General features: G+C 41.2%; 1 protein-coding gene across 3 annotated transcripts; it reads right to left on the bottom strand.

The window, feature by feature from the left end:
• Positions 1-51,071: 51,071 nt before the first annotated feature.
• SLC38A1 (solute carrier family 38 member 1) lies at positions 51,072-119,624 on the bottom strand. 3 transcript variants are annotated; one of them, XM_024575445.4, is made up of 17 exons: positions 119,499-119,624; positions 98,525-98,642; positions 95,027-95,244; positions 87,558-87,633; positions 87,157-87,272; positions 68,497-68,570; positions 66,999-67,091; positions 66,598-66,679; positions 65,240-65,322; positions 63,763-63,821; positions 63,538-63,651; positions 61,994-62,073; positions 60,334-60,434; positions 59,061-59,179; positions 58,405-58,546; positions 58,214-58,311; positions 51,072-56,292 (listed from the first exon to the last, which is right to left on the bottom strand). In XM_024575445.4, exons 3-17 carry the CDS (start codon positions 95,146-95,148, stop codon positions 56,191-56,193), a joined length of 1,461 nt encoding a protein of 486 aa, XP_024431213.1. In that variant the 5' UTR covers positions 95,149-95,244; positions 98,525-98,642; positions 119,499-119,624; the 3' UTR covers positions 51,072-56,190. The 3 variants fall into 3 exon arrangements, with proteins under 3 accessions (XP_024431213.1, XP_024431210.1, XP_024431212.1); XM_024575442.4 differs by lacking the exon at positions 119,499-119,624 and adding an exon at positions 117,828-119,443; XM_024575444.4 differs by lacking the exon at positions 119,499-119,624 and adding an exon at positions 117,478-117,732.
• Between the last annotated feature and the right edge of the window lie 24,555 nt (positions 119,625-144,179).

The following is a 144,179-nucleotide window of genomic DNA, read 5'->3' as shown; positions in this document are numbered from 1 at the left end:
TGACTGAAGTGGAAAATTGAGGAGTTATCTCAGTGATTCAGGCCCAAGCAAATTTTTCACCAGAAATATCCAAATAATCAAGGCAAAATAGAAACAGCACCGTGCAGATTCTGATGTACTCCTTGGAGCTCAAACACAGAAAATTGAAGAGAAATAGAAAGAGGCTCTACCTACGTGTTCTAAATTCAACTAATATTGACAAAGTGCCCTGCCACATGGTGGGGACTGCACACAAGGCCACAAGTGTGTTGGTAAATACCCAAGCTCAGGTCCTTGCCATCTTCCATTTGCATTATTCACAGTGTGTGATTGGGAAACTGCTCACCCAAAGAATGGGCCACGTGGAAACATGCTTTCCAGCCGGGTTCAGATTCATTTAATAGGTACGTCTAGGGCCACGTAGAGGGGGAATAGGGCTGTCTGAGATCACATCCCTCTCCCCGGGAGGAATAGCAAGTGGCTGGGTCTCTCCTGCACAGAACTCCTCGGTGATGCAGTGTCGGACGGGCCGCGCCACCAGTGTATCTTAGCATAGAGCTGTTCACGTTGCTTTGTCTCTTTTTCCCGTTCATGTGTTAATAGAAGGGTTCAAATGCTACTTCAGTCCTCCACTGCAGTAGGCAGTTTAGCTTTCTAATCTTTAAATTCACACACATGCATTGGTTTTCTTTTTCGGTTACACCAGGTTGCATGATGATTGTAGCCCATGAAGTTAAGGGTCTTATAAGTGTCAATTATGGTGTTTAAAGTGAGAAAATATAAACATCTATTCTGAAGTTTTCATTTAACAGTTTTAAAAAATTAAATACAAACCTTTAATGTGTTCTAATATGCACTTTTATTCAGTTGTCAGTAGGTGGCAGCACATTACTTTGTTGCTCCCTGTTGAAGGGAGAGGAGGGAAATAGGATTTCGGTGAACTCTATTTTGGAAAGACAACCCTGACTAGAACAAAGGCAAATGGTTTCCATAGATAATTCTGATGATCTCATAAAGGTATTCCTTTAATTCTATACAATATTTTGTATTTGTAGTGCCTTTATTTTAAATTATATTCTCGTTATCTCATTACTAACACACAATTATATGTACAAAATTAGCTTTATTTGAGTTTTGGGAAATGTAGCTTTTTTATGATTAAGGGCCCATTAAGAGATGAAAACCCTGAGTAATGTGAACTCATTTTGGGAAGCGTTCTCTGAGCCAGTGTTGGCTACCAGTGACCGGGGACCTGGGCAAGAATTATCTTGCCTGTGTCAGTTTTCAGGATTGTTTTTGTACCTCCTCAGGGTGAAACAGATAGAAATAAAAATCACTAATCTATTATTTATCTTTTTGGATCTTATATCTATGTAAGGATTTTTAGAGAAAGGGGGCATATTTGCTCTTTAGAAAAATTCAAAATAATTCTACTTTGGTTTTTAAAGCTAAACGACTTCAAAGCTTCAAAAAAATGTATAAGGACAAAGTGATCAGTTCAACGAGTACTCACTGAGGGATGTTTTATTTAATGATCCGACAAACACTTGCTGACCTTTGTCCTTTGGGAGGTATCCTGCTAGATGCTGTAGAAATAACAAATGACGTCAACTTCCTTCTTGCTTTCAGGTCATTGTTGGAAGGCAGAGGATAAGACACATGTACAAACAAATATACTGGCACCTGGTGTACAATAAACATTTATTAAATGAGTGAATTACCATAAATACTTGTTAACATGTGATTTGGGACTTCAAAGGGGGGGGAATCAGGTCGACAGGGTAGGAAAAAGCACATGGAAGAAATGGTTTCTGCCATGGCTTTGGAGGAAAGGTGTGACTGAGGGGTCAGGAGGTGGAAGGTATTCCAGGTGCTTGGACCACCGGGAACAAAGGCATCCTGGGCAATGAATAACAGGTAGTCCATTTAGGCAGGAGGGTAGCTACAGCATCAGCCTTCCGCTCACAGAGTTAGCAAGGCACACTGTGGGAACAACAAGGCCGTGGCAGTGCGTTGGGCGGCTCACCAGTCCATGCGCGGACTCACACCACCAGAGCTTTATCGGGGCCTCCAGGGTGGCCTTTGGCATTCAGAGCCCAGGCCCTCGTGAGGTGAGGACAAATCCCCTGTTCCCCTTTGTCAACCAAGCTAACAATTGGAAACAATTTTTCTTGATTTATTTAGAACTATGACTTTTTAAAAATAACATACACTTTAAAATTCAAGCAATTCTGAGAAATATGAAGAGAAAATACCCTAAATGTCATCACCTAAGAAATAATCATTGTTAACATTAGATGCCACTTCAAACCTCTTTTTTCGCAGGTGCACGCTTGGAGGCTGGCTGGCCCGCTAGGAATACCTGTGCAAAACTGGGACCACACTGCGCATGCTCATTTTACATTAAAGTCTTAAATTTAATTCTACTTGAATTTAAAAAGAAACTATGATAAAACATAAAGGAATTCTAGATCCTTGGGTAAATGTTTATTTAATTCTATTTGCTTTTTTAAAAATAGGTAATATATTCACGTTGCCCAAATTTTAAAAACTACGTGTTGGTGAAAAGCCCGTGATGATTCTCCCCTCTCTCCGCCTCCCACCCACCCACCCATTGTCCTTGCCCAGAGCTGTCGGTGTTACCAGGTTCCTGCCGACCTTTCCAGGGCGTTCAGTGCTTTAAACACTTCTTTACCACAGAGGCATCAGTGTCTAAGAATAAGGGGAAAATATTATAAAGGAATATATAAAGCATTACAAATTTGGAGCTACTGTGTTTTTATAATTTTATGTGTTAATATTTATTTTAAATAACAGTAGTATCTAATGCTGGGCACTGTGCTAAGAACTTCATGTGGATTATTTTATTTCCTACCCACATTTACCGGTAAGGGCACCAAGGCAGGTTAAATAATTGTCTGAGGCCCAAACCGAGAACTAGCAGAACCAAGATCGAAACCGAAGTCGTCTGAATCCTAAACTACCCACCACATACACTGCGTCCTTTTAATACTGAATATAATACCAGTGCTTCCCCCCAGTGTGTCCACTCATTGCTTGTGTAGCTCCATTTTGTCCCGGTAGCTTTTCCCAAGAAGGGCTGTTATCGGCTAAGGCCCTCCGTGTCTGAGAATGCATACCTACTGCCTTTGTGCTCAAGCGACAAAACTGTCTGCGTGTTTCTAAGACACACTTTCCTCCCCTTGGAATTTTGTAGGCAAAGCTCCATTATCTTCTGGCATTGACTGTCATGGAGCATTCCCAGCCAGTCTCCCGGTCTAACTTTGTTCTCCCATGTAGGTAATTTGCTTTTTTTATTTTCTTTTAACCTTGATTCCTCTTACTCTCCAGAGGTAATTAACCCAACCAGGCTATGTATCAGTGTTAATTATTCTATATCACTTTTTCTGAGAATACAAACTGCCTATTTTACATGTAAAATTACGTCTTTGCTAATTTTAGGGAAATTTTCCTTTTAAAATATTCTTTTTTTTGTTTTATTTTTCTGGTTCTCTACTTCCGAGACACCAGTTACCCTAGTACAGGCTCACCCCTCTCTCCTATGCACAAGTTATTGAATACTTCCTCTCTAACTGTCAGGCCCTTTATCCTTTGTTATGATCGTGCGGTGACAGTGGCGCCCTCCCCGCTCTGTCCAAAAGGCAATTCTGTTTGCAGCCTATTTGATCTTTGACCTTTCTCCGTCGTTGGTTCTCTCAGGGTGTGTTTTCATCCCAAGTTGTACTTCACTCAGCTGTTTCCCTTTTCGCCTGTGGTTTTATTATTTTATCTTTGAGATTCTATTAAGTTTTTCTGTAATGCAAAACACTGGCAGGAAATTATTTCTAATTTTTGAGTCATATATTCTTTCAGACTGGGTCCTTCACCCGTCTTTCACATGCTTGTTCTTGTCTGCCCTCCCTTTGCTTATTTATTTACTTATTGCTGTAGTGTATTTGCACAGTCACCGTATCATTTATTCCCCCCTTGCTTATGCTTACCAGAGAAAGCATTTTCAAGACTTTCTACCTACTTTGATGTATTATGAGTAAATTCTTCTTGATTTCCTTCCCATACTACATAGGCCATGTTGTTGCCTCGAAGTTGCAGGTGAGGGCTAAAATGCTATGTGTATTAATTCTCTGTTGCCAGAGGTGTGTGCAGCGGGGGAGGGGGTGGTAATAGAGGTCAGCTGGGCCTGAGCGCCGCTCTGAGGAAAACTCAGTGCATTCCTATCGAAGCACGCACACACAGCAGTGCTATGCTTTAATGCCCAGGGATGATACAATCAGCTTTTATATTTAAAAAGAAAAACGTCGTCCCAATTACAATGTAAGCTGCACAACGGTACCTGCAAACACAGAAATGTTTCTTTCATTATCATACAGGAGGCAGTGTCATGTGGTGGTTAGAAGTAGGTTCAGATCCGAGCTCTTCCTCTGAACTGGTGTGTAACCTTGAACAAGGCACATTATTTCTAAGCCTCAGCTCCCAGATTGGGGTCATAATAGAATCCACCCCTAGAGCTCTTGTGAGTAATTAATGGATTTGTACGTAGGAAGCCTTTAAGCACAATGCCCGGCATTGAGTGAGTAAGCACTCAGTTAATGTCAGCTGTTGTCATCAGGAAGCTAGCGGTTTCCTTTTGCTCATCCTCCTGATTTGGGAGTTTGACCCAGTCATTAGAGAGCCATCGGCCTTCTGTTAGCAAGTCTTGGCTAAGCAAGGACTGAAAGGACATCTAACAGTGAGGATGTGGATCACACATACATCGATGGTAGGAAGGTGCGCAATACAGTCACTGCGGAAAGAGTTTAGGGTTTTTAAAAACCTAAACATGCAATTACTGTTCAACCCAACAACTGTACTCTTGGGCATTTCCCCCCCAAATGACAATGTGTTCCCTTAAACACCTGTGCGTGAATGTTCACAGCAGTTTTGTTCGTGGTTGCTAAAAATTAGAATCAATCCCACATTTTTATGGGAAATGGTGGTGGCTGTGGTGGTGTGTTTCACCTACAGAGGGACTTGAAAATGTATTTGGCAGTTGTGATTTCTCTTTCTCACTTTTAAAAGTTGTCAAAGACTTTTGATTTATAGCTACCAATGTAAAATATCAACCGCCCGCCCCCTGGAGCACTTTCATCAAGCACCCAGTTAATTCATTGAAAAAGAGATCATGTGAGCAAGCATTGGTCAGAATGACGTATCGTTCAGCTGAGTTGGCTAGCTGCTTAAAGGAGTTGACATCAGTTCTGTCAGCGCTGCCACCCAGCAGCCCTGCGGGACAGACAGCCTCTCTTTCTCTGCCACATCCCTGAATAATCAAGTTTTGTCTGCCTTTCTACTTTCTCATGGAAATGTTTAAAAGAATACACAATCCAAATTTTTTGTTTAAATCATAAATACGATGTGTTATCTCTTGTACTCAGCATTGTATTTTATTTGGGTGGGGGCAAAATAACCTCAGGCTTTTGTGTGTCTCCTGGCTTTTCCTCAAGGTCAAATCAGGTAAAACACCAAGTGGAAAAATCTCTATGTTGGACTTCCTTCACAGGCACGCTCTTCAAAGGATGGCTGTTATCTAAGCAGTGTGGTCTCTGAAAGGATGACTTTGGAGATGTCTATGTTTTGTCAAAATCTAGCCTAGGCTGGTGGCGATTTGACCGGGGACATCTGCACGGTCATCCACGGGAAGTGAGGTGGTCCCTTCTCTGCAACACAGGGCTTCAGAGCTGGTACCAAGTGGCACCATTGTTGGCAGGCCCAGCGGAAGGCCAGGGACAGGGCAATCGCTGGGCTCCGTCTCTGTGCCCGGGGGAGGAAACACTGGCGCACCATTGTAAGCAGGCTTGTTGTCCTGGGCATGCGGCCCCCAGATGAACAGTACCAGGGGCCCTCAGCTCTGGAGTGCACTACTCGCCCTGTTCACAAACTCGAGCCCACACAGTACTTAGGAGAATCAATGCATTTTGCCTTTTGTTTGTTTGACTTTGTTTTAGGGAGTCTCTCATTCCTCAAGTCCCATTGAAAAAATTGATTGTGTTGATTACAATTTTGGCAAAGATTATTATTATGATTGTTGTTATTCTGCTATGATAGCCCTATCCTAGAAAGCACTTTTATAGGATGTTTATTGGAAATATAGACTCTGGATTGCATGTAACTTGCATTAAATTTTCATGTTTATTTATAGTCAAAGATCATAGATGCCTCTTTTTTAAAAGTATATTTTATTGATTATGCTATTACACTTGTCCCAATTTTTTGCCCTTTGTCTCCTCTCTACCCAGTACCCCCCTTTGTTCTAGCAGTCCCCCCCGCCCTTAGTCCATGTTCATGGGTCATACATGTAAGTTCTTTGGCTTCTCCATTTCCTATACTATTCTTAACCTCCTCCTGTCTATTTTATACCTACCAATTAAGCTTCTTAATCCCTGCACCTTTCTCCCCATCCTTTCTCTTCCCCCTCCCAGCTGATAACCCTCCAAATGGTCTGCATATCTATGATTCTGTTCCTGTTCTGCTTGCTTGCTCGTTTAGTTTGCTCGTTTTAGATTCAGTTGTTGATGGTTGCGAGTTTGTTTACATTTTAATGTTCATAGTTTATTTTTTATTGTTGTTTAATCACAGTTGTCCCCATTTCCCCCTCATAACTCTCCCTTGCCCTATGCACCCTAAGGTTCATAGTTTTGATATTCTTTTTCTTAAATAAGTCCCTTTAACATTTTATATAATAATGACTTGGTGATGATGAACTCCTTTGGCTTTACCTTGTCTGGGAAGCACTTTATCTGTCCTTCCATTCTAAATGATAGCTTTGCTGGATAGAGTAACCTAGGTTTGTAGGTCCTTGCTTTTCATCACTTGGAATACTTCTTGCCAGTCCCATCTTGCCTGCAAAGTTTCTTTTGAGAAATGAGCTGACAGTCTTCTGGGAACTCCTTTGTAGGTAACTCTCTGCTTTTCTCTTGCTGCTTTTAAGATTCTCTCTTTATCTTTAACCTTTGGCAATTTAATTATGATTTATCTTGGTGTGGTCCTCTTTGGGTTCAACTGGTTTGGGACTCTCTGTACTTCCTGGACATGTATGTCTATTTCCTTCATCAAATTAGAGAAGTTTACTTTCATTATTTTTTTCAAATAAGTTTTCAGTTTCTTGCTTTTACTCTTCTCCTTCTAGCATACCTGTGATTTGATGTTGGCACTTTTGGAGATGTCCCAGAGTCTTCTTATACTCTCCTTGTTTTTTTGTTTGTTTGTTTTTTAATTTTTGTTTCTTCTTTCTGTCCTAGTTGAATGTTATTTCTTATGTTCCCAAATCATTGATCTGAATCCTGGCTTCCTTCCCTTCACTGTTGGTTCCCTGCAGATTTATCTTTATTTCACTTAGTATAACCTTCTTTTCTTCCTTTATGTTGTTGCCGTACTCAGTGAGTTCTCTGAGCATCCTGATCACCAGTGTTTTGAACTCTGCATCTGATAGGTTTGCAATCTCTCTTTAATTTAGTTCTCTTTCTGGGGTTTTGTTCTGTTCTTTCATTTGGGCCATATTTATTTGTCTCCTCAATTTGGCAGCCTCCCTGTGTTCATTTCTGTGTATTAGGTAGAGCTGCTTTGACTCCCTGTCTTAGGGCACCTGTTAAGTTGTATGGGGTGGAGCAGGGCAACTCACTTCACTGCTTTGTGGCTCTGTGTGGGAGGAGGGCGCAGAGATGGGACAATGCTGCTCCCTGGTTTCTGGGGGTTTCCCTGGCACTCGCCTGGTTTCCAGTCACTTCATCTACTTCCTATATGTGACTGGTGTTCTAGTGGGTGGGCTTGCTTATGTCTTTAGTCCTTGCAGGCCCTTTCAGTTGACTTTACTGACAAACCATCAGTTTCTTCCAGTGCCCCAATCCCCACTGTTTTTACAGCCAGAAGTAATGGGGGTTTATCTTCCTGGTGCTGGAACCCTGGGCTGTGCGGTCTGTCCGGGGGCTGGGATCGCTCACTCCCAAGGTGTCCCTCCTGATTTTTATCTACCACACGTGAATGTGGGACTGCCTCTTCCACCCCTACCACTGCTTCTCTGCCCACCGCATCTGTTCCCCGACTCTGTGTCTCCACCCCTCCTTCCTGTCTGGATGAATATGGCTTCTTTACATCCTTGGTTATCAGACTTCCACACATTTCGATTTTCTGGCAGTTCTGGGTGTTATTTGTTTTGAGGTCAGTTGTATTTCTTCTTGTGGTTGCACAAGGAGGTGTAGCATGTCCATCTGTGTCCCCATCTTGCCTGCGGTCTGCATGGATTCCTCTTCACACCCTAATGTTCCCTCCCCTCCAGACATCTTGGACACCATTTCTTTTAAACTCAATCCTCCTTAGACTCTCTGTCTTCACTCACAGAAAACATCATATGTGGGAAGCGTTCTGATTATATGAATAAAATGCTGACATTTCACTGATGACATAAAGACGAATAGAGTATTGAGGCCTCGCAGTTCAGTGAGGAGATGTTTGGCGTTCCCGCTGATTTTGTTATCTGTTACTTTATGCTTATTAAATAAGATACACTGTCACTTTGTGAGGACGTTTTTAAATGCTTATTATTATTAAAGGAAGATTGTTGACAGTTGTTTAAATGACTGAAATGCTTGCTATTGTACAGACCCGTGGCATCATTTTGAATTCCCCTTTGCTCAGTTATTCAGTATACATTTTATGGACATCGCTATGTTCCAAGGAATGTGCTGGGTACTGGGAATGTTCGCCGGCACTGGCGCACCAAGAGGCTGCCTTAGTCTCCTCCCTGATTGCGGCTCATAGCCAATGTGTGGAGATAAACAGGAAAAGGAGGAGTTATGATACTGAATTGCATGGGTAATAGTAAGAGCAGAGTAGAAATCCTAGTTGAGTTGATACTGATTCTTGTCTATATTTAAAGTGTGAAAGAAAACAACATTTCTTTCCTTAAGAATCTGTCCACACAAAAGAGTAGAGAAAAACATGGGAGTGCGTTTAAAATTGAATATAGACATAGTCAGGTATTTGTGGTGTGTGTGTGTGTGTGTGTGTGTGTGTATTACATTCGATACATTTGAAGTTTATCAGGGGACATGAGAGAAGCCCTGTTGCAAGGAGGTGGACTCTGGTATGATGAGCCAAATTGAACAAAGGGCTAACTGATGGATGGAGGGAAGTTGCTGTTTCATACATGGTGTGGCAGTTTATGAACTCATTTAATCATTCCCAGCATCCCTAGATCTGTGTGTGAATTAAAATTCTTCTTGTTTTGAAATTCAAGCCACCCTCTGCAGTGGGACCCTCTAAATAATCAATGACAGAGAATAAAGTACATACTCGTCACTTTGCAAGAGATTGCCGAGAAGCCAGAGCCCGGTGAAGATGTCCAGCATCAGTGGTAAAGGCAGGGAGCAGTAGTAACCTGCATCTCAGGAGGGACCCTGCAGAGCTTGGAGTGACTGAGGCCAGTGCTCCTGAATGGCTTGGATTGCTGGACGCCAGCAGAAGCAGCAGTGTATCTAGTTTTGCACCTTTGAACATTGGCTGAAGTCCCTCAAACATACCACATGAAATGGTCACAGAGACCAGTGCAAATAGTGGCCCAGTCTGATTCTTAAGTGGGCGCAAGACCCTCCTTGGGAACTCCCATAGGCTCTTAAAGGACCTCATAAGGAAGCTCCTTTATGAACTAACTAGTGGGGGCTTAGTACAGTCAAGATTTGGTTTGAATATTAACGAATCCTATATGCCCAAACTGGGAAGAGCTCATAATCCTGAGTCAAATCCTTGTTTTTGTTACTTTCTTTTCCCAGACCCATTCCAAATCTGCCTAGACTAGTTGCTCCATTGTTCAATTCTCTTTCAGACTGGAACCCTGGACAGAAAGCCAGCACACCTTGCCCTGAGGGGCTCATCGTCACTGTCGCTGGAGAGCAGGGAGGGCTGACGCCAGCGACATCCTTACAGAGGGCCATCCTCACCCCGCCTCCTAAGTGAGGTCAGAATTCCACGGTGGTGTGTCACAGGAGGCAATTCTCTCTTGTATGTCGCTGAACTTGTCCACCGTCTGACCTTGTTAATCATGAAACGATCCCCCATCCAGGACAAGTGCTGGGATTCACTCCAGTGATAAACATCAGAAATAAATCATTTAACAAACCAGTGGGAGCAAAACAGAAAGGGCTAAGGTTCCAAATTTAAAAACGTTCTCTCCACAACTATATAATACATATCTTCATTTTCAGGGTAATAAAGGGGCACCAAGGAGAAAGAAAGCATAGATACACATACACACACACACACACCAGCTTGTGTTTTGTCAAATATAAAGAAGACATGAATTGTGAAATATTAACTTTTGTGTTATTACCTAATCACTCCTATTGAAAATTAGGTACAACTGTTTTCAAATTTTCAGGGGTACGTAAATAAACATGCTAGTGTATACTTAAATATATAAATATATTTTAAAATAAAAAAGAGACTTGAGGCCAAGTTTTCCTTCAACACATTTTATCAACAATTGGAACATAAAAATAAACAGGTACTAGGAGAATTCCCAAATCCTCTGCCTCATTAGGGCAACTGCCCTTTCCCTCCAACCGAACGTCTAAAAAGGCCCCTTTGTTTAGGAGCTAAACACACAGAATGAGCAAAGTCTATGCTTTGGCAGATGTGCCTCTGTCCTCCAGTGGATTCCATCCCTTAGGCAGCTTTAAAACAAGGCCTCATATTCATGCCCCACTTTGAGGTGGCACCCGTGTTCCCCTCCCTGAGTCTGGGAGGGTTTGTGACTCCCCAACCAACAGAGCAGGATGTAAGTGCGTGTCAGTGGTGCTGTGTGACGGCCTCCTGGAGGCCACATGAAAATCTCACTTCCTGTGATCGCCGCACCGGCGAGGCGACATGTGGGTGCTCTGGTGGACAGCCCCGCCGAGTCCGGCCTTTCTGACGTCCCTGCCCCTCACCTGTGATGCGCCACCTCAGATTCTCCGAACCCACCCCCTGCCAGCTGGCCACTGAGGGACTCCAGCAGCACCAAGAGAAACAGACAAATCACCCAAGTCCCTCAAAAGTACTGTTTCTCCAATGCTATTTCAGTTACTATGGCTCATATTAAAAAACCTCATTTTAATGAAAAGTTTTCCGGTAGGAACTGTGTAAGTGAAAGTCTTTTCTCCAGATCTCCTCACACCCATAAGATCATGACGGGATAAATGACCATTGTTGTGAGCCACCGCGTTTTGGGATAGTTTGTCACCCAGCTACACAGGAGATAAGTGGAACCATCCCCTTCGGAGGCACTTTTCAGGAAGCCTGCTGTGCTCTGAAATGACGTGTTCTTGCCTTTGAAGTTCAGAACTGCATTCGTACAATGTTGAATGGGGTTAAACAATGTCAAAACAGCCCTAGTACTCCTGTGTACGAGTTATATTATGGCCTGAGTTGGCTTGTATTGGCTGGCCTGGGGACCTCATCACCAGTCTGGAATTTTGTGTTGGTATTGAACACCCAACATCTAACTAATGAAAGACTTCTGGAGTTCACCTGTGTGTTGATGGGAACTGTTTCTGTTGAAGGCAGTTGTAGCCCTGGGAATAAGCTCAGCTGCACAGGTCGGTGCTGGGTACACACTGAGGGGGTCTGGCTGCAGGAAGGGTGACAGGGAGAGCTCCTCGGCCCTTTCTCCAGCACGCTTACCTCCCCACTCTGCCCCAAGTCAGCAGGGAGCTTCACCGACAGCCCTTAGATGCTCAGTGACCTTTTGTTTATATCTCTTTCATGGTGCTTCACACACTCTGCCTTGAATTTTACTTATTCCTACAGGTTTATATTCTTCTCTTCTACTTAATTGGAAGCTCCTCCAGAGTAGGAGCCACACTGCATTAACTTTCTGTCATTGGACAGAGCATGCTGCCTTGTGAGACAGATAAATATTTGACTAAATGGATGCTTCTTTCCCAAAATGACTGTAATGGGCAGTGGGTGATCTAGCCATCAATTGCCAGCCTGTGGAACTTCGCTCCTTTCTCTTCATGGTTGAAAATCATAGAGTATCAGAGCTGACTGGGAACTTAGAGACTGTTTACAGATTCAGGCACTGAGAACAGGGGCTGCCAAGTGGGCGTGGGAGCTGGGCCTGGAGCCCAGGACCCCCACCCCACACCAGAACGGCTTCCATCCAACTGAGCCGCCCCCGTGTGTTGCTGCCTTCCTGTCGTGTCTGTCCTGGCAGTGGTGACCGGGCACCGCAAAGCAGCTGCTCCGCAGGTCTCTCTGTAGCCACTTTGCACCTTTGACCATTTCCCTCCGTGTGGCTTTTCCCGCCCATCTCAGTTATTGTGGCTACAGCATTTTAACAACTCATTTTCAAGTATTAGTTTTCAAGTAGGAACTTGGTAGGGGGAAGGCCTCCTTCAAATACATACTTTTCCTAATGCTCTCAGAAGCACAGTAATATATTCACTGATTCAGTAGGTACTCATCACATATTTATCATTAATTAGTGTTGCAACAGATTGCTCCTCGATGTTTTTTCTGTTTGTCATGCTATCGTTAATCACTTTTTCATGTACTCAGCATCATCGTTTGCTTTCATTTCTTACTCAGAATATTTACTGTTGTTTTGGATGTGCTTTTCATCCCTTCATTCAGCAACTATTTCTTAGAGCTCCGTGTGCACTGTCCTAGGAACTGGGGGAGAACGCCGGGAAGGACAGGTGTGGTCCTGGTGTTCATGGAGGTTACAGGTCAGCCTTGTCTTGGCTATCTGGGCTCTGCCTTTCCCTCCGCCCCATTTGGAAATTCCCTGGTCCGGGGGAAAAGCCCATTTTGCATCTCATCACATTCTGTCTTACATGTAAAGGCTTGGCCCTGGCTTCTGCTCATGGTCCATACTTCCCTCTTCTACCCTCACTCCCAGAACCTGGGGCTCTACTGCTCCTTTGCTTGTTCATACCTGTGGGTCGTTTTGTAAGGCCATTCCCAAACTCTGGCACATCCTCGCCACTCTTCTCAGTCAGTAAGACACCCATTCATCTTCGAAGGTCTAGACCACACGTTCCTTTCTCATGAAACTTCGCATGGCTCAGCCACACTAACCACCTTTCAAGTTCTCAGCAGCATCCAGAGTCTTATTTATGAACACAGAGCCAGTCCAGAATGTATGTGAGTGCAATTCAAGTTAGAATGCTAAGATTTTATGAAAAAGAAAAACTCAGGAGAACTTTTTATTTTTTAAGTAATATATGCACATGTTAAAAATTCAGTTTGTGAATTCCCAACTTAGTCCCTTCCATAAAGGAAACTATGGTTAGAGGTCTGTTGTAATCTCTTCCAGATACTAACTAACTAACTTTCTCTGTCTCTCTCTCTCTCTTTCTCTGTGTATATATATATTCTGTATTCTTCTATATGTATTCTTCTGTGTATATATATATATATATATATATATATATATAATCTTCTATATATATAAATCTGTGTTCTTAGGGGGATATATATATATCCCCCTGTGTATACACACACACACAGGATACAGATTTATTTAAGTTTCATCGTGACAACGGGGTCTTCACAAGAGAAACGACGACTGCGGGAACAGTTAGACCTGAGTATTTTTACGCTGGCTCTGCGAAGCGGGGCCAGTCACGGAGGAACGCGATAGGTCAGAGAGTACAAAGGAAGTGTGGGAAACTGGGGGAATGCGATAAAGCCTGTTTGCCAGGACTCTTGTCTGCATCCCTCTGTCTTCAGATAAGGATGCTCCTTTCTTCTGGGCTACAGGGAGGGCGCCTCTCACATGGGGGTTTTATGACTTATTTCAGGGAAGAAGGACTAAGGGAAGGTCAGAGTGACCTTCTTGCTTCTGCTGTTTTCTCAGAATCCTGCAACTTAAAATATTCCATGGGGGCACTGTGTGCCATGGTGCCGTACTCTGGGGTATCGTGTCCTGCCCCCCATCAGTGCCACGCCTCATCAGTTGTTATAATCGTAGCTAATGCTTCCTGCCCACTTGCCCCGTGCCAGGCATGGCTGTGGACACTGCATGTTGTTTAATCCTCACAACAGCCCCGTGAGTCAGGTATTGTTATTCTCTCCCTTTTATAGATGAAGGTATTGAGGCAATTTGCTGACGATCACAATGTTGGTGGACTCTGGTCGAAATCCAGACATTCGGTTTCAAGAACCCACATGCTTACGCATGATTGCATCCTGCTCAGGATCGTGAAGACAGTCGTCAAAGCTATAGCAGTAAAAAGGATAATATTGACATAAGAGTAGACAAATAGACCACTGGAGTAGAACAGGAAGTCCTGAAATAGATTCATGGTAAAGGCGACATTCCAGTTTACTGGGAACGGGCGGGATGGTTAACAAGTGGTGCCGGCATAGGGTGCTAGGCCTTTAGAATATGTCAAATTCAGATCTGTTCCTCATCGCATAAAACATCTAGATGAATTGAAAGCCTCAAATCAGAAGGCATTAAAAATTTAAAAAGTCAAGAGAAACTCAAATGTCCTAAAGGAAAAAAACAGACAGATTTAACTCCATGAAATTAACTAAAATCAAAAGAAAGATTATAGAGTTGAGAAAATGTTTGCATTATATGTAAGATCCAGAGGACTCCTACAAAATGTTAAGACAAATAAAAAAAGAACTAGTAGGAAAATAAGTAAGGAACATGAACAGAAAATGCACAGAATAGGAACTCTTTATGTCCAATAAACACATGAAAAATTATTCAATTTCCCAAATAACCAGGGATATTTAAATAAATTGTATCACTTTCCACTCACTAGACTGGCAAAACTGAAAAATTAAAAAATAAATAAACCTAAGCAAATGTTCTAGGAAAAAAAAATTACTTAATTTTTTTTATATGTCAGACATTGCACTGGGTGTTAGTTACACAAAAGTGAATGAGACAAAATTTCTGCCTTTACTAAATGTAGAGGCAACTTGGAGAGAGAGAAGCAGATATTTTGTAAACTAAATCGACAGATGCAAATCTAAGAACTAATCATAGTATAATACATTTTCCTTACTCTATTGAATAATTTCAATTCTCCCAATTTGAACTCTTAAACATCTTATGACAGTGATATACTGAACTTTGTTATATACTTTTGATCGTTTAAGGACTTCCAAGGGCAAACATGATACATTAATAAATAATATTTGCATTATTTCTGAAAAATGTAATAGCACTTCATGGCAGAGAAGCTCTCAGGGGTTTGTCGGCTAAGGAGAGAAGCAGGTCTACCTGCACTCATGCACTGCTGCCGGGTAGGGTACCAGACGCTTTTTGGAAGACGTTTGGTGTCTCTGTTAAGATTTGAAGTCCGCATTGTCTTTCACTCAGCAAATCCATACTCAGAAGCCCATCCCATACAAATAAATGCACAAGAAACTTAGGATACATGGCAAAGGGTGGTCATTAAAGCATCATTTGTATTTGGAAGGAAGGAAAAAGAACGAAACGAAAACAAGCTGAATGTCTAACGATCGGACATGATTGAATATGGCACAGTCTGCAAGGTGAGGCAGTTATTTAAAAAACTCAACAGATCTATACTCTTTGACCAACAGAGATATCCTTGGGTAGATTGTTAAATAAATTTTCCAAAGAAAACTGAAGAATAATGTGGGAAGAGTGATTCCATATTTGCCAAAGTAGAGCAACCCAAAAGCAAGCAAATAGAACCTTTGTCAGTGTATTTATGTATTTGATGGAGAAAGAGTGGCCAGAATCACTGTGCACCAGCTGTTAGCTCTATTACCTCAGGAAGTGAGAATAGAGGAATGGGTATCTGGGAAGGTAATGAATGCTTTGGACTTTTTAATTAGGTGTTTTCTATTGTTTAATTTGTTACAAGGTCATACTACCTTGTAAGGTTTGTAAAACCCTTGTCTTTGAACACTCCGGTAGGGTTGTGGTTGTCATCTTTCACTATGCCTAGGAAAGCTGATATTCTGTCATCATTTCCCCTTCCTCACTGAAGAAGAAAAATATTTTCGTGTGGGGCTCACGAGTTTCCCTTTCATGAAGCTTTTTTCACTTGCTGCCTATGTGGACTTTCTTTGTACCCCAGTTTGTTACTGTTGCTTAGCAACTATCAGAGTTAATTGTGTTTTGGGTTTACTTCTCTGTCTGCCCTTTGCTACAAAGTAAACCTTCTTAGGGTAGGGACTATGGTTCACCACTTAGCAACCTCTGACTCAGTAGGGCTTAATAAAGTTTTTTTGAGTGGAGAGGCTAAATCTTTGAAGGAGAGACTTACCTTATGAGCCTATTTATGGTGCTGTTCAAAAATATCATTGTTCCAGTCAGCAACCTTTTAAAAAACCTGATGATTAAGGAAATTATAAATGCTCTTCTGCTGAACCTTAATGGAAAAAAAAATCCCTAGGATAGTTATATTTAAATTAGAGGTTAAGCCCTTATATCAAGTATTTATATTTGTAATGAAAGTGAATTTTCTCCCTGGTTTGCATTCCCTCTTCTGCCCATCAGACAAATACTGCTCACAGACCTGCATGGCGATAGGAAAGGGGTGTATCATACGCACCTTGCAAGGTTTACTTCTGTTTCAACTTCCTCAATGAAAAACATCATTTTTAAAAAATTGCTATAAAAGTAATATCTAATATTTTTTAAATACATGCCATGCAGACATTTATAAAGAAGGAAGTGAAAATCACCTGGAATCTTCTTACCTAATAATTAACACAGCATTTTAACAATATATATTTTTCAGGCTTTTTTCTATGCCCATACTCACAAAATTTTTACAAAAAAAGGATCACATTACTCATGCTATTTTACAGCCTGATTTTTTTTCACTTAGAATAAATCTGATAATTTTCCATATTAATAAATATAGATCTGTGTTATCACTTTTAGTGGTATTTCTTATCTGGATGTATCATGAAGTTATTGAAAACAGTTCCTACTGATGGACATTTTAAGTTGCTTTAATTTTTCACTGGTATAAAAACATGTCTTGGGATTGTTATCTTGGATTTGTCTCGTTATTTTCCTAAGATAAAATCTTTATTGTGGAATTGTTAGGCCAAAGGGCACATACATTTTAAAGTTTTGGAAACACAATGCCAAGTTTTTTGTCCAGAAATCATTTTCCAGTTTCTACTCTGGGCAGCGCTGCAGACAAATGCCTGTTTTGCCACATTTATCTGTGGCATTCAGTATTGTCATTCTCCTTAATTTGCATTTTCTCGATCACTAGTGAGATCAAATATTTCTCATTGTTTTTCTTTGAACCTTGATTACAGAGGTTTGTGTCTTTATGTGGGGTATGTTCAATAAGGTTTGAATTTTTTATGTGTCCCATCTATCATTTTTTAAGGTATTGCCTTTTAGGATCATATTTATAAAGTTTTCTTTCATGACTAAGCTAATAAATTAGTACACCTATGTTTTCTCTATTATACCATACCATTTTGTTTTTTCATGTTTAAATTTTGACCCACCTTCCAATTATTTTGGGTAAAGTATGAAATAGAGTTCTAACTTAATTTCCCCCAACACTATTTTAATTGGTTATCATTCATCCTTTTAAAAATAATTTATCTTTCCTCTGTTCAATTAAACTGTAATAGCAAATATTTAAATAATGATTTGCATGCCAGGCTCTGTTCCACGAGTGTTATGTATATGAACTCATTAAACCTGGCCAGTACATGATGAAAGAGTTACTAATATTGTTAACCCCAATTTATTGATAAAGAAACTGAGGACAGAGAAGTGACATAACCTGCCAAAGGTCACGTGGCAAATTATTCCGGAGCCAGGTTGGAATCCAGGGCACTCAGGTGTAGAATCCACTCTCCTAAGCCCTACCTGCCTCAGCAGAACACCTCAGGATGGACTTCCGACACCGCTTTCTGTCCCACCCCTGCCACTTCCCTGCACCAGTGAGGCACGCTTTTTCTCCTTTTCCGAAACGTGCGCACTCACAGCGCCTCCCTTCCTGCACACCGCTCCTCTTCCGTAACAAATGCGTGTTTCCTTGGTTGCAGGGACAGGGGATTAAGTGTATTTGCTCCAAATGCAGTACTGCGCTCATAGAAGCATAGATTTTTCTTTTCTCTGTCATTAGTTTCTGTTTTCATTGAAAAATAACATGTGAATATAGTAAGCATTTCTGCAGCACCAGAGTAAACGCTGAAATACGTGGCTCCTACAGTCTCCTTCCAAAGGCAGTTACTAGAATTTTTAAAATTTATTATATGTATTATATGTGTGTGTGTGTGTATAAAAGTATACATGTATACTGTTTGCTTCACATAAATAGGAATACTCTAAGGAGCTCTTCAATTTTTTTCAATTTTTTAAATTCAAAAACACCTGTCACTTAAAAAAGTATTTAGAGTATGTTAAGTCCAGGCAACATTTTTTCTTTTTCTCCTCTTCTGGTGCGGGGTCTGTCGGTGGCCTCTCCGTTCCCGCAGTGTCGCTCTCCAAGCCAGCATTCCTGCCTCTGGTCCCTCCCCTGCCACGCTGTCCACCCCTCCTGCCCACTCTGCGTGTCCTCGGGAGTACACGTGCCTTCATCACTGTTCTGTTGACTTCCCGTTGATTCTTCAAGGCTCATCTTCTGCCTCCATTGGAATGCACTCATCCTCTTTCTTTTCTTCGGTCTTCTCAGCTGCTTGTTCTCCTCCGGAAGGGCCCTGCTCTCTGACTGCGCTCAGCCTGCTCTGCTGCTCCGTCTCCCCTTCCTCCTGCCTTTTGCGAGCCTGTTTCTCTGCCTGTGCAATTTCAGCTGCAGTTTTTCGTATGCACTTCCACAATATTTAACCAGTTCCCTATGGTTGAGTGGACATTTAGAGTGTTTCCAACCTTTTGCTTTTACTATGATGAAAAGAACATCCTTGTACGTTAGTCTTTAAGGAGATGTGGGAGGATATATATAAAAGATAAAATTACAGCACTGCAATTGCTAGTTCAAAACGTACGTGCGTCATAAATTTTGATAAATAATGCCGAAGTGAACCATAGTTTCGTTTCAAAGACAACTATGGTGTGCATTTATTGTGCACTTAATTTCTCAGTTCTTAAATGGGTAAAATACCACCTACTTCACAAAGCTATGCCATGAATTAAATAAGATAATAGACGTGAACCTGTTTTGTAAAACTGCTAATTACTATGGTATCATCATCCACATTATTATGTAAGGATATTATTTTGAGTGGGTTTTCATGTTTTATTGCCCATGCAATTTTGAATGGGAAGAGGCAGCCACAGTTAATACCTACAACACTCACTAAAAATACCTTTCCCCCCCTAAGTACAAAGTAATACAAGGCCTTATAATGTAAAAAACAAACAATCAAACAAACAAACAAAAAAACCCAGCAGTAAATAGGGTACAAAGTGAAAATTCCCCTTTACCTTCTTCCTTAAATGCTACTCCTCTGTTAGCATAGAAGAATCATAGATTTTTTTAAGTTAACTACATTTTATATTTAACTGTATTTTATAAACTACATAGTTGAAATTCAATAGTTATTGAATACTGAATGACTTGAAGCAAGCAAATTAAACCTATGTAGACAAAAACAAATGCTAATAAGTAAGGAAAAAGACTTACAAATTGACCTGATATTTATTCCAAAGTAAGATTAGCTTGGGTTGAATTAATAAAATGGAAAGTAGAAGCCAAAGTCAAAGACCACGGACGCCCCTGCTGCCCCTCACTGGTTGAGAAGCAGCATTGCAGTGGTTAAAATTAGGGCGCTGGAAACCAGACTTCCTGGGTTGGAATCCATGGGGTGCCTCTTCTTGGTTGTGTGACTTTGGGCAAATTTACTTAACTTCAGTGGGCCTCAGCTTCCTCATCTTTCCAAATGGGGAAGTAATGGTGCCTACTTCATATGGATAATGAGCACATATGAAACACTCAGAGCAGGGTCGGCACGAGGCAGTGCCTAGTGACCGTTAGCCACTGTTAGTCTCAACGGAATGATCGTGGTAAAGGAGCAAAGATTATCCAATGAGCCGAGTGGTAACATATTCACAGACCAGAGAACTGAAACACAAAACTACCATTAGGAATGGATATAAAAACCACGTTTGTCCGCAGCCTTCACCTGGCAGAGCTGCAGGATCAGTGCCGTTGTTTGTTCAGGAAACTCGGTTGTCCTTGGCCGCACTCTAGAGGAAGCACGTGGCTCAGCGCAGGGTGAGGCCGATTCTGGCAGCCGAATGCAACGCTGGAGTGTTCGGTTTTAGGGCTGATTTATGAAAAGACAATGGCGATAAAGTCATTCATTTAAACATCCTAATACAACAATACAAGAAAAGAGTGTTTAGAGTGTTAGACATGGTTTTGACTCTTGAATAAGTTGCTTTGTTCTATTCATGAGAGTAGTAGAGATTTTAACAAACATTGTTCAGTGTTTTCCGCTTTTGAAGACCTTTAAGTTTGCATAATTTTATATTCAGTTGAGTAAAACTATTATACAGAGCTATACTCGATCCACATGCATGGGTCAAGTACAGCGTATATATGATGTACACTTACATATGCTATACTATTAGGGTTCCTTGAATTTATAGGATAATGACAAGAATAATTCTGTATACTTGTAGTGTGCTTAACATTTTTTAACAAATTTTTCAATTTTTGAGGAGGACTGGTTCCTTTCCTTTTTTTTTTTTCCATTATGTGCCCTGATTAATGTCTACTCTCAAAAAAAAAAAAAAAGGTAGGAAATTGAAACATCAAACTTACTTAATATCAGGTTAAAGGAAAAAGTATTTCCCTGTTGTGGAGAAAATGCATAGTCAAAGGGCATATAAAATTGATCCTTGTTAAAAATGTTAATCTCATAATAGCATATTAGCTATAAAAGAAATCACGTGACAGCCTAATGCCATTAAAATTAGCTGCTTTCTTTAGGACACAAGCTACATGAATCCCTTGTGGGAGGAGGAGGGAGGAATACACTATTTTTAACTTGACTTTGGAAATGCTGTTTCTGCATTATTTTTACCTGTAAAACTTCCGGGGAAGAGACAAATGACTTCTCTACCAGCAAACACAACACAAAATGACACCTTGCAATTTGATTCTTTCATTGCACAAACTGTAGAATTCCAGATGGTGGCGCTGCTTTCATGAAGGAAAACATTCTATAAGTCTGTTTTGATTTTTAAGAGGTAAATTATTATAATTGTTCTTTTATGTGCAAACTAAGTTGTTAAAACAACTTTACAATATGGGTGCAATTTCTATGAACATTTAAAAACTACCATTTTTTCCAATTTGGGATTATTTTAATCAGCAATGTACTTAGCAAAAAGATTGTGGTATGTACTTGTATATTTATTTATGGTAAGTAGTCATGTAAAAATGTGCATTACCATCCTTTGTGGTATTTGACAGACCAAATGTCCAGAGAATGCCCTTATCTTTGCTAAACACAGTGCTTCGTTTATGAAGATATAAAAACCTGTCAAAAAACCAGTGCAAAAATCAAGACAAAACTATTTCTAAGGTGATTAAAATAGCAACGCTATTCAAATTCAAACAAGGAAGCAGGCTCTTAAAGCCACACAATATATAACTGCCAACAGCACCGCTTTCACTTTATTTTATTTTTTACTGCTTTTACTTTAGATAACGTTTTGTCATTGTTCCCTTTTCAGTTTGGCCTCCTTGGTGTGAAAGTCATAAGGCGAGAAAAGTAAGTACTTAACGTATTTTTATATTCAAAAATCACTTCCCAATAGATGAAAACTTCTGTTTTTCTTTAAAATTTCCTATATGAAATAATGCCTGAATATCTGTATATGGCACCCTGAGTACCTGTGGATGCTTACATGAAAAAAATATCACCACATATTTACTTAAATTGGAGAAAAGCCAAGTGTTTTTTGTGAAAGGTCTGCGGCGATTCTGCGAGTTTAGGCGTGGGATTGTCTCTGCAGTGGAGATTGTTCCCCAGGCAGAAGCCCTTGTGGGCAAGAATAATGCGAACAACTCACTACCACCACCCTTTGGGCTAAAGTTGCCAACGCGGTGCCCCATTACGCATACTTCAGAGTGTAATTTCTGCAAACATTCTCCTACATAACAACAATACATCCATCAAAATCAGGAAATTAACACTGATACATTACCACCACCTTATTCTCAGAAACTGTTCAAATTCACCCAATGTCCCAATAATGTTCTTTACAGCTGTGGGACCTAATTCAAGATCATGTGTGGCATTTTGGTGTGTCCTTCAACCTGGAACAGTATTCCTTAGTCTTCCCTTGATTCCTCTGACCTTGACACTTGTAAAACCTGTGGGCCAGTTGTTTTATAGGACACTTCTCAGTTTGGGTTTGTCTGATGTTTCCTTGTAATTAGATTCAGGTAATGCATTTTTGTAGAATTATCACAGAAATGATGCTGTAGTATATACACATATTTATGTAAAGCCTTGATAGACAATCCTTAAAGTTTTAATATAATTTTTACCTGATTTTTTTAAAGCAGTTGCTGAAGAATTGTGCCCATATTAGTAATATATATTCCGTTCCTTGTTGGTCAGAGTTTCTGAGCTTCCTAAGAGACAAAACCGGTTAGCAAGAGAAATAAAAAGTCTATCAAGTCTCTTCTCTGAGCAGACTGTGACACATAACTTGTTCAAAAGGAAAGGACCTCGTTGAAGTGGTGAGAAGTTAAAACTATTTTGAGAAATAATATATCTATATGTAGATTTTTTTCAGAGAGTAGTACTTTGCGCACAGTAGATTCTCAGTAAATATTTGTTGAATAACATTGAATTTTAGGGTAGAGCACAATGAAAAACATTTGGTGCTCATCAACTAAAAAAACCAAACAAATCAGGAGTAGAAATCAACAGAAGACCAAGGAATTACCAGCCAGATGGAAGGAATAGATGGTGTTTTCCTACTTAAATTACAAAAGCAAAACTAAAGCATGGTATTACAGAAATGAAGAGAATAGGATGCACTTTTTACTTCCTTTAATAATCAGTTTATTTGGAGCCCCCACATACCATCCCGGCCTGAATTCTGACTAGCAAGAATGAACCTGTCTGTGAAGGGGTATAGCAGAAACCTGTGAGAAAGCTGTCGTGTAGTCATATTTGGTTGTAATGACCAAATAAGCCCTGGCTGGGCGTGAATAAAACGCACATGAGGCTTGAAAAAAGCAGATGTCAAAAGTTCAGAGGAAACAATTCCTCATCTGAGACACGTCAAAAATAAGTTAGAACTCTGGCTATGGGAAATGCTCCCCAGCAGCGGTGTCAAACTGGTCATGTCCAGGGACAGAAGGCCAACTGACTGGGGTGAGTTACTACAGAGAGCACATGTGGAGTTAAAAGTGGAATCTCTAGCAGAACCAGAGCCCAAAAGGAGGAGGCCCCTGGTTAGCAACAGAGTTCTATAGGGAAAGAGGAGAACAAAACCAGTCGCCCTTCAGAATCCAGGTGAAGTTCTGCTTTGGAATGCCGCATGGCTTATTCATAGAATGAGGTGTGGAGACAGGAGGAAAACTAATTTTCTTCAATGAGGAATACATTACAGAAGAAATTTTCATCAGTTAGAAAATGGACTGGTTTTCAGCAAAGAATCAGTAAAACTTAGGTTATGGAGTTACTGTAACTGAGCGTGTTTCCCGAATCCTAAGATACTCTGACTTTTGTCCTGAGGCCCTGTATTAAAAATGGTGACAATAAGGTTTAGTTCACGTGTCACTACCGAACTTTCTTTCACAGCTTCCTTATCTTTCCAGCCACAGCTGGAAGAAAGCAAACGGGCTGCAGCTGACCAGCATCATGTTACTCCTCAAAACCTAACTGGCCTTTCCCCACATCCCAAGCTGTGTGTGTGGCAATGCTTAGAATATAAACTCTAGTGGATCATAAATCTAACTGTAAAAACTAAAACTACAAAACCCTTTGGGTTAGGTGATGATTTCTTAGTTACAACACCAAAGGCACAAAGATTAAAAGAAAAGATTGATAAATTGGAATTCATCAAAATTAAAAATGGAGAGCATTATGCTAAGTGAAATAAGCCAGGCGGTGAGGGACAAATACCATATGATCTCACCTTTAACTGGAACATAATCAATAGAAGAAAAAAGCAAACAAAATATAACCAGATACATTGAAGTTAAGAACAATCTAACAATAGCCACGGGGGGCAGGGGGGGGGACAGCGGGAAGAGGGGATTACAGGAACTACTATAAAGGACACATGGACAAAACCAAGGGGGAGGGTGGAGGTGGGGGAGGGAGGTGGGTTCAGCTGGGGTAGGGTGGAGGGATGGGGAGAAAAGGCAGACAACTGTAATTGAATAACAATAAAAATAAAAAAAAATGTTTGTGGTTCAAAGGACACTATCAAAATAAAATGACAACCCACAAAATGGGAGAAATATTTACAAGTCATATATGTGATAAGACATTTGTATTTGGAATAAAGAACCTAAATTGGGCTAAAAAAAAATAGCCCAATTTAAATATGGGCAAAGGACTTGCCCATGGACAAATTTTCTCCAAAGAAGATTTATGGTTGGTAATAAGCACATGAAAAGATGTTTTCCTAGGAAAACACAAATGAAAATCACAATGAGCTACCAATTTAAATCCACCAGAATGTCTGTAATAAAAAAGACATAATAACAGGTACTGGCGAGGATGTGGAGAAATTGGAGCCTTCATACGTTGCTGATGGGAATGTAAAATGGTGCAGCCACCTTGAAAAAAGCTAGCCAGTTCCTCCAATAATTAAATATAAGACCCAGATATCCCACTCCTAGCTATCAATACGAGAGCAATGAAAACACAAGTCCACACAAGAACTTGTGCATGAATGGGCATAGCAACATTATTCATAATAGTCAAAAGTACAAATAATCCAAATGTCCATACAATGGAGTGTTATTTGACCATAAAAGGAATGAAGTACTGATACATTCTAGATGATGGATGAACTCGAACCCTCCAAATGGGTGCACTTCATAGCATATAAATTTATCTTAATAAAGTTGTTTTAAAAACATGTATATGTGTGTAATACACACATATGAGCAAAACTGAAGCATGATATTACAGAAATGAAGAGAATAGGATGCACTTTTTACTTCCTTTAATAATACATACACACATACACATGCATGTTATACACACACGTATACACACATGTGTATAAACTCTAAAGTGGCTTGGCATCGCAGCATGATCTTGGAGCTTTCACACATGTAACATGTTGTGGGGTCCTATGGGAAGGAAATGTGGGGTCCTATGAGAAGCCAACACAGTAATTTGGCTCTTTAAGTGCCTGGTTTTGAGGTAGATGCTCTGGACAGGCCTGGGTTCAGTATTATGCTTTACTGGAACCAAAATTATAAGACCAAGGACCTTCCATCTAGGATGCTGTATTCTGAAATAAAACTTCTAAGGCCCATTTTCATTGTTCTCAATATCCCAGGTAAGTTTATAAAAAATTGTATAATCTTTGCTTCCTGAGCACAAACTTCTTTATATATATTAGACACGCCTTTTAACCATGTTTCAACTCCTGTGCAGTTTATTTTGACCTACCTGATTTATCCATGTCTAAGAGAAGTGCGTAAGAGATTTCCACCAAAGTTGTGAGTTTTTTGACAGGTGTTTGCATGCCCACCAGTCCTTCCCTTGTTTAGTAATGCTGCAATGTTAGGGACGTGAGGGTTTGTGATTGCTCTACCTTTCAGTGAATTGTTCTATCAGTGTGAAGTCTTTCTTTTTATTCTTCTTGGTAGATTTCATCTTGAATTCCATTTTGCTTGATACAAATAGTGCTACTTGCTTTATTTTTCTTAGCATTTGCCTGGAAAATGCCTTTTTTTTTCCTCCTTCCTATTTCATGTATGTCTCTTACAAATGACATATAGTTGAGGATTGTTTCTTTGTTTTGTTTAAGCCAGTCTGAGAATCTTGGCTTTTTGATAAAGGAATTTAATCCATTCATATTATCATGGTATTGATTATTATATTTATTTCTGCCATATGATTTTATTTTTACTTTTTAAAAATAGTTTCATACTTACGGACTATTTGTAAAATAGTACAAAGACTTCAATATATTTTTACCTACATTCACTAATTGTTAATACTTTGCCACATTCTTTACCATTCCAACTCTCTCTCTCTCTACACACACACACACTAATACGCATACATACATACACACATATGTCAGATGTATGAAATCTCTGATTTCAGTATTACTGATGAAGTCAGATGTGAATATGATTTTTGTTCCTCTGTTGGTCATCCGATTTTTACTCTCTAGAGGCCTTCAAAATACCCTCTTTATTCTTTTGTTTCTGAAATTTCACAAGAATGGATCTAGATGCAAATTCTTTTTTTACTTATCCTGCCTGAAACCTGGTGGATACCAATATGAATATTTTCCCTCTCTGAGCATTTTATTTTACTAATTCCTAATTATTTCCTATCTTACATTCTCCCTGTTCTCTCTTTCTGGAGTCCTTATTAAATGGTTATGGGAATTTCTGAGTCAGTTCTTCATGTTTCTGAACTCTTTTTTCATATTTTCTTTGAATTTTCCCATTCTGTTTTGAGAGAATTCCTCAGCTTGGTATTTCAAAATGCTATTTATATATGTCCATTTTACCATTTAGCTGCCAAATTGATTTTTTAATTTCAATTATCAAAATTTTAATTTCTACAATATTTAGTTATATTTTAGTTAAAGTATCCTACATCTTTCCAGATATATTTTTGTACTTACTCTAAAACCTTTCGAGCTCTTTTAACTCTGATTCTTCGACATATTTTATTTGTTGAGGTTTGGCCTTTGTTTTAAGGTGTTAGTTTCCCTCAGTCTAAGTTGTTTGTTCGCCTTTTGAGAATCAGTAAGTTTGTCTGTTCCGATTAAACACTGTCTCTGTGGGCGAGGTGAGATGCACTTGGGGTTCAGGTTGGTGCTGGTACCTTTCCTAGTGTACCTTTCCAAGCCCTTAGAGGGCGCCCTTGGCTCCTTACTCTGCGTCCACAGGCCCAGGGCACAGCTTCACTGATCTGGCTTGTGAGTCAGTATTCCGCTTTGCTCTATCTCCCTGTATCCTTCGGTCTTACTTGACTGGCCCACTGCCCCCTTCCTGTCGCTGGCTGTAATCTCCTGAGTAAAGGGGAGAATACCATGGTGAGGTCTCTGTTATTCTTGAATTGTATTGTTTTTAAACATGTTTTAGGAGCTCAGGGATTTACAAATCTTGAGGGGGAAAAAAGAATGTTTCTCCAAAAAGTTGAGGTCCCTGCCTCAAACTATATACTGTTAACTTCTTTAGCTTTAAATACTACTTAAAACATGGGACATGACATTGGGAAAGCTGATATTTGAGTTCTGGCTCTGCCACGTTTTCTAGGTGTTGTGATCAATCTCTGAGCCTTCATTTCTTCATCGATGAGTTGAAGATAATGAGAGTATCCGCTACGTGTGTTACGTGGTGATGAAACATAACAGGACTGTAAACATCTTTTGTGAGTGTCAAAGAGCAACGGAAAAGCTATTTTTCATCAGACCTTCTGTGGGGGGGGGAGGGGCGGAGGAGTAGGAAGTGGGAGAACACAAGAAGGGGAAGAGGCGACTGCCACAAACTCCTGGCACAGACTTTGGTGTCATAATCACGGCTCTCAATTCTGCAGAATTCATAGCACGAGTTTCCGTATGACAAATGCAGAAACCCTGCTTTCCTTATGATATAAAACCTAGCCAAAAGAATCACTGGGAAGGCTCCCGTTTAACCACAGCAGATAATTGGTTATTGGTGGGGGGTGGGGAGTAAGGGATGGCTATTGACAGTAAATAGGATTATAAAATTATATTAACTTTTTTTGGAACTTCATCAAAGTAATAGTGTTATATGTATCTTGTCCTCTGTGTAAAAAAACCAAAAAAAAAAAAAATCCTTGGAGTTACCTAAAATCAGAATCTGAAAGTATCTTCTATAAAAAGAGGACTTTGTACTTTTTTCTCTCAACAATGAAAATCTGGATAGAACTGTAAACATTTCAAAGGATCTGAAATCCATGTGGGCTAGAGTCCCAGCCAGAATCCCCACCTGGCTCCCTCTCCTCAGAGGGTTCTCATGCTTTTCTTTCCTTCAGGGAATACAGTTTCCCAGCCAACTCAGCTCGCTTCCTGCTCCAGTTCCAGGTACTCACTTTGGGGTTTAATGTTAAAAGTCCCAGTGAGTCTTGACACGAGGCAATGGGTAGATTTCTTTCCAATACACTTTCACATGGGTTATAACAGACGGCCCTACCTGAGATTGGAATTCTGTATTTTACTTCTTGGTTAAAATAACCCTTCGCCAAAGAGTTTTCTCACTAGTGTGAAACTGTCTGGCTGAATGAAAACGGTGCTACCTGCCTATGGATTTCCTACATGGGTGATTATGGTTTTTTAGAGAGGCAAGAATATTTGTTTCCCTCCATTTTCATTCTTCACAATCATTCTATCGTATAGGATTCACTATGGTTTACCCAGCACTCACTCACTCTTTTGGGTTCAATTAAAGGTTGAGTTTGGTCCAAGGTTTGCCATATTTTAAAATGGAGCCTCGTGATGGTCAGGTTTTGGGGAGAAAGTGGGGTTAATAGGCCCAGAGAAGGGAAAGGGACTGGACATCATCTGGGGCTATTTTTAACTAGATCAGCCAGATTGCATGGTCCTGAAGCAGGCAGCTTTTCTGCGGCCTGCACAATATGAATATAGTGAGCTCAGCCAGTTCTCAGCTGACAGGCACTCACATTTCTGGACTTTCCAGTGGTGGTTCCCAGAAAGTAGCTTTCAGAGACAAGTACAATTAAAAATAAAAGATGTATGGAGATACAAAGAAGACCAAAAAAAAAAATCTTAGAATAAAGATCAGCTCTTTAAATGGAATAATGTCACATATATGAAAAAAAACCTCACTATAATGTCCTTAATTTTCTCATTTTTTCCTGCCCAGTGAAAATCAGATCCTGGGGCAGCACTAGAACCCACACTGAGATGTTTGAGAACCACTGTCCCTAGTCTGTCACTTTTCTTTTGTTTTTAACATGTTTTATTGATGATGCTATTACAGTTGTTCCTGTTTTTCTCCCTTTGCCCACCTCCACCTGGTACCCCCCTTCCCTCCAGCAATTCCACCTTAGTTCATGTCCATGGGTCGTGCATATAAGTTTTTTGGCTACTCTATTTCCTATGCTGTTCTTAACATCCCCCTCTCTAATTTTGTACCTACCAATTTGTACTTCTTAATCCCTGTACCTTTTCCCACATTCTCCCCCTTCCCCTCCCAACTGATAACCCTCCAAATGATCTCCACATCTATGATTCTGTTCCTGTCTTGCTTGTTTGCTTAGTTTGTTTTTTAGATTCAATTGTTGATAGTTGTGAATTTATTGCCACTTTAATATTCATAGTTTTGATCTTCTTCTTTTTCTTAAATAAGTCCCTTTAACATTTCATATAACAATGATGAACTCCTTTAGTTTTACCTTGTCTGGGAAGCACTTTATCTGCCCTTCCGTTCTAAATGATAGCTTTGCTGGATACAGTAATCTGGATTGTAGGTCTTTGCTTTTCATCACTTGGAATATATCTTGCCAATCTCTTCTAGCCTGCAAAGTTTCTTTTGAGAAATCAGCCGAGAGTCTTATTGGAAATTCTTTGTAGGTAACTTTCTGCCTTTCTCTTGCTGCTTTTAAGATTCTCTGTCTTTAAACTTGGCATTTTAATTATGAGGTGTCTTGCTGTGGTCCTCTTTGGGTTCTTCTTGTTTGGGACTCTCTGTATTTCCTGGACTTGTATGTCTATTTCCTTCACCAAATTAGGGGAGTTTTCTTTAATTATTTTTTTCAAATAAGTTTTCAATTTCTTGCTCTTCCTTTTCTCCTTCTGGCACCCTATGATTTGGATGTTGGCATATTTGAATATGTCCCAGAGGCTCCTTAGCCCATCCTCGTGGTTTTTTTTTTTTTTCTTTTTCCTTCTTGCTATTCTGATTGAATGCTTTTTTTCCCCTTATGTTCCAAATCGATTTGATTCTTAGCTACATCCTCTCCACTGTTGGTTCCCTGTAGATTTTTCTTTATTTCACTTAATGTATCCTTCATTTCTGCGTGGGTCTTTTTTTATGCTGTTGAAGTACCCAGTGAGTTCCTTGAGCATCCTGATCACCCATATTTTGAACTCTGCATCTAATAGGTTGGTTATCTCCACTATGTTTAGTTCTTTTTCTGGAGTTTTGTTCTATTATTTCATTTGGTCCATATTTCTTTGTCTCCTCATTTTGGCAGCCTTCCTTTGTTTGATTCTGTGTATTAGGTAGAGCTGCTTTGCCTTCCTTAGTAGCATGGCCTATTGTAGAAAAGTGCACCTGTAAGTTGTATGGGGTGGAGCCTTAGGTAATTGCCAGGGTAGGGCAACTCTTGTCATGCCTCTGTGGCTCTGTGTGGGGGAGGACTTGGAGAGGGAACAATGCTACCGCCTGGCCTCTAGAGTTTAAGCCCAAGAGAAAGCTGCCTCCTGGCACTCACACTTCAACTTCTCCCTATATGCCATTGGTGCCCTTCCAGCTATTGCCCTGGTGCTGAATCCCAGAGGGAGAGATTCAGCATAAGTCCTAAGTCTGTTGTAGTCCCATGGAGTCTCCTGAGAATCCTGCAAGTTCTTCCACTGCCCCAAACCCCACTGATTTTTACAGCCAAAAGTTATGGGGACTTATCTTCCTGGTGCAGGAACCCTGGTCTAAGTGGTCTGGTCTGGGGCTGGGAACCCTCGTTCCCAAGGTATCCCTCCCAATACTTATCCATCACACGTGGATGTGGGATCACCCATTCCACATCTCCATGCCTCTCCATTCCTCTCCTCATCTCTGCCCCTCCTACCCATCTGGATTAATGTGGATTCTTTAATTGCTTGGTTGTCAGTCTCTCATACAGCTTGATTTTCTAACAATTCTGGCTGATATTTGTTTTGTAGTCTGGTTGTAATTTTGCTGTAGTTGGGAGCGGAGACGAGGCATGTTTACCTACACCTCCATCTTGACCAGAAGTTATCTGTCATTTTCAGTCTGCAAATCCACTTCAAGTATTTAGAGAGCACCTACTACATGGGAATGAGAGAGTGAGTAACAGTTCTCCATTGTAAACAAACCTGTGTAACTATTTGTTCAGAATCCTTCACCAGTAAGGTTTTATTTGAGTTCACTATCGCTTTTAAATAAAAGATGTATCTGTGCAATTAAAATCACTCAAATAGCCAGTTTTGGCTATTGTTTCAGTCACAAATCTCAATGGCCCTGAGGTGAGGAAAAAGGTAATGTTTAGACATCAAGAGTATTTTTATATTTGAACTGATGCTTTTAAACCTCTGCTTACTGAAAAAGCAAGAAAGTATGAAGAGCATGTATTGTGTGTGTATATGTGCCCGTTTCTTTGGTGTTTTGCATGTGAAACTAAGAAGCCAGAACTCAGATGAATGAATTGCAGTGTTAATACCACGCTCCAGGAAGGCCAAAGTTGCATTTCTCTTTTGTCAGGACTTGAAATATGCAAAATGATTGCCCAATTAAGGAAAAGTTGACTAAAGGTAAGGAAGATTTTACTGTTCCCACCCTTATTGCTCAAAAAGCTTGTCAAACAGGCTAACTGGCAGCAGGGCAGTGTTCTGGGGGGTGGGCAAGGGACTACTTCTCTCCAAGTATTACTGGGCAGCTGCCAAAGACAGGTAAAAAAATAAAATAAAATAAAACTGCTCAAGCATCTTAATGCCATGCAGCACATGATTGATATGCGGGGGCTCCCAGTTTTGGTTATAGCAAACCACTTTCCACACAAGTAATTTCTAGTGATGGGGCCATTTGCGCAGCACCTAGTACTTTTTATGTGAATATTACCTCACCCTGGCATCTGCAAATTAGTAGAGGTGATATATTATTCCAGAGAAGGATTGAATCTGGCAATGATCTCAGACCTGAAGGAACCAGCTGTCCCCCATTTTCATGCTTCTTGGGAGACGCTGTTCTTAAACTTTGACTGGCGTTCATTTTTAGCAGTGAGCTGTCACCCTGCTAGCCTGATGTGGCAGCCCGCAAATCTGATGTCACAGCTAGTGCTCTGCCCTCTGCCAGGAGTCTCTGTTGTGGGCGCACTTTCCTGATGACAAGCTGCCCTGCTTTGACTCTTGATGGCATCGGTCTCTGCAGTTACTCTTGCGAAAGAAAAACCTTTTCAAAGCCTGCAGTGTGTTTGGTTTTCATACAACGGTCTAGTCACAAACTCTCTGTGACAGCTCTACCTTGAGTAGCCTCTTTGGAAATTCAGAAGAACTAGGGTCAACAACTGTAATAGCATCAACAATAAAATTAAATTAAAAAAAAAAACAAAAACAAAGGAAAAAAGAGCTAGTGTTGCATTTGGACTCTCTTTTCACTACAGCATTCTTTTGGCATTTGTACTGGCCTAAAACTTGGCATAAATAGTGATTTTTGTACGTGCTGACTGGGGTTTCCTCACCCGTTTCTGTCATTAACTCAAAAGAAGCATGAGGTTGTGGAGAAAAGGGAACCCTAGTGCACTGCTGGTGGGAATGCAGACTGGGGCAGCCACTGTGGAGAACAGTATGGAATTTCCTCCGAAAACTAAAAATGGAACTGCCTTTTGCCTTTTGACCTGGCAATTCCACTGCTGGGATTATACCCTAAGAATCCTGAAACACCAATCCAAAAGAACCTATGCACCCCAATATTCATAGCAGCACAATTTGTGATAGCCAAGTGCTAGAAGCACCTAAGTACCAATCAGTAAATGAGTGGATCAAAAACTATGGTACATTTACACAATGGAATACTATGCAGCAGAGAGAAAGAAGGAGCTCCTACCCTTCTCATGGATGGAACTGGAGAGCATTATGTTAAGTGAAATAAAGCCAGGTGGTGAAAGACAAATACCATACGATCTCACCTGTAAGTGGAACCTAATCAACAAAACAAACAAGTGAGCAAAATAGAACCAGAGAAATGGAAATAAAGAACAAAGTGACAGTTACCTGAGGGATGAGGGGAAGGGGGAGAGAGATAACAGGGGAAATAAGGGGTAGGGTCAAGTCAAGGAACATGTATAAAGGACTCATGGACAAAGACAAGAGGAGAGAGGATTGAATGTAGGAGGTGGGGGTAGGTAGGGCAGGGGAGAGTAATGGGGGGAAAAGTGGGACAACTGTAATTGAACAACAGTTTTTAAAAAGTGTGTATTTATTCTTACATGTTAAAAAAAAAGAAACATGTACTATGCCCGCAAGTAAGATAATCATAATGATAATAGGTAACCTTTATTGTGGGCTTCCTATGTGACAGGTACTGTGCTAAGCAATTTAAATTCTGCTGTCCCATTTATCCCTCACAACCACTCTGTGGGATGGACATAAGTCCCCATTTTATGGTTGAGGAAACTGAGACTGAGAAAGGTTAACAAAACCTGTCCCAGCCCTGGCTGGTGTGGCTCAGTGGATTGAGTGCTGGTCTGCAAACCGAGAGGTTGCCAGTTCAGTTCCCAGTCAGGGCATACACCTGGGTTGCAGGCCAGGTCCCCCACTGAGGGCATTGACAAGGCAACTGATTGATGTTTCTCTTGCATTGAAACATTGATATTTCTCTCCCTCTCTTTCTCCCTCCCTTCCCCTCTCTCTAAAAGAAAATAAAATCTTTTTAAAAAAGAAAAGAAAAGAAAACCTGCCTCAAATCACTTGGCTTGTGTGTGGCAGAGTCAGGACTTCAGAATCAGTCTGAGTCCAAAGCCATGTTCTTACCTCCTTACAAGCCATTCTCCTAGACAAGCCACTTGTCCTTGGGCCACACGAAGAATCCTGGAAGAGATCAGGCAACACACACACACACCCCCAGAGTCTATCTTTGCTCCCAATCAAACATGATATTGGTGCTTGCAGAGCTGACTGAGGGGTGTGTCTACTGTGCTGAGGACACCATGTCTCTCCAGAGGAAAGCTCTTTCTTGCAGCCTCACCTGGCGGGGGGTTGGGGAGGTGGCATTAATGAATATTTTTGTTCAGGCCAGTTCAGCACCCCCAAAATGGAACTTTGCCTCTAACCCACCACTTAAGGATCACTCTCCTAAAGGAAGGCCAAGCCAGTTTCCTAAAAGGCAGGGCATGCTGGATGCCCCTTTGGGCAGGATAAAAGACATGTTTTCCAGCTTATTCTCATGTTATGTGGAGCTTTGATCTAAGGCTCTGCTTGCTTTCTGTGCGATGGCACCAGTGTAAGGGGGGAGCACCTAGCGAGGGCAGCCTCCTTCGTCAGGCGATGCTTCCCTTCACTCACTCGCCCTGTAGGATAATCCCTCCTTACCAAGCTCCTCTCTGTAGTAAACAGTGGCATGAGGTTCTAGTCTAGATTTAGTAACTATAGGGTGGCATAAATGTAGGTTTACAGTTGTGAGTACATGAAACATAGAGTTTATTCTTGCATTATTATTATTTATTAATTATTGAATTACTTTCCATACAAAAACTGGAAACCCATTGCCCCACCCCATACACAAAGTATTCACCCCTCTCCCCCAAAGTTGGGAAAATTGGAAAAAACAGCCCTTTTTACAGTACTATTTTGAGAACTTGAAGCTAACAAATAATACAGAATAAATAGGAATTCCAAAATGATAAACATTTCATCATGCCATTCTAAAATGATGATGAAGAGAACTCTCCTTGCTAAAAGCAACTGAGCTCTGAAGAGGCGAGGTGTGTTGAAAGTTTTCTGTTCACTAACAGGCTTTTTGAATTCTGCTGGATAGTCAGAGGTAGTTGGGATATCATTTAGAAAATGAGATAGCCCAATACCCAAAAAGGGCCTGGTTGGAACTATCCCCAGCTCTCCTGAATTCTTTTTAACTTCATTGATAAGAGAGATGAATTGGGCAAAAAAATCTTCCTTTGAAGGCCCCTTTGATAAAAGCTGAATCATCTCATTTTAAAGAGAAGCTGAAATGATAGGAATTATATTACCTAAACTTCCTCCATTGAACTTATCTTTAAGAAACATTCTGGAAGATCTTAAGAACATTTAACTATTTGCTCAAATCACACTGAGTGATACTGCCTTAGATATGACCTTGGACCTGTTCGCCGCTCAGTCCATGGGCTGGTCTGTGAGGAAGCACGCCAAGGCCTGCGGTTCCTGATGCGTTGTTCTAGGTAATGGACGATGTTAGAGATGAAGGTCTGCCTGGCTCATCTTTGTCTTGAGCTAACTGGTATTTTGAGGCATATTTTAGCCTCAAGTTCCGCTGTGTTCCTGTATTTGATGTGAAACCGTTCACTTTCTCCAGAGACAACCCTTAAATTCAAAGGAATTATTGGTCTGGAGTTGAAGATAAGGCAGTTTAAACGCTCAACAAAAGCCAGACTAGAAGAACACAGCAATCTGTGTGCCTGGTTAGGATATGGGTCGATGCCCCTAATCCCCTACCTAATTTAAGGAAAGTAAAGTAAAATGGTCACAGGACTCACTGGATCGGGCAAATTCCATCCCTAACTTCTCAATCAGTTCCAAACATGGATTGTTTCCAGAATAGTCTCTGTAAATGTTCTTCAAAAGTGAAGTTAAGAGTTGAGACACGGAATGAAAGATGAAGCAGCACGGATGATTTAGACTGGAGCGCAGCGAGTCCCTTCCCCAGCAGCGGTGGCGCTCAGACTCGGGCACGCGTCAGAGTCCTCCCGGGGCCTGGCGGAGTGTGCAGCTCCCTGCCCCTGCCGCGGCATTCAGTGGGTCTGGGAAGGACTCAGGGATTTACATTTTTAAGAGACATTCTACAGACCACACTTTGAAAGACAACCAAGCCACACAAGAAGAAATGTCTGTAGATGCTAGCATAAAATTTGTTCAGGGAGTGAAATTTCATAAAATTTGGTCAGAGAAGCCTGAGCAGAGAATCTCTGGAACCCACACTTGGTGTGGGGCTTACATATTACTCCCCCCCCCTGGATTATATAAATTACATTCAGGTAAAGGCGGGGAGCAACAACACTACACACACAGGCACATATCTACAATTTCTAGACTCATTAGTATCTCCTACTGATACATTCTGAGATGCTTATTTCGCCATTGGCAAAGGTTGTCTTCAGTCTGGTTTAGTCTATGAACGGATCCTTGACCTCTCTTTCTTCACATCTGGACCGTGTAGAACTGTCTAAACTCCAGTCATGACTGACAAGGGAGCTCTCAGCTGAGCCTCACTCTGCTCCGAGGTTGGGGGGAACGGCTGGCTGTCTTTTCCCTGTCCCTACACCCGTGTCTGCCTTGACTAGGCTCTCCCTCCAGGTTCTTTGGGGTAGGCTCCCTCTATAAGCTCTGGCCTGGCCCAGTGCCTGACCCTGGTTTTTCTGAGTTAAGCTGGATGTGAACAGATTTAGATTCCTACCCCAAACCAGCAGGATTTAACATTTAAATCACCTTCCATCCATTCAACAATATTTGAGTGCCGAGTGTGTGCCGGGGGTGGTTCTAAGCACTTGGGATACATAAGTGAACACATGCAAAGATCCCTGATTTACAGAGCTTACATTCTAACAAGGGAGACAGACAACAAATGCTACGAGAAAATGTAAAAGTAGAGCAGGGTGTGTGTGTGTGAGCTGCAGCATTACAGAGAGTGGTCAGGATAAGCCTTGTTAAGGAAGTGAGAATTGCGCAAGGACTTAAAGAGTGGGAGGGAGTTAGCCAGAGGCTATTTGTGGGAACGCTCTAGCCCGAGGGTAAGCGAGAGCAAAGACCCCACGCAGGGGTATGACTCCCATGTTCAAAGAACAGTCAGGAAGCCAGTGTAGCTGGAACAGGTGGAACAAGAGGATGGTAGAAGAAGATAAAATAAGAGGTAATGGTGGGGAAAGTCAAGAATAACTAAAATTTTGTGTGAGCTACAAGGAGATTGGAGTTGACATCGGCTGAGGGAGGGAGGACTGTGGATGGGAATAGGAAGAAATCAAGAGGTTTGTTTTAGAAATGCCAGAAATCTAAGTAGAGATGTTGGGTAGGCATTTGAGTACATGAGCTTAGAGTTCAAGAGAGATATAAATATGGGAACCATCAACATATGGATTTTATTTAAGACTGCTTGAGATTATCACAGTGTAAATAAAGAGGTTGGGGACGCTTCCTGGTTGATGTGTATGGTCGTCCCGAACTGGGAATCACTTCTGAGTTCCTGTTGCAGTTCCACCACTAGGAGGAACCAGGCCACTTTCCTCTCGGACTCTAGCTTTTCAGATGGCTATTCACGACTGAAGCCGATACAACACTGCCTCTGGGCTTCCCTTACCTCTCCACACCTTCAAAGTCAGCCTTGGCAGAGGGGCGGATTCCCCCAAGAGCCTGTCCTCATGCAGAATCATTCTCCCTCCCTGTCTGTTCCTGCCACGAGGGAGTCATTTCTCCTGGAGCCAGAGGACTGAGTTATGAAAATACGACCGAAGAGAGGGTCTGTGAACAGACACAGTAAAAGTGGCAGATTCTAGTCACACAGCAGTCCTTCCAAAGCAATCTTCCATGCAACGTCAGATCCTGCGTACCTAGAGTCTCTTCTCATAAATATTTGCAAAATACTTTTTTGGTTCATAACTAAACACAAGCATTATGTTAAACTTTCTGGCAAAGCAAAATCATAAGTCAAATATAAAGCACATGATATAAAGCAGAAATAGCTTTGCAAACATACCACAGTTTTTTAGAGCTAGAGTAATGGTAAACTTTAAAAGAAAAAAAGAATGCCAGTGATACTTTAATAATGGTGAGGAGGTACTTCTTCTACTGACATAGTAAAATAAGGAATCTGGGGTCTGCTAATAATTACTTACAAACGGAGATGGGGAAAAATATTCAGTTTATAATAGTTACAAAAACTGTAAAATTCTTAGGAATAAATTTTTAAAGGAAGGAACAGGACCTTTATGAAGTAGACTGTAAAATCTTTCCGAAAGATATGAAATAGGACCTTCATAAATTGAAAGACATTTTTGTTTTGGATAGAGAGAAAACACAATATAAAAAACGTCCATTCCTCTCAAATAAATAAGATCACTGGACTGCTATTCCAACGTGAATCCTGAAAGTCTTTTTTAAAAAACCAGGAAAAATTATTTTAGAATCAAGATAGAAGATTCAATATCTGAAAGTGACAATTTTGAAAAGAAGGATTTAGGGAGCCTTGTCTTAGCAATGATTAAATCGAAGACAGACGTGGATACAGTTGACAGCACCGTATTGTATAATTGAAATTTGCTAAGAGAGCAGGATGTTCGTGCTCTCACACATGCATAGCAAGGGGTAAACATGTGAGGGGACACACGTGTTAATTAACGAGATGGAAGGGACCCTTCACAGTGTTTGCGTATATCAAATCATCGTGGTGTATATTTTAAATATCTCACAATTTTACTTGTCAGTTATACCTAAAAAAGCTAAAAAAAAAAGAGAGAGACAATGAGTTAAGTAAATTGAAAATGTTTGGAAACCAAAAAAATTAAAATAAAAAATTAAATGATTGTAATTCAGATAGTTTTAGCACAGGAACAGAAAAATTAATAGGAAGGACAGAACAGGAAGCCCAGGAACAGATCAAGATTTACTTAAGAACTTAAGAAAAATGAACAAAGCATGGTTTATGTAATACATGGTGTGGACTCAACTGCATTCATCTATCAGAAAAGTTATACTTTCACCTCACATACATGCACAACTATACTTCACATGGGCTGAAGATCTTAAATGTTATAAATAAAATAATAAACACTTTTCCTTTATTCTCATCTGAGGACATTTTTTGTCATTGCTTTCTGAGAGAGGAAGGGAGAGAGAGAAACATCAATGTGAGAGAGAAGTGTTGGTGGGTTGCCTCCTGTACGCATCCGGGCTGTGATCACATGTGCCCAGGACCAGGGATCGCACCCACAACCTAAGTATATGCGCCCTGACCGGGAACTGAACCCGCAAACCTTCAGTTACGGGACGATGCTCCAACAACTGAGCCACACTGGCCGGGGCTAAAATAATAAACACTTTAGATGAATTTTAAGAAGATACTCTTATTACCAGGTGCTAAGAGAGAATTTCTTTATAAAGACTAGAAATATAGAAAAACTAAAACCATATAGTAAATAAAGGTAGCTATATTTGACTATATAAAATCAGAAAATGAAAGAATGCAAGATATCATAAAGTCCCAAAACAAACATGGTAGATGAAGAAAAAATATATATTTTTAATTTTTAAAGTATATTTTGTTGATTATGCTATTACAGTTGACCCATTTTTTTCTACCCTTTATTCCCCTCTGTCCTTCACCCTGTCTCCCACCTGCAACTCTCCCCGCAACCCCCCACCCCGCCCCACTGCTTAGTTCCTATCCATGGGTCATACATATAAGCTCTTTGGCTTCTCCTTTTCCTATATTATTCTTAACTTCCCCTTTTCTATTTTGTACTGACAATTTATGCTTCTTATTCCCTGTACCTTTTCCCCCATTCTCCCCCTTCCCTCTCCCCACTGATAACCCTCCCTGTGATCTCCATTTCTGTGATTCTGTTCCTGTTCTAGTTTTTTGCTTAGTTTGTTTTTGTTTTTTAGGTTCAGTTGTTGAGAGTTGTGAGTTTGTTGTAATTTTACTGTTCACAGTTTTGATCTTCTTCTTTTTCTTTGGTAAGTCCCTTTAACATTTCATATAATAAAGACTTGGTGATGATGAATTCCTTGAACTTGACTAAAGTGCTTGTCTGGGAAGCACTTTATCTGCCCTTCCATTCTAAATAATAGCTTTGCTGGATAGAGTAATCTCAGATCTAGGTCCTTGCTTTTCATGACTTGGAATACTTCTTCCCAGCCCCTTCTTGCCTGTAAGGTTTCTTTTGAGAAATCAGCTGACAGTCTTATGGGAACTGCTTTGCAGGTAACTGTGTCCTTTTCTCTTGCTGCTTCTAAGTTTCTCTACTTATCTTTAATCTTGGGTAATGTAATTATGACATGTCTTGTGTGCTATCTTGGATCCAACCTCTTTGGGACTCTCTGAGCTTCCTGCACTTCCTGGAAGTCTATTTCTTTTGCCAGACTGAGGAAGTTTTCCTTCATTATTTGTTCAGATAAGTTTTCAATTCCTTGCTCTTCTTTTCTCCTTCTGACACCCCTATGATTTGGATGTTGGAATGTTTAAAGTTGTCCCAGAGGTTCCTCAGTCTCTCTTCATTTTTTTTGAATTTTTGATTCTTCATTCTGTTCTGACTGAATGTTTATTTTTTCCTTCTGTTCCAAATTATTGATTTGAGACCCAGTTTCCTTCCCTTCACTGTTGGTTCCCTGTATTTTTCTTTATTTCACTTTGCATAGCCTTCACTTCTTCCTTTATTTTGCTTCTGTACTCAATCATTTCTGTTAGCATCCTGATTACCAGAGTTTTGAACTCTGCATCTGAGAGTTTGGCTGTCTCTTCATTGCTTAGTTATTTTTCTGGAGTTTTGATCTGTTCTTTCATTTGGACCATATTTATTTGTCTCGGCGAACCTGTTACGTTGTAACGGGCAGAGCCTTAGGTACTCACCAGGGTGGGGCAACCCCATCATTGTGATGGGGTGCTGTGTGTTGGAGAGGGGTCAGAGAGGGAACAATGCTGCTTGCTCAGCTCTTGGCCAGCATTCAGTTACTTCTCCTGCTACCCACAAGCAAATTGGGCCCTTCTGGTGCTGATTCCCAGGTGGCTGGGTTTGAGTATGTTCTAGGACCCTGTGGGTTTCTTCAACAAACTCTCCTATGAGGTTGGGAGTTTCTCCCACTGCTGAAACCGCCACAGGTTTTTACAGTCAGAGGTTCTGAGACTGTAGTGGATGCTGGAACCCTGGATTGCATGGTCTGTCTCACTCCCCAGTTGTTCCTCCCAGTTTATCAGCATGCAAACATGGGACTGCCCAACCTGCCAGCCACAGCATCACCTGCCTGGTCTGCCACCTTGCCATACATCCTCTCTGCTCCAGCTGCCCATCTCTGACCCTCCTACCAGTCTTGATGAATGTTTCTTCTGTAACTCCTTGGTTGTTGGACTCCCATACCATTTGATTTTCTGGAAGTTCTTGTTGTTTTGGTTTTTAAATTGGTTGTTGTCCTTCTTTTGGTTGTGCAAGGAGGCAAAGCATATTTGCCTACAACCTCCATCTTGGCCAGAGGTGCCAATAGACAAAGAAAAAATATTTTACAATACATGTAATAAACAAGATGTTCCTTTGTCCCTTCTATACATATTGATAAGAAAAAGACAGACAATCCTATTGAACAGTGGATAAAGACTATGAACAGGCATTTCATAGGAAAGGAAAAGAAAACTGCGAATAAATATGTAAAAATGCTCAATTTCATTAATAGTTTAGATATCTAAAATAAGAACAAGATCCCATTTTTTGGTAAACCTTTGGCAAAACTTTAAACATGTCACAGCATTCAGTTCTGGTGAAGTTGCAGAAAACAAGGGACAGTCATATATTATTTGTGGGTGTGTGGATTATAACTAATGGTTTATAAAGTAATTTTATAACATTAAAATTCGTTAAGCACAGACATTTTGGCCCAGCAATCTCACTTTTAGAATTTTTATTCTAAAGAAATAATACACCAATTTACAAGGACCTGCAGTCATGGGTGTTTATTGTAGCACTGGATGTACTGGTAAAAACTGTAAACATCTGTATGCCTATCAACAGGAGAAAGATTGAAAAAAATTACAACCTTTTCTTACCCATATTAGGGAATGCTATGCAACTGTTCCTAGAATGAGTTAAATCTATAGGTACTATTTTGGAGGGATAGCCAAGATCAGTTGTTAAGTGGGGAAAAAATTAGATAATTTACTCTGCGGCCACAGTACAACGTATACTATTCCAGCTTTTGTTGTTGTTTTAATTAAGTCACTTAATCCTCACAGCGAGTCTATGAAAAGGTCTTGTTATTACTTCCATTTTACAAAGGCAAAACCAGGCATCGGATATTAAGTAACATGTCTGAGCTTGTAGAGTCTAATTTGAATCCAGACAGTCTGACTTTAGAATCTTGCGTGTAACCACCATGCTGAACGTATTTCTGATGTTCGGTATTGGCCTGGGAATCTACAAAGTCGGCTCTGCGTCTCTGTGGACACATGCACAGGCAAGAAAAAAGCTGTTCGTTCTGTCTACTCCAGGGTGCTGGATTATAAGAGAAGATTATCAACCATTTCTTAGTGCATGTCTCCAATATTTGACTTGTGGAAAGGAGAGGCTTATAATTTAAAAAAATCTACAAAGAATAATATTTTAAAATAAAAATTCAAGAATTGTGAATGGTTAGAAAATCAAATCTGGGAACGTGATATTGAATGCTGTGTCTGATTATTACACCTCAGAAGGGAAAGTGAGTTAATGCCAACTCTTTAATTTATTCATTCACTCATTTAACAACTATTTGTTGAATGCCTATCCAGTTCCAGGTGCTGGGGATGTAGCAATGAACAAATAGACACAGACCCTGTCCTCGTGGAACCGCATTGTAGATAAGGACAGGCAGACCATACACAAACAAGCAAAGCAAAGCCTTTCATGCAGAGGTAAGGTTTCTGGCAATGGGATTCCAGCAAGCTGAGGGTACAGGGAGTGAGACAGGAGAGCTATGGGTGGGTGAGCCGCTCTTTTTACAGAATGGTCAGAGAAGGTCAGGATAAGGGGACATCTGAGAAGAGACCTGCAGGCAGTGAGGATGACTGCCATGTGGGTGACTGTGGGACAATTGTAGCAGCAGGGGAAATAGCAAGTCCAAAGGCCCTGAGGTCCAAGTGGGCTTGGTTTGTTCAAGGCACAAGAAGACCATTCTGGGGTGGGGTTGGCGGGAGGAATAGGTCCTGGGAAGACCACGCGGAGAAAGACGTCAGTGATGTGAGTGATGCGGGAAGCCACTGGGAGATTCTGTATAGACAGTGGCATGGCATGACTTAGGCTATGACTTGAAGACTATCTGGTTGGCCATTTCAGATTTGAAGGTGGTGCAGTATTTGCCATTCACTCCACATAAGACGCACAAAAACTGCAGAGTTTCCCCCGAGAGCATTATTTGAAAATGTCCTGGGAGAGTGTTCAGTGAAGCGGGAGAGGGGAACTGAGCGGGACTGCTGAGAATGTTTGGAAATCCCATCCCATTAAATGGGCCCTGCTGACAGAATGTGCTGTTCCACGTGGTTTGTTTTGTGGCTATCCCATCTGAGAAAGAACCTTGGAACATCGATGAGGACATTTTATTCCTAAAGGAATATTGCTTGTTTGATTTTGAGTGAGGGGAAGATTTGTAGGACTTAGCTAAGGCCGATCCCCTATTCTCCCAAAACAAAAAACAAACCCACCAGGATTTTGATTTGTCAACAAAGTTCAAAAAGTTTAGATCATTTAACACATATTGTACACATGTGGGCTGAAACAAACTTAGTGTTTTAGGTCAGGTTCCCCAGAAGCACATCTTAAGACAGAATGTGTAGAAAAGTGGAGATATTTCTAAGAAGACACAAGGAGCCAGGGAGAGAGGCTTGGAAGGGAAGCCGCCAAGCAAGGAATTGTGTGGTGTTAAGTCCGAAGGGAAATGCTCCATCCCACAGGAGAGTTCTGCAGAGAGTGGGCACCCCTCCGAGCCAGCGCTCAGGACAAGGGCGCTGAGCTATCTGGGCATCACGTCCATCAGTCATTGGTCAGTGCTCTGGGAAGGGGGTGGGGATGCCCAGTCCTCGGCATGTGGTTCGGGGGCATGTGGTTCGTGGAGTGGGCTCCACCACAAATCTCTTAAGAGAAAAGAGCCAGGAATAAAGACATCATTTGACTGCCAAAGGGAGTCTTTGAAAACTATAATGGAAAGTAGATCTCCCACTTTCCTTCATACTCTTTCAACTCATCAAGCTGTTCCATTGGAAAAGATTCCTTTACCTCAAATATAAACTTTGATGTTTGAGAAGTGAAAGCAAGCTGCTTCCCCAGGCAAAAAGGACTGCTTCTAAAGGACTCAGAAGAGACATCTTTTCAAAAGGCGGGGACGGTACACAATCCATCCTCTGATGCTCGATTTTTAAGCACTGGGCTGTCGTTAGAGACCTAGTTTGCTTCCAGTTGCCCAACTGAGGAAAAAGAGGCCAGCTAGTGGCTAGGACCATCCCCCTCTCAGACTCGTTCTGTTTGGCCTGCAGAATATGTTTGAAAATTGGAATTGCAATGCTTTCTCCAAATAAGATGTATTTTGCCCACAAAAATGTACCAAAAATTATTCTGTGTCCAGAGTGTTCATATTATAAATAAAAGGCTGAGAATCAAATATAAAAAAATAATATACGCTAGGGGGGCACTGAGTATAACAACATAAAATATCATAACAGAGATGAGAATTTAATGTCTAAAGGGAACATTTTTATTAATAAAAATAATAAGCCAAAGGTAACACACAACCAACCTGAAGTAAAAAGGTAAAACCAGAGTAACAGGTATTTTGAGAAAGTGGTTGTTTACTGATATTTAAAGAGGGATGATAGAACAAGACTGCTGAATTCGATACAAAGCTTTTGAGGTTATATTTTTACTGGACAGAAGTGATTTTATCTAAACCAGACAAAAATCTTAAGTTAACATTTAACATGTAATGTTTGCATTTTATAAGTAATATTTATATACTATATATTACATTGTAATCATGCAGTTACATATTACAAATTACATGTGTAAATATGTGATTACTTTTAAATATTATAACATATAATATTTACATATTACAACATAGATTTATTCCAAAATCGGGGCCTTTAGTAAATAGTAAGCAGCATATCACACAAAAATACAGTCCGTAGATGATTAAATAATCCATAGTTGGCACTGGTAAACAATGCTCCAGTCCAGTATCATGTCCTGTCTTAGTTCTAAGTTCTGGATCGTTTTCCAAACATCCCTGGCTATGCAAGAGATGCCAGATGGATAGATGATTGTGATAGATCACGATTTAATTGGCCTGAAAAAGGAATCTGGCGTAATTATTTTTAAAGCAGTCATAAATTCATAAAGTACATAAAACTTGCCCACTCACCATTTTGGAACTAGCTATGAAGAATCCAGTTGTGGTTGAACAGGGATCTACCAATTAGAATTGTCTGATGCATAAGATCAAGACGTGTCTCTAGTTTCTCCTGTGACGTGGGGCTGGGCTAACTGGGAGCTGGATGTGGAAACAGGGACTGGGGTTGCGTTTACTGGGGAGGACTGTTAAAACGAAAATTGCACAAGAACTTATTAAGTACAGAGAAGAGGTGAGGCAATTGCACAAAGGACAAAAGAAAAAGTGAAAGAAGAGAGACTGGAATGGAATGTGCACTGAGACGAAGAGATAAGGAGAGCATCCGACAATGCATTGTTCGTATAGTCTGTACCTTCTTGTGAGTGCAAAAAATCCACAGGCAAGGAATCGATGGGGCAACAAGTTAAAAGCATTTGTAAAATTAGTAGATATTGCCAAATTTCTCTCCAAAAATGTTGCAACAGTTTACTCTCATCAGCCGCACATGAATATGGCTGTTTCCTACATCCCTACCAGAACTATAATCTTTGCCAATGCGAAAGGAAAAGACTTTAAAGGTATACTTAGATGTTCTAATTTGCATTTTTTACTTATGAGTTAGATTATCATTAGAGTTAGATTATCATTAGATTAAACAACTTTCTACATGTTTATTTATTTTTCTGGTAGGTCCCTTTATACTTTGTAACCCATTTTTCTATCAGGCTTTCAATTTTTTATAGTGATTTTTAAAAGCTCTTAATTGGTTAAGGAGATTAGCTCTATGTTATTAGCCAAGCACTGTGTGGGCAGAACTTTAAGAAGCTTCTAAGCGCTTCTTTGAAAAGACAATTTAGTCACTTTTAAACAAGGAAAATTTAATCAAATGGGCCCTCTTAAGTTCTAATAGGAGCCAAACAGGCCAGCACCACCCCAAGGGAAGAATGGACTGGAACATTTTTGCGGTTTCGTGGCTGTCAGAAGCCACACAGCCCTTGGTGCTTTGAAACAACGACTGCGGGAAGGGTCGGCGAGTGCGCAGACAGGAGGGAATGTAGTGCTGAGTCTGTCCCCAGTGCCTTCCCTCTGGAGTTTTACTAGCTTTAGACCCTCTCTCGCAGATCGAGATGATCTCAGAAAGGTGCAGGGAACAGTCCCAAGGTCCACTAAGAGGAACTCCCCATGAGGGACGTCTGAAGTCCAGACCTGGAATCAGTATCAGTCAAACGGCCCAGGGTTGGGGAAAGGGAGAGGGTTGGCTCTGATACAGTGGGCAGCCACGAGTGGAGCCCCTTCTGAGCCAGACAGCCTGGAGGGCATGTGTTGGGAACCAACTGAGGTGCTCTTCCTTGCTTGGGCTCCTAAGGTGACAGCCACCATAGCACTGTGTGGATGAGGGTCATTTTCCCTCCGTTGGGTCAGCCACAGAGAGGTGGGTGTGTGAGAGCAGGATTGCAGCGGAGACACAGATGTAACAGACTGTGCTGAGCCAGGGTTCAACGGCAGCACTGTGTGGCAGGCAGACAGGAGCTTCCCTGCTCGGGAAGGAAGCCTGCTGTAAACTGATTAGTTTCACCAGTCCACTCCCCTTCGCCTGGGGTTCCGAAGCAGGCACCTCTGGAGTTCATGGACAATTTGGAGGTGGGAGTATCAAGAAAGAGGTGTTGGGCATCTTGGTAATTGGACACGGGAATACTTTGAATAATTTCAACCTAAAACTTGAGAGTCAGGTCATATCAGTTGCAACATATGTGCTGCAAATGTTAGTTTTGTTTCTTTGAGGTTTTTTTTTTTTTTGCACTTTGGTACTATTGTAAGTCATAGAGTTTTAAAATATCTATTGATCAATTAATTCCTTTGTGATGCCTGTGTTTTATACCAAGAAAGGCCTTCCCCTCTCCAAGTTAGTGTACAGATGAGGTATAGATACAGGGAGAATGACAGGAAAACTGTGAAAGACTGAAATGTGCACAGATTGCTGGGTGACCATTCAGTGGAATACTACACAGCTCTTCAAGATTATCTGGAAAGATACCCATGACAGAATGCATGCCTATGATAGCATGAATAACCATTGGTTACTATAATAAATTAACCACGGCCTGTCAGTCATTTTATTAAACAGGTTCCTGCTTCCTAAAACTAGCCTGGGGCTGTGCTGTAAGCTACAGGCAAAATTCTGGTTCTTTAGGAAGGACACAGCCCCAGAGTCTCATGGAAAAGGACTGTGTCAAGTACATGAGACTGTGGACATTTCAAGGCGTAGACTCGTGGGTGCAAGCTTCTGAGCTGCCGTCACGTAGACACCTTTTGGGCTCTATGTGCAGTGAGTGTGGATTTACAGGACTCTCTTCAGTCCAGAAGCAGACAACTTTATGGAAGCAGAATGCTAACCCAAGATCCAGCAGAACACAATTGCACAGGATGGAATGAGCTGATTCACTGTGAATGAACGAAGGGAACTTACTGTGATTGTGTTGAGGCTGTTTTAACGCCCTATTTTCTGGATGTATAGGAGGCCATTTCTCTTCCTTAAACTATCTTTAATGTGCAACAATTCAGTGGGCTTTGCTTTTGTAAAGTGAAATGAAACTCTTTTCTGCTTCTTGCCGAATTTCCCTTCATTGCCCATCCAAATTAAAAATCTATTTGTTTACATTTTTTACAATATTGTTATTTGCATAGGTATGAGTACTTTTTATTTCTACCAGTACATTTTTTAAAAAATTGATTATGTAACCATGGTCTTTTTTTGGGGGGGGGGAATGTCATAGTTGGGAATGATGCTCATTTAATCAGTTGTCACACAACTCTAAGGAACAAAGGTTATTTTCACTATGGAGCCAATGAGCACAAAAACCATCCCAGGGAAGCTGGCCTGCTACCAACCTTACCTAGGATAGGTGGTAAGAAAGGGCACTTCTTTCCAGACCAGGAATCTTAGCAAATTTTGGTGAACTCAAGGAGAGAGGAATTCCCCCAAATTTATAGACGCTGCTGGTGACATAGAGGGGAGTTTCTTGGGCTTGCTTTCCTGGCCTTGAGCCAGCAAATAATACACTTGTAAAAGTGCGGCTCTGTGGCTACTAACTGTCCAACCCTCCAGATGACAAAGCAAGCCCAAAGAAGCCTGTAGGTTAATTAACATTTATTGGACATAAGCAAATAATCAGGCTAGACCTAACAACACCAGCCTTTTTTTTAAAGACCAAGAATAATCTTTAAAATTGTATATTCACAAAGGAGGAAAATGGAAAACAGGTGAGAGGCAAAGACTACTGAATTTTCTAGGCAATACTAGATGTCCCTTCTAGGTTATCTGATTCTATACAAATTTTGCCACCCCACTCACTTTTTGAGGGGGGGGGGTTGACCTATTTTATAATTCTATAAATTTTAGGAAAATGATACATTATTATTGCCCAGAGAAGCAAATGGATTCTGTCTGGTGAGATGCAAGTAATTACCCCCGTGAAGACCACTTGTGCATCATCTGTGAGCGAATTCATTTCAGCACCCCTGATTGCTCATGCATGTTACTCCCTGAATTCTCCTTTCAGTTATTTTTAAACATCTTACTTGTTCCTTCATTAATAATGAACTAAGTAAAATTTTCGATACTCCTTTATATGAGTATTAGATTTACATTTGTAAAAAAAAGGACATATTTGCCTATGCATCATGTTTAAAGTCTAATGTATTTGAGCTTTCTGTAGATATATGAGACGATATAGGGGTCTAACTTTATTTTCTTCAAAAAGCCAAGCATTACCTTTTAACATTAGCTCTGTAGTGTTAGGAAATGCAATTGAACTTTGCTGGCCTTGTTTAACAAAAAAAAAACACCTAGTCATTTTTTCACTGTTCACTGAGTAACCCTAACTTTCCCCACTGATTTGAAAGGCCACTTTTCTGGTGTTATTTTGGCCATTTATATATGTGTTCTCTATTATGTTCTATCTCTTTATTTCCACAATCTGTATCAGTCTGTTTCAAGTATTATAGCTTCATAATCCATTTTGATGACAGGTTATTTTGATGTTGCACTGACCCTACTGAAGAACGGATTATCCTGTAAACTTGGGTTAGTCTAAAGTTTAAACTAATGAAAGGTAAAACATTGGTATACAAAAAAATTGCCCTCATTATTTGGGCCTCATTAATCCCTTCCAGACTACGCTAACCAGGCAGGACACAATGGTAAATCTAGCAGATAAGTGAACAGGCCCTTTGAGTTGCAAAGTTACCAGGGAGTCCGTGGTCTATTCCACAGGAGAGAATAAGCCTTACCCAGATGATGAAGCGTGAAACAGGGCGAGTAGCACCGGAGAAGCAGACACTCCTGGAGCTATAGTGGAAGAAGTCAGAGCCGTCAAAGGCTCAGCAGGATGGGGCCCTGTTGATTTAGAGGAAAACCCAGAGCAGCCTTTTGGGTGTGGGCACTTGAACAACTGCTTGGGTTTGAGTGATCATTACTCACGCAACCTTTGCCCCTGGAGTTTTGGTCAGTTATGAAATACAAACAGAATGCACTTAAGGATAAAAATGTCAGCTTTATTGTTAATGAAACAAGAGTGCGGTACACTACTTGGACTCCTGTGCCCCAGATTTCCACCTCGAGATCCATGTCTGCAGCTGCGTAGCCTGGAAGAACAGGTTGTCACACCCAGGCACACCCGGAGGCCTGCTTGTTCCCACACTGACTGCCCACAGGAGGGATCTGGATAGAACACTCCGGCCACCTGGCTGGTCTGATAAAACCTTCCCAAGGCCATGTGACAGAGCCGGTGATGGACGAGAAAAGGCCAGGCTGCAAGGGTGTTCCCCTCCATCATTCCTGGACAAGTAGAAATGTGGCTAGAATGTCCTATTTTACAGGCGGCTGTAATGCAGGTAGAGGAAGACTAGAGCCCCTCCTCCAACATACAACAGAAAATGATATTTGTAAAGATGAACCTGAGTTTAAAATGTTACGATCAACCTACTCCGATAATGAAGAGCGGAGAAAGACGTAACACGTTTCGGACCAGAGGACACGCGAGACCTTCAGGGCTCTAGAGCGCTGGCGTGTGCGGAGCCTGTCTTCAGCAGCCTGAATAGAGTGCACAGTAAGTCCTCTAACCTCCCCCGTTTTAGTATGGATCCCAAAAGAATGCGCACAGAATTCGCAGTTTTAGTTCATGTTTTTAATGTTTAAAAACTGTTAATAGCAGTTATAGACCAGAACTTCTTACATTTCTTTATTTACACCACATCCTGGGGTTAAAAACAAAACTTCTATTTGATTAACAAGGTTTTGTGACTTGTGACTCACTTAAGTTATTCCTCTAAAATTCATTTATGGGGTTCTTACATTAATAAAACAGCGGCGTGCCTACACGCACTGGACTCGATGACGTCTAACACACCGGACTCCAGGGAATGGATCACATACCGACGACGAAGACTCAAGGGCTTTGGGAAAAAATTACTTAGGACAGTCTATGTTGGCGTCAACACTGAAAGTAAAAGGCAGACATGCAAGACTTTCAAAAGCTTGATAAAATAATGGTTTTTTCCTCCTTCAAATTTGTGCTCCTAGTGAATGTTCAGATTCTTCTCCCTTTCAAAAATCCCGAAGTTTGGGAAATGCAGCAATTCAATTTTGAAAAAAATAACATTCTCCCCAACTTCCGCTTTTATAAATACTGTGTAGTGGTCTCAGTGTTAACAGTGGAAGAGCATTGTGAAGAAACCCTTTGTCATTTTAGGTCGTCTACTTCTATATGATAATAATTGGGGTCTAAATATTCCTTACTTGTAGCTCAGAGGACTACCTGTTAAATAATTGATCTTACTATAAGCATAGGACATCAATATAACTATTTCTCAGACATTTCTCTTTCTAAACAAATAAAACTTTTAGGTTCCAAGTTTACATTGAGAAAACTATGTTACCTGGGAAAGAACGTAAAATTTTCTAATTCCCAAATGAAACCACTAATATCTATGAAAACTTTTATTCTTCATATGCAGAAGCTAGAGACTTCGATTTCAGTGCAGATCAACAACTGCAAAAATATACAGCCTCCTATTTATTTACAGTGTATTTACATACAAACGAAGTATTTCCTACAATAAGCCTCAGCTGCATAGATACTTCCTTTTAAAAACAAAAATTCAAGCCTGTATACAGATGAGCCCAGTTTCATAGCCCTTCCTCTGAGAAAACCCCAAAGGGGAATGCCTAACCCTTGTGAATTTTATATATTTTCCAAGAACTTCTGCTTTTAGATTTGGTGGTATTTTTTCAGGTGTTAGCCACCCCACCCCCATTTTGTACCCAAAAGCCTTATAAGCATAAGCAATTCACTGTATTTAAGAGGAAGTATGCTCTATTGCTAAAGGATTCTCAGGTCTGCCATCCCTAAGGAAGTATTTATTCGCACTGCTAAATGCTGTAGTCTGCAACTTCCTCGTTTTGAACGTGGCTGGAAGTTTACTGTGCACTGGAATGGAGGAATTATATCCTTGAGGCTTATGCCCTGTCTAAGCCTCAAGTCAGTTACATGGATAAACTGGGGGAAACTAATGGCTTTTGCTCTAAGGCATAAAATGAAACATCTGGTCATATCACCGACCTCCTCCCCACCCCACTTAACTGTGCTGTCCGGCGTTCGGATACACCGAAATGGAACTGAGCCCTACATTCTTTTCCAAGCAGTCTGTAGCTCCTCAGGCAGTACAGACCTTTTCGTGGAGAATTCGCTTTAAAAACAAGACGGGATCGATTACTGCACCACAAACCCAAACATTCTGCAGAACTTACTCCTGACATGAATTCAGCATTTCCTCTAAGGTTGTGTTTACAAAGGGTATATTCTTTTAATTCCCCTTAAAAAAAAAACCAAATCAGAAAACAGTCAACACCTCACCTTCTTCCTAGGTCTAAAAAACATGAACTTACTGTGCCTCAACCCAAAGGTATACCAGGGTGCAGACAGCCTCTGCTTACCATTCAGCACCTGCATCAGCCTTCCCAGTGGGAAGGGGGTGGACGCTCTGCTCCTGAGGCGTTCCCTCCCCTCCCCAAGTCCTGGCCCCCATTCCTTGCCCCATAAGACCCGTGAACCATCCTCTGGGGAGGACTAAGGGGGAGAACAAGGGTGAGATTAACTGGCTCAGAATGGTACTCAAACTTAACGTGCATCGAGACCACCAGAGGGGCTTGTTAAAATCCCGGTCTGGTCACTCTTCCAGCCCTGCAGACTCTCATTTCACTAGGTCTGGGGTGGGGCCTGAGACTTTGCATTCCCACCTGTTGCTCCTGCTGCTGGTCTGGGGGCCACACTTTGAGAACCACAGGCTTAGAGGCTCGAGTCCAACTCCAGAAAAAAGTCAGCTCTGGGGTAACTGCGGGGTCCTCTAAAATACTATGGAATCCTACCACAGTCCTTTGTCCACCCCAAACCCCACGGCCATCACCCACATGTGCCTTTCTCTACTGAGTGTGCAAATGTAAAAAAAGGAAAGTGGGTGGAGAGCTGTTTCAGCCCTGTCTGGTTACTGGGCAGTGAAACGATGGTTTGGTAGCACTGAACCCATTAGAAGTGCTGTGTGCTGGCTCCAATGACTGGCAGATGGCAGAGGCTCTGCAGCAACATCCTTTTTGTGTGTGCAGTGAGCAGGGAAGGTGAACTATTGCAGCAAAAGGCCCTAAAAATAGAAGCAGGCAGGCCAAGCCTGAGACCCCAGAGAAAAGAAGGTATCAGCTGAGGAAGGCCCCTGGAGGTTTACAGCTCACAGAGGCCCCTTATCCTCCTTCACCTCCTCCTACCGCTAGGTTCTCTGGCTGCCCAGGATTTAATCCTTCCCCTCCTTTGCCGGAGACCCTACTTCAGGCCACTCTGGTCATCTCTGACTGGTGGCGACCCTGCGCCCCCCATCCAGTAGGCATGGGTGGCTGCGGTGGGCACTCCAAATGCCACTAATAACAGGAATGATGCATCCTTGGCACTCTGAACAACTACCCCTAGAAAGAATCTGTAGTGGTTAGGTTCTTCAACAACTTGTTATATGGTGCGATTTCAGGTAAACTGTGGTTGAATAATCCTTCCCAGCTGGTCTGGGGGCCTCAGCACCATGTGCACTGGTTGCGGTCCAGGGTGCAAGTAATCGACTGACGGTGCTTTGCAACATGACCAGCTTATAAACCGGGGACTGCCTCTGCTCGACAGCACTGAACCCCGTTGCTGCGCACACTGTGCTGCCCCCACTTCTAGTAGGTGAGATTAAGGAGATGAGGGCTTTATAGAACTCTGTATTGCAATGACTGGAGAGCAGCTCTAAATCCCAGGTCTGAAACTGGCACTGTTCTCTAGTGCTGAGACCTGTCTACCAAAGGAAAATGTGCTGCTCCCAGTGGCTAAGATATAATGTTCTGTGGTCTACTAATTTAGCAGAAAAACCTCTATAGTACTTGACTATATTGTTTAAATTCTACCTAATTTCTGTGATACATGTATTTTTGGCTACCAGTTTGCTACTCTGAATAAGAAGAGTAAGAGCAGTATACTTTACAGCTAATCTGACACAAATGATGTAATTAATCCGTGATATTTGACAAATTACAGTAGGGACTATTATATTCAGTCAACAAACTTAGATACACATATAAAGAATATTTTTAAAAACCTGTGGTATCACAGACATCAACAATGTATCTCCTCTAAATAAATATATTTTAAATAATTATTCCTTGTACTAACACATAAAATCCAGAGATCCAAAAATATTACTACACATCCTTCTTCCCCCAAGAGTTAATGATAAATCTCTAAATTGACTTTGGGAGTGTAAAATAGTTATAAATTAATGAGGAAAATAAAAAGTAGAATAATACAGCTTGAAAACTAAGTTATGTACTTTTTAATGGTGGTTCATCCCACTCTGGCGACTTCATCCCTCGGTGCTCTGGAAAAGCTCCGGGGCCAGCTGCCCTGACTTGTTTTGCTCAGTCTCCTCCCCCCACCTCACCTAATGTGGAGGACTCTGCAGAAAAGGACAGAGCGTTTTACTGGGTTAGGTATTCGTTCATAGGTAGTTATTCATGTTGAAATATCTGAACTCTGACCTAATGTGGATGTCATTCTGGGACGTTACATAAAAGCCAGGATGGCCCTACCAGGAAACGCAGGGAGCAACCTTTCTCCTCCTCCAGGGGTATCAGGACAAGGCCTTTTCCCTGGGGCACGGGTCTGTAAAAGGGAGGGGACTGTTCCACATTCTCCCAGTGCCTGTGGGGGTTTCTGGGGAATTGAGTGCAGTGGGGGGGGCGGGGGGGACAGAAGCCAGAGCTTGGGACCTGGAAACTCTGCCCAGAGTCTGCAGTTAGATTCTACTTATCTCAGGATAAAAAAATCTGTGCTCCGTGAACGTTGGTGTCTGAGAAATTCAATCAGAATATACAGATTGAAACGCAAGGCCTGTTTCACGAGACCGGCTCACAGAGCGCGGATGTTTCTTACTTTGTGCTCTGGACAGCCAATTACAGGCAATGGCCCAGCTTGGGGGCGACGCGCTTCTGGGCTTCTGTTCCCCACTGCTCTCCAAGCCACCTTGCCCCGCACTCTTCTTTTCCAGTCTCTGTGCAGCTTCCTTCCTCTGCCTTAAGGACAGGGGCTGGGGGAAGAGTGAGAGGCAGCTCTGTCCTCCTGCGTGGGTGGTGTGGGGCGCCCCGTGCTGGAGCAAAAACAAGTAGTATAGACACACAGACAGCAAGGTCCTCATATGGGGGAAGGAAGGTCCTCAGTGATTCTATCACAAGTTCTCCTCAAAGACTATCTCTGAGGGGTCTCTTTCTTCAAGACTCTGGATGGATTGTTAATGGAGAAGAAATAGGAATGAGGCTTATTTAAGATATAAAAATCTTATATTTGAAATAACCTAAATTTATAGATATAAAACAAGTCTTTTAAAGGCCCCCTTAAAGTACCCAATATAAAACAGGAATTACTTATCCTAGATCACCCTTGGTTAGATACACGTTATTCTCTGTGCAAAAAGCTGGTGGACATGAATAAAAGCTGCTGAACTTGTACTTTAAGAAAATGTGCTCCCGCTTCAACAGTGTGGTGGAGGTGTGGGGCTGAAGGCTAGCTGCAGCAGAGGAATATTTTCTCAGGCGTTTCAGACAGTCTTTTTGTGGTACCTCTGCTCCTCCACTTATTACAAAGGCATCCTGGGACTCCTCCAGCAGAAACTGACTCAGATAAGAGTAATTTTGACACACGCTGCCAAGAGGGAAAAAAACTTCATTTGCTAGATTACCCAGATGTGTAGTTTGATACACTGACCAAGGAAAGAGTCATTTCCGACCCCCAACCCCAGCCCCAGCTGAGAACACTTCACCAGAGAACATCTCTGTGTGGGGTAGGACGTAGTACCGGTGAGCACGGGACTGCCGGGGTCAGCGGCTGGCTGGGTGACCAGCCACCTCGGACGCCGGGCAGGCTCCTCCCCTGCCACAGCACACGCCCTGTGACTCGCACACGATTTTCCCTGTGTGCTATGTTAGTAGGCAAATTACTTATGAAACCATTTTTTTTCTGTAAAGCAAAATAAATATATACAATTCAAGGTCCTTTTCTCTTCTAAAAAGGTACAGATAGTATGACCTGAACATCAGTAAGAAAATTATTTCAGAATCTGGATCTCTAATAAATAAACATGATTGGTGATCGTGGTTTTAAAGTTCTAAGAGACCATGACAAAAGACTGGGTTAGGAGACTGAAAAGTAACTGACTGTGGAAAGTACCAGGAAGTATGATTGCATGAAATTTAGAAAAAAGAAAAAATCCATGATCCTTAAATTGATCCCAAACCTTGGAGGGACATGAACCATTATAGAAACAGTTCTGTTTTGCTACCGAAGTGTTATTCCACTTTAAGTATCTCATAAATTTCTGTTTGTTTCTGTAAACTTGCAAAGGAAGTGATGAGGGTGGCTGATGCATGGTGACTGGATTGAGCAGCAGACGGGACTGTTTCCTTTTCTCGGCTGGTCTCAGTGGCCCTCGTCGCCACTCGATGAGCAGGCCCAGTCGTAGATGACCAAGGGGATGCTGATCAGGGAAAACAACACCCCCAGGGCCAAGAAAAGGGCAGCCTGGGGCAACAGAAAGGCACGGGTTATTTTCGGGGATGCAGGCGTGTCCCACTGCACCTGGGAAACGAACAGAAATGCGTCCCCCTCCTTTTGCTCACCCTCGTGTTTGGAGTTTGTTACAACCATTGCAGAACCATGAGAACCTTTCTGAATCCGATTCTCCAAGGATGGGGAAATAAGAACTAGACAGAGCCATCCTCTACATTCTGTTTTTTGCCTTTGTGGTCACTCAGAGTGAAATCTGCTCCACAGCTGGCTGGGTATTCTTAAACTTCTCTCAAACTAAGGTTACAACTTAAAAAAAAAAATGGGCCTGGAAAACATACAGGCCATTTCATTACTCTTTACCAACCAACCTAGGTTATGGCTGGCAGCAAACATTTCTGTTTGAAAAGTGGAAAACGATATAAAAGCAAAGTAAATTTCATCAAGTGAGATAGGAAACGGAGGTCAAAAACTAAGTCACCTCAGTAGTAATTGTATACGGTGCCAAGTAGGCGCTTGGAATCGCAGGGGGGCCCCTTTGTAAATGATTGTCTAACCACTATGCTGTATGCCTGACATGAATACGAAATACTATTAAATGTAAAAAAAAAGAAAACAACTAAGTTACTTAAAGGGTTGACGAAGGCCACAGGTGGACAGGTTGTTAAATCCAGAGTCTGGAGGACACAAGCTTATAAACTGTTTGGCCTTGAGACTCTCCACTGAGAGCTCTGCAGGGACAGGGGCGAAGCATCATGAGGGCCAAGGGGCTGGATGGGGGCCCAGAGGACAGAGCTCAGGGAAAGAGAGGAGGCGAATGGTGGGACTGAGGGGGATGCGCTGGGGCCAACAGTCATGGGTCCAATCTAACTCCCAGTGGGTCCTAAAATGGATAGGGGTCCGTACCTAATGCTGTTCAGTAGTTCCTACCACAGGTTTTATTATGGGAGCGGGGTTGCGGAAGCCCAGAGAATTCACGGGCAATGGGCCTCTACCATTTTCAGATCTTAGTATATTTTACTGCTGAGCCAGAGAGACTGCTCCTTCCTCTCTGTCCTTGTAAAATAATGACTGGTAACGTTTAAAAGGATTTAGGATTTATGGCTTCAGGGATAATCCTGTTGGAGAAGTAGAGGCTCTACCAGCATCAACCATCAAGGCTACTTCTCCCAAAAACTACTTCTCCCAAAGGCACGAGGATGATCCCTCCTGCCTGCGTCCTCTGGCCGGGTCTGCTGACTCAGGTGGTATGTGAGAGTGGAGTGCTTACACTATCTGGGAGGGCAGCTGAGAAGCCTTCTCCGAGGCCCAACAAAATGGTGCTCCAGAAGGTGCTCATGTAGCAGCCACTGCACCCCTGCTTCCCTCACTGTCTCCAAGTGCACCACCTTGAAGATGCCCTTGAACTTCACCAGACCTGGAAACAAGAATCCCAATATAGAAAGGTAGTTTCTGAATCCAGGTCTGTTGCTCCAAAGCATTTCTGTCAAACCATAAAAAGACTGTTTGAGCTAACTCGGCCATGTAAAGTAAGGCGTCACACGTTTCCTGAGCTGCAGAGGGGTTGCATGGCTGGGAACTGCACAGAGACAGTGGTCTGCCTAACAGCTTCCAGTCCCTCTCTGCTACATTTTGTTGCTAAAGATAAGGCCTCACCTATAGACACATAGGATGATAAACATCCATCCTCCCAGCAGGCCCCGCCCGAGCTCAGAGCAAAAGCAAAGGTACAGTAAGAATAATATCTGAAAAGATAGTTTTGAGGAAATAGGATTCTGATGAAATAGTTTAAATCCCTCAAGAGGAAAACTACAGGACTGCTGCCTTTCTTCGAGGCTGCTAAAAGCAGTATTAGACAGCAGAGGCGGACTACTTCTTTGGCAAATTTAAGTGAAAAACTAATCAGAAAAATTAGGGTGGCTGGGATAAGACATACCCAAATTCTTTGAGTTCCTTTATCTCCATCCTGGTTTGTGATTTTTAAATAAAGAGATGAAGGAAGAATGAAAATAAGCATATTAGCAGATGTAACGCCTGTAAAACAAGAAAAAGAAGTTCAACGTTATTGTGACATTTTCGTTTCCTAAATGGCTGCTGGAGGATGAGTATGAAGTCGAAAAGCCATACCTACGACTCCAAAAATATCCTTCATAGTGGGAATGAAGATCACCAACAAGTTGATAATAACCAAGAGGATGAGGGTAACAACGATATGACGACACAGATTGAACTTTGTTTTCTTAGCCAGTTCAAATAAAGATGAGCGAACCTGCGGGAAAGGAAAACAAAGGCTCGGTCAGGGCCTGCAGCACGCCCACCTTCACCATTCTCAGCAGAAACTGATGAATTGGTGCGCAGGGCTCTGGGACCTGTTTTCTAATTTACAGATAACTGAACAGTGTGGGAAGCAGGGGCCTTGATTGAAGACAGAACGTATTTTTATTTACGAATAGATTGTTTCCTTGTAGGGGGATAATTTCTGGTTTTGTTTCATCTGTGGCTAAGGTGTTCCCCTCTGTGCCCTCTCCATTCTCTCACTGTGTATGATCAAGATTTGAACATCCTATCTGCATTTATCTACAAGAGAGAGCAACAGGTCCGTCAGAGTCTACCCCCTCTCACTGATCCCACTTTCTTCCTGAAGAGTCTCAGCTGACTGTGGGGTCCTTCCCTGAGGCAGTGTCAGAGACACAGGAAAGCGACCTGCCTCTGGCCTCCTCTGGACCGGGCTCCTGATGACGGAAGGAAAGGCAAGCCCACAGCAGTTCTCCGGCTGCACTCACCGTGAAAAATAACACCGGCACTGTGAGGATGACGGCGACAATGACAGCCAGCCGCACCGTCAGGATGAGAACGTCGTCTTTACTCTGGTACTTGTGAAGGAGGTCTGACTGCACGTCTTCTAAAATGAGGGGAAAAGGGGGCGTCAACAACAGAGCACACCCCCGAACGACAGTTCTCCTGAACCACACGGAATCTGTGAGCTGCAGGGTAGGGAACGCAATGATCTGGGTTGTCGAAACAACTCTTCGAGGGGAAAAGAAAGGTCCCCTGGGTGAGGTGCGCTCTACCTGTCCATTGTAACCGGAACTCAAAGGGATTTAGAGTAATCCCCAGAAGCAGCTACCCAGAGTGGGTATGCTTTGTTTATGCTACATTAATCCTAGGAGTAAATGGGGACTGAAAATAATATAGATTGCAGCACAAAGCTATTCTTAATCTAGATTTCCCCCCACTCGGTGCCACTCATCAAACCATGCCCAACAGCCACAGTCTTGTGAGTGGATGGGCAGATGGCAGGCTCTTTGGGGCCTCTTTCAAACTCTCCTCCTACAACTCAACCTTCAGTGGCCAAGGAGCAGAGGTGCCAACGGAACTTAACCACCATCAAGAAATTATTCTTCTCTTTCATGTATGTTTCTCTTACAAAATAAAAAAAGATTATTTTGCTTATGTACCACTTTGAACTTTTTTCCACTCTGAACATCAGAAAGTTTATTTCAAAGATGCCCAGAGCTAGAATGGCAGTCACTGAGAGCGAGAAATGCTCACTCCTTTGATGAGAGAGCACCACCACCTCCCCACCCGCCTCCTTCCAAGGGCTTCTCACTGCACCTTGGATCTCACCCCCTTTAACTTTCTATGTCACTCCTTCAAATCTTTGCAAGCCTCCAACTTCTGGTGAGAAAGTAGGCATTTTATTTTTAATTAACGGGAAGTGTCATGAGTGTGGCACTTTGCTCTTTCTCACTTTCAACATCTGTCTCTGGCTCTTTTCTATTAATGGAATCTGACTCACTTCGCAACAGCAATTAGGAAATTCTCTGATACAGTTTTCACTTTCCTCAGCAACAGGTGGTATGCTTATAAAAGGCTATTTCTTTTAAGAACAGTATAGTGTTTTTGTGCCGTTGCTTTATGTAGAGGAAAAGACCAGCAAAATCAATGGATACATGTGTTGCTTTTTTAACTGTCATGCTAAAGGTTATTTTGATATTGATTTTTACTAATTCATTTACAGTTACCTACATCCAGGTACTGACAGAAGTTACTTACCATAGAATGTCAAGTAGCCAAAAATGGCAGTCAGGAAGTACATAACAAACATGGCAAAAAAGGAGATATTTGAAACCATCTGCATCTTTTTCTGTGATCGACTAAAAACAAAGATAAAAAATTTTGAAAAATTAAAAGCCATGTTACAGAATTTAAACACCAGTGTTCACACAGGAGTGTTAATTAATTCTAATGTAACTTTCTATCAGGGTAGAGTGGACCCGACCAGCTGGAGTCTCCCCGGGCAACTTTGCCGGTTTAGAGTAACTTCTTTTCTACCGAAGGGGTATTGTGGGAGAGAGATCCACGGAACTAAGAATTCTTTGCATATTCTTACCCATTCTTTTTAAAGAATATCAAGTTCTTATCGGAAGGACAGAGAGTATTTTTTAAATATTATTTGATATTATCTACACATTCAGCTTTCACAGGAGAAAAGGCAGAATAAATTCAAATAGTGTTCTCCTAGCCCCAGAGACTAAGGGCAGAGCTGGAACTTGACTTTAGGGGTTCTGTTGCTAAAATTGTTATTTAGGTTCCAGTTTTCCCATTGAGTAGCCTGAGAGATGCGCCTAGAAGTCTATTTCTCCACAGCAGTAAGTTCCCAGAAGATCACAGAAGGGTGATACTGAGGGACTCTGTCTCCTCGGTCAGGTTTACTCCTGGATTCTTTAACTGCCCATATAATGAATCCACGAGATGTGTACTCAGTAACAGACTGCCAACAGTCACATGTGGGCGCGTCATAACAGGGAGTACGGAAGAGCAGGGAAATTGAGACATGCACACATGAGAAAATGACAAACTAAAAGCTGGACAATAAAATGTAAAGGATGCCAAAAATGTAATTAAATACTCTAGATACAGGATCATAAAGTTGGCATTGATATACCCATTGATAAGTAGATGTAAATATTTCAATTTACCTATATTGATTAGAGATGAAAGAGGAAGAATCATGAGTGAATTCAATGCTAAATTATTTCAACTTCATTTTTGTTTCAAAATGGTAATAGCTATACTGTATATCTTTTCTGAGCTTAAGACTATGCCAAAATGACTTTTTATACAGAAAATATGATAACAGTAAGCTAAAAAGAGAACCGATGAGGAAACTTATAAGTAGGCCTTACTTTCCTCTAGAATAACAATCAAAAACGAATGCACAGAAATATCTTAATAATTTAAAATGAACAACAGTATTCTTTTGTCTAGTTTGTAGTCTTAACACTAATTTCCCTCTGCCTGATTCACAGCCTTTTCCACCTAAACCAACAGGCAAGTCAGAGATGATGTATTTAGCAGTTTACAGATGAGCCTGAAGGTCACTATGTTCTGTGCCAAATAGGTGTAAGTTACATAGAGCCACACAAATACTCGAATTCGCCTACGTCATACATGTTTGAAAAACCAGATGAACAAAAAAAGCCCACATAGTTGGCCACTTTATATATTTATACACAAAATACACTGCAGCGTTCTGGTTTTTCTTGCTCTTTTTTTTTTCTTAAAGTACAGTACTTACTCAAGAACGGCACAAAGTAAACGCTGAAGCTGGGCGATAAGGCCACGGGAGGCCGTTACACGAGTCTGTTTATTTTTATACAGTATTTGCCCGGTAATGAGGGGTTATAAAGTGATTAAGATGAAAAACTCTTACTCTTTAAGCTCGCTGTAAATTGGCAGAACGGACGGATGGCAGACAAATGCAAACGCAATGGTTGGTAGAGCGTACACGGTCTATTTAAAGAAAAAAAATTAAAAAAGGTATTTTTACCATAAAATTATATAGCCCCAGTATGTCTGAGCTGTCTTTTTATCTGACAGCCCTTCAGGGTCCCTGGACTATCTGGTTATTAGGAGGGCTTTGATATCTAAAATAAGAGCTTTTCTAAGAGAGCTTATCTAGCTTGAGGCATTAGGCACTTGGCACAGAGGAGTTTAGGTTCGGCTGACCGACAGCAGGCTTCCATACTCTAGACCCAGAGTAACCACATTCGTGCGGCTCTAACCAGTTACACAGCACTTTCCTGCGGTATCTCGCTGGGTCCCTCCCAGCCCTGAGCAGTGGACAGACCATTGCTGTTCTCCCAACTCCCTCCAAAGGCCAGGGGCACATGCCTAGGGCTTCCACATCCATTTTACTGCTCTTTGCTATGTATAAAATACATCTAATCAGACTTAAAAGATGGCATCTAAAAAGAAAATTAGTTTCACATTCACTGCTTTGGTTGCATCCTTAGAGTTGAGAGAGAGAGGTTTAGTTTTCTTAGATATGACTTTTTAAAAAACTTTCAAATTCAACATATGCAAAAAGAAGCTGGTAGGGAAGGAAGGAAAAGTAGCATTTCTCATGCTCTAATTCTGCGCAAACACTACACCAGGGCATTCTTTAAAAAAACACACAAAACCTGGTAAGCCCTGGCCAGTGTGGCTCAGTTGGTTGGAGCATTTTCCGCAAACCGAGAAAGGCTGCGTGATTGATTCCCGGTCAAGGCCCATGCTTAGGTTGCAGGTTCAGTCCCCTAGTCGGGATGTGTACGAGAGGCAACCAACTGATGTTTCTCTCTCACATTGATGTTTCTCGTCCCCTCTTTCTAAAATCAATAAGCATGTCTTTGGGTTTGGATAAAAAAAGATGGAAAGATTCTAACCGAAGAAAAGACAAAACCTGTAAGATACAGAATAGAAGACCTGTTTTCACACGTGGGGTTCGGTAACTTGCTTGAGGAGTCAGATCCAAGCCTAAGTGGTTCCACAGCCCACTGTCCCCAGCACTACTGATGGATGATACCCCAACAGTGTGAAAGCTTCCTAAGGGCCACCATGGCAGCATCTACATTTCAACTGTGCAAGCGGGGAAATTTGCGGTATTCCCTTTTGTCAGACCAGATAGGAAGCTGTGAGCTAAGGATGTCATTAATCTATTTTTAAAGATCTATAAGGAAGAACTGAGACAATTATCAAGAAAGATTTTCTCAAAGAATGCTTAAGGTCGTCCTGCATGTAAACTGGGTTAAGAGGGAGCATGAAATACTTGTATATTTCTCAAAGGTCTCTAAATGAATTGTGGAATTCGGAAGTAGGGATACTGTGTTGTTTTGAGATTGAATACATTCAAAACAGTTTAATTACTACAAGAATAAGAAATATAATGCCCTTAATAAAAATGTTCTTTTTATACTGAAGGATAAAGAAACTTACCTTTGAATTGAAGGTAACATACTTTGGCGTACACATGTCAGCGTTTGTTGCATTAGCACTTGTTGAATTCAGCTGTGAAACAATGCAGGGAATTTGAAATTTCTTGTAGATAACCTGATATAGGAGAAACAATATAGACTTTATCAAATAAAGCCAAATAAGGAATAACTGTTACAATAATTGTACTACGGCAAAACCAAACCAGCCATTGCAACCAGCACTTACCACTATCAAGAAAAATACCATACAGCTCAAGGAAAATCCACTAGTATAGCCAAGATACCCTAAAAAAGTTGAAGAAAATTATTATTATTATTATTACATTATTATTATTTCATCCACCACCTGATTTCTTTCAATGCATTTTTTTCATGTGTAGTTTGGGGTTCCAATAGTACACATACATGCTAATGTGAATACAAGGTTTTTAATTTGATAGTGCTACTTTATTTGGCAAAAACATGACTTTAAATACAGATGTTATATTATGGGGCTTTGGTTCTAATTCTCCCTGACACACTAGAGAACAGATTCCCAGAATCCAGGGAGAAGAGCCTCCCAAACATAGTCATAGGTTTCCGTTGCTGTACTCTGGTAGATACCCGGGGCCGAATCCATTACTCTTTATTATGCACTAATTGTGTGCATAATGACTATCAGCCACGAAACTTCTCTTCCCAAATGACAGGCATGCACAGAGGAGATGAAGTGATTCCTAGGGATAAATTGAGCACCTGTGGATCTTTACCTTGCTCCCCTTAGAATGCCTGGCCGCTCTCCAACCACCGTAACCTCCAGAAAGGCAGAGTTAAGTGGCCCTAGGGGCTGCACTATTGTCATCCCTGGGGGGGGAAGAGCCCTCCTCTACTTAAACTGAAAACAGTTACGTGTATATACATAGAAAAGCCTAAACACAGACTCAGAAACCAGAAAATTAGGTAGGTTTTTTTTTCTTAAAGTCTACTTATAGATCTTACAGGACAGCTACAGAGGGAAGCTTGACATTTTTCATACAGAACAAGAAACTATGGTTAGCCATCATTTTGGGAAGAACTTTAAATGTCTGCCTGGAATTAGGCCAGAACTAAAGGAAATGCATTTTAGAGGCTTTGGACTAGCAGGCAGTGTGGCCACATTATCAGTTTATGAAATTCCCGTAACATCAGGCACACTTGCCTCTGATTATAAGCACACACACAGAAAGTCCAAATGGGTGTAACTGAGGGACTGTTTCCCACTTCTGACTTTCCACTTGTCTCTCCCTTTACTGAGGCAAATAATAGAGACTGGTTGGACTTTGATAATTTAAGAGTAATTCATTTTACTTTGGGGTATAAAAACATGCAACTTTCTGTCTTGATACTAGATTTAAAAATCTAATTGTCTAAATAATCAGGGCATTTAAGACCTTGTATGAGGGGAATTCCATTGTCTGGCCTTTTCTCAGAACAGCCCGTGAGCACTGTCTGTCTCCCCTCCACAGCCGGCTAGAGTGCCTGCTTAGGACCAGTGTTCTTATGCCATTATAAGTGGGATAATTAATACTTGATTACAAGTGTTAATACTGATTAATACTTGTAGTTATCACTTACTTCATCCTCACCATACATGTAAAAGTAGAAGGCAAAGTTGTTCATTTTATTAGGTTTCTGATTCATCGGGGCACTGTAGAGAGTATGATAAAAGCAAGCTCTTTCCTTACCTAAATTCTTCAAGAGACACAGAGGGAGGATTATGCCGAAAGTAACTATCACCACGAGAACACGGCCATCCACGTACCAGGCCCTGAAAGGCATTAAAGCGGCTAGATTGTATTTCCTCGAAAGGAACATTTTTTCGTAAGTGTAAAACTTCACAATATTTTTTAACTTATTTTTTTATTATTGTTGTTTTTATCATTATTCGGGTTTTATCCAAACACTGTAACCCAACTGCTACTCGTTTACTATTGTCTTTCTCCCATGTGATGGAAGAAGGGACATTGTTTTCTTTTTCTCCCCCATTGGCTACACGTGGCCAATAATTCCTTTGAATTATTTATATGGTTTCAAAGCTGAGTGCACACAGTGCATTCTGTCAGATTACAACTTGTACTATCAATTATTTAAAGAGAAAGTTTCTTTTTGTTTTGCTTGGCTAATATCATCAAAAAACAAGTCACCGCAGGTAGGCACTATTCTCTCCCTTAGCTCTTGTATTTGACCTTGAATCCTGATTATAGAAGACTAGGAATGTGGCTTCTATGATTCTCCCTTGAAGGAAAGCAGGGAAACTAAGACTGACAAGAACTGTTAAACAAAGGAGAGCCAAAATATAATGGATGTGCCAAATGTAGCTGCGACATTTTCCAGGGTTAACTGCACATTTAGTGACAGTGGCTCATGTAAATTTTGCTTCTAAAATGCTATATCCTTCTTTAAGAAAGGGCTTTATGCCCGGACTGGTGTGGCTCAGTGGACTGAGTGACGACCTGCGAACTGAAAGGTCGCCAGTTCGATTCCCAGTCAGGACACATGCCTGGGTTGCGGGCCAGGTTCCCAGTTGGGAGTATGTAAGAGTCAACAGATGGATGCATCTCTCACACACCGATGTTCCTCTCCCTCTCCTTCTCCTTCCCTTCCCCCCTCTCTAAAAGTTAATAAATAAAATCTTTAAAAAAATAAAAGGGCTTTATTATTATTATTATTTTCACATGTTCCACCTCTATGTTAAAAATACTCCATATCTGCTCTATTTCACAGAAACCAGATTTAGATTTCAATCTCTCGGGAAAATCTACTGTTTGCAGAATGACAGATGAATCTACCTTTTTTTTTCCTTTTTGGGGGCTAGTCTGGGATAAATCTACCTTTTAAATGCCCGTATTCATTCAAGTGGTTCTCTCTGCTTCTTTTATTTATATGACTCCAGAGAAATTTGTTATTGAAACAACAAAGTAAAAAACAGCCTAGGGAAAACTTTGTTTTGACAACTTTCATAAAACGAAAACTTTGGTGAGCTCACATTTAAATTAAAAACATTTTCGTTATCTTACGAAATAAAGAGGGGTCTATAACTTACGAAAATGCCTCTTCCTTTCCCATCAGAAACTTCAGGGCAGAGGGTAGTTCATTTTTTACTATGAAGAGGTAGCTCAGCATTGCTAGAGGAAAATGAGAACATTTTAGAAAGAAGATACTAAGGCTCATGTTGCAAGCTATATAATAGGTTACCAGCCTGTTCTTAGACTAACCTTCAATAAGACACAAAGACAGCTTTAGATACTCTCCCAGTATCCTTAGTTTTACAAAAGTGACTGCCGCTCTGCTTTATTCCCCGTGTGCCATTTTAGCAAGGAAAATGACACCTTCTGAATTATGTTAAAATCCACGCGGCCACCCAACCACCAGAGTTAGAAAACATGATAGTGTTCCCCCACTTCACCGTTCTGGATAGAGAAGCACATTTGGTTTCGTTTTTACCTCCGGTGTTCTGTAGAGAGGTGGCTCCAAAGATGACAAGCTTCCCCGTGGTGCCGAAGACCTGCTCTCCCAGCTTTTCGTAAACCATGCAGCCTATTTAAAAATCATATTTGAGAACACAAGAAATGACAGGGCTCTCAAAGTTAAAGATAGCCAAGATCTGATCATGCTGTTGACGAGTCTCTAAGTTGTTTGGTGTCTTTCTCAGAATCACACAAACAGCCTTCTTGGCTTGGCAAGGGTTAAGGCATTCTCATTATAAAACAACCTCCTAACATTTTAAAATGTCAGACGTGACCATGATTTCTCCTTTTTTCATGTTGGCTGCAAACAGTTAAGCTATTAGGTCATAAGGCTTATTTTTGGCTACCAGCACCTCAGATAGGCTTTTACCTTTACTTGGGGGAAATTCCCACTCTGATCTTATTCTCAGGTCCGGTGAGGATCATTAAAATAAAGGTTGGGTCTGAAACTAAAAATCTTGATGGTTGGGATGAAAGGTTCCTCTTGAATTAATAACCTGAGTGATTAGCTAACAAAGAATAATTGTAATCATAGTCCATCAATGCCTGTGTCCTTTGTATAACAAGTTTAAAAACATGTAATGGTCACGACTTCAGAATTCTGACTGTAAAACTTAGTTCAAAGACAAGCAACTCACAAAAGAGCAGTAGAGAAGTTTACGTAAGAATAATTTGGCTATAGCAAAATTCTAAAGTGTTTAACTAGCTTATCTCGATAAATACTAAGATTGTAAACCATTCATTTAAAAAATGTTTATATTTCTTTATGACAGTTCAGCTCATATTTTCAAAAGGTTCACAGAAAGTAATACGGGTCGGGCTAAATTAAACTTTTGTTTAATCTCTCATAGGATTGGTGTTTAAACCATACAATGGTTAGATCCTCAATTTATTACAAAATGCTCCACTTAAGTGAAGTCGTCTGTATACAATAGTTGGCCAGTGTGGCTTTAGCTCATGTAAAAGTCAAAGTATTACAAACATAGGCCAGTGTCCCAGGAACAGAAAATAAACACTTCAGGTGTTACACTGCCCAGAGAACTTGAAATCCTTTCGTAGCACACTCACTCCCACACTGCCTCAGGAGTAACATTTTCTCCTTGGAATTTGTAGAAGAGAATGAAAGCTCTGTTTACTTTTAAAACTTGGAGGCTATAATATAAAAAACATGGGATCCTTGTTCTGAATTTATAAAGACCCAAGGAAAAACTGAAGCCTTTAAAATGAAGTCATCTTAAACTAGAAAAAATGGGTATAATTGAGAGTTTACTTCAAATGAACTATCGTTCATTGTTCATGACCAGTTGATTTATAGTTGCTCTGTTTCTCTAGGTAAATACTAATACAGGTCTTCCAGCAACTGCAGGTCAAAGCACTCTTTTTCTTTAAAAATCAAGTTTCTGAACAGGAAGAGCATCATTTGTTCACAACACCACCATGGAAATCATCCATCCTGATTAGACGTATCAGCTCACCTGTTTCCTTTGAGCAGATCAACAGAAGGTTTATTGAGTATATAGACAGCAGTGTCACTGAAGACAGAAGGATCCTAAGCAAAGAAAAAAGGTCGTGTAATAACTACAAAAGAACATACTCTCACCTTCCATTTTAGAAGGACAAAGGCTTATTTATATGGTTAACACCATTTGTTGACAGTATCCACATTTGGGAACCTATGAGTCACACCTTCTTTCAAATCCTAGATAAAAATGTTCTACCAGATAAGGAACTGCCCATTAGAATCTGAGTAACTGACAGTTCAAAGCCTAAACAGCAATCTGGGGTCACTCCAGTTGGGATGATTCTGAAACAACATTAGGAAAGAAAGCTTCTGCAGTTTGAGGTGCCCTGTTCCACCTAAGCGAGAAGGTGAGAGAAAGGGGTGTGGGGAGGCCGGGGAGGCCCCTTAGGTTGGCGACCATGTGACTTTGGGCAATTGGCTCAGTTTCTCCCATCCCTAGATGCCTCACCTATAGTATAAAGACACAAGCCAATTAATGTCTAAAGTTCTTTTCACCTAATGATCTCATGGCTATTTATAAGTCTATACATTGGACCACTGAGATAATTCACTTTTTGTTTTTTGCACCCGGTTCCTCTTGAAAGCACCTGTTTTAATGGATGGGAAAACTTTGACAACCAAGCACAATGAAAATCATTTTCTGAATGATGAACTGATGTTTTTGCTTTAGTACATCTGGTTCGCCATGAAATCTTCCTCAAGAAAAAGCGGTGAAAATGATGTGGCAGATTACAGACTATTTCTGAATCATTTGGTTAAAACAGACATAATAATTAAAACTAAATCTATTTATTAAAAAGAAAAAAATTCCAGTGCCCCAGATGAAACCAGTCACTTCCTGCTGTAAGGAAATATACCCCTAGAACAATACATTACTGTGATTGACTCACTGTTTGAGTAATTGAGGCAATTATTTTTCTAGCAAGTGCTATTGAGAGGTACTTGGCACAGCATGCAGGCCTCTCTGTGTGGGCCGTCTCCCTCAAACCCTTTCCCCACCTCTCACACCTGTGGAACCACGGCCTTTGGCCCACCTCCCATGTCCCCTCCTCGGGGGCCCTCCCTTGCCCCAGACAGAAAGACTGCTCTCTCAGAGATTACGGTATTTGGTTCCCACTGTGGGCAGTATAGCCATGAGGAGATAAATGGGGAGTAAAAACGGTCAACTGCAGAGCAGATGGGCTGCCAGAGAAGGCCAGAAAACACAAGAGGGACAGAGCTCAGCAGAAGTAAAACAAACACTGGGAGAAAGAATAGGAATCCTAACATTTTGGATGAAGGTTAATAAATAAAAGGGACTGGCTAATAAAGGGAAATGCGGGTAAAGCTATGACTGTACGTAAGTGCATTCAGCTGTGTAATGACGTAGCTAAGGTCCCTGAGCAGGAGGGTGATTAACAGGGGACGTCCCTTGATATCTATTCTGGTTGAGGGATACAGGAAACCGAGAGCAAGCGTTTATTAACCCATCCAGTAGTTTTGAGATATGAAGGGAACATAGTTTGATATGCTCTGCCAGAGAGTAATATAGGATACAATTGTGGTCTGATTTTTCTTTCATCTTATAAACAATATTTATGTTGAAGAAGTAGGCTTTGAATTTTACTCAGAGTTCACACATGACTTAGAGACACTAAGGGGCAACTTCTACATGTGCATGTGATAGGCCATCGAGGACCCGTGTGTGGCAGAGAATAGCATGGGCTTCCCAGGTAGGGGTAGGATGGATGCAATTTTAGAGTCAGCCTTGTGCTACTCTGGAGTGACTGTGCAGCCTGTTGAGTCAGTTCTCCTGGGACTGACCTGGGGAAGAACCGGGTTTTACCACTGGGCCCCAGGGTAATGAGTAAAGAGTATGACCCTGTAAGCATTGTGTGCGGAGCAGAAGTGGTAATTACTGACATCTACATAATGATTAACCAAAGGCCCCATGTCTAAGAAAACTGGTTACTTATTAGAAAAGAAGTCTTCTGAGGGAACTTATGTTCCCATAGTAAATAGCCCCTGGGACTACCTACCATGTGGCTCACGCACTGGGTTAACTCTTGATGCAGTCTGTTAGCCTGAATCTCTTTGTAGATGATGCTTAGCTGGCTGGTGGCCCTTGGCAAAAAGGTAATGGATTTCATCATAAACTCCTATCACTTATTTTTCTTTTTCAAGTAAAAGAAGTGGTTTCTTTAAAAAAGATATTGTTTATTTACTTTTAGAGAGGGGAAGGGAAGGAGAAAAAAAAGGGAGAGAAGGACAGGAACATCAGTGTGCGAGAGATACATTGATTGGTTGCCTCTTGCACACCCTGAAACCTAGCCCACGACCCAGGCACGTGCCCTGACTAGGAACTGAACCCGTGACCTTTCTGTTAACAGGCTGCTGCTCAATCCACTGAGCCAAACCTGCCAGGGCAAGAGAACTGCTGATCAGGGAAGATTTTGGTAGGGACTTCACCTATCCTCTTCCCCACCCGTAAAAGCAGCATGAGGTCCTCCCACAGTGATGAAAACAACCCCCCTGTCCGTGTTTGAGAGAGGTACCATGCCCCCCAGACAAAAGGACCTGTGCAGTGAGGGCATGGCAGCCTTTGTCTTGGACCACCCCATCTGTGAAGACTCTCCTCTCCGCCTGTCTCAAAATACAGATTTGCCCTCCAGAGACTAAACATTAACAAAAACAAAACCTTTTTCTATCTGTTCACTAAAAGGCAAATTCTGTTTATAAAATTCTAAGACTGCTTTAGGCTATAACAGATTTTAGCATTCATGGGATTAAATTGTAGAAAAGTATACCTCCTTGTTTAGATTCTTAGAAAGAAGCAGTAAGTTGTCTAATCAGCTATAACAGATCCTAGAAGAGTTTGAGAGGATCCAGCCAGAGATGGCAGAGACACTGAAAACTGTGACATCTACAAGGAAATAGACTCAAAGACACAGGCAACAGGAGGGCGGCTACCAGAGGGGAAGGGGCAGTGAGGGAAGATAAAGAGAGTGAAGGGGGTCAAATACATGGTGATGGAGGGACTTTGGGTGGGAGCACACATGCAATTACAGAATTATATGCTTGAAACTTGTATAATATTATTAGTCAGTGTCATCCCAATAAATTTAATTGAAAACAGTAGCAAGTCAATATGATCGTCTAAGAATTTTAGAGTAATCAAATTTATTTTTTTTTAATTAAAATACTTTTTAGGATCCTCTGAGTGGTAATTTTTTTCCCTCTTGGGGTAGGAGATTTTTGCTTCCAAGAGAAATTCAATAATAGTAATAGTAATTAAAAAAAAAGAGGAATGACTCGAGAGAATACAATGACTTATTTGAACACTGCTTCTGTTCTGAGCAAGACGGTGCCCCTGTTTGTCCACTTAGATATTTGTACATATAATTATAGTTTCTGGGAAGAGAAACATAAGCTGGTATTCCTGTGCTAAGAGGAATACTAATGATTCATTTTTTTCATTTCATCTGGATATCGTGTAAATTTTCTCACTTCTAACCATTGATCTAAAGTTTTAACATGGCTGGGGCAAAAGCTGCTTGCTGGAAAACAACGTTTCAATGGGAACTAAACCTCAGCAATACGGAATGTGAGTTGTCAGGTTGTTGATATTTCAGAGGTAACATCAGCCTTGAAGAGACGGGGACCTGGAACATGTAACTGGACCTGGGCCCTGGGGAAGCAGTGGCAGGAGAGTTAGTCTAGTCTTCTGCAGAATGTGGCCAGGGAACTTTTGAGAACATTGTGTCAGCATCACTTTGGAAGATGTGGTGCAAGGACATCCTAGGAGACTTCGTGTCCCCTGAGGAGAAACAGGCTTGTTAAGAAACACAATTCTAGACTCCTGGAGTAGGGAGAGACGTTGGAGAGGACCCTGCCCAGCTTTTCACCCAGGACAGGAAACTTTCATGCTCCATGCCACACACAGGCATCGAGGTTTGCTAAATGTCTTCTGACAGGGGACACGCACACAACCCATCTGGTTTCTGGAAAGGGATATGCATTGGGACTGAGGCTGAGCTAAAACTACTGTAGCTATTTCTACCCCAGGGTCTTCATTTTATTCTCTGGACCCACTCAAATCTACTTGAAATCTAAACCGTCTTGCACCTAACAGTCCATCTGACAGCGCTCATTTCAGGACTGTGCTTTTCGACTTCAACATCTCTACTTCTTCAGGCTGTTCATCCCATGATGGCGAGTTCAAGCTGTTTATGTCTCAGTTGTGGTCCAGGTTCTCAACCATCCTTTTTTAATGGCTGTGGGCCAACAGAAGCACAACGCCACCACGTTGGTTTTGGTCCCAACAGTACAAAGCATGGTCAAGGAGCTGATCTGAGTCGGACGTCGTGCTTCACTTAAGGCAGTCTGTTTCAGTGTTCACTTCCATGGCTCCCGTGTCACCCTTTTCATTTCTGAGCTTCTGGTGGGAACTATCATCAGGCTCATCTTCCTGGTCCTATCCTGCATTCTCTTTGCCCCCTGCACTTATTTCCATAACATTCTGTCTTTCCAGTCTTGTGATTTTTAAAAGTTGTTGATCCTTCTTACTAATGTATCAACGACCTCATCAGCTTTATATCTTGAATCGGCCTTCATCCAAGTCACTGGGACTATGAATAGAACAAGACCATGTGGAAAATGGCTCATCATCCAGCCAACTGCTCAAGCCAGAAACCTGGAAGTCGTCTTTGATGTCCCAACTACTCTCACCCTTCATATCTAATGCTTTGGCAAGTGTCCTATCATTTCTGCCTCCAAAATGTGTCCCACATCTATACACTTACCCCCCACCTTCCATCTCCATTGCCACTATTCTAATACAAGCAACCGTCACCTTTAATTTCTGGGCAACCGTGATAATCCCTACCTGTCTTCCTTTTCTTGCCCCCACTGACCCATCCACCACCCAGCAGCAAGAGTAATCACTTTATTATACTGCTTTATTATGTTCTCTGTGACTGGACAGTAGGACAGGCCACACGATTTAATTCACAGCCATAGCGTGTCCTATTTACCTATTCACACACAACATCAAACACAGCACACAGCAGATTCCTAGCTAAGAGTAAGTGGACTTACAACCATTAGAACGACTTTGTAAGTCATGGGGGACTACGCCAAGTATCTCACTGAAATCAAGATACACTCTGCCCAAGACCGTCTTGTGACCTACTCGTTCACTTACCTCAAAGGATGCAGTTAGTTCAGCATGACTTCTTAGGAAAACCCTACTGGCCTGTATGGAACAGTATTTTCTGCAGTAACTGCACATAAAAGGCTATTTAATAATTTATTCTAGAATATTGCTTGGGACCTTTTGAAAGCTGGGATGACATCTGCCCATTTCCAGTCCTCTGATAATAGCCCTGCTTGCCATGATTGCTTAAACAGCCCTGACTGTGGTCCTAGATACATTTACTCTATTTGCTACAAGACAATTTGACTCATACCTTACACAATGAACACCTAAATATCTATTTTAAACATATTTCTTCATCCTTGTTTTGAATCATATTGATAAGACTGCAACTGTTTGTTTTCCCCCAATTTAACCCAAAGAGTATATGGACAATATTATAATAAATTTCATTTTTTAAAGTACCAAATGCTAATAAAATGGAAAGTTGTGACAACAAATGGAACCAAAACATTTAAGCAGATTGAAATGTTCTACGCAACGATTGTGCTGGTGATCTCACAACTGTAGTTTGGGTAAACATATCAAATCTTACCTTTTCAATTGGGACATTTTATTGTTTATAAATTATATCTCCAAAATAAATGTTGAAAGGAAACCAAAACCTCACAATACTCTAAGGGAGACGAGACTAGTGTATTTTAAAAGCCTTGCTATAAAATGAGAGATCACATGACATACTCCCTCCCAGCATCAGAGCCCTTGGAAGAGGTGGGGGTGAGGCAGCAGTCACTGGTGCGGACCCAGAAATAGCTCAGGCAGGTGTGTGTGGGGCTGCCACACGGTGAGTGCCTTCACCTCTTCCAGGCGCCATGCGTCTCAAAATACTGAACCCTTACCAACCCTCCCCAGCATGACTCTGCCAAAGGTTAGCAGCTCTTCTCAGGCTTTAATGTGTATATATGAATTATGTTAGGGCCTTGTTAAAATGCAGATTCTAATTCAGTAGGTCTAGGGTGGGACCTGAGCTTCCGCATGTCTAACAAGCTCCCCAGGAAAGCTGAGGCTGCTGGTCCACACACCACACTTGGGGCAGCAAGGATTTTAAAGCTGTGAGCTCTGGCCCTGTGGTGTATACACCTCAGAGTTTCTGATTCTCACAACCACTAAATTAGCACCAAATCACCTGCCACACTGTCTGCCGGAGGGGGCCATGCCAGCATTACAGCGCGATTACCTGAAACATGGACCCTGCAGCTGCGCATTTACAGCTGAATTTTTGTCATTCCTGTGAGACACTGACCAGCCCTCAGTGTGGAAGCAGGGTCTCATCTATTCTATGGTCGGCTTCCTCAGGGCACCGGGGCATTACTTGCTGCACCAACGTATGTATTTTTGCATTATTTTCAACTCCACACCCCTCTTCTCCCAGCTATGTCTCTATCCTTCCTAAAGGGATATGAGGCTCATCACACTATATAATTTCGTCCTCATCTAAACCTGGTTAAAAGTATAAGACTTTTACCACCCTCAAGTAGGTCAGCAGAAAGTCCACATAAAAACTCCCCACACTGGAAGAAAGCAGTCTTTATCGCTAGTCCTGCTTTTCTCTAGCAGCATCTCCCACTGATCTTCAGGCCCTCACTCCAGAACTCAGGGTTATCTATGCTGGTTAAGGCAAAACATTTGCAAGAAAATTTCAAACTTCAGTACAAGGGAATTGGATAAACTGTAGAAAGCATATTGTTTACTGGCCAACCATCTTTCTCCAGTCCTTCCCCCTGTTGCTGGCCTCTCCCCAATTCTCTCCTACCTCTTACCTTCCTTCTACATTTCCAATGTGTCTTCCTGCTCCTGCACTTCTTCATTCATCTTTTATTACCGCTAACTCTCCCTGCTCTTCCATTCCACCTCCAACTTTTCCTAAGGGAAACAGCTGTCTGGCGTAGTGAAGGTTTAAAAACACTGCTGAAGAGAGCACAGCACACTAGCTGCGGATGAAAGTAGCTCTGGGAGTCCTGGAGAACCCAACAGAGAATGATCAGATTCAGGGGTTTCCCAGGCTAGTGTGACAGAGAGCCACTGGAGAAAGGAAATGTAGGGTGTGGGCAAGAGAGGGGTTTGAGTGACCATGACATCCAAGCTGAACAGGGAAGGAAACACAGACCAGGGGTTCTCAATGACATTCAAGGACAGGCAGAGTGGGAGTTTCCAAGGCAGGATCTCGGGAGTAGAAGAGGTTGTGGTCAGAAGCAGGGTAACTGCAGAGGCAGCGTGGTGCCACGTGGCTCCTGGCCCAGGGCAGCCATGCTGGTGGGAGGTTTACGTGGAGAGGAAAGGCGACACGGAGAGAGAATTGTTTATTTAATGAGAGCTCAAGCGGAAGGGGTGGAGGGAGATAAGGTGTGTCCTGGGTCCCTAAGTCATGTGAAAATTTTAAATAGTTTTAAAAATTCAAAATTCTCTTTTATATACAAATGTACTTCCTAGAGCTTTATTTACTTTAATGGGGATTCAATATAATCCATAAACACTTTCCTGATCATTACTAAAGTTAAATTTAGGGATAGTGATTATGTTAGGCCCCTACCAAGCACTTTAAAAAATACTTCGCTTATGAGCAGTCCAGTTACTACCTATTTTACAGATAAGAAAACTGAAGTTCAGAGAGCGTAAATATTTTCTCTAAGGTCACATACCCTCAGAGCCCTCAAGCCCTGGTAGTCGGACTCCAGAGTCCTTACCGCTGCACTACGCTGTCCGCCAAAGGCCTGTGTGCACAGGATGTGCGGGAATGATAGTATAAAAGGCTAGACCTAAGCCCCAGATGAAAAAGAAAAAGAATAAAATACATCAAAATGTTAACAGAGCTCGTCTTTTCAGTTAGACTTTGAATGTTTCTTTATATCTTATTGTATGTATTTTATTCATTTTCAAAAAAAGTCTTCAATGATTATCTTACTTTTATAATAAAAGTATTGAAACAAAAAATATAAACAGCCTTTCAAAGGATAGTATTATTATTCCAAACCTTTAGTGGGGGGGGTTAAGTCCCAAGCTCATTAATACAGCCCCTATTTCATCTGAAGAGTTCACAAAATACTTATGAAAAGGAGCAGAAACGTATGATCATTCAGTCCAAAGTGGACTTCTTAGTCACTAAATCCTGATTAAATTGCGCCATTCGGAGGGTCAGCGGACTAGCACACTAGGATCTGATAGCATGTGATTACTTGTAATATTTACAGATTGAACTAGGGAACAAAAGAGATGGTTTTAAAAGGTTGGGCAGGGAACAGGTGGTAGTCAATTGTCTGTACTGTTCCTTCTACATTTTTCCTTGTAGGTAAACCCAAATTCTTTGGTGCAGACCCGCTCTTAAAATAGCCTCACTGTTGGTTAAGTATTTTGTTTTGTCTAGAGAAGGAAATATGTATTGCTGATGACCAAATCAAATAGTTTCTAACAAAATCCTAAAAAGAAAGAAGTATTCTAAAGAGGTATGCAAACAGAAATAGAATTTGTCAGTTTAGGGGGTACTTTGTGAGGTTAAACAAGTTAGGAGGAGACTTGAGTCTAAATGAGGAAGGTGTACCAGCAAGAAACACAGCCACATGCCCCACCACTTCCTGTTTTTGCCTAGAGTCGTTGGTAGAGGCCTGTGGTTTTGTGGGTGCTCCATTTATAACTCTTAACATGAGCTCCCTCCTCCTCTTCCATTCCACAGGGATTGACTGATTTCCCTTCTCTGCAAACGTAGACCTTACCTTTCAAAATGATGCCCCTTTTATCATACTGTAAACATGTAACTCTTCAGTGACAGAAAAATTCCACACAACCATTAAATAAAGGAATGTGCTATACTCGGTGAGTGTTTTGGACTTCGGTTCCATTAAGAATGATGGATTTGGGGCTTCATTCATACTTTCCTACTGTGTCTACGGTAACGGTGCACATTTAAGGAGAGATGGGAGAGTGCAGAACACTCCATGGGCTTGTTGTCCTCCCTCCCCCCTCCCACTGCAGGGTGGTGTCCTCCAGAGGCTATTACTCAGCCTCTGTGAATCTTACTTTCTTTATGTATAAAACAATGATGATAAATACAGTTGCTATAGAGATCCCATGATACAATGTATGCTTTATAACTATCTTCTTTTTTTTAATCTTTAAAAAAGTAAAAGCCATTCTCTGCGGGCAAGCCATACAAAACGAGGCTGCAAGTAGCTTTGATCTGTAGGCTGCAGTTTGCTGATACAGATGTAGATGGATGATAACCATGTAAGGTGAAGCCTGTGGCCACAGAACAAAGCAAAACTGGCTCACACAGGGGCAGTTTTCCCAGTCTACTGAACCAACTACCACTCCGTACCAAAAGTTCAAGTTAACCTTGAAAATCCAAACTCTGAACTCTACTGACCTATTGTGCTGATGACACACACCTGGCCCACTCTAACCCAGGACAGTGAATGGAAAGGCATTTTTCTGTGTATCATGGAGATGAATAATACTATTAAAACCTTAGTATAGTTGGTTGCTTCTTGCAGGCTAAGAAATGCCCCAAAATGGACTGGATGCAACTCAACATTGACAGGCTTGAGTTCCGGGAACCTCTCTTAAACGAGCGTGAGCAGACACACACCACACACCTCTCTGGGGCGGAGAGAATTGACTTCTTGGAAGCCCTTATCAGACAATCTTAGATGACTCACCAACTAAGCATTACTGCTCAACTTTTAAAAACTATGAGTGGGACCCATCTGCTACGGCTGCCAACTCTTTCTGTTTACAAAGTAGGCACTCATTTTTGGCACGACACTCACCACTTCCCTATTTCCCTGGTTTTGAAGAGCTTCTTAATCCAATGCATTTCAACAGAGTCCAGGGCACCACACTGTCCTTTTTTCATGTATTTCAAATGTTGGCAAGGCTGAGTGTGCTGTCTCCCCCCTTCCAGTATTATTATTCCCAGACAAGAGACTCTGATGCCCATGATTTTTGCTGCCAGCCAAAGGACAATTTTCTCTTCAGATCATTTCTAAGGAGCAGTGACTATAACTCAAAGAATTTTAAAAACAAGTAACTGACTGACAAGACAGAAGACAAATATAACTATACCCACAGACCTCCTAGGATCATCCGGAAGAGCAGGGTTTCCTTATTGACTTCCTCTTTTGCCCCGCTTTTATATCACAAGATCCAATTTGGTTTTTCCTTGGAAGGCAAAGAACTTCTGGCTTAGGAGTGCACAGAAAAGGCAATGTAACATTTAAAGGAATAACTTGAGAAATATCACACAAACCATCTTTGTCACAGCTAAGAGCAGCATCATCATCTTGGTGGGTGTGACCTAACTCTTTGTAATATATGTAAAGTAATAAAGCCACGACCGCTCAGGAACACGTACTTGCAAAGGGACGCTGCAATTTCACGCCACATTAGTGGAATTTGCTGTGGAAGATGTAGAAAGATGCAGCGACTTCAGAGAGCTGTGTAGATACAGTTATGTAAGAACACAAACCTGACAGTGAGAAATTTATTTCTGCAACACATACCTGTAAGACATGACCGGGACTCAGGGCAACGTGTGGCTGAGTCTATGTTCCAATTCCATTGCTGTCTCTCCCTAATGCAGGCTCAACTCGAAAACACTACCTCTAAAGCGAGAAGGCATCTGACAGTCTGGTCTTAGTTTGCCGAGACCCTTATTTTTTACCCTTTCATGAGACCTTTACTACTAGCATGGCTATTTACTGGTTTGTTTTATAAACACTATAATTATGGACAACACAAGGTTGCACCTTTTTGGTGGAACGATAATGAAAATGTAAATATTCAGAGAGAGAGAATTCGCCTACAATTGAAGCAAACAATCGACAAAGTGAAGGCAATTGCTGTTAAGTGACAATGACAACTATTATCCTTGGTGCAAATATCCATTTAACTACAGATGCCCTTTTAGCCATGCAATACTAACTTTGAATAGTCTTTCTTAACAGACTCTGAACTAGTTTGAATTTTCAAACAAAGCAAAGTAACTTCGGTAACCTTGTGATTATTATCATTACATCTTCATAGTCTACTTAAAATTTGAGGGTGAACCAAGCCTTTCAGTTAATTTTATTTTCCTTTAATAAGTTTGCAGCAACTACGAGAGCCATTGTTTTGCCCCAAACCCTTGTTTTTAAAGGTCTTGCAAAATCTAATTCTTACTTATTTATTCATTCACTCATTCATTTATTTGAGTGAAACATTCTTGAGAATCAAGCACAGGCAAGCACTGTTTTAGATCTTGTTGGGGGACAGGCACGGATTGAATGTGGAAGAATTAGACACTAATCCTGCCTTGGTAGGGCTCAGAATTTGATAGGGAAGGGAAAACTTATGTCTAAATAATGCTTTCCATCTTGAAGAATCAGAGAGACATTCTGGGAGACAGTTTCTGACCTGGGCATTACAGGACCAGCAGGCTGTGCCACAGGAATGCACATCCATGCCCATAGCGTGGGAGAGGAGTGGGGGAAAGGCAAAGGTGAGAGGCGCCGTGCAGGCCTCTACAGAAAAGAGGGAGGTCAAGTGTGGCTGATGCGGAGGCAATCTGAAGGCAGACAAGGCTGAAAATAGTTTGGAAGAGGTTGGCACAGCACCAATTCTCATTCTAGCTCTCCTGCTCCAAATATCTGCACTGAAAATATTTTTCCCCTCGAGTGTGCTGTAGGTAAGAGGAAAAGGAAAAAGTCTCATTGCACTGGTTTTAAGTTCTCTAAAAAACAGGTGTTTTCAGTAGTTTCTTTCCATAAAAGCACATGGTTAGAAAAGGTAATTTAAAGACTATAAACTTTCCACTCCCACTCGGTCCCCAGAGCCTGAGTCGCTCTCCAAGAGTAACCACCGCCAACAGTTTTCTCGTGAGCCCTTCCCAAGCCCGAGCATATACACGCACGCACACGATCTCACTCGTGCTCACCACGCCCAATAGTCAGTGTGTTTTTACATAATAATAGTCCTGGGAAATTTTTCCGGACTAGTACATATCAGTCTATTTTATTCTTTTAAATATTCTAGGTTATGAAACCACTATGGTTATTGAACTAATTCCCATATATTACCAAATAATAGCAGGACTTGGTATTATCTGACTTTGGTATAACTTGGTTTTTAATTCTTAAACACAGAAAGTTTAGTTAAACCCTTAAGAGGAACTGAAGCTCCTGAAGGCAGTGGGAATCTTGCATCGCGCACAGGACATCAGGCACGGCTGCGACAGGTGTGCAGGGGCTCAGAAGGGTTGCTGGCTGGCAGCGCACCGCAGGCACGCCGGGGCCTGGACCGGACCGGACCGGGAGCAGAGCGCCGTCTGCGGCCTGGCCCGCCCGGTGCGGCACACTCCCTTCATGACCGCGAAGGCGAGCGCTCTCGGTGGGGCAGTGGTAACATGTAACTCAGGAGTCCGGACTGATTTTACGAGGCGATTTAAAAGCGAAGTATCAGCTTGCAAGTTCCCATCGATGCGAATTTAATTTCCCTCATGGTGTACACTAGTAACACAAGCCTGGCCTCCGAAGAAGCCGTCACTAAAAGGAAGGGTGTTTCAGATCACAGAGTCCAGAGTCAGGAGAGCCCGGGGGGGGGGGGGGGGGGGGAGCCCTGGCGCCCCTACCTTCTAAGTCGCTGTCAAGCCTCAGTTACTCCGTCTGTGAAATGGCACCGGTATTCACAGTGCTGTTGGTGGGGGCTAAATTAGGTAATAGGACGTACACAGGGAGGGGAAAAAGTGGGTTTACGGTTGTTCATGTGGAAAATAACACAAGAGCTAACAGACAAGAATAAACTCTGTGTTTCATGTACTCACAACTGTAAACCTGCTTTTGCCCCACCCTGTATAGTTACTGTTCTATAAATTCTAACCATTATAGTGGCTACCTCACTAATACTTTAACAAGCATTTACTATATAGTGTTACCATATACTGGTGTGCTCACTCTCTCTCTCACACACGTACATGCACACACTCATTAACTTCTCATACATAGCAGCCCTATGGGGTTAATACTAATTAATAAATGTCTTCTTACATGCCACTTTTCCAAATGTGCTTTTAGATACATTATCTTCTTCAGTGTCACAAACATGACCCAAGTGAGACAGAAAATGGAAAACAAGACCCACAAAAGTCTGGGAGTATAATCAACCAAAATAAAATTTAAACTATTGTTTTATACAGATGTTATTTTACAATTACCATTTCAAACAGACTGTTCACAAACTCAGTGTTTACAATAAACTATATCTTTTGAGCTCTCAAAAGTGTAATGAATTACATTTTCCTTTTTCATAGTTTTAAACTTAAGGGCTACATTATTAAAATAACAATAAATAATAATACATGTTAAAAAGTTATGGGAAAATATAAAGCACTTGTTGCTTTATCAAATTCTGTATGGTGCCATAAATCTCTGATTTACCCAGCACTATGAGGAGATGATATGTTCTAAAGACATTCATTTTCTATAAAATGCATGCCTTTTGTAGAAATCTTTAGAAAATGTAACTTTTCTGTGTTGGGCTGGGGTGAGGGAGATAGTAATGTAAAATAAAGCCAAACCCATCATTCTTCCACGCCAATGTTTACTTTTCATGCCAATCCCTACTGTTGCTTTCATGGAATTACACAAAAGCTGTGTAAAAAGATGAACAGTAGAAAACGAAGTTACAGTGGAAGGAGGTTTCCCCAGAACCCACTGCCATTTCCTTGGACGCTGCCCTTAGGACAACTCCATCCAACCGGTGCACTTTACCATGAAGAACTTGGGCCTCAGCACGTCCCTGCACTGCTGCTTCAGGATACAGCCCCTCTGTGTTTCCAACAGAGAACACAGACCCTCAGAATGGTTGTAAGCTGAGATTCCCCGACCATACCTCCTGTTCCTCAGATAGAATTATAAGGCCTCAGGATTCAGGAAAACACAAAACCTCACAGCACTCTTACAATAGGGCAGAACTCCCTGAACCTGCCCTAATTGAATCAGATGTGTGTTAAAGGGGGATGACAGCCATTATGGTTAGGTCAAAAAAAATGAGGCCCAAACTCATCCGAGAAAAAGAAATCACGCCAGCAAGTTTCCAGACGAGCCCCGTGAAGAGCACACACCCAGCCTCAGGGAGACACAGAGGAGCCGTCGCAGCTGCTTTTCTAAAGAAGCCTGGGCAGGCTTGCAGTCCTCCTCCGTGTTGGCCAACAGGGGTCTGGAACAGGGCCCTGTACCAGCTGAAGTATCTTGATGCTGCCAACTGCTCCTTGGCTTTGAGCAGCTGTGGGAGCAGCTGGTTTTACAACACACAGAGTGAGTCCTTGTTCTGAGCGAGGAGAGTTCTATGTTTTATGAAAAACTGAGAAGTTTGGGTCCTTATATACAACTACCTTCATGAGCTTCAACCTGAAGATTCAGTGTGTTGTGCTTGCTATTCAAGCATCTTGAAAATAACCAAACAATCTATAATAGTTGTGTATCCATGCAAAATCGTCCTACAACTATAAATGTCAAGTTTATCCAATTCTTTGCTTTCAATCAGAAACTTTGGAGTCATGAGATAAGAGATTATCCCTGAACCAGTATAATTAAAAATCAACTGAATTCCAGGAATCATAGATTGAATAGAAAAATTTACTCCTGCTCTCTCCTGATATCCCAGTAGAGGGATTTTTTTTTTTTTACAGTACAAAACCACTGGGATAGTAAGAACATGAGACAACGATAACAAAATTTCAAAAGCTGGAAAGTAGCAGAGCTGAGTCTTAAATTGGCAGTGGAGAAAGCCAAGACTAATCCAATTTATACCAGAGTTCCCAAAAGGCCTGGTGGCATTACTGGAAGTAGAAAACAATGGAAGGGCTAAAATAAAGAGGGTCTGTTGAGCTGCTTTTAAGAAATAGCTGGATTCCCCAGACCAGGCACCTACTCCATGAAGCTGAGTGACTGCACCTCTCCCATCCTGGCAAAAGATTCTTATACTCTCAAGATGCATTCTCTGGAAAGTATAAAGTACAAGTCTCTGGGTGAGGGACTCAGCACAACTTGTGGGGGAGTTTTAGTGAAAACTAGGACTGGGTGAACACATGCATGCTGAGAGAGCCCCCCCACCCCTTTTCTTCCGCCTGTTTCTCAGAAAGATGGCAGCAGTGCCCGGACCTTCCAAGCAGGTGACTGGAAGATCTCTGGGTGATCTGAGCAGCCAAAGAGAAACGGACATTGGTGGCTCCCCAATTAAAGAGCCATTAATAGCACCTCAGGTGAAGCCAACAAGCCCCACTAATGTGTACCAGGCTCAAATTAACTTTGTCTGCCCTCCCCATTCTTGAATAGAGCAGACAAAGAAGGACCACCTGACATCTGAGGAAAGATTCTAAAATGAAAGAGTCCAAAACAAACAAAAGTATCAATTTGCACCACTGGAATACAATCAGCAGAATTCAAATTGTTGAAAACTCTGTATGACAAATGGCCCAGTTTCTTCAACAAATAAGCTGCATGGGGAAAAAAGGGAGCAGGGAGAGAAAAGGGGGAACCTATAGATTAAAAGACACTTAAAACACATATCAACCAATTGCACTATGTGGACATATTTGAGTATTGATTTGAACAACTTTTTTTAAAAAGGAGATAATCAGAGCAATGTAAATATTGGTTGGATATTTGATGATAATAAGAAACTTGTTAATTTTTCAGGTATGACATACAGTTGTTTTAACAGTCCTTAATTTTAGAGAAATATACTGAAATAATTTTGAGGGAAGTATGTAATAGCTGGGATTTGCTTCAAGACAGCCTGGGTGAGGAGAGTGACTGAACAAGCATGTTCCATGAAGGAAACATGGGCATCTTTTATAATAGTATCTTTATTGTATGTTTGAAATTTTCTATAACAAAGAAAAGTATCATTAGAAGGCAATGAAATCATAAAACAGAAACAAAATAATGTTAAAAATTTAAAGAATTTTTAAAAACTCCTGTAAATAAACAAGGACAGAAATAAAACATTCAGTAAACATTTAAGGAAAAAATTGAGGACATGTCCCAGAAGACACAGTGAAAAATGATAGAAATGAATATAAAGAGAAGAATAAAAAATTAGAGAACTTGTCCAAAATCTCATTAACAGTTTCAGAAAGAGTGAAAAGACAAAGAAGAAGGAATTCATCAACTCAATAATGTGAGAACATGTCCCAGACTGAAGACCACGAATTTCTAAAAGAAAAGAATGCACGATCTGCCCGACTCGGTGAAACAAGCTCCATCAAGACACGTAGTGAAACTGCACAACACTGGGACCAAAGACGTTTCACAAGTTTCCAGAAAAACAACAAAACAAAACAAAAAATACAAAAAACAAAACCCTGGCTACATTTGAAACATCAGGAATCAGAAGCATACAGGACTTCACAACAGAAAACCTAGAAAGCAGTGAAGCAATACCTTCAAAATTCCGAAGGAAAATTAGTGCCAGTCTAGAGTTTCTATATCCAACCAAACTACCAATCAAAGGCAAAAGGTAGAATAAAAACATTTTTCAGGCATGAAGCCCTCAAAAATTTTATTTCTATTTATCCCTTCTCAACAACGAAAGCAAGGAAGTAAATACAGAAAGAGGACGAATGGAACACAGGGAGCGAATGGAACACAGGGAGCGAGGGGTCTAGCAGAGAAGAGAGGTGAAGGGAATTCCCAGAGTAGTGACAAATAAAGATTTCAAAACAATAGTTACTCTCTCTGTCTCTCGTATCTGTGAATCAGGGAACTACCAATAGTGCCTCTCCCCCAGACCTGTAAGGATTCAGCATAAAATAGAGATAAAATAGAGTAGTGCCTGGCACAAAGTGAGAGCTACAAGAGTTGACTCTACCCTGTGTTAACACATAACTACTTGACATATTACAATAACTAAAAAAAGAGAAATCAATGTAAAACACACTTCCGAACTGAACATATTTCTAGCTTTGGAATGACTAAAAATAGTCATAGAACCATAGGGTTCTGGAGGTTGGCAGGGTTCTGAGATTTTTCTAGTGTAATTTCCTTGTTTTAAGGAGCAGGAAATCGAAGTTCAGAGTGGCTAACTTGCTTAAGGCTACAGAGGCATTTAGAAGAGGAGTTGGGACTAGAAGTCAGGTGTTTCGTGTCGGTGCCCTGAAAATCAGAAGTGCAGCTGTCCTCGTGGGTCCGAGTTTCAAACACACAAAAAAATCACAATAGAAATATTTTTGTCCAACTCAGTGATTTTTCCCTGAAACCTGGCACTTGGCTCAACACATACATAAAAGGAAAGTCCACATATATCTACTCTACAAGAAAGAGAGGAAGCTACAGCTGGGTTTACTACTGAGTTGGGTTGACCATAAGGGAGAAAATGCATTGAATTCACTACACAGAGTTGTTTTAATTCCAGGAAGGACACATCTCGTGGGTTTACACACAAAAGTGAGACTGTTAATCCCTAGTGCTCTGGACCAATAAGAAGCAGCGTTAATGGGCATTTCTGATCCCTGAGTAATGGGATGGGAGGCAATGCACTTCCATCACAATTCTCTAAGTCTTTCTGAAGGAATACACACCATTTTTAGAATTAGTAGCCTTTTTGGTCACTGCAACCAAGGAAATGCTGCTCCCATCAAAATGATCCGACAATGAGGACTACTGAGCAAGGCCAATTAAGAGCCTGAGTGTAGTCTAGGGAGAAAAGGCAACTCCTGGGAGAAGAGAATTTCTTCCATGCCTCCTCAGGCAAAGCACCATTGATACTCCCTTGAGGTTTGAGAGGGTGAGAATCAGGCTAGATGCGAATTTTCCTGGTAGAAATCCTAGGATCTGTCTTCAGCTTGTTCCAACTGAAAATAAGCCCTCTGTACATTGGCACGAAGTTCCACTCAACAGTTTGAGATGAGCTTATTTTAAAAGAAAACTGCCCATTTTCTTTTCACTGAATCTCAGAGGAACAGTACATGCTAGTTTCTCATCTTTCAAACACTGGCAACTTCTATGCTTCTTGAATATTTATTACAAACAAATTTGTAATAGCTTTTGGATATAGCACATGTCTCATAGCAATCCAAATACCAGAGTGGTGACTGGTTGGATGAAATACCTCTTAATATTTTGACCATTTAGCTGAGGTTTAAAGTGACAGGTAAAGAGTTCGAACATACAAAAAAATGCTATTTTTAAATCTTTTAATCCTTTTTAATAAACGCCAGTTTGATGTTTTTTATTAAGATTTTCTCCTTTCACTTTCTTAGAAACATTAGGTGCATCTTGCAAAATCACTTAAACAATATAAAATATGTACTGGTAACTTAGCCACATTAGTAAAAAGATAAAAGAAATTAAAAATAGTTAGAGATATTTCTAATTTCTTCTATGTTTGAACAGAAATATACATACAGAAAATACAGTTTAAAATGGAAAACACTGCAATGTCAACACTCACAGAAAAAGTAGGATTCCGGTGTTTGCCAGGGCAAAGGCGAGTCCCAAAATCCCACTGCCCATAATGGCGTTGCTTAGGTTGAAAACAGACATGCCTAAGGAGGTTGTTCCTGGAATCTGAATAAAGAGACAAACATTCACACTAAGCGAAATAGTCCCCAAGTCTGTTCATCACACCAAAGCCTGGAAAGCACTATTAGAAACCAACACAAATGAAATTCAAGAAATCCTTCCTTCGTGGTCTGGTTATTTTTTCAGTGGGTTTCCAGAGACAATACATAGGACCTGAGGAATATCCTGGTGAATACAGATAGCTGCCTTTGATACTATGCTACATGAATTAAACACACCCGTCCCAATTTATGTGGTTAAAAAAATAAGCAAACTTATTATGATACTTACATATTCATCACATTTCTTTTTTTCCAAATGGCTGTTTGTGAGACTTCTTCTACTTTCACGATCAGAAATAAATTTGCTGTAAAGACATGTATAATACATTTAACTTCATGGTAATGATTTGAAGCTTAACATTACATCTAAGGGATTCATTACTTAACAGAACATATAACACAGGAAAAGTTACCAATTTAATTTCAAAACACTTTAATACTAATATATTAAAACAGTATATGCAATTTATATTAACTTTTATGTAGATTTTTCTCTAACTAAAAATTAGATAATGCCAAAAATACTATAAAGCTGTCAGGTAAAAGAATACCAGAGGCAGGATTCCTTCTGAGCTCACATTCCTGGAGTACAAAGTTATTAAAGAGGAATTCTGTCTCCCCTGCAAAAAAGGAAACCACTCTTTCCCCATCAAATATTCCTTCAGCTCCGGTTATATGCACGTCACTAGACGAGGTGATGAGAGAGACGTCAGGGCATGTAATAGAAGATGCAGACACTAAGCTGTAGGAGTTCAGAAGATGAAATTGTGGTGGGAGAAGGCAGGACATTGGTCCATGGTTAGGGGCAGAGCTAGGGCTTTAAGAAAAGCATGGGATTTTGAATGTGAGTTCGAATCCTTACTCGCAATGAGGGCCTGGGTATGCTAACTCAGTTTCCTCTGTGAAATTAGAGTAACACTATTATATTATTTCATGGTGTTATTGGGAGAATTAAATTTTCAGTACAGCTCCAGGCACAGAATAAGAGCAACAGACGTTAATCATTCCTCCAGGGGAGTGGGACTAGAGTTGGGATACGTAAGATTCAGACAGGCTAACTGGAGTAAACTATCTGCAGATATATAGAAGGAATTCAGAATACTCTAAGAATCATATTCCGAATTAGTATCAGAAAATTATGGCCTAAATTTCTAATTTTTAAAATATTCACCATTAAAAAAATAAGTCCCATTTGTTGACAAATTTTGCATGGATTAGTAAAACACATTAGGTTAGCCTTTTAGCTCTTCTGGAAATTTAATTAATTGGTCTTAGTAAGAACTAATCACAGTAAGCTTTTCACTAATAAATGTTAATAAAGCCACTTGAACTGAACTATTCTAAAGAAATATACATCTTTAAACTGCACATTATATTGTCATGCTTTTTTGAGTATAGCTATGTTTCATAATAAACCATTTTCAATGAAAAGTAGACATCATTAATTTTGGCTTTATTTACCTATCTTTTTCATCTTTAATCACAGGGGTCTGGCTTCTCCCTGGCATTACTTCTCCAAGTCTGCATTATTTTGCCAAGGTAAACCAAATACAGGCAATACACCTACTACATACATACTTCCTCTGAGATCATCGCCTGGTGTAAGCAGCACCAGCTGCAGTTTATTCCCTTCAGCATCTGCCTTTGCCTAGGACCTGGTCAGTCAGTAAGAAAGATCAAACAGAAGGCGAAGAAAACCATGGTCTCCTGGAACAGGAGCCACCACACCAGCTAACCCCAGAATAGGAATGTCAGGCTGTGTGAAACTAAGATGATATTAGGAATCTGGAGAAGGAAGAACCATTATTGAAAGGGATTAGCCAGAGGACACTCACAGCCAGAGGCCTAAGAAACAGTGTTATAGGAGAAAGGCTTGATGCAAGCAGTATCTTTGGAGACCAATCTGGCACTTGTACAGTGTTTGGTCCTTCTTTTGCCCTTACCATAATCCTTCTACAGAATTGAGGTTTACAGATCTGGCCAGAGAGGGGCATGGAAAAGCAGTCTTCCTTTTCACACAGGCAGCCCAAGGAAACATGGGTGCTGGACTTACCAAAATTAAACTGGTTGCCAAAGTAAAATTGCCATTAAATGAAAGACTGTATTTAAGCAGGCTAATTTTAATAATCAATTCGTGTCTATCAAATCTTTATCCAGAAGGTCCCTGATTTGCCTTTCTTGTGGAGGGACTTCTTTTCCAAAGAGAATTTCCATGGTTTTTATATAAAGGGAAAAGCCTGAACATTTTCAAACAAACTGAACAAAACACCAACAAACTGCCTGTGGCAGATGAAAGTTCCCTGGCCTGGCCATACTCTCCAGAATTGGTGGCAGAAGACTGGTGGGCAGAAAAGAAAGGGATACAGGCATAGTAACACAAGAGATATTCAGTAGAGTCAAACCCTGCACATTGAAAGAGGATGAAGAATAAGGCCCCTGCATACTGCCAGCTCTCTCCTGCAGAACTTCTGCAGGATGAGGACGATGAACCTGACTTACAGAGCTGCTGGAACGAGTAACCATTGAAACGCATTGCGTGTCGAGTGCCTCCCAGACTCTGCCTCTTCTGGTGCACTTTCTGCAGCAAGACTTAATAGTTTTCCCAAAAATCTTCATTGGCTCCCCCACTGAAAAAGTTTCAAGTACAAAAATTCTTCACCCTGCAATGCCACCTACTACTGAATTTGATGTTGCTTCAGTGTCCCAAGCTCAGCTCCTCCTGCCCCTCAAAATGATCTTCCCAAGAGGGGGTGAGGACCGAGACAAGATCATGGCATGCTGAGAGTAGAGACTGAAAACCACGGCAGCACTGGGAATCCACTCTCCACCCAGAAGACCCTCTCTCCTCTTCTCAGCCAGTGCCTTCCTGCCCATTCAACCTTCTTCTTCCCTGAGTCTTCTGGTACTCTGCTTTGAACTGAGTTTTCTGACTCTGTGCTGCTGAACTCATGTGACATCCAGAGGGGATGTAGAGTGCTCTCAGTCCCTCAGTTCCTTCTTAAATGCATCTGCCTGTGCATTAGCAACTCAGATGAACCCTTCATAAAACAGATATGCATCTTCTATCTGGGAATTAGGGAGTAGCTTAAGCTGCAGGGAAATAGAGTTCAGTACCAATGAAGAACCTAAATCCTCTTTACTCTCTTTATATTTCAATTTTTTCTTCCCTTTAGTCTTGAAATCTTTGCATTGTATTTCTGTAAACTTTTTTTTTTTTTAACAAAATAAAACCAACCTTTTCAGACATGGAAAAGTCCATTCAAAATAACTAGGTCAAGCAGCTTATCACAAGTTTCTGTTATCTTACCATTTCAAAAATGCAATTTTCTGTTAAAAAGCACTGACCTCTGGCAAAGAGGTTGAGTTAAAATTTCTCTTATTCAATTAAAAATGGGCTGTGGGAGAAGGTGCCTTTGACATGTGGTCTCAGGATGATAAAGGTATTATTTAAAAAGAGTTTTCACTGGGTCAGTCTGTACCCAGAAAGAAGAATTCAATCAACTATTAGGTTGCTAGTTGTTCTGAGAACAAAACCAAACAAAATAGTGCAGTGGCTGTTATGGTGACCTTCAACAGACAAAGCCTTAAAAAGGGGTAGGCGTTATATTGAGGCAGTGTGACAAAAGGCTGAGCAATACAGAGCAGTTATTTAAAACCAAAAATAAATCAACATCAACAATAATTGAACAAGGATGGACTGTACAATAGAAAGATAATCTTCCTACTTTAATCTCTACCAATCGGATTCTTACTAGATTATAGTGTTTCATTTTAAGATTCATAACAAAAAAGATAAATGGTTGAACTTAGATGACCTTTCCTAGTTTGTTCCCTGAAATTCTAATATTCTATAAAAAAAGGAAAAGAGAATAGGAGGAAAGAGACTGGAGAACAAGAAAAAAAAAATAGAAGGCATTTAAAGAGAAGGCTGAGAGGTAAGCAAAGCCTTACTTGGTGAATAAACTCTACTGAAAATAGGAGAAATCCAAACTTTAATTATAATAGGAGCTATTAAAGTAAGGAAAGAATTTTCTGACATCAAAACTGAATATAGGAAGAAGTGATTGAATCTTGTTCTTTAAGGTATAAAAAGATTATTACAAGAAGAGAAGGGATAAGTTTTCAAGGATCCTCTCCAGTGACATAAATTTAGTACATAAACTCTGAAGGATATATAGGGACCCCCAAAAAAGGGGGCTTATGCAGGATGTAGTGACAAGAGTTGCCCCAAATTCTTTTCAGAAAAATGTTAATGAGGGACTCTCAAACTTAGTTAGATGCCTCCTGGGTCATGACAACAATAACTATGCATAGAGATGAGAACAGTAAATAAATATTAAGATATGTGAGTATTTCCCTAGATTCAGCTGGGAGAATGTACTAATATTCTGACAGCTTTATAGTAACATCAGCAATCATCTGAAACCTAAAGCAATGTTATTATTCCTTGGGGTAGACAAGAAAGAAGTGCTAGCCAAAGGAAGAGGATGCACTTTTATTGATAAAGACTCATCTCATACTAAAAGGCTTATTATTGCCAGGTACTGTGCCAAGTACTTTACACGATTTTCTCATCTACTTTTACAGTTGCATGTGGTTGGTAATATTATTAGCTCCATTTTATAGAAATTAAGTAACTTGACCAAAGTAACATTACTAATAACTAAACCACTGAGCCAGGATTTTAACCTGAGCTGGCTGATTGCAGAGCCTACAAACAGTATTACATTTAATATTCCCCAGCATTCCCATGAAGTCAGGTATTACTACTACCCCTGTCTCAGCTTCAGAATGGAGCTGAAGGTCAAAGCACAAAGTCACACAAAACCTACTGGTAGAGCCAGGATTCAATACAAGTCTAAATTCAAACCATGTAACTGCTCGCTCACTCTCTCTCTCTCTCTCCTTTGTCTGTCTCTATTTTTCTCTCTCATTTAACAAATATTTTTGTAATGCCCACTCTGTACCAGGCACTATATCTACCATTTCAGGTACAAGAGAGATAAAGATGCCTAAGATAATTCCTTCTCCCCAGGAGCTCACATCTAGAGGAAGAGTCTAGAGCTTGCTACTCCAAGTGTGATTTGTGGACCAGCACTATGGGCATTACCTGGAAGCTTGGTAGAAATTGGAATCGCAGGTTCCATCCCAGACCTACCGCATAAGTATCTGCACTTTAACATGGTTTCCAAATGTTTCATGTGCACATTAAAATGGAAGCAGTACTGGCCTAGTGGACATTTTGAAACGTTTGCTATTCCAGGTAGACTTCTATGACTATAACCCAAAAATCAGGGCATAAAATAAAACTGAACTGGAATAAGGGCAGGTGTCCTAATGCCCAAATGGTTCTACTCTATTTTTACCTGAACTTTAAAGAAATTGATTCTTATTGTATCCTAAAGGGAGGTTTCCTGGCAAAGCTATTAGCTAGATGGCCAGGTAATCAGAGATCAACATTTGTTTTCAACATTTTCTCTAGCTTCCTTAAAAAAAGGAACTCTTACATGAAATTTCACTGTTTGGGGGGATGGTTCTCTTAGATGCATATAATTGGGCCCACCTTCCTCCCATCAACATGAAAGCTGCAAGAAGAATGAGAGGTATTTAGGTGTAGCTTTTGCAGCAATCTTGGTGGATTTTTTTCTGATTTTAGTAACCTTTTTAGCTTTAGGCCATAATATGTTGCTCTTAATTTTACTTGTCCTAGAGCCCAAAATAAAGCGAAATTCATTAACTGTGTCAGTGAAAAAGGGGAGGTAAGATAAAAGCAGCAATAAATGCATCACACTTTATTTGCAAGTATGGAACCAAATTCTGCAAAACAAATGGTCAACACCCAAGAGCAAAGCCGCTGTACCAGCTCACTGCCTTAGTCATAGTCTAGAGGGAAGTGAGCTCACTGGGCGAGGGACCCAAGGGCCCCGAGTCAGGGGTGAGAAGGGCTGCTTCCACCTACTGCAACTGGTAGCCACTCAAAAACTTAATACTTTCAGTAAGTAAAACTTTTAAAGATCAAGTTCAGATTCTAAACTGAGTATTATAAATGACTTAGATTTTAAGGTTTGAATTGCTTTGGAATGAAGCTCCATTATAACACCAAAGCGTCCTACTTGTGAAATGCTTGGAATCCTGGGCACGGTTAAGTGGAGGTCAGCAGCGACTACAGAACACTCCAGGAGTACAGAGCGTAAAGTAGTACTAGTGGAGTTAATAGGACCAGTAGAGACTGTCTTTCCCACTAAATGCCTGAGCATTATAATCAGAGGCAGCAGGATAGAGTCGAAAGACAGAGATTTCAGACGGACCTTTGTGTGCCCTTGAGCAAGTTATTCTATTCCTCTGAGGCTCAGTTTCCTTATTCATAGACCAAAATTTTAAATTTTCCTCATTTGCAAAAGAATACTTTTCACGATGTTATAAGGATAAATGGCAATATATGTAAACACAGCTGGCAGTTAAGAAATGTTAGTTATTATTAATAATTACTCAGAAAAGGTAAAAGAAGTAAACTTGAGTCCAACAAGAACAAATATCACAACAGAGTAAATGGTACTTGAATTATAATGAGGAAGTATCTGGTTGGAGAACTTAAACCCTAAGAACAGTTAAGGAAGAGAAAAACGAGGAAAGGCGGGGCTGAAATTTTTGAGTACATGTAAGTGATGGCAGCTAAGTCTTATGCTGGACTTTCATTTATTTATGTATATGCTTTATCAGAATACAGAAAAGACTATCAGAAAGTTTTCCTACAAAGATAGATGCCTGGTTAGGTGATACAATGTTTTCATCTTCCTCTACCCCAATTTTTTTTTTGACGACCCATCTCCCAAAAAAGTGTAGCATCACTGCTTTTTCTAACAAGTAGTCTTGTATACTCCACTCTCTTCTCCTAAAAAGGAGGCCTCGTGCTTCAAATAAGCCTCATTGCTAATTCCCAAGCTGGAGACCTTCCTATTAAGGGATCCACATGGGCTGGCCATGAAATCAGTAGCTCAGAGAATGCTCCATATCAATACAAACAGTAAGTAAAGACATTTGACTCTACTCTTGTAACATAAGAGACACAGAACCCAAAAGAGCTGGAAAGACATGCTGAGGCCAAGAGCTTCCGGGCCAGCCTACCTGCCTCTCTACCTCCTCTCTCTCATGGTATCTTTTCTTTTCCTTTGGTTTCAGGTACTATTTCTCTACCGCAGTTTCTCACAGAGCCATGTGGTCTCAACTATAGTTATTATTACTTAAACTCCATGTTGTAAACAACGCTCGTAATGATGTATTTGCAGCTTTACCAGGGGAACATTAGCAACTGCAACTTTGACCGTTTCTTCGTTAACATGTGGGTGAGGTCAGATGACTGTGGTACACATGCAGATGTGGGATGCCGCGAAATTCCAGCAGACTGTCCAAGTCAAAAGCACAGCGCTTTTGGAAAGTTAGGGCTGGTTGGGGTCCAACGTATTTACACATTCTTATTAGACTCAATTGAAAGATTTGAAAGAATGAATACATTACTTCCCTGTTTGTTTCATCTGCTATTGCAGACTATGCCCAACAGATGTCACATAAGAAATTCAAATTACATCTTCAAATGGAGCTAACTTCAGTAATGAATAATTCAAGAGAATAACTGAAAATCAGAATATTTTAGAGACATTTCTTTTAGTATATAGAAAGTGTTAGTAGAAAAATACTCACCTATTTATCTGACCATTTTCCACTTCCGTGAAATCGTTGGAGTCATTGCTGACGTTATCATCTTCGGGGACTGTCATGTTCTGCAACTCAGTTAATTCGAGTCCACTTTTGAAATGCATCATGTTTAAAAAGGCCCTGTAGTCAAAAAATTCTGCCAAATTCTCCTGTTCTGAGCGTATTTACAAGTGGATAGCAGCAAAAATATAAGCTTGACACCCCTAAAATACAACACAATGAAAAACAGTTAAGCATATGAATATAACCATTGACTAAAAATAGTTTAAATGAACAAATAGTTAATTTACTAATAATGCAACTTTTATATCTTGCTACTCAATACATTAAAAGCCATCTTTGTACATTAAGTTATAAAGGCTCTAAATTTTATGCCTTTCATTAATCTCCCTCCATTTTTAACTATAAAATGAGTCGCTCCACTCTGACCGGTGTGGCTCAGTGGGCTGGGTGTCCTCCCACAAAGTGAAAGGTCACTGGTTCGATTCCAGTCAGGGCACATGCCTGGGTATCGGGTTCTGTGCTTGGTTGGGACACATGCTAGAGGCAACCAATTGATGTTTCTTTCCCACATTGATGTTTCTCACCCTCTTTTTTTCCCTCCCTTCCCCTTTCTCTAAAATAAATAACTAAAATCTTTTTTAAAAAATGAGTCATGTCCCATAATCTTTATGCTCACATTTTATAGGAATACCATGTCAGTGGCAGGCAACATAGATACCCTTTTACAAAACACTGTGTTTAAAATGAAACCAAGCTGATTACTTTAATACCTCACAGGACACACATATAGCTGGGTACAGACCGCAGAGCCACAAAAGCACCTCTGATTTAGCTGTCCCAGTTGAATAGAAATGGAAATGTGCCATAAATGGCATCATGAAGGATCAACCACCCAACCCAGGGGCCAAGTAGCAAACGACAAATCTGTGTTTTGAAATTTAGCAAACAGTTTATCCATCGACTGTAAGAGATTAAATCAATCTCTTCAATGAAATCACTCTATGTCAGGGAATTAGGGAATTAAAAATTCATACTCAGGGGATTTGGGTTAATCCGCCTAAAACTGTATTTCCTCATCAGAGACAAAGACATGCAGAGTTCACATTCTCCCCCACGTAGATGACTGTGATTTAAATTTCTGAGGGGGTCCCCAGTAGTATACAAGGAGGGGAACAAATTTCAGACACATAGCATCACACAGCAAAAAGCAGGTGGCAAGAGTGGCAAATGCAAGTTCAAAAGTAAGCCCTCCCTATGTGCAGGAGCCTCACAGGGAGAGTCTCAGTGAGGTGATGGGGACCGTGGACTGAAGCATAATGTCAATGAGATCTTTTTTCACCTCCAATGGTAACTGGATGACGTTTTGATATTTTTTCTGACCCTGAATTCCATTAAGATGACTGTAATCTAGTTAAGAGTCAAAACGCCCACGTGATGTGCCCATTTGAACATCCTAGTATACGTCAAGAAGCATTTTACTAATTGATAATATTTTCAGGACCCATAGAAAGTACCCTACAATGATACTTTTTCCGGAATTTTCTTCTTCTCTTCCTCCCCACAACCAGGTCACACGTTATTCCTTTTTATTCACACAGTCTCCTATCTAAAATGAAACCTCCCACGTTCCAGGATCCTATATAAGGTCCACAACGTAAGTACTTTCTAATGCCTCAGGCTCCAGGAGCATCACCCCTCCTGCAGGGCAGAGCCTCTCCTGGGAAGCAGGAAGCCAGGGAGATGTGGGCTCCACGAAGTCCTGGACCAAAGCCAACCTGGCAGCTTGAGGCTGGTTCTTCTGGCCGGGGTGGTAGTTCTGGACAGGGGCCATCTCTAATTGCTTTTAGTGCCTTCACACAGTAGCAGTGTTTACACCCTGTCTTTACTTTGCGAGAGCTGAAATGTGTTAAAACAGCTGAACACCACCTTATCCCTTGGCCCCCTTGATGAAAGCTGCACAAATGGACTACATGGGGTAATTTCCAAGAGCCTTGACACACTGGCTGTCTCCTCCATGGCTTCCTCAGAGGCCATGGAAATGATACCACAGGGCTGGGAGAAAGTTGATACAGTGATGGCATTTCCAATCTGCATTAAGAAGTCCTTTTCCTTCCATAAACTGGTAGGAAATAGTGCACGAAACCAAAGCTTTCTGAGGAGAGGAAAGGTTGACTAATAATAGACTGGGAATCTACTGTTTGGTTTTAAACTCTCCTATCAGTGTATGTGTGAGTGCATGTGTGTGTGTTTATACAAATAACACACACATATATAAATATATATACATAAAACTAGACATTTAAAAAATGGACAAAAAGGGAAAAGAATAAAAAGAATACAGGAAGTCCTGGCCACTAAAATTATGTCAGTACTAGGCAAATACCAATACTAAGTTAATCACATAGAATGTTTTTTTTCCCTTTGGATTAAAGAAAAAATTCTTTTTCACAGTTCTAGATGCTAGAAGTCCAAGATCAAGTCCAAGCTTCCTTCTGAGGCCCCACTCTTTGCCTTGCAGAAGGATGCCTCCTTACTATGTCCTCACGTGGTCCTTCCTCTGTCCACGCGTTACGTCCTAATCTCCTTTTTATTTATTTATTTATTTATTTATTTATTTATTTATTTATTATCCTCGCTCAAGGACATTTTTTTTCATTGCTTTTAGAAAGAGAGGAGGGGAGAGAGAGGGAGAAAAACATTGATGTGAGAGAGAAACATCAACTTGGTTGCCTCCTGGCATGCACCCCCAACCAGGAATCAAATCTGACTGGGAATTGAACCATGACCTTTTGGTCTATAGAATAACACTCCAGCCAACTAAGCCACACCAGTTACGGCCTCTTTTTTATTTTTTAGAATAAATTTTAATTGTTATGAAATCATCTATCTGAAACCTAACTTGTTCTTAAAAATGAAAGTTGGAAAATAGAAAAAAATTAACAATGTTAGTGATAACTGTCACTAAGGTGGAGGCCACACTTAGAAAATAATATCCATTCAATTTATATATTTACTGAGTGCTGTGTGATGAAGGGATATAAAAAGTTTAGAAAAAGTCAAATTCAGGGATCTGAGGCAGCATCATAGAAAAGTCATGTGTGGACTGGATCTTGAAAAAGAAAAAAAAATTCTGATTATAAAACTAAAACCACCTCACTGTAGAATCTTTAGAACAGACATTATTATAAAAGAAATTCCACCACGCCAAAACGGCCACTATTAGATTTTCATGTCCTCTTTTCTCCCTTTTCTTTTGTTCTTTCTTCCTCTCTAGATTCCCTCCTCCTTTCTATTTTATTTATGAGTAGGATCTTAGACTGTTTTAACCTACTTTTTCTATGTAGCATTACATTGTAAGGATTTTGAAAAAGTGTTTTTAAAAAATATTATTAGTTTATTAATAAATACTATAGGTTTTGTAGAAAAATTATAAATTACAAGTAAATGAAGGAGGAAACAAGTAAAAAGAAAAAAAGTCACCTGTTATCTCAGCAAGCAGAGACGATCACTATGTGTACATATATTGGAGTATGACCTTCCAGGGTTTTTGTATGCACATAGATATAGAGCTGATACACAGCAGGCACTCAATAAATATCTGTTAAATGAAAAGAATGAGTACAAATTAAAAATATGTATGCATTTCCAAAAATGGAAATCATACTATAGTTTTTATTTTTTAATTATATTTTATTATTTATGTTATTACAGTTTTCCCAACTTTTCCCCCTTCATCCCCCTCCACCCAGCCCCCACCACAATCCCTCAGGCAATCCCCACACCACTGTCTGTGTCCATGGGTCACGCATATATGTTCTTTGACTAATCCCTTCACCTTCTTTCATTCAGTCCCCTCCTCCTCCCTCCCCGACAGCTGTCAATCTGTTCTGTGTTTCTATGCCTCTGATTCTCTTTTGCTCGTTAGTTTATTTTGTCCACTAGATTCCATCTATACGTGAGATCATATGATATTTGTCTTTCACTGACTGGCTTATTTCACTTAGCACAATAGTCTCCAGGTCCATCCATGCTGTCGCAAAAGGTAAGAGTTCTTAGTATTTCGTTGTGTAAATGTACAACATTTTTTTATCCACTTATCTACTGATGAGCACTTGGGCTGTTTCTAGATCTTGGCTATTGCACACAATGCTGCTATGAACACAGAGGTGCACGTATTCTTTTGAATTGATGTTTCAGGATTCTTAGGATATATGCATACCAAACATTTTTCACTTAAAAAGATACGGTCTCCTATACTGAGTTATGTCAGTACACAGGTCTATACCATTACTTCTAATGATTGCTGAACTGTTTGTGCCATAAACTGACATCCAACCTATCACTGCTGGTAATAGTAGTCACACTGCTTGGTGAACATGAGATTGATAGGCAGAGACAAGGCCTGGGCTGAGACTTCTTAGGGAGGAGAAAACATAATCAACAGCACAGAAGCAGGAGGTGCATGTGCAGTTCAAGAAACAGAGAATTATAGTTTCACTGAAGACTGAAGCAATCATCAGACTATACAATTAATTAAAAGGCCGAATAGGGTCATCACATGAAGATCTTGATGTTATCACAACCATAATTACTATCTCTCAATGTTTATATTAGGTTACAAATGAGTTTACTCATCACAGAGCATTTCTGATCCTTTATTGCAGTATTATGTTGGTATGCTTATTGGTACATTTTATTAATACTAACAATGTAAAATACATAAACTTATTCTCTGCTCTTCATGGTGTTAGGTAGCAAAGGAAAGGATATGCAGACAAACCTGTCTAGATTTATACTGCTTATAGTCTATTTAAACAAGCAAGACCATCCCTTATTAAGTGATAACACACCATAAACCATTTGCATGATAGAACGAAACAGAACGAGGCAGAACAAGGAATAAGTACAGAAAGGTTTCAGAGACATACATATATCTGTACATACAAGAAGGAAAGGAGGAAGGGAAGCTGGATAGGAAGGAAAATAAATGGGGCCTTGAGAACTCAGGTAAGGTATAATAAAGTGTTAGGCCCTGCACAGTGCCTAAAAACAGGTACAATTTAGATTGGGGGATATGGAAGGCAATACTTGTGCTGAGAACAGTATAGGCAAAGACGATGAGGCCAAATATACACAGAACAGCCTTATATGAGCCTAGCTAGAGCAAGGGGAGCAAGGTGGATAGTTCTTGAGTAATAATAGGCTTTATAAGTTTGGTAAAAGCTGCCTTAAAGATTGTAGAGGGAAAACCAAACCAAAAAATGTATTGTAATTTAAACAATGCCCAAAATTACTTTCGGGGATAAATAAGCAAAAATACAATTTCAATTGCCAACATACTTTGTGGTAGATTGGCTTGCTCCATATTTGTTCCCACTTCTTTATAGTCCAGTTCTACAGAGGATGGAAAATTGAAAAATACATTTCCCAGATTCCTTTACAGCTTGGGTTCTAAATATGATTTAGATTCCACCAATCAGAGAGCAAGGTGCTGGGGAAAAGGCATCCATTAGGCTGGTCCAGTTCTAGCAGGTAAAGCAAACAGCACTGGAGCCAACAATTGTGTCTACGCATTTCAGATAATCAGATTTGGCTTAAGTGACATATTCCTGGAACCTGTAGTTGAGACAGTGAGAAACCAGCTTCCTGGTTTCCCAGCTTCCTGATGGAGGCACAAGTAGCAGTGTCCTTAGTGGGCCAGTTGAATGGTAGTATTCCGGTAATTATTCCTGGAGGCCCAGCCTAGACCTGCTGTGTCATCTCTTCTAACAATTTTATAGGCACTTAATTCCTTGTATTTAATCCCTTTTGTTTAACATACGTAGAAAGATTTCTGTTATACTAAACCCATATATTCGTAGTTTTATTTTTTCCTCCCTTTAAATTTTTTTTATTATAGGAACTTTTAAACATATATAAATGTGAACAGAATAGAATACTGAACCCCCCATGTACCAAATTCAACAATTATCAGTTCAAGCCAATTTTTTTTTAAAGATTTTATTTATTTATTTTTAGGGAGGGGGAAAGGGAGGGAGAAAGAGAGGAAGAGAAACATCAATGTGTGGTTGCCTCTCGCATGCCCTCTACTGGGGGCCTGGCACACAACCCAGGCATGCGCCTTGACTGGGAATCGAACTGACAACCCTTTGGTTCACAGACTGCCACTCAAACTACACTGAACCACACTAGCCAGGGCCAAGTCAATCTTGTTGAAGTTTTACCTCCACCATCACATAGAACTATGTTAAAGCAGGTCCCAGTATCCTATCATTTGTAAATAGTTCACATATCTCTAAAAAGGAAGAACTCTTTTTTCAAACAATACCACCATATATATCCCTGTCAAACCAAAAAAATAACAAGAATTCCTTAATATCACCAAATATCCAGTCACATTCACTTAATTTTTAAGTTTTTATGAATCACTACTGGTTGGTTTTTTTTTTTTTAATTCTGAAGAAATAAAATCATACTTCTACTAGCTCAGCTCCTGAGAATCAATCATGGTAGCCAGGTCAGCGGTTCTGAGAAAGTATTAGGCCTAAGGCTAATGATGGTCCTGTTCTTCCTCCATCTTTTCCAATAACTGACTAAGCCTGTTTACCCCCTGGGGTCTTTGAGTCACCTGGCTCTTAGAAGGTAATAATATAAATCTATGACCTGCTTTTTCATATTTCAAAAGCCCTCAAACAGGCCAAACAAGCTAACTAAAATGTCAGGTATCCTTCCTTTCAGTTAGATTGCATTGATTCGATGTGACAACCCTAGATTCTGACTGGCAATTTCATGTATCTTTGAGTAATAAAAATGGAAAATGAATTCATAAATTTAAATTGTAGTCAAAACTCATTAAACAGTACAGTTCAGATCTGAATGTTGCACTGCATATAAGTTATACTTCAACTAAAATAAAAGCTGAAAATTAATAGTCAAAATCTTTGAAAACCTGAGTCCTTGGGTGATGGGGAATAACAAAAATGGCCTTTGGTAGAGAACAGGCTGGGAGCCAGTCAGCAATCTCAGAAGAAAAGGTGTTTTCTCTATCTTTCATCAAGCCTCACAACTTAACTAGTGATCTCAGCCCTGCCAGGGCCCTGTATCGCCACCTCCTCCCCGTGGCATCCCTGACTTCTGTCAGCCACTCTCAGCCCTGTATCTGGAAAGTAATCCTGTCTGGAACCATGCACTACCACCTGCCGCTCCTCTCTTTAACTGCCAACAGCCCGAACATATTGCTCCTCCTCTCCTACTCACTCCCTGGAAACCATGCTAATTCTGGCTCCACCATTTATGAGCTGTGTGACCCTGGGCAAGTAGGTTAACTCCTATTTGACTCAGTTTCCTCTTCTGTAAAATGAGATAAAGCAACACCCACCTCATACAGTTATTATAATGAGTTCACGGTTGGGCTCATGCGCAGCACTCACAGCAGTATCTGGCTCGGTTCTTCTTGTAAGCTATGGTGACTATGATTGCTACTATTGCTACTACTTCCTGTTCAAGACCAGAGGACTGTTCATTGACCTCCACCAACTTGCTCCCCCCTGCACCCTCCTAAGCGCCGCTTCCTGGCCTCCTTTGCCAGCTCCCTTCCTCCTCCCTGCCTTAGTGCAGGGTGGTTCTTCTGCCCTCCACCCTTCATTCCAGGTACTCCAAATTCTTTCCTTTTTGCAGTTTCAAGCATGTAGTGTCATGTTCACCCCCCAGGGCATCTTTCAGATTTTTTCCCCAGGTACTTTCATTTCATAAAACTGGAATTCCTTTGTGTTATGAAATAGGATCTCCCTCATAAACACTACTTGATAATAATCCCACCACTCTCCATGCCACATGTTTCTTCATCTATATAATGAGAAGGCTGGAGGGTGGTGATCTCTCAGGTTCCTTCCTGCTCAGAAAAATTTCCACACATTCCTTCTAGACCAGAGCCGCCCTCTGGACTTCTCCACGTGGATGTCTGCAATTACCTCAAACTCCACGTGCCTAACTGGGCACATCGCCTGACCTCACACAGCAGCTTTTCCATTTCGGCTAAAGATACTGTTCATTCTCCTCATCACTTAGACTTGGAATCCAGCTGGGTGTCATTGCAATGGTACCTCATATCTAATCAGCCAGCAAGTCCTGTCAACCTCTTTCATGGTGTCCCTTCCATTCCTCTCATTCCTTTCAGCTCCACAATCCTGACTTCGCCGTCGCTTTCCTCCATGCTACCTGCTGATCCCTCCCCTCTCCCATTTACAGGCACAGATTCTTCCTCAAATTAGTCTCCCACGTTCCTCTTCCCTCCCTGCTCATCATAATTGCTGCTAATGTCTACAGGATAGTCTAATCTCTGGAACCTCAAATTCAAAGACCAGATTGCTCATAATTATCTCTTTAATTTTTCTCTCCTGTGACTTTCTGAACCTTCCATTCTGCAATGGATCTACTTCTATGCAATTTTCTGCTTTGTTCACATCTTTCCCCTGGCCCTGAACCTAATCCCCGCCCCCAACTACTTTCCATCAAGCCCATGCCTACATTTCTTTCAAAGCCCAGCTTTCTTGCTTGCATACTTTTTTATTTTTCAATGCATGCTTTTGTAATTTTCCAATTTCAAACAAACTTCTCTGTGATGTCTCTCTCCAGTGACCAGCCCGTGACTGAGTATATATCTCTGATGAAGCGTTACATTAAAGCAGTGGTTCTTAACCGGGGACAACCTTGTCCCCCTATCCTTTGCACGGCATTTGTTAATGTCTGGAAGCATTTTTGGTCTCCATAAGTGAGGGGGTGCCGGCAACTTCTAGTGGAAAGAGGTCAGGGATGTTGCTAAACATATAATGCACAGGCAGCTGTCCACAACAAAGACTTATCCAGCCCCAAACATCAGAGGTGCCGAAGGTGAGAGTCGAAGGAAGCTCAGCAGAGGGTCAGTACTAACCATCTCTGTTTGGGCCAGGGAGCTGAGCTGCTCACTTCCTTGGACAGACTGTCCCTTGGCATACCATCTCGTTCACCACACCCGGACACCTGCTCCTGCAGATCCATGTTCCTCTTCTGTCAGGTGCCCACGCGTATGCTCTTTTGAATGTCTGCTATCAATATGCCCAGGCTATGACGTCTGGGAACCAATCTGCCCGTGCTCAGGTGTTTTGAAAGCATTGTGATTTCTCTAAGGCAGAAAATACTGATAAACTTCAGAAGTTAATGAATTCAACCTGTAACTTTAGATATAGGAGGATGGGCTATGTATGTTTTTAACTGAAGCTTAATTAGAATACTGAGTATACTTGAGCAGTGTAAGTACCATTAAATTAAAAAAATCTTTCTCGTCAACTAAAAATTCACACATTTAAATAATTACAAAAATTAGAAATTTAAAAAGCTTAGAAAACAGTCTCTCATCAAGGATTGCCATTGAACTAAAAACAATTAATAAAACAATTAATGGCAGTTGGTTTGTTTGTAAGTCCTTGCTATGACAGTTAACTCCCAACGAAATATTCTAAAAAACAAAATAAAACAAAAACAGAAGACAAATTTCAAAGCACCACAAAATGGTGCATATAAAAGGATCATTTATTTAAAAAGAAAGAACACACGTTTAAAAATATACCTTTATTTAAAAAGAGAAAACAGGTTATAATCCAAGAGTAGATGAAGTTACAGTGTTTGAACAAGCTTTTTCCTTCTCTCTGGGCCTCTGTCCTCTCACCTTAATACAGGAAAGGCAGATTAACTGATACACTCTTAAAGATCTCCCCCAGTTCTAAAATCCTCTGAATTTATGCTTCTACAGACTACTTCTTAATGGATCATAATCAGAAATAAAATTATGGGTTTGTGGACAAATCTTTTGAATAGCTGACTTACACGAGTAGTCCTCAGTTCTGACTAGACATAGGAACCACCTCAGGGGATTTTAAAAAATAACGGTGGAGACAGAGTTGTGAGCTTTATGGCTCCAGGATGGGGGCCATTTTTTCCTCACACGTCCAAGCAGTATACAGTGCTCCTTTCACGTGGCCAAATCTTGGTCTGTTTGGGCCTGATAAATTCTGCTGGCCTCACCCTGATGACTCCCTGAAAACCTGCCCCACCACAAAGGCCTGTGGGCACCTGGTGGGTGGCAGCTAAGCTTGATGTACCCTGGGACTTCTGTTGAGTAGATTCAGACCCAGCACTGGCGCTGAGTTTGAACCTGTGTCATTCTGGTGAACACCACTCGCCCTTACCTGGTGATTCACTGAGAACCTACCACATGCAACTTGAGTACTGCCAGGCTCTCTCAGTGACTGAGCCTGTCAGTCAGCCAGCCAGCAGGTAGAGGTGGCTCTCAGGGTGCTTTGGGATTCTGCTGACCGGCCCCTGGGCCTGATGCTGATAAAAGCTGGCCTTGGAGCACAGCTTCATCCTCCTGCACACACCCAGGCCCCACAGAGGCAGCCAAAAACTAGGGATTGCTTTGTAGATCCAAACGGGTTGACCAGGGCCCGTAACAGGCAGAGTCTGACGTTGATCTGCAGCAGAGTCCCTCCCAAGAGGCCTCAGAACCAACATACCCAGTGGCCCAGACAACATCAGGGAATGATCCAATTAGTTTCAAAAGCAGCAAATCCAAAGAGAGATCTTGGCAGGCACCGGACCCTGTTGAGGTGAATTCTGTTTCATGTAGTCAGCACCTACAGAGCAGCTCATACACTGTGGTCAAGGTTGATTCTCACAGTCAGCCAGCCCGAGAGTTGACCTCACACATGAAAAGGCCAATAGCAACCCAGACTCAATTACAACAGGGGGCTCACATAACCCACACAGGGACATTCCTGGAGCACCCAGATCCAGTGATTAAGGAGGCTGCACCACTGAGTCCCAGAGGACACTTACGTACTACACAAGACCACCCTACAACCACTGGGAGTCCTAACAGATCTACCTAATACAGAGAAACAAACACAAAGAAGCAGCCAAGATGGGGAGACAAAGAAACAGACCCCAAATGAAAGAACAGGAGAAATCTCCAGAAAACAAGCTAATTGAAATGGAGGCGAGCAATTTACCAGATATAAAGTTTTAAAAAAATGGTTATAAGGATGCTCAAGGAATTTAGAGAACATTCAACAAAAGATAGCAAGCTTTAAAAAGAACATAGAAACCATACAAAAGAACAAGTCAGAAATGAAGAATATTTAAAAAGAAAAATACACTAAAAGGTATAAGCAGTAGGTTGGATGAAGCAGAGAATCAACTCAGCAATTTGGAAGGCTAGTGAGGATAGGTAAGGAACCTTTGGGACTACACTAAGTGTTAACAATACCTGCATCACAGGTGTACCAGAAGAGCAAGGGAGTGAGAGCCTGTTTGAATAATAACTAAAAACTTCCCTAACCTGGTGAAAGAGAAAGACACACAAGTCCAGGAAGTGCAGAGTCCCAAACAGGATAAACCCAGAGAGTCACACACCAAGACACATCATAAAATGACAAAGGTTAAGGACAAAGAGAGACTCTTAAAAGCAGCAAGAGAAGGACAGTTATATACCTACAAGGGAGCTCCCATAATACTATCAGCTGATTGTTCAACAAAAACATTTCAGGCCAAAAGGAACTGGCATGAAATATTCAAAGTGATTAAGAGCAAGGACCCACAACCAAGACTGCTTTACCCAGCAAGGCTATCATTTAAAAGTAAAGGAGAAATAAAGAGTTTTCCGACAAGGAAAAGCTAAAGGAGTTCATTACTACCAAACCAGAATCACAAGAAATGTTAAAGAGTCTTCTTTAAGAAGAAGAAAAAGGAAGAAAACACAGAGGAATATACTTATAAGGAATAAAATGGCAATAAATATGTACCTATCAATATCACTTTAAATGTAAATGGCTTAAATGCTTCAATCAAAAGATACAGGGTAGCAGAATAGACAAGAAAACAAAACCCATATATATGCTGTCTACGAGACCCACCTCAGAATGAAAGATATGCAAAGACTAAAAGTAACAAGATGGAAAAAGATATTTCATGCTAATGGGGAAATTTTAAAAATGGGATAGCAATACTTGTATCAGACGAAATAGACTTGAGAACAAAGGCCATAACAAGAAACAGAGAAGGGCATTACTAGTGCTAAAGGGATTAGTCCAACAGGAGGATATAACTCCTGTAAACATTTATGCACCCAACATAGGAGCACCTAAATTCATAAAGCAAATCTTGATGAACGTAATGGGAGACCAACAGTAGTACAGTCAAAGTAGGGGATTTTAACACATCACTGACATCAACAAATAGCTCTTCCTGATAGAAAATCAACAAGGAGACAGCAACCTTAAATGACACACTACATCAAATGGATTTAACTGGCATCTTCAGAACATTTAACCCCAAAGCAGCAGAGTATACACTCTTTTCAAGTATACATCGACATTTTCTATGTTAGACAACATATTAGGACACAAAACAAGTATAAATACATTTTAAAAGATTTAAATCATATCAAGCATCTTCTCTGACCACAATGCTATGTAACTAGAAATCAATCACAAGAAAAAAACTGAAAAACACATAAAGACATGGAAGATAAATAACATGTTACTAAACAATAAATGGGTTAACAATGAGATCAAGGAAGAAATCCAAAGATACCTTGAAACAAGTGAAAATGAGGACACAAGAACCCCAAATTTATGAGACACAGCGAAAACAGTCCTCAGAGGGAAATTCATAGCATTACAGGCCCGCCTCAAGAAGTAAGAAAAATCTCAAATAAACAATCTAACTTTACACTTAAAGGATCTAGGGGAAGAACAACAAACAAAGCCCAAAATGAGAAAAGAAAGGAAATAATAGAAATCAGAACACAAATAAATGAAAGTCTAAAAAAAGTACAAAAGATCAATGAAATCAGGTACTGGTTCCTTGAAAAGATAAATAAATCTGACAAGCCATTAACCAGACCCAAAAGAAAAAAAAGAGAGAGAGAGGGGACCCCAAAAAATAAAATCAGAAATAAAATAGAAAAGTAACAACTAACTCCAGAAAAACAAGGGATTGTAAGAAAACATTACGAACAACTATGTGCCAGCAGACTGGACAATCTGTACGAAATGGATACAATCCTAGAAACATACAATTTTCCAAAACTGAGTCAGGAAGAATTAGAGAATCTGAATAGACATATTACAACTAGTGAAATTGAAGCAGTAATCAAAAAACTCCCAATGAACAAAGGTCCAGGACTAAATGGCTTCATAGATAAATTTTACCAAACATTCAGGAAAGAACTAACACCTACTTTTCAAACCAATCCAAAAAATCCAAGAGGAAGGAACACTCCCAAGGTCATTTTACAAGGTTAGTATTATCCTAATTTCCAAACCAGATAAGGACACTACAAAGAAGGAAAATTATAGGCCAATATCCCTGATGAACATAGATGTTAAAATCCTCAACAAAACATTAGCAAACCAGATCCAGCTATACATTAAAAATATCATACATCACGATCAAGTGGGCTTTATTCTGGGGATACAAGGCTGGTACAAATCAATAACCATGATACAGCCCTGGCCGGGTAGCTCTGTTGGTTGGAAGGTCATCCTATACACCAAAAAGGTTGCGTGTTTGATCCCCAGCCAGGGCACATACAGGAGCAAACCAATCGATGTTTCTCTCTCATATCACTGTCTGTCTGTCTGTCTGTCTGTCTGTCTGTTTCTCCCCCCTCCCTCTAAAATCAATAAATATATCTTCAGGAGAAGATTTAGAAAATAAAATATGTGGTATTCCACATAAACAAAATGGATAAAAATCACATGATCATCAATAAATACAGCAAAAGCACTTGATAAAATCCAGCACCCATCCATGATAAAAACTTTCAGCAAAGTGGGAATAAAGGGAACATACTTCAACATAAAAAAGGCCATATATGACAAGCCCACAGCCAACATCATACTCAACGGTCAAAAACTACAAGTGTTCCCCTTAAGATCAGGAATAAGACAGGGATGTCCACTTTCAACACAATTCAACACATTACTGGAATTCCTAGCCACTGCAATCAGATTAAGATAAATAAAAGGCATCCAAATTGGAAAGGAAGAAGTAAAACTTTCATTATCTGCAGAAGACATGATACTGTATATAGAGAATCCTAAAAATTCAACCCCGAACTACTAAAACTGACAAATGAATTCAGTAAAATAGCAGGATACAAAACAAATATCCAGAAGTCAGGTGCACTTTTATACACCAGTAATGAACTATCAAAAAGAGAAACTAAGAAAACAATCCCCTTCGCACTTGCTTCAAAAAGAATAAAAATACCTAGGAAAAAATTTAACCAAAGATGTAAAAAACCTGTACTCGGAAAATTGTAAGACACTGAAAAAAGAAATTGAAGGCTATACAAATACATAGAAGCAAATACTACGTTCATGTATAGGAAAACTTAATATAATTAAAATGTCCATACTACCCAAAGCAATCTATAGATTCAATGTAATTCCTATCAAGATACAAATATTTCACAGGACTAGGACAACTATTCCAAAAAATGTATATGGAACCACAAATGACCCTGAATAGCAACAGCAATCTTGAGAAAGAAGAACAAATTTGGAGGAATTACACTACCTGATATCAAACTATACTACAAGGCCCTAGTAATCAAAACAGCAAGGTACTGGCATAAAAACAGACACATAGATCAATGGAACAGAATAGAGAGCCCGGAAATAAATCTATACCTTTATAGTCAATTAATATTTGACAGAGGAAGCAAACACATACAATGGGCTAAAGATAGTTTATTCAATAAATGGTGTTGGGAAAATTGGACAGATGTGTACAAAAAATGAAATTAGACTACATACATAAGAATAAACTCAAAATAGATTAAAGACTTAAATGTAAGACTTGAAACCATAAAAAGCCCTAGAAGAAAGCAGAGGCAGTACAATCCCAGACATTTCTCACAGCAGTATATTTTCTGATATGTCTTCTTGGGCAAGGGAAACAAAAGAAAAAATAAACAGAACTACATCAAACCAAAAAGTTTTTGCACAGTAAAGGAAACCATCAACAAAAAGAAAAAGACAATGTGCTAAATGACAGAACCTATTCACTAATGATACATCTGGTAAAGGGTTAATATCTAAAATTTATAAAGAACTTACATGACTCAACACCCCCCCACAAAAAAGACAACTGAAAATGGTCAAAGGACCTATGTAGACACTTCTCCAAAGAGGACATACAGATGGTCGATAGTCATCTGAAAGACGCTCAAGGTCAGTAATCATCAGAGAAATGCAAATTAGAACCAACGAGATATAATCTCATACCGGTCTGAATGGCTACCATCAATAACTCAACAAACAACAAGTGCCAGCGAGGCACTTGTGGAGTGAATGCAACACTTGTGCACTGTTGGTGGGAATGCCAGTTGGCGCAGCCACTATGGAAAACAGTATGAGGTTTCTTCAAAAAATCAAACCGGGAACTGCCTTATGATCCAGTAATTCCAATTCTGTGTATGTATCCAGAGAAAACCAAAACACTACTTCACAAGAATACATGAACCCTTATGTTCACTGTAGAGTCATTTTCAGGAGCCAAGATTTGGAAGCAGTCCAAGTGCCCATCAGTAGATGAGTGGATAAAAAAAAGCTTCGGTACATTTACACAATGGAATACTACCTGGCCATAAAAAAAAGAAGGAAATCTTACCTTTTGTGACAGTATGAATGAACCTGGACAGTACTATGCTAAGGGAAGTAAGCCAGTCAGAGAAAGCCAAATACCATATGATTTCACTTAAATGTGGAATATAATAAAATAAACAAACAAAATAGAAACAGACTCATAGAGAACAGACTGACAGCTGTTAGAAGAGAGGAGATGTGGGAGGCTGGGTAAAAAAAAAAAGGGTGTTTTTTTTTTTTTTAGCAAAAACAAAACAAAACTCATAGACACAGACCACAGTATGGCGATTACCAGCAGCAAAGGGCAAGGTAGGGAGGTACAAGAGGGTAAAGGGGGATGAATGGTGATGGAAGGAGACTTGACTTGGGGTGGTGAACACACAATAAATATACAGATGATGCATTATAGAACTGTACACCTGAAACCTATTTTATTAACAATGTTGCCCCAGTAAATTCAATAAAAATTAAAAATAAAAGATTTTTAAAAAATAGTAAGAGTAATAACCTCCCTTCCCAACACACAGCAGTTTCTGATTTAATTGACCTAGGTTGGGATCCAAGCATGGTATTTTCAATGATCTCCAGGGGACTCTAATGTGCATTAAGATCTACAGATTTAGACTGAGGGTTAAAAACAAATGCAGCCAGGGCCCAGATAAGCAAAATACATGAGCAAAGCAGACTGCGCATAAGGGACTGGAGAATATGTGTCCCATCTATTTCAATAGAAAAAAAGCAGATCTTTTGATTTTTTTCAAGAAATGCCAGAAATACAGATTTTAAATGAAATCCTGATATTTAAATGTTGGCAACTAATTCCAGACAATTTTGAAAGAAACCACAGGTCACACAAAATACACCCACAGGCTTTATTTGTTTCTGTAGCCACCAGTTTGCAGTCTAAACAAAACCAGTTCAATGCAGCAAACTCAAGATTTTCCCTGTACTCTGTCCCGTCTCTCGTCTCTCTCCCTCTCAGAGCCTCTTCCCCTGTACCTTGGGCAAAGCCTATCCCTTTCCTTAGGCTTTCCATTGTGTCTTTCTTTTCCAATCTCCTTCATCATTCCTAAGAGATGGAAACCGAGATCCACACATTAAATCTTCATGTGGCCCTGGCTGGATCACTGGACTCGTTGCTATGCCTGGGGAAATTCAGGTTATAAATTGTAACCTGAGGCTGTGGCTCCGTGATGTCAACAACTGGTCAGTTTAGTTGAGTCAAGGGAAAAGTCGTCATGATTTCACATTTTTAAGACTTTATCAAATAACATGGAGGTCTTCATTTAATTTCTGATTTTGTTTTGTCTGCTTTTAATTCTAAACCACTGCATATTAGAATTATCCCTGGTGTTATGGGGGGTTTGTTTAGTTTATTTTATATTTTTAATATCCATCACTGGCAAACTAAATATGAATCTCTGGAAATGGAGTCTAGGTATTCATAGCCCTTAAAAGACCCCGGGTAAGACCAATGTGAAGCCAGGGTTGAGAGTCACTGATCTAAACCCATCTTCTAAATGTTAGCAGTGTGTTTATCCCCAGATGATTATCATCGCTCATAGCTCCTTCATATTGTTCAAGGATTTTCTAAGCTCTGTTCTCATTGTATCTTTACAACTCTGTAAGTTAGGCAGCTCAGACACTATTTTTAGCATTAGACCAGCAGTTTTCAACCCATGTGACCAAGAATTTTTAAAACATGCAGTACCTGAGTATTTAGTCAGGGGCACTGACCTCTTTTTCCTTAGATTGTCCAATTAAAAAATGACAACAGTCAACACAACAATAGCTGTTTAATGTGAATCAAAATAATACCTACCTTTTTTGGTCAGGTTGGCAAAATATAAAATATATGTATTTTGGTGTGCCGCAGAATTTTAGTAATTAGTTTATGTGTGCCATGAGATGAAAAAGGTTGAAAATGGCTGCATTAGACAGATGAGAAAATGAGGCATAAAAATGTTAAGTGGGTTGCCCAAGTGTACCCAGCTAGTTATTGGCAAAGACACACTGTGATTTTCTCACTGGAGGCATTGTTCCTTGATTGTAACCCCAGGCCTGCGAAGTTTCTCTAGACCTTAGGGCATTCCTAACCACTAAGTTCCTTTACTGTCAGAGTGCAATTGACACACAGGTGGTAACTAAATGTGATCAAATCTCGGAAACAAGTACAACAATGACTCAGTTTAGGGTCCCTGTTAAAAGGTGTGTTTTTTGAAGTCAATGATGTTGTTTTGAATGTGCTTACTTCCACACACATACTTCCCCACCCCACACCACACCACCTTTCACAGAAGCATATCCTCCCAGGGACTGAAAAGATTCAAGGAGTTTCCATCAAGATATTATTTTCAGAAAAGTATTTTTAAATGATTACATAGTCATAGAGTATCAGAGGTAAGGGGAACTTTACTGATCAACTTTCCCTACTCCCTATGGTATATGAGAAACCTGAAGTTCCTTCTAATTCAATATATAGAGAGTACTAACACCATGCCAAGCACTTCACATCCATTATCGTAGTTAAATCTTCAGGACAACTCAGTAAGATGGGTGCCACTATTGCCACCACCACCATCATCATCATTATTCCCATTAAACAAATGAAGAACAAACAAACAAACAAAACCCCCTGAGGTTTAGAAATGCTAAACAACTTACTCAACCTCCCCAGGCTGGTAAGTCAAGAGCCCATACAGTCATCCCTTGGTGTCCTAGGAGGAATGGTTCCAGGACCCATGTGGATACTAAAATCCATGGAAGCTCAAGCCCCTTATATATTGGGTTGGCCAAAAGTCCTTTATGTTTTTTCCATACCATGTGCTTAGTTGTCTTTAACTTCATTCAGAACAATTTTGTTAGACTGTATTGTGACAGCTGTCATATCAGCATGCATTTAAAAAAAACTTATCAAATTGGTGAATCTTTGTGCAGCCATTTTAATATTAAGATGGAAGAAAATACACATTTTTGGCATATTATGCTATTAAGAAAGGTAAAAATGCAACTGAAACATAAAAAAAGATTTGTGCAGTGTATGGAGAAGGTGCTGTGACTGATCGAACATGTCAAGAGTGGTTTGTGAAGTTTCTTGGTACTACTGACATTTTGGCCAAATAATTCTGTGCTGTGAGGGTGTCTTAAGCATTGGAAGATGTTTTGCAGCACCCCAGCATCTACTCACTAGAAGCCAGTAGCGGGAGATAGCTGACATACTCAAAATATCCAAATCAATAAAGTTATTGGTGAAAATGAAAAATGTCTTTTATTTTATGGAAAAAAACCATAATGGACTTTTTGACCAACCCAATTATAATGGTGTAGTATTTGTATATAACCTAAGCGTATCTTCCCATATACTTTAAATCATCTTTAGATTACTTATAATACCTAAAATAATGTAGGTGATATGTAAATAGGTGTTATACTGTATTGTTTAGAAAATAATGACAAGGAAAGAAGTCTGTCCGTGTTCGGCACAGACGGTAGGCCTAACTACACAGTACAGGTCAGCAACAATACAACATTTTAAAAAATATATCTTTTAATCTGTGGTTGGTGCAGAACCCCGAGATTCCAAGGGCTGACTGTATTTACATTTGACTCAAAGTCACCTTCCATCATTTGGCATGACAACAGTGCAATCAGTAAAAGGTAAACAATTTTATGAAAATGCTAAGAGGTAAGCACTTATTCAAAGAGGTAGAAAATTGGCATTGGGGCTAGTCCTTCACCAGTATGTAGAATTTCAGTAGGCATTCCAGTCTGGAATCAACACGTATTAAGTCAGAAAAGTGACAGGGAGGGAAAAGGGTGAACTGGGACAAAGAGATGGAGAGAGGTGAGGAGTCAGATTGCAGGAGGGTTCTGAGTGCCTGGTTAAGGATTTTTTTTTTTTGATCCTCACCAGAGGGCATTTTTTCAGTGCTTTTAGAGACAGAGAATCAACCACGGGAAAGAGAAGCGTCAATCCATCAATCAGTTGTCTCTCATATGCCAGAGGACCTGGGACTGAACCAACAACCTAGCTATTGTGCCCTGATGGGGAATTGAACCCACAACCTTTAGGTTACAGAGGACACTGCAACTGAGCCCCACCAGCCAAGGCCTGGTTAAGGAATTCATACTTTAATTGTAAACAATGGGAACCCACTGAAGGTTTTTAGAAGCAAGTTCATTAAAAAATGCAAACTGATTTTTAGAAATATAGATCTCGTGGAAGTGTCAAGATTGAATGAAGGGAGCCTGGTATGGAGGAGACCAACTCGAAAGCTGTTACACCTCATTCATTAGCTACTTCACTCTTAACAATAAGTTGCTCTTGCATCTTCCTCCCCCGAGCGCTGGCTTCTTCAGGGTGCCTCCACGTCTGTTTCATGATTCCTGTATTCCACACCCTATTGAACTGCTGTGTCTAGGTCAGGTGACAGGGACTTAAATTTGGACAGTGGGACTGGGAATGAAAAGACAGCTTTGAGGGGCATTTGCAAGGGCCTGGTAACTGCTCAGAAGTGTGGAGTGGATGAGACAGAAAAGCAGAGTAGAAAATGAGTTATGTTTCAACTTAGAAGAAGGAACAAATAATGAGATGTAGAAAGGATGGTCAACAATAACATAAAGAAGTGAATGAGATGGAGCTTAGCCAAGCTCTCAGTCCAACGGGCGTTTTATTAAGCAGCTAATGTGCTGGGCATTAGGGGAACAATGATGAGTAAGACAGGTTTTGCTTTCAAGTATGTACCCCCCAAAGCCGAGGAAAAGGCAAGACTCCCAATAGTCTGATGCCTGGCCTCCTAATCTCAGGACAAATGTCACCTCTCACACAGGCACTTCTAGAGGGTTAGTTACCTCAAGCACCCTCCCGCACCACACGACCCTGTTTTATTTCTTCATCGCACTAGTAAGTATCTGACATTCATTTACACATGCTTTCATTGCCTGTCTCCCACGAGCACAGAAGCCGGAAGTGCATCTGGTTAGTTGCTGCCTGCTACAAAGTAAGTCCCTGAGTAGGAAATATTTATCGAATATGTTAAACAAATTTAAAAAGTGAATAAACCTCATGAAGGTTAAGACCTCAAACCAAACTAGGCAGGTATCCAGGTGCTTAAGGTGACACACTTGGACAACTGAAGTGACTAGAGAGTAAAGCCATTTGAAGTTGGGGCTGACCCCAAATCCGGGGGGCCCACAAGCGATCAGTGCCCCGACCTGACTGTTTCCCACGGGCTTCAGGGGTCGCAAGCCTGCGTGAGATGTTTAACAATGAGGGCAGCCAGCCACCTAGATCAGGTTTTCTTTCCGCTGTCTCTCTGACGTCAGGAAAAGCACGAGTTGCTGCACAGTTTCTTCCATCAAAGTGACAAATTACAGCCGAGCTGGGCCCTGCAGTCTGCAAACCGTAGGTTTAGTCTCTCCTCCCCCTTACACTAAAAAAATTTAAACCCACCGCAGAGATGTCAATTCCGTAAGTACCGTTTCCCAGCTCTGGAGTCTTTTTTTACTACATACAACACCACGGATTCGTCTGACAAAGTACATGATCCTAGCGGCAGTTAGGTTTTCACCGGAGTAATAATGCGATAAAGGCAGGGTCTGCGCGGCAGAGCGAGACACAAAGGACTTTCCATTTTAGCACCACCCTCCGCAGCCCAAGACAGCCTGTGAACTGCACCCGGAACGCCGTGACGCGGTTACCGCGAAATTCCTTTTGCCGCCATATGCACTTCCACCTTCTCTGACTACAGTTCTGCCCGAAAACAGGGGCGAAAGATCCCGCGGGGAAACGGCGTCTAGGCAGCGCCGCGTCGCGGGGGGGCCCCAGTGGGTGCCGAGGGGCCCGGCGCTCCGGGAAGGGGGTGGGGCGGGGGGGTCCCCGGAGACGCACACTAGACCCCCCGCCGCGACGACACGGCCAGGTTAAAGGCCTTTGGTGGCAGCATTTTGGGGGGATGCGAGCGAGGTGCCAGGATGTGGGGGAGGCGGAGGGGAGGCCAGGGCAGTTCTAGCCCGGACCCCGCGCAAGCGGTGGCTTTTGTTCGCCAGCTCCGGATCCCAGCTCCCAGAACTGCACTTCCCTCCGTCTCCCCTTCTTGATTTTGGTAAGAACCTCTTCAGAGCGGGAAAGGACAGTGAGTCACCGCCAGCATCCTTTGGAAATCTCCCCCCGCATCCGGCATCCGCTCACTCCTCTCCGTTACCGAGACCCGGGCGGCAAAGGCGCCCCGGTTTACTCGCGCTCGCGGCCAGGCATTGAGACCCAGCCGACCGCACGCACACCCCCGGGGGCATCACGCGCTCTCCTCTGGGCCCGACGGACACAGGAAACTACCCCAAAAGCCCAGGACGCAAACTCCCCGCGGGTCCGCACTAGCGCGCTCACGCGGGCCGAGCTCTGCCTGCAGACCCGCGCGGTCCCTGGCCCTCGTAATTTAACCCGAGCGGGTGGCACACGCTGCCACTCGGAAAACGGCACCAAAAAGTGAGCCACGGCGGACGCGAAGGTGAAACGAGGGGCCTCTGCGCCTCCACACGCGCCGCATGCATTCGGAACAGGGGACCCGGACTTTTCCTTTCCCGAAAGGAAAATCCAAACGCGTCGGGCACAGCCGCGCACCCCTTCCTTCCACGCCCGCCCCGAGGACTTCTGCGTTCCCGTCGCCTCCTCGCACAACGCCAGCATCCCTTTCCTCCCGCCGCCGCCGCTCCCTCCCCTCTCCCGAGTCAGGAAAATCACCCTACCTCGGGCAATAAAGGGGAAAGTGTCAAAAGGAGGGAGCCGTCAAGGTGTCCGCCCTTCCAGATTTCCCCACTGGCCGTGAGATGTCCTTTGTGTCAAGGTCTGGCAGCCTCAGCCGGTAAAACGTGGCCTCCGCCTGCGAGCGCTGGGGGTGGGGGTGGAGGGGAGCTCGGCGTGGCGTGCCAGACTTCCGAGTAAGGTGAAGGGCGGAGGTTACGGGCGACCTTCAGGCAGAGTGGCGTGGCCTCCCCAGCCCGCGCTCCACCGTCTCTCCTCCTCCTTTCGGGGAGGATTGCATCAGAGTCACCCCCCTCTCCCCCACCCACACTCTGCCCGCCAACCTCGCACTTACTGCGACACGCTAGGGCGCTGAGGGTCTCGAATCGTAGTCTTTCTCTTACTGGGAGGGCGCGTCGCCCCTGCGCATCCATGGCTCGTGATGGTTTAACGGGAAAAGTCAAGCCATCCCTCCACGTCCCGCGCGCAGCCACCTCCTCCACCGCGCGTCCGCGCTTCAACCAGAGCGGTGTGTCACGGAGCAGCGCCGTCACACGGTGTCTCTGCTGGCGGCCACGCCTGCTGCCTCCCGCTGGCCGCACGCGGAGGACGCAGCGACCAGGGCTGGCAGATGCTGAACATCGGGGAAGGGGCGAGGGAGGGGTTGCGGGGTGTGCGTGTGCCCGGCACGCTCACCGTGGCGGCGGGCGCGGAGCCTGCGCGGAGCCTGGGCACCTGCCCCACGCCCTCCTGGGGCCCGGCAGCCAGCCCAGAACCCGGCTGCTTGCGGCGGCTGGAGCCCTGGGGATGGAAGTGGTGCTGCTAGGAGGGCGCAGGCGGAGGAAAGGAGGGCTGCTCCCGCACCGGGAGGCGCACTTCGGGGTACGCCGTAGTCCGGCCAGGCGGCGGGGGAGAGAGGTGGTGCATTGTGGGAAGGGCACCGAGCGAGGGTGGCCGCGGCCGTGGCGGGCCCCCGCGCAGCTCGCCGAGGCGCTGACAGCGCCCGGAGCTGCGGCCAGCGATGCAGCGGTGGGTTGTCCCGGGGGACAGCACCGAGGCCGCCTAGACTGGCGGGAAGGGGACCGAGGTGGCGCGGGCAGCGGGGCGCTAGAGCACCTTCAGAAAGCCTTTGTCTCCAACCCGCAGTGGGAGGGGCCTGCGGTCTTCCGGGACCCGCAGGCGCCCCTGCGCAGCCCTCCCCGGAGACCTGGGCTGTGGATGTTTGTTTTGGGGCCTGGGTGAGACGGGGCGCGAAGAATTGCTGAGCCGGGGGGCGCGCACCCGGCTGGGCGCCGAGGGCCCACGGGTCGGTAGCCGGGGCGCCCCACGTGACTCCGTCCGGCGAGCGGGGTCCCAGCCCGCGGGCGGTGCGGACCCGGGAGCGGGATGCAGGGGGCCGGACGCCTGGGCGGGTTTCTCTTTCCTCTGGGTGCTCTTTGTTTCAGCCCCTTTTAATTGACTGGGCACTTCTTGCAGATTTGTTTCCTTAAAATGGCGACAGGAAATCCCACCTGCGCGTCAGCCAATTAGACTGTCATTACCGCGCGAATTGGCGGGGTGGGAACTCGAGCTTTTCATTGACTAGAATGGTTCAGTCTTGGTGTTCCATCAAAACAGGAAAGGGAAGATGAATCATAATTCAAAAATTAATCTACCTGGAGTGTTTCAAGCGGGCAGACTGAGTAGTCACTGTAATGGACTGGCCTTGGCTTTTTTTTTTTTAATCACCGCTGGAAAAAGGAGAGGACAACCAAATTTCACAATTCTCATAACTGACTGAAATCCTTATTCCCGAATGGCAGTACATGCTCTTCTGTAATTCAACAATGGCTTCCTGAGAATGCTCTTGAATAAACCTGAGAAACTGAGCAGTCAGCGCCAACAGAAGTGGGTAAAAAGATGGGCGGCCTCAGACCTGCGATCAAATTCTGCCTCCGACAGTTACTGCTTCCTTCACCCACCTTTGTCCTAGTTCTGTTCCCCCACTTTGTTAAAAAGCGGGCTAATAAGTGAGAAACGCGCTTACCCCGTCGGCAAACAAAGGACTTAGAGGCTTGGAGCTCAGCGAAAGCGAGGCGTTAATTGACAGCCTGGCGGGCAGGGTGGCCGACCGTTCGCAGCACGCCCGGGTGGCGCACCGCGGAGTCTCACCCGGAACGCCATTGGCCCCGCCCCATTTCCCCATTGGCTGGGTGCTCAGGTTACGAGCTGGCGCGGTTTTGTTTAATTCTAATTGGTTCCCTTTGCGGCTTTGAACTTGTGTACCTTCTGGGAAGTTTCCACTAGACCTCAGGGTTTGAGAGTCACGTTAGTTTGAGTTTCTCACAATTGTTTCCACATCATAGTAATATTCTGCAGGCTATCAAAAAGTTGGTTCTTCCCTGCCCCCCCCTCCTCCGAGAGACACATTTAGTATAAAAAATTACTAATTTTGAGCCAGTGCATCTCGTGTGCATAGCACCATAATTCCTATGAAGAAAGGTAAGAAGTCCGAACAGGCAAAGTAGGTAAATTGTGAGCACAGCTCCATAATCCTGTTGAAATGTTTACCTTATTAATTAGAATATAAATTCACCGATGTTTGACGAGTTTATCTTTTGATTACAGTTTTAACTTGCTAGCACCAAAAGACTGCAGTTAGCTAGCGGGTTTGGGGGGGTTCTTTTGGAATTGAACTCAATAGTGATGAGTTGAGCTTCTACTCTTTGGCAGCTACTGTACTAAGCACTTTATATATAAATATTATCTCATTTAATGCTTTCAACCACTTGATTGGGTATTATCCTCTTTGTATAAATACGAAAGCAGGTTCAAAGTGGTTATATTGGCCATGTTCACTTAAAGACTAAGTAGTAAAAGGGGAAGTGAGGTACGTGATTCCTGTTCCGATTTCCGTTCAGAATATCCAATGCTTAGTCCATAACCATTTGCAACCTGATACTCCGGGGCCTAGAACTTGCAAAGATCTTCACCACCCCCCACCCCCTGCCCCCATTCTGGATTTTAGTGGACAGCCTGTACCTGGAAGCTGGAGGCTGAAACGAAGGACTGTTGTTATGCGGAGAACTGTGGGGGGGGCGGGGAGGAGGAGAGAGGTCGTGTTTAAGACGAGAAATTTCTATGAGTTTTTCACCAGCACTGCTTGGAGGTGAAAATTCTTTTCAGAATAAGGAGCTCTGCACTTAAACCCAGTTGCTGTGGTCTCGGGTAATGGGGGCAACGGGTGTCATGATGACGACTGTTCACTGTGTTTGCTGAGAAGTAACAGAATAAGCACTTCCCAGATGGTCCTTCCTTTAACCCTCACACCATTCCCAAGAGGTACAGACCACACTAATCCCTGAATCAGAGGGTAAGAAATTTATCCCAAGTTCACGCAACTCCAACTGGCACATCGAGGTCCTGAATCCAGAGCTGACTCCAAAACCGATTCTCTGCGCCTGGCTCTAAAATGTTTCCTGATGCCGAGTGAAAAACGTGACGGGATTAAGAAGTACAAATTGGTACGTCCAAATAGTCATGGGAGTGTGGAGTACAGCACAGGGAATATAGTCAATAATATTGTAATGACTATGTACGGTGTCAGGTGGGTACTTGAGTATTAGGGAGGGGTCACTTTGTAAAGCATATGATTGTCCCACTAGTATGCTGTACACCTGAAATGAAAACAAAATAATAGTGAATGTAAACTGTAATTGAAACTACCCTCTCTGGAGCATTAGGAGGTGGGACAGGTCCCAGACCACACTGCTGTCTGGCAGGAACCACTGCCGTTTGGTGGGAACCACTGCCGTTTTTAGAGAGTCCAGGAAGTCAGAATACTCTGTGACAGGTTTGTGAGCCCTAAGGGCATTGTTGATAGTATCTAAAGTTCTCAAAATGGTACTGAGGTAGTCAGGACACATTTACAGGTTGTACTGAGAAAATAAAAAGTCTGTATCTGCTCAGAAAGTGAGCCTGGAGAAGGAATTTGTACTGTAAAAGAACTGAATCACCTCAGGTCACCTGGGAGTTTTGAGTAGCCCCACAGGTCTTTTCTATATGGTTCCAAGAAGGAGGGACAGCTTTCTGAGGAAAGACCAATCACACCCCGAAGAGGATTCACCCTGAACTTAAGCCACGTCTGCTGTCCACTCAGCTACACCTGTAGTCACCTGGGTTGCACTGGCTCCCCATCTGAGTTGCCCAGTGGGGTAACTGGAAGCATTACCACCAGCTGTGCCCTTACACAGAAAATGAGCTTTCCTCTGTAGGTCTTCCAAATAATCTGGTCTGATTCTAGCAGATTTCTTCGGTATGAGTTTCAGTAATAGGATTGAAGCTATCTTCTGTATAAGTAGAAAAAGCTTGTACACAGAAGCAATAGAACCATGTATGAACGAATCTTACCTTGTTAGAAAGTAAGTTATGTATTCTGAAATCGGCCCTCTATTCCTGTTTAAAGGATCTACCCTGAAACAACACATGGTCTTTAAAATTATTGGGTTCTCCTTTGACTGATGTAATCACTGTTCCTTTCCTGATTAAAAAAATTTTTTTTACCACCTTTAATGTTCCTTTGATCTCATCCACAGACGACAATATTTTGACGCTAGTACTTAGTTAAGCAGCCACAACAAAAAGTAATTTGGTCATCCTGCAGGTACATGGCACTGTGTGTCCTAACCCCACCAGCTCTGTCGCATTGTGACAGGACCTACTGTCCCCTCTTCAGCATCCTGATGAACACTCTACCTCACTGGATTTAGAATTGGTTTTGGCAGAAGATTGTCAACCCCCACTGACTCAAAACTGAATTTAAATTAAAATCCCAGAGTTGGCTTCTTAAAAAATTTGACAATCACTATTGTCTGTGATTTGGGCCTGGGTCAGCTTTGTAAGGTCACTTATATTTTCTTTCTTAGGGGAGTGGGGAGTAGGACTCATTAGGTACTGTAATTGGACGGCAATACAGTCTTAATACTCCAGCCAAACTAAGGAACCAGGGCCAGTGATCAGTCCTGGAAGTTTAATGTCTAATTTACCTGACATTTATCCATCATTATGCAGCTCAACTGTGCATGTATCTCCCTACCTTGTTGCCGGATTGGGTAATGATACCCCTCCAATGATCAAATGACTCAGTGTCTACAGAATACTTACCATATAATAAGTGTTCAACAAATGATATCTGTTATTATTTTGCACACTTTGCAGAAATGAGCTCTGGGCAATTAATTTTCAAAACCCTGGCTGATAGGCACAAAGTATTTTATTATACTCCGTACTGAAGCAGCTATCAAGCAAGCGCTCACCTCTATTCCCACCCTTCTCACTGTGGGAATGAGGAGACAGATGGTATTTCAAAAGTCATAATTATAGGTAATTGTACTTTTTTATTTTTTTGTTTGCCCTTTTTTATGTTCAGAAGTTTAAAAAATTTTTAATCCTCACCTGAGGATATGTTTATTGATTTTAGAAATAGGGGGAAAGAGAGAGATAGAAACATCAATGTGAGAGAGAAAGATCGATCAGTTGCCTCTCGTATGTGCCCTGACCTGGGATTGAACCCACAACCTAGGTACGTACCCTGACTGGGAATCAAACCCGCAACCTTTTGGTATATGGGACAATGCTCCAACCAACTGAGCCACCCAGCCAGGGTAGAAGTTTAATATTTTTTTGTTAATGAACTATTGCGATTTTTCTTAGACCTACAAATTAATTTCTCATACAATTATAATATTCACCAGAATTTGACCTTAGTTTCTTATGGCTTAGGTTTCCTCCCATTTAATTCTTTAATTCATCTAGTGGAAGTTAAGAATCTAAATTGTTTTGTTCCAAATCACTAACCATTTATTTCAGTGACCATTGTGAAAATTCCTCCTCCAGTTGTGGTGCCTCCTTATCAGATGTTATCATGTTTAAATAAATACATTATATATGGTTGTATTCCTGATCTAACCTGTCTGCTGATCTGTCCATTCTTTCATTACCTATTTATTAGAGCTTTGTTGTGTGTTTAATATCTTCTACGACATAAGTCTATTCATGTTTTTCTTAGCTACTGTTCTGTTCATTATTCCGAGTGAATTTTAGGATCATTACAAAATTAATAAAACAAAGACACTAGAATTAGAGTGTTCTTATACCTGTAAATAGATTTAAACACATGCATAGGCTCAGTGGATTGAGTCCCGGACTGCAAACCAAAGGGTTGCTGGTTTGATTCCCAGTCAAGGCACATGCCTGGGTTGCCAGCCAGGTCCCCAGTAGGGGGCACTCAAGAGGCAACCACACAGTGATGTTTCTCTCCCTCTCCTTCTCCCTCCCTTCCTCTCTCTAAAAATAAATAAATACATAAAGTATATTTTAAAAACCACATGCATAAAATATAACAAAAACACCAAATATCTAGGAATTCCCTTAACAAAAAATATGTAGACTCTCTATAATTTTAAAGTATAAAATTTTGCCTACATATAAGTGAAGATCTGAATACATTATAAATATGCCATTCAGTCTGAAGATAGCAATTTTTCCTAAATTAACTTATAGAAAATTAACTTTGCACATAAAATTCTTTTTTAAAAATAAAAAAGAATTATTATGCTAATCACAGCCAAGGCCGTCATTTTTAGTTAAATGACATTTCTATATTAAGAAAGCAAAAAATAAGAACTTCTCATGTGCTTAAGTTTTAACCATTCACAATATATTTGTTGACATTCTATAGAGAAAAATAAGACACGATAGATGTTTGCTATATGGAGTAAAAGAAATCTAGGTCTATGTTGCCAAAATCATTGAAAAAAATCAACCAATCAGGTATCTGTCACACACTGGCTTTCCTGGTAAACAGTCTGAGGCTGAGATTAGTGAGCAGAACATTTATCAGGTGCTCTTGGGATCCACACTTGAGGAAGGGAGGAAAGGAAGCAAGATTAGTGAAAAGAGAGAAGTTGGGCTATTCCGTAGCCTCAGAGAAGGCCTCAGCTAACCCCACGGGGAGCTCTGAGCCTGTGAGACCCTTTAGAACTGTCTTGAGTTAGGGTAAGGGACCAGATATTTTACCCCCATATTGACCAGTCATTAGATGCCTGCTGTGGGAAGAGAGTATGACCTTGGGTGAATCAACTTTCTGTAGCTGAGATAATTCCATCAGAGGGCAGAGAAATGAAGGCATCTGCCAGCACAAATTCTAGCAGCAGCCCTAAAGGGGGACATGGACAGTGACCTCCTTCGTATAAACTTTAAGTAATCTTTATCATTTCCACATCATGTGTCAATGTATACTCAATAAATGTAAGTGTTAAAGTAGAAAAGTCTTGAGAGAATTATTTTTACACACAGCCTATTGTATTTCATGTCATAAGCAGATAAGAAATATAAGAGCCCCGGCTGGTGTGGCTCAGTGGATTGAGCACTGGCCTGTGAACCAAGAGGTTGCCGGTTTAATTCCCAGTCAGGGCACATGCCTGGGTTGCAGGCCAGGTCCCCAGTTGGTGGCATGCAAGAGGCAACCACACACTGATGTTTCTCTCCATCTCTTCCTCTCTCCCTCCTCCTCTCTCTGAAAATAAATAAATAAAATCTTTTTTTAAAAAAGAAATATAAAAGGAGGAATCTTAGGCTTCTCATTGCTCTGACATCTCTGAATCTTGGGCAAGAAAAAATTTGATGGAAGAATTTGAATTTCATGTTCTTTGTTTTCCCTTGCTTTCTTTAGTGAAGAAGCAAAAATCTGTTTAAAAGCCAGGAGGAATAGCAAGGGACCAAGGTACACCATACATTCTTGAACAGAGAGGAGTTGTTTGTTAATCATAACCTGTCCATATAAGGAAAAATAGCTAGTCCTGGCCAGATAGCTTAGCTGGTTAGAGCGTTGTCATGATGCACCAAGGTTGCGAGTTCAATCCCAGGTTAGGGCACATATGTGAATCAACCAATGAATGCATAAATAAGTGGAACAACAAATTGATGTTTATCTCTCTCCCCCAATCCCCTTTCCACTCTCTCTAAAAGCAATAAACAATTTTTTAAAAGAAAAATATATAATTGTCTCACCTTTATGAAGTGAGATTGGAGGATAGAGGTAGAGGTAGAGAGGAGGTAGAGGGGAGAATGAGGAACACACAGAGGTGTGATTGCTGAGGACTACTGCAGGGAGAGGACAGGAGGAAAATGATTCCATGCCTATTTGTGCCCATCTCTGGGTCCTGTGTTTGCATGTCGCCTGTTTTGCCTTCACAGCAACCTCACAATCTATGCTGAGGTACCAGCTTAAGAGAACCTGGCACTTAGGGCTTACCATTTATGAGCTCTTGTTAAGAGTTTGTGTTCTCCACTTGAACACTTATTTAACTCTGTTTGGTATTCAATATGGGAGACAGTTTAGTCTGTTTGTTAAGAAGAGGGTCTCTGGAACTAGACAGTCTGCGTTCAAACCCAGGCTGTGTGACTTTGGGCAAGTTACTTAAACACATTTTCCCTCAATTGCCTTCTGCAAAGTAAAGATTGTAACAGTTCCTACTGATAGTGTTGTGAACATTAAGCGAGTTCGTGTACATAAAGCCTCTAGAACAGCACCGTACAGGAAGAGCCATGAGACTATTAGCTATCACCATCATCACCACCATCATCATCATCATCATCATCATCACCGCTTGTCTTGTTAAAGACATGTGCTCCTCACCCTGACTGGTGTGGCTCAGTTGGTGGGAACATCATCCCACAAAGCAAAAGTTCACTGGTTCAATTCCCGATGAGGGCATATGCCTGGGTTTTAGGTTCAGTCCCCTGTCTGGGTGCGTGTGAGAGGCAACCAATTGATGTTTCTCACATCGGTGTTTCTCTCCCACTCTCCCTCCCTTCTCCTCCTTCTAAAAACAGACAAAATCTTTAAAAAAAATAAGACACGCTCCTCTAGATCAGCTGATGTAGCAAAACACACAAGCCCTCAGATACACATGAACACACTGGTATGCACACACACACACAACCCCCTCAGCCTCAGAGTCCAAGGTGATACAGACCCTTCTCTAAGGAGACCAGCAATACATGCTTCCCCTGCTGAATTTCCCTGCGATAGGGAGCTGACTTCTGTAACAAAATCTAAGGGCAGGATAAGGCAGGAAGAATGAGCAGCCTGTGGCACAGCCAGCCCAGGACAAAGGGTAACATTGGTGTCCTCCTTACCTTCCTTATCAGCTTACTTTTCTTCCTTCTGCTACTCCCACCCAACTCTTCCCCCAGGGTCTCTCCTGCATCTGGTCCCTGATTTCAGTGACGTTTAGCAATGAGTCCTCCTGAAGTATGAACTCTAATAAAAGTATTTGCTGCTAACTCCAGTCATGAAAACTCCCACAGGATCTTTTTTACAGGTTGTAGGGGCAATGCCCACTTTGCTGCTCACACCCCTCCCGCCTCCTTCTTCTTAGCATCTGTTGGGGGCATGGTGAGAGCCCACAGCAGGCTGGTGCTCCTGTGGTGGTGGTGGGGTATACGTGCAAGGTATGCTGAATACAACCCGCATCAGCTGTTCTGATCCCTTCCCAGACTGTGTGTCAAATCAGGGATCCCTGTTTTTAGTTTAGGAAGTGTTGTCACCAGGTATCTAGTCACTCTCTTTGACTTTCTTCCTTTTAAATTATCTTTTATTGATGAGAGAGAGAGAGAGAGGCATTGACTCATTGTTCCACTTCTTTATGCATTCATTGGTTGATTCTTGTATGTGCCCTGACTAGGGACTGAACCTGCAATCTTGCAGTATACGGTCGATGCTCTAACCAACTGAGCTATCAGGCCAGGGCTCTGACTCTTTTCCAACAAGAAACTCCCACACTTCTAGTTGGAGAAAAGAAAGGAGCCACATTAGAAAGAGCAAGGAGAAGTTTAAGTGAGGGCTTTGACGAGGTCCCTGGAAAGACTCGACATGCCTTGAGTGCGTGTGTGCCAGTGTTGATGAAAGCGTCAGCTAAAGGAACGACCAGATAGATCTTGGAAACACTGGAGAAACAGAGCGTTCCAAGCTGGGAAGCTGGAACTGCCTCCATTAAGTCCCTGATAGTCGGTCTTCTAGCTGTTGGGGGCTATTTATTTTGTTTCCAGGTTATTCTGTTCATCCTTGCTCTGTCCTTCAGCACCCACTCTCCTCTTCCATCTGCCATGTGACAGACACTCGGACATTTGGAAGAAGCTGCTCCTGTGTTCTCCCTGCAGCCACCCCCATCTCCCCCACCCCCATCTGTCTTGTCATCTCTTCCTCGGTGTACACGTTTCTACTTCCCTTTACCCCTCCCTATATGTGTATTGACAATATGTTGTGCACTTAAAAATTTCCAGTATGTGACCTGTGAGCACTTTGGCTATTGTGTTGTCATACCATGTGTCCCACATTTTGTTTAGAGATGTTGCTCTGAATCGCCAGGCTACTCCTTCAAACTCTCTAATTCTGACTCCTGATATTGCTCTCTTCCTTTCTTTACAACCTATTACAACTGCCTTTCCACAGGGATCTGTAACAGTTGCTGATCTGTAAAGAACTCTAAATGTTCTTCTAAGGTGCTGGTGGGCATGGCACACAGGAGTGACCAGAATGTGCTGGGAGGACGTACAAGCGATAAACTTCATGTGGTGAAGGGGAGTGCAGAGTTAGGGTCTGAAGTTCATATAAAAGAGGAGAGGTACATCCAGTAAAAGTTATTCCTGAAATCCCTTAAAACTTTGGGGTCTTCCTGTTACTCGATAAATATGTGTCCTCTGTAGATTATTTTTGTTTCTCTAGTAATTGATATTTTTATGGTCCTCCATTAATTTTTCAATTTCTCCCTTGAAAACACCTACTCAACCCTTGCTGTTCAAGGACCAGCAGCGCTGGCATCACGGCATCACATGGGAACTTGTTAGAAATGCAGAAACTGAAGCCCTATCTCAGATCTACAGAATCAGAATCTGCTTTTTAAGCAGTTCCCTGTGTGATTGCTATGCATGCTGAAGTCTGAGAATCGCTGCACTAAACAGCCACTTGCTTCTTTTTCAGTGGCTGGTAAAATCTTAAAATAATGGTGCTTTATTCCAAAATTCCACCAACAGGTATCAATCATTTTATTCTTGCCTGCCTGCATCAATTTTTTATAAAGGTGTGTATAGTTAAATTCAGGGCTGTTCAAGATGTGGGTGATGTGCTTCCAGAAGTACTTCACTGTACTTCTAGGAGAAGATGGAAATTTAAATCTTTGTCTTATGATGAAAATGGTAATGAAGAAAGTAACCTTAGGATGTGAGCTGAAAAGACAGGAATAGCCAGATTGGATAACCCAACACCCATGACTGGAAAGCTGAAATAACACAGGTCAGTTAACAGAACACCTTGTGGACATTTGAGCTAATAATGTGATGAAAAAGGATTTGCAATTTTTAAAAGGAGTTGTAAAGGATGGACTGGAACTTTTCTAAGCCTCAGTTTTCCCATCTGTGAAATGGAGGGTAATTTCTGGTGTACAGATTGTTGTAAGGAATAAAAGTAAACCATGTGAAGAGCCTAGACCAGAGCTGGCACATGGGGAGCACCCAGTGGGCACAGAGGGAGCTATAACTGTTCTCGCGTGGGGGTTGAGAGACCGAAAGCAGAGAGAGCATCTAGGAAGCTCCTTCAGTAGTAGCAATAATGGAAACAGTGATCCGGTGCTCGCTGTGTGCTGGGCGCTATTCTCAAAGCGCTTTACAGAAAGTAACTCGTATATTCCGCACAATAGCCCCATGAAGTAGATACTTTATCCCCATGTGTCAGAAACTGAGGGCCTTGCATAAATCACCTCAGACAGGAATCAGATGCACACCATGACTTCAAATCTGGTAGTCGCCACCACCAGACTAGTCCACGAGAGGCGTCCCAGTGAAGACAGGAGGAGAGGTGTGAAGGGACAAATGGAAAAGAAAGGGAGGACCAAAATCCCATCGGTGAGGTAGAGATGGCAGTGTGTGAGCAAATAGCCCTGGATAAATACACCAAGTCCCAAATAGCTCTGAGCTGGTGAGCAGAGCCAGAGGAAAGTGACACCAACGCCAGGATGGAGGCTTGTTTTGTTTCAGGCTTATCATCCATGAAATGTTTAAGGTTTGATCAAAATCACTTGGATCACATAGGAACCATAAAAAATTACTTTTGAAAAATAGGATTGCTTTTGCTTTTTGAACAAAGAACACTCAGAATCGGTCATTCACCTGAAGCTGTGTGTTTAGTGATTAGTTCTGTACATAGGTGAACATTTCTCTCAAGTAGCACATATTTAAAGAGCATAAGTGGCTTTTTTTCACACCCCATTTAATTTCCACTGGTTTTACCTTCCTGCACAGATGGCCTGCTTTTCCTCTTCCTGTGCTTAATTCTCACTGAAGCGGGAGAGGGTTAGACACCCAGGAGGATTCAGCGGAGTTAAGGAATACAGGAAGAGAAGTCAGATGGTGCTGATACTACAGCAAAACTGCAGGAATGGTTCCTAAAGCTGCGGCAACGTGCATAAAGGATGTAAAACATATTTTTGCAGCACATTTAATAAAATAGGAAGGTGCAAGTAATGTTAACCGGAAATAAAATAGGAAACTAAAAAGTATATGCAGTATAATTCTCAAATGATGATTTTTAAAGGTGTACATAAATGTATATTTTATGTATGTATGTCACATATTTTTTAAAAACAAGAAATTTATTTAAAAATATTATTAGTGGTTATTCTGGGTGGAAGGCCTTGAGTGATTTTATTTTCTTCTTTAAATTTATTTTCATCTTTCTATACCAAGTACATATTAATTTTATAATCTTTAAAATGCCATGGTTTGTTTTTCTTTTAGAGAAAGAGGAAAAGGGGAGAGAGAGAGACAGAGAGACATCAATTTGTTGTTCCAATTATTTATGCATTCATTTGTTGATTTTTGTCTGTGCCCTCTCACCAGGGATCAAACCTGCAACCTTGGCAGAAGGAGTGGGGGAGGGATTGGGAAGAGAAAACATACGTTTTAAAAAGAAAAGTGACACCTAGAGTTTTTTGTGTTGTTTGTTTGGTTTTAGGTGTTTAAAGCGGAATTAAAGCTGCAGTTTCTACTTCTTTTTTTTGCCAGGCAGCGGCAGTATTAGTCCCCAAGATTTCTGCAACTGCCACGTAATCGGTGTGTTCTGGAGAGCCTTAAGTGCATGGTAGAGATGAGGGTCCTCATCTATCAGCACCTGTTAATTGTTTAGCGACAAGAAGTAGACTTGCTCTTCCTCTTAAGTGGAAAAGTCAGCCTAGGAGGTCAGAGGAGGGGGTGGTGGTGAAGGAAGAACCTTCAGAAGAGCCTTCCCCTTCAACATTTTTCAGTGGTGATTACTCCAGGGACGCTGCCAGCTGCAGCCTGCAGCTGTGTTTCCAGCTGTGTCTAGTGGGGTTGGTTGGTGCTTATGGCAAGGGCTCTAGTGGCCCTTTTCTGGGGCATGTAGACTAGTCAGTAAATATGGTAGAGCTATGGCTACACAGAAACTCTAGGGAATGGGCTTTCTGAACAATTTTCAAAAAGTTAAAGTTCTATCTTCCAGGTGTCAGAAAGATCACATGAGCCAATGTACATAAAATTGAAACCTACAAAGCACTATATTGCTGCGTTTGTGTGAGATTACATTTCTCTCCGTAAGCTCTAAAACTTTAAAACTTAGTCACCATTACCTCAGAAATGAAGTCGACAACATTATTTATTGCTTAGCACAGTTTATAACTCCTAAAGCAATAATACAATGACCATAAAGAATGCTTTAGAACAAGAAAAGAATGAGCTGCCATTCAAAAACTCAATTACTTCCATTTGGGGGGCTTTAGAATGTTTATGCTTGTATTATAAGAATAATTAAGTTATATTTGGGGAAAAGTATCGACCTTCTGAAATCCCACTACTCTAAGACAACTGTCATCAATTCTGTGTATTCTCTCCCACGTTTTTTTTTTTTCTAGAGGCAAACCATTAAAGTTTAGATGGTAGTGGGTATAATAATTTTTCAAATCTGATTTCCCTTTTCTTTTCTGTTTAACATCATATAAAATAGGAAAAGTTTAGGGTAATGGCTTAAAAAAACCCAAACGTGCTCTGGAGTCAGGTTGGAGCTTCTTTAAGAAGTTCTCTTCCTATGAGTGGAAAAGGGATGTCAGCCTGGAAAGGGCGGGGGGCAGTGAGAGGAAAACCTTCAAAAGAACATTAAGTGAGGCAATACCTTCTTAAAGAATTATCGTGAGACAGAAATGAAGTAATATCCACAATATGGCTAATATATGGCCTGGGATATAGTAAGCATTCAGTAAATGGTAGCTTATTTTACCATATATATGTCATTACACAGACTTTATACAGAGTGGGGCAAAAGTAGGTTTACAGTCGTTTATATGGAAAATTATACAATAATTAATAAATAATATTAAGAATAAACTCTGTTTTCCATTCTTACAACTATAAACCTGTTTGTCATATTCACCACTGTTAACCTACTTTTGCCCCACCCTGTACTAATCATTTTAATATCAATACAAAATTCCATCAGATAAATGAACTCTAATATCTTTATTGTTGACCATTCATTTTCTTATAGTTTTTCAGCATTATAAATAAAGCATGACATGGATCGTGCCACATTTTAGATTCTTTCTTGGGACTATATATACTTGAATGGAATAACTGTGTCCATGAGCATTTTATGGTTCCTATATAGCAAAACTGTCTGTCAAAAGTGAGGGGGAAATTAAATTATTCCCAGAAGAACAAAATCTGACTTTGTCACCATAATACCATCCCTGCAGGAAATACTAAAGTGACTCCTGCAGGTTGAAATGAAAGGACAGTAGACAGTAACTCAAAGCCAAACAAAGAAATAAAAAGTTCAATAAAGATAAATACATGGGCAATTATAAAATCTAGTATTACCATAACAATGGTTTGTAATTCTGCTTTTTGTTCTCTGCATGATTTAAGAGACTAATACATTAAAAAACAATTATTTATCTAAAAGCTAGTATTATTGCAACTTTGGCTTATAACTGCAAATTTTGTTTTCTACATAATTTAAGAGACTAAAGCATTTTTTAAATGATTAATTTATGTTTTTAAACACACAATGTATAAAGATGTAATTTTATGACAAAAACTGAAAGGTGTAGGGGCAGAAATATTACGGAGTACAGTTTTTGTTTACTATTGAAGTTAAAGTGGTGTAAACTCAGATTAGAGCTTTATAACTTTAGGATGTTAAATGTAATCCCCATGGCAACCACAAAGAAAATAACAACCCAATTCAAAATGGACAAAGGACCTAATGGACATTTCTCCAAAGAATATAAAAATATTCATAGGGCCAACAAGCACATGAGAAAATGTTCAACATCACTGATCATTAGGGAAAGGAAAATCAACACTACCGTGAGATACCACCTCATATCTATTAGGATGGCTACTATAAAAAAACAACAACAACAGAAAATAGCAAGTATTGGTGAGGATGTAGAAAAATTGGAACCTTTGTGCGCTAGCGGTGGGAATGTAAAATGGTATGGCTGCTGTGGAAAATAGTATGGCCGTTTCTAAAAAGAAAATTAAAAATAAAATTTCACTATGATCCAGCAAACCCCATTTCTGGGTATATACACCAAAAAAATGAAAGCAGGGTCTCGGAGAGATATTTGTATGAACGTGTTCACGGCAGCATTATTGACAATGGCTGAAACGTGGAAGCACACCAGGGCTCTACTGATAGGTGGCTGGAAAAGCAGAATGTGATGCACACATACAGTGGCCTTTATTCAGCTTTAAAAAAGAAGGAAATGCTGCAATAAGCTACAACATGGATGCACCTTGAGGATATTATGCTAAGTGAAATAAACCAGTCACAAAAAGACAAATACTGTATGAATGCACTTATATGAGGCACCTAGAGTTTTGAATTCACAGAAACGGAAGGTTGCATGGTAGTATCCAGGGTCTAGGGCAAGAAGGAGACGGGGAGTTATTGTTTATGGTTTTGAGTTTCAATTTTGCAAGATGAAGATTGTTCTGGACATGGCTGGTGGTATGGTTGAACAATACGAAGATACTCACTGCCAGTAAATTGTATATTTAAAAAGTGGTGAAGGTGGTAACTTTCATGCTATATAAACTTTAGCACAATAAAATGAAGTCTGAGAGAGAACCTCAGAATTATCCAATAAGCGATAAGTATGTGTTTTAGTGCATAGGGTTTATAAAATCTATTTTGACTCCTTATCGGTCTATTTTGTTTCTTTCTTGATTCCCAGCTCCATTCTATACGAAGAAGTTTGTGTAGTAGCTAAGCTCTAAATAGGTGAGGTTCTTTGGCAAATTTTTTATGGGTGTCTTTGCCCTCATCTAGGTTCATAACATGTAAAGGCACTATAATGGAGCGGTGAAACAACTTTGGCACTGAGGCAGAAAAAAGGAACAAGACCAGGTTTGAATTTGAGCTCTGCAAATAACCGCCTCCATGACTCTGGGAAGTTACACCGCCTCTGTCTCAGTTTATCTGTGAAACGGAGATAGAAGTTATCTTTCGTGTCTTTTGCGAGAGTCAAGGACCAAATGCATTTGTAATGATACGATGCACCATGCCTAACACCAGTAAAAGCCAATGCATGTTGTCACCGTACTGAGAAGTCCCAGCAGGGTGGTGAGAAGACTCACTCTTTCTCATTCTACTAGATGAATCAACCATATCAGCGTAATATAGCCGGTCCACTTTGCAATGTGGAGTGGGAATTATATGCAGAATGTTGCATTATTGATTATTAGATTATATCAACAAATTGGGATCTGTAATGGATTCTGTAAAAGATAATACTTTTTCAGTTAAATTTAGAAAGTAAACAAGCAGATAAAAACTTCTTTCACTTGAGTTTATGCTATAATTGCAACATGGACCTGAGTGAGCATATGGTTTCTTAGAATGAAGGTTAAATAAAGTCTTCCAAGGCCTACTTGTGCAACTTTGGTCTTCCCTAAAAGACCTGGAAATCAGGTGTTCAAAAGAGATACTTTTTAAACAACATTAATATTTACATTTGAAAGTCTTCTTTCTCAATTAGTTTTTATTTGCCTATTGAATGAAGGTTTTATACGCACACACATATTCATAGGTTTATGTTTATGTGAATGTGTCTGTGTTCTTAGCTTGCTTACTTATATTTTTTTCACAGCAAAAAAGAAATATGTAATTGCAAGATAACCTCGGTGAACACACCCCTTCATTTTGTATCAGGAAAGGGGAGTTTGGGGTTCAAGGTCACCCTGACTTTTACCTCCCTCACCTTCTCTCATCCCCACTCAGGCTTAAAGAAAATGTGAGGGTGTATCTTTCCTCTCAGAAGAAGGCACAGAAGAAAAAAGCACATGTCAATGAACTATACAAATATGTACTTAAAACATGACTGGGATGGAAACATATGTCCAAAGACTTGTGCATGAGTGTTCACAGCAGCATTATTCATAGTAGCCAACAATGTTGACACAACCCAAATGCCCATCTCCTGATGAATAGACAGGTGGTATATCCAGGCAATGAAATATATTTATACTTTATATAAATATGTACACATTTATGCTTTGTATAGTGTGTACATATTTATATTTAGCATGTTAGACTCTGTTTTGTAAAACCCACTGAGGGGCATGCTGTATAAGGGTGCATTCTATGGCATGTGGTTTACATCTCAATAAAGCTGTTAAAAGGGGAGGGGTGGGGCACGACTGTTCTGATAGAACTGTTATATTGTCTTACTACATCTATATATAATTTCGCCATAGCAGAGATATAGCATCTTCATAAATAACTTGAAGTTTATTTATATAAAGCCAACTCTTTCTGAAAACATCTTTTCTTTGGAAATCAGAGTTTTCCAGAAAAAGCAGGGAACATTAATAGTAAATATGCTCAAACCCTCTTGGAGGATCATGGAAGTGTTTGCACTCTCTATTTACATTCACCAGTTGAAACTTCTGAGGCAACGTTTATTTTCTGAACACTTAAAGCTTCCTGGAGAGTTGGAAGCATTCTTATCATTAAGAGTGATGCTACAAGAGCACACACATTTGACAGGAAGAGTTAAATAGACTGACTAATGAAGTTCTAGCAGAGCTGCTTCTAAATGCTACCACTGTTCTCTGCGAGCAGGATGACTCTCGTTTTCCTATGCCCCATTTATTTAAGTAATGGATTTCTTCCAGAAACTGAGACACCAGCAAGCAATGGTGATAAAGGCCACTCTAAAAACAAAGCTGAGGTTTTGATTGCTTTTCCATTTGATCTTCTTTTAAGGATTAAAATGAACAATGTCCTCAATATGCGAAAATAAGGGATTAGATTGAAATAATATTATAGGCTTTATGTTATGCAATGTTTTCAATCTTATAGGTACAGCAACTAATATTTCAGAGCTAGGGATCATTGCTCAATAGAAAAATTCCTACACAGAAAAAAATACGTTATGTAATTGGGTTCAGAGTTTATTGGGATCACACATTTAATTATACTAATGGAAAAAAGAGACTATAATCTATGAAACAGACTAGAAATGACCACACAAATTGCCTTAGCCTACCAACCAGTATTATTATCAGTTATTATCAAAAATTATCTATAATATTTAGTGAGCTAATCTACTACTAACCCCTCTCCCCCAGGAACATAGCTCTGAGAATAAAACAAAAATAAATTAAGAGAAATAGAGACAGAGTCAATCCTTTGCGACCTCTTTAAAGTCAGGTAGATGACTCCCTCCTAGGTCTAAAGAACTTCTTTCAGCTATTGTCAGCAAAGAATTCCATGCCCAGCAATGCCTGAAGGCAATAGTGGAGGTGAATGGCCAAACAGTGGAAACAACCCAAATGTCCATCAGCTGACAAACGGGTGAACAAAATGTATATATCCACGCAAAGGAATATTATTCAGTCATAAAGAGGAATGAAGTACTGATACATACTGCAATGTGGACGAACCTTGAAAACGTTATGCTAAGTGAAAGAAGCAAGTCACAAAAGACCACATATTGTAGGATTCCATTTATATGAAATGTCTAGAATGGGTGAATTCATAAAGACAGAAACTAGGTTAGTAGTTGCCTAGCGCTGTGGGGAGGAATAAGAAGTGACTATAAATAGACATGAGGCTTCTTTGGGAGGTAAAGAAAATACTCTAAAATTAGATAGTGGTGATGGCTCAGCTGTTGCAACTGGCTCACTGAGAAGAATATAGGCTGGAAGAAATGAGGATGGACCCCCCCACACACCTCAAGAAAACCTTAGAATGAATTAAGACTGTCCACCCACAACAGGATGACCCAGAAAAGTGCCAGCCGAGACAGGGCAGAGATTGCATCTATGTAAAGGCCAGTCATGAGCAATGGATCCCGTTTCATGTATTTGCCCAAGTCCACTTCCCCTTTGTTTCCTCAAACCACCAACGCTGATTAGTCTTCATTTGCCCCACGGCCAAGCTCAGCTCATCATCTATCCTTTTCCACCCTTTACTGTGCTTCTAAAGGTTGATGTTCACCAACGCATCTCCTGGGTTCTCTTGCTTTTTGGAGTCCAGTTAGGTTTGACCAGTGAGAGGCACAAATGGTAAGATTGAAGGGTGAAAGGAAAAGATTGGGATATTTATTCTTCTGGTCTTCCTCTCCAGCCCCACTCAATCCCTCTCCTCTTTGTGATCCCGGCAGTGATTTCATTGCTCTACGGCCATAGCTCAGTCGGCAATCCCCTCTTTCACATCTCCAGAAAAGAAGTAATCATCAGAGGACTAAGATAGTCTAACAAGAACTTAAAATTATTTCATTACATAAAATACAGATCATCCTAAGTCAAAAGTTTAGAATGAGTTGAATGCCCAGCCTTAGCCCACTCACCCCAAACTACTAAACACAAACCTGTTAGGTAAAATAAGATTGATTGGCCCACTGTTATGGGGGAGACCACACACTAGAGAAACTATAGGGCATGTCACCAAACAAAGGGAAAGATAGAGTTAGGATAGATAGAAGTCTGGGGGAAAGTAAAGTTAGATAAACCAGTGTTTTGAGAAGCTCCCAGCAAAACAAGGCTGTGTAAAGCGGTCAACATGACATCCAAACTGCAAAGCAGACCCGGGGTCTTGTTTCCTTAGAAAAAAGGAAGTGAAGATGGATGTGAAATTTGTGTGCGGAAACCCCTTATCTGAAGCTTTGCACCTGGGCTGTCGGTCCAGATTGCTCCTCTACCACAGCCACTTAGACCCCCAGGCACGGGTGGGTTGTGTCATTCCTGCTGATATCATTTCAAACAGCAATTTAAATCAAATTACTTAAATTTATGGTAGTCTCTGGTTTTAGAGAACAGTTTCTCGGTGAGTAAGAAAGCAATAGTCACCGGGGTTGTTATGACACTTTACAACTGCAATGTGTCCTTGGGGGAAATAATGTTTCCTGTTTACTTTGTAGCTGGCTTTCTCTGTCTTTTATTCCATTCTGATGAATGGTAGGGCAGATTTTTACAGTCCTAGCTATTTTTACTTTCTCATTACCTTGATTAACTTCACTGGACATGTGGCATAAGCAAGAAATAAACTTTTGTAAGATTGAGCTGCTGATACTCTGTTTTGTTTCATTTTTTGTTTTTTACCAGAACATAACCTAGGCTATGCTGGATGTCCTGGAAATTTTTGTTTTAATTAAATTCCCATAATATGAGGTACTGGCTTAGGGGCTGGTAGCAGGTGGCAGAAAACTGTTATTACTGGTGGATGAAAGGATGTATAGCCATATTATACAGTGGCAAACATTTAGTAAAATTGGCATCTGAGCTAATTTGGAAGGCACATCAAGTTCCTATTATTTTGTAGCCTTAGAAGAAGAGGTTGGAAAAGAATGTTTATAACCTGTGTTGGTTGCTGCTGACTATGTTTGGCAAGGTATTATCAGAAATAGATGAGCTCAGAAAAAACTGGCCAGTTTGCAAGGAGGAAAGGGAATAGAGAGTGTCACAAATTTGGGAAATGATTTGCACAAACAACCATTTCTGAGACTCACACAGTAAAAAGTAGCACTGAGAAATGTTCTGATAACAAAGTCTAATTAAAACTCAGCCCTGCCCTGGCTGGTGTGGCTCAGTGGACTGAGTGCTGAACTATGGAACCAAAGGATTGCCGGTTCCATTCACAATCAGGGCGCACACCTAGGTTGCAGGCCAGGTCCCCAATAGGAGGTGTGCAAGAGGCAACCACACATTGATGTTTCTCTCCCTCTCTTTCTTCTTCTCTTCCCCTCTCTCTAAAAATAAATAAATAAAATCTTTTTTTTAAAGTTATATCTCATTAGTAATCAAAAAACCAAACATTAAAAACAAACAAACAACTCAGCCCTGTAGCAAGAATCAAATCAAGGCAAAGCCATTAGACTTAAATTGTTAAAAATCTCTGTATGTGTTAAGGTGGCTCCTGCTATATCTTTTTAATTGAACAAAATAGCTCAGGGTAGATGAACTAAAGGTGTGACTTTCCCAACCAAGGTAGCCCCAAAGTAATTGCAATGAGGGAGAGAGGTGGGGGAGAGGAAGGGAGGGAGAGAGGCAACAAAGCAAGGAATGTAAAAAACTCAGGAAGTATAATTAAAGAGAAATGAAAATACGTTCATTCAAAAATGTATAAACAAATGATTATAGCAGCATTATTCACAGTAGCCAAAATGTGGAAACAACGCAAATGTCTATCATCAGTTGGATAAATAAAATACAAATATTTATACTATGGGATATTATTAATAAAAAGAAATTAAGGACAGATATGTGCTACAACATAGGTAAACTGTGAAAACATTATAGTGAGTGAAAGAAACCAGTGACAAAGAACCTAATACTGTATGATTCCATTTATATGAAATGTCTAGAATAGGTAAATCCATAGAGACAGAAAGCAGATTTTTGTATTTGCCTATTGCTGAGAGTAGAGTGGGTAGGATGGGAGAAGACGGGGGGAATAGGGACTGCCTGTTAATGGGTATGGAGTTTCTTTCTTTTTAGGGTGATGGAAATGTTCTGTAACTAGGGGTGAGAGTTGTACAACTCTATGAATATACTAAAAACCATTGAATTGTATACTTTAAATGGTATATTCATTCTATGGTATATTAATGGTATATCAAAAATAAACTTGAATTAAAAAAAAAGAGTATGTCCAGGAAAAACTGTGGGTGTGAATACTGGCATATAAAATTCACTGGAATCAGATAAGAATATTACTAAATTTTTGATACAGTTAAACTCTTAAAGGGATCAATGGCTTAGAAAGAGAAAAATTGACTTACGGGATTTAAAACACTGGGCCCCAACCTTCTATGAGTAGGAAGTAGGCTGGGAAAATTTCTTCACCTCTAAAGAAGATATATTGACAAATTCCCACTTTTGATGAGGCTTAAGAGGCTGTCAGAAAAAGGAGAAGGGCTATGGAGACAAATGGTTTATGGTGAGGATGAAGAGAAATTGGAACCCTGTGCATTAGCTTGTACGAATGGATAGTGGTGCAGCTGCTATGGAAAACAGTTTGGCAGTTTCTCAAAAGGTTAAACACAGAATTACCATATAACCCAGGAATTCCACTCCTAGGTGTATATCCAAAAGAACTGAAAGCAGGAACTCAGATATTTGTACACCCGTGTTTAATGCACAACAGCCAAAGGGTGAAAATGACCAGTATCTATCCACAAATGAGTGGATAAACAAAATGTGAGATACACAAACAATAAAATGTTATTGAACCATAAAAAGGAATGAAAATTTTACTATGTGCTACAACATAAATGGACCTGGACAACATTATGCTTAGTGAAATAAGCCAGACACAGAATGACAAATGCTATATCACCCCACTCATACGAGGTATCTGGCATAGGCAAATTTATAGAGACAGAAAGCAGAATAGAGGTCCCAGGGACTGAGGGGAGGGATATAGGGAGAGTCACTGTTTAATGGGCACAGAGATTTTGTTGGGGTATATTGGAAAAGCTTTGGGTATGGAGAGTGGTGATGTTTACACATCATGTATTTAATGTCAATGAATTGTACACTTATGAATCATTAAAATGTTGAATATTGTTATTCATATTTTATCATGATAACCCTTCCCTCCAAATACCATGCTTTCTCTGGCATCTTTGTTACTACTTCCTCCATTACAGACACGCAAACTCAGTCTTTGGAAAATAGCATTCTCAAGTTCACACATCTAGGAAGTGCAGCGGTGGGCTTCCAATCTAGGTATGGATTCAAGCCTTTTCTTAATCTGCCACTGCACTAAATCATTATTCCTTTATTTGTTGTACCACTTTTTGATAGAACTTCTGATGTTAGATTGTAGTTTCCTGTTGGTCTGTTCACCTGGCTTGACTGTGAACTTCTTAGAAGAAAGGAAAGATTTCTCTGTCGTTGAATACTTGATGGTTATCTCAGGGTCTGGCACATGGAGTCTTCTGGAAGTTGAACGAATTGCTAAGGATAGGCCAAGACTCAGTTGAGGGCTTTGTCTCAAAAGAAAGAGGCTGTGATGGATTCTACTGAGTGCTTTAGTAAGCCTTAGATGCTGGGGTGCAGGGACAAGAGCACACAGTCTCTGCTCTCCAGAAACTTCAGTCTAGTGGGCCAGGTGGACAGGAAGAACTGAATCTTCGAGAACAGTCAGACATGGGCTCAGAGAGAGCACAAGTTACCATGGAGGAAGTGGTGCTCAATCTGAGTCTTGATTTAAAAAAATTGGGGTTATCCAGCAGTAGAAGAGCAGTAGACAAATTTCCAAGCAGAGGACAAAGCATATGTGGAGGCATAGGGGTGTAAGATTGTGGCGGGCTCTGGGAAGAATTCTTCAAATTCTTTGTGGTTGAGATATGGAGTAACGGGTAGGGGAGGGGAGATGTGCTGGGGAGGTGGGAAAAGTCCTCATCATGAAGGGCCAAAAAATTTGGGACTTTGTGCTGATAGGAAGCCACTGGAGGGCTTTTAGAAGAGAGCACAGAGCACAGATCCCAGAAACAGGGACTGAGAGCCACGTCAGACAGTCTCAGGAAGCTGCTGAGAACCACTGCGGAGGTCAGAGATGGAGTCTGGGAGCCACACTGAGAGAGAAGGCAGAAACTGGATGCTAACATGGGGCATAGATTCCAAGACTGGGATCCCAGAGAACATGCAGAGCCTGTAACATGAGGAAACCTTAAAGCAGCAACACATGTCCCCTTATTACAAGAGGCAGGACAAGAGGAAGCCAATCATTTGGTCCCGGAGGTCTTTTCTGATGCACTTCTGTGTGCCCGATCCTCTGTACCTATTCTGTACCCAATATAATCTTTTTCTTCTCCCATTGAACTACATTGAGATTTTGAGTGATCATTAATTCAACAGTTATTCTTCATCCGACATGAACCTATCACTTTGATAGAGCTCTTGGGAGAGACCTATAATTGGTATTGGGATGGAGGTACCTGTCTTCCTCATAGCCTGGGCTGGGGGAGCTGACAGGTTTAGGGTGTTGTGGGATTGTGTAGGCACCTCATCCTATCAAGCAAGCTAGAAAAAAGGTAAACAGAAGAAAACAATATTTATATTGGTTTAAAACATATTAATTTGGAGTTTTGTTAGTGAAAACCAATAGAAAATTGGTAGTTTCATGTGGTTCAGACTATACAAGTCACTTTTTTATGGACCTCAGACATACATCATGGGATGAATCAGTCGCGTTCACCATTGGTCCATATAGGCCATCTTTTGTCTACCATCCTTCCATCTTTCCCTATGAACACCAGGGAACTAGAACACGGAGAGTAACTTCCGTCTGCGTACATGCCCTCTGTGTCATGCCCTTGCTCCCTCTTCAAAAATAACATCTATCTTGAATGTTATGTATATCATTCCCTTGCTTCTTTTTAGATTGTTGTATCAAATGTAAAGGTATGCTAGGCAAGATATTGTTTAGTTTTAGTTACTTTGAACTTTATAAATAAGATATAGTGCTGTATGTGTGCGACATTGAGACTTGCTTTTTTTATTCATGATTTTATTCCTCAAATGAACTGTAGTTCATTGGTTTTCATTGCTGTAAAATAATATCCCATGGTGTGATATGCCCACTGAAAGGCACTTTCTGGTTACTTTATTTAATCTCCAAAGCAATCCTAAACATGGCATTTAATATTCATCCTTACTTTGAGAGTAAATTAATACCATGAAGTCAGTACTGAGGTTTGAGTCTCTACTCCACCACTTTCTAGGCAAGCTTCTTAAGGTGGAGGCCTAACCAATAAGCCTCAGTTTCTTCTTTAATAAAATTTGAATTAAAAAAAAAAAAGGGCCCTGGCTGGTGTGGCTCAGTGGATTGAGTGCCAGCCTGCGAACCAAAGGGTCGTGGGTTCGATTCCCAGGCAGGGCAAATGCCTGGGCTGCAGGCCAGGTCCCCGGTGGGGAGTGTGGGAGAGGCAACCACACATTGATGCTTCTCTCCCTCTCTTTTGCCTTCCTTCCCCTCTCTCTAAAAATAAAATATTTTTAAAAATTAAAAAAAAATTTTTTTTAAAGCACCTACCTCTGGAAACTGTAGTGGTTATCCTCAGTGCTGTACGTGGCATGTGGTAAGCACTACATGATGTGACTTATGTTAAACTTCATTACCAAGCTAGCTAACTGAGGCATGAACAGGTTAGGGAACTTGCTGGAGACCACGCAGCTTGTGTAGTCTTGTGCCACATCATGACATTTCGATCATCATGTGTCATGGTGGTCCCATAGGACTGCAGTGAAGCTGAAAAATTCCTATCACTGAGTGATGGCACAGCTGTCCTAGCTTCATAGCGCCAGGAATTACACAAACACCATTGTGTAACTGTCACTGGGCTGTGCCGCCACGTCCTTCGTTAATCTTTAAACTTCTTCTGACCTTCTTGTATTATCTCTAACATATCCCCTGACAAAAGCAGTCTGAACTCACCAAGAAAAAGCAGAAATTCCAGGACTAGTTAAGACTGCTGACAGGAATCAAACAAGAAATGCAAGAACTACCACCGGCTCACGCCCCCAAAATCCAAGATGGCGCCTGAAATCCCTTCCCAAACAACCTTTTGATGAACTTTTCTTCATTACTCTACAAAAAGTCATGCCCAAAGGTGGAGGTTTAAAATAAGAATAAGACATGAGACATACTGAAGCAGGGTGCAGCCAAGAGGAGGGCCCCAAGAAGGGATTTGTAATGGGGTCCAGGACTCAGGGTGTCCAGGAAATATTAGAAAAATGTATGTAGGATGTCTTCACCCCCACAGGCCTGAGCCAAGGGGGATGGGACACATGGAACAGGGCCATTCAGAGTTGTTTTGGGTAGCAAGAGCTTTGCAGCTAACCCCTGGCACAGTCATTTAACATATCTATAACCTTTAACTGGTTTCATGGATGTGTTAAGTAGCTGTGGCCATGCTTTGAGCCAGGGGGATGGGACCAAATTCCACCCAGGATGGGACTGGGAAGTAACTCCCCCTGGTTACAGGGCCTGCGTGAGAGCGTGGAGATGATTGGCTCCATGCCATGGGGCCACACCTGCCCAGACTTACTATGGCAGCCCAGAAAAGCTGGAAGAATACAGGGATGCTGGCAGGTGTAGCTGACTGTAGGAGGAGTCAGAAATGGGGCTGCAAAGGAAGAT

The sequence above is a fragment of the Desmodus rotundus genome, chromosome 3, assembly GCF_022682495.2.
Source record: "Desmodus rotundus isolate HL8 chromosome 3, HLdesRot8A.1, whole genome shotgun sequence".
Classification (NCBI taxonomy): domain Eukaryota; kingdom Metazoa; phylum Chordata; class Mammalia; order Chiroptera; family Phyllostomidae; genus Desmodus; species Desmodus rotundus.
This window is presented reverse-complemented; position numbering and strand designations above follow the sequence as displayed.

What these genes read in the sequence shown, in the direction of transcription:
- SLC38A1 (XM_024575445.4), bottom strand. Translation starts at nt 95,148, where the DNA reads ATGATGCATTTCAAAAGTGGACTCGAATTAACTGAGTTGCAGAACATG. An exon ending in AAAAGAAATGTGATGAATAT is followed by an intron (nt 87,273 to 87,557) that starts GTAAGTATCATA and finishes CTCTTTATTCAG; the next exon opens with ATTCCAGGAACAACCTCCTT. An exon ending in ATGTTACCTTCAATTCAAAG is followed by an intron (nt 62,074 to 63,537) that starts GTAAGTTTCTTT and finishes TTCTTTAAATAG; the next exon opens with ACCGTGTACGCTCTACCAAC.